The sequence below is a fragment of the Balaenoptera acutorostrata genome, chromosome 5, assembly GCF_949987535.1.
Source record: "Balaenoptera acutorostrata chromosome 5, mBalAcu1.1, whole genome shotgun sequence".
Lineage (NCBI taxonomy): Eukaryota > Metazoa > Chordata > Mammalia > Artiodactyla > Balaenopteridae > Balaenoptera > Balaenoptera acutorostrata.
Genome location: NC_080068.1, coordinates 51,033,573 through 51,177,751, shown reverse-complemented (window position 1 = coordinate 51,177,751; position 144,179 = coordinate 51,033,573). Strand labels below are relative to the sequence as shown.

Sequence of the window (144,179 nt, the reverse complement as noted above, 5' to 3'; positions counted from 1 at the left end):
GCGCAGCGAGTTCCATATAGGATAAACCCAAGGAGAAACACGCTGAGACACATAGTAATCAAATTGGCAAAAATTAAAGACAAATTATTGAAAGCAGCAAGGGAAAAATGACAAATAACATACAAGGGAAATCCCTATAAGGTTAACAGCTGATTTCTCAGAAAAAACTCTACAAGCTAGAAGGGAGTGGCATGATATACTTAAAGTGATGAATGGGAAGAACCTACAACCAAGATTACTCTACAAGGCAAGGATCTCATTCAAATTTGATGGAGAAATCAAAAGCTTTACAGACAAGCAAAAGCTAAGAGAATTCAGCACCACCAAACCAGCTCTACAACAAATGCTAAAGGAACTTCTCTAACTGTGAAACACAAGAGAAGAAAAGGACCTACAGAAACAAACCCAAAACAATTAAGAAAATGTTCATAGGAACATACATGTCGATAATTACCTTAAACATGAATGGATTAAATGCTCCAACCAAAAGACACAGGCTTGCTGAATGGATACAAAAACAAGACCCATATATATGCTGTCTACAAGGGACCCACTTCAGACCTAGGGACACATACAGACTGAAAGTGAGGGGATGGAAAAAGATATTCCATGCAAATGGAAATTAAAAGAAAGCGGGAGTAGCAATACTCATATCAGATAAAATAGACTCTAAAATAAAGAATGTTACAAGACACAAGGAAGGACACTACATAATGATCAAGGGATCGATCCAAGAAGAAGATATAACAATTGTAAATATATATGCACCCAACATAGGAGCACCTCAATACATAAGGCAACTACTAAGAGCTCTAAAAGAAGAAATCAACAGTAACAAAATAACAGTGGGGGACTTTAATACCTCACTTACACCAATGGACAGATCATCCAAAATGAAAATAAATAAGGAAACAGAAGCTTTAAATGACACAATAGACCAGATAGATTTAATTGATATTTATAGGACATTCCATCCAAAACCAGCAGATTACACTTTCTTCTCAAGTGTGCACAGAACATTCTCCAGGATAGATCACATCTTGGGTCACAAATCAAGCCTCAGTAAATTTAAGAAAACTGAAATCATCTCAAGCATCTTTTCTGACCACAACACTATGAGATTAGAAATAAATTACAGGGAAAAAAACGTAAAAAACACAAACACATGGAGGCTAAACAACACATTACTAAATAACCAAGAGATCACTGAAGAAATCAGAGGAAATCAAAAACTACCTAGAGACAAATGACAATGAAAACACAACGATCCAAAACCTATGGGATGAAGCAAAGCAGTTCTAAGAGGGAAGTTTATAGCTATACAAGCCTACCTCAAGAAACAAGAAAAATCTCAAATTAACAATCTAACCTTATACCTAAAGGAACTAGAGAAAGAAGAACAAACAAAACCCGAAGTTAGTAGAAGGAAACAAATCATCAAGATCAGAGCAGAAATAAATGAAATAGAAACAAAGAAAACAATAGCAAAAATCAATAACACTAAAAGCTGGTTCTTTGAGAAGATAAACAAAATTGAGAAACCATTAGCCAGACTCATCAAGAAAAAGAGGGAGAGGACTCAAATCATTAAAATTAAAAATAAAAAAGAAGAAATTACAACAGACACTGCAGAAATACAAAGCATCCTAAGAGACTACTACAAGCAACTCTATGCCAATAAAATGGACAACCTGGAAGAAATGGACAAGTTCTGGTGGCTCCCAGGACCAGACAGTGAGTTGGTGCAGGAAATCCGCTGTATAGACGTGACCGCGTTCAGGAAACGTGTCCATTCAAAGAATGGAGGTCGGTGGAGCCCTTCTCTCGGGCCCCTTTCATCTCTGAGGGTCGGGGCTTTCCAGTCGTCTTCATTTGCTGAGGAGCAAATACTTCTTAGACCAGGCAGGCAGGGACACAGTGCAGCTCTGCCTGGGACAAGGCACACTTTAGGGTGTCCTGGACCCAGGCTCCTCTGCTACCTGAGATATAACGACCCTTGTAAATGATTCTGACCCACCAAGAGATGACAACCACTGGGGAGACGCTCTAGATGTTCACTGTGCATCCGATGGGCGGCAGTGGGCTTAATTCTAACCTGCATCCTGTCAATGTGGCCACGTGACAAAGGTGACCAGGTGACACAGGTGACCACCCTCACCTAGGACAGTAATCCAAGTGGCTGTTTCTGTTCCTCCCGCTGTTGAATCTTCCTCTCCGTTCTCTTGAAAAGGCGCTGCGCTCTCCAAGTCCTTTTCCATTTTAGCACGAGTGGTTCTCAAGCTGTAGCTCGTGCCAGTTTAGATCTCGGGGCTCATTCAGCCTTGCTCAGGGGAGCCGGGCTGGGTTTCTCTCATTCAGAGATAAGTGTGAAGAGGCAGCCGAGAGCCTTCCAAACCCAGGCAGGCGTGGAGTCTTCACAGAGAAAGAGAGATGCAAAGTCCTGAAAGCAGAGCTCGCATTGGCGCTGTGCCCAGACTGCACGAAGTGTGGGAGCAGCTCCCGGAGAAGCAAACAGACAGGTGGGCCTCCTTGGCCCCCTGGGGCTGCCAGGTCCTTCTTCAGTCTAAAGGCTGGAGGCAAGAGTCTGGACTCAGATATAGCTTTGCTGATTAGCAAAAGTTCTCATCTCCCAAGTCTCTCCCTGGTCAGGGCCATTCCTAGTGGACATGAATTGGGTTTATGAAAAAAGTATTTGAAAGTGCCAAGGAGGTTCCCGCACCGTCGTGATGATGCTGAATAGGCAGATTGATGTTCTGATGTGTACCCGGGTTCAGGAGCAAGTGAGGGAGCACTTCTGGGGTGCGCTTTTCCACCTGCTTGGAGGCAGGCAGGTGGAGACGTTTAGATGACTAATTAACTTGTGTTTTGCACACATTTATGGACATGTGCCCAGCATGGGCCAGATGCTGGGAATACACAGGTGAGTGAGCAAGCTATCATTCCTGCCCACAAGATGCTCACGATCTAGAAGAGGAGACAGACCTAGGAGAATTGTAACTCAGTGTGATGAATGCCAGGACCAAAGTGGGCCTGAGGTGCAGGGATGGCTAGAGGAGGTGGGTGTTGTAACTGTTTTAATCCACACAACAATAATCCTACAGGGCCTTAATGTCTTCACGGCTGTTCTGAACAACAGCAAAACTTTGCAAACAAAATTATTTCCTAACTAAGTAGAGGGGAAGCTTAACCCAATGAATGCATTTGGTGGCAAAATCTGACCTAAACTGTTTATCCTTTTCAGTCTGAATGTTCGTATTGATGTGTTGTGTGACAGACCCACCATGGGTATTACCATAATGCATAGGCACTCTATTACCTTTATCAAATCTGAACAATTCTGAACCTTGAAGCACATCTGACCCTTGGGTTTTGATGAGGGACTGTGGACTTGTCCTGGTATCGTCTGCATTTTGCATCTGAGGAGGCAGAATGCAGGGCGGACTCATTTGCCCAAGATCCAGAGCTGCTAAGGGGCAGTCAGGGCTTGCGGGAATGTCCTTCTGATGCCTGAGCCCTGCTGGACACCCTCAGGTGACACTGCCTTGAGAGGCACCGACTTACACAGCAGTGGTTTGGGCACCGGGCTCATGGGTGGCTCTGGAGTGGGGATGGATCGGGTAGCATTGCCCAGGGATGTACCCAGGTGGCCGTGACGGGGATGTGGGTGGCAGTCTCCCCCTTGGCCCGGGCTCATCCACCTCACTCTGGTGGTAGTCAGATCCTATTTAACAGGGAATGGGGATTTTGTGCCTCTCTGCCCACAAGATATGCTGTTGCCATGTCAAAATCTGTCCGCCACCACACCCCGCCCAGGTTACTCTCACTGCTTCTTGTCTCCATTCTTTGAACATTTTGTTCCCATCACTGGGTTCTGGTCTGTTACCCCTAAGGTCTCTTCAACCAGTGGGAAAGAGGTACTTGTTAATAATTCTGGTGTTTTTTAGGTTGGCCGCACGATCAGCTTTGTGTACAGGCAGGAAGTAGCCAACAGGGAGGAGTGATTTTAGGGACACAGGCCTTAAACAGCCTTCAAATTACCTTCCTTAGCTGTCCTAGCAATTGGAGCAGGGGTTCTGGGCTGAGGCTGGATGCCTCAGTGGTTTCATGAGCCCCCAAAATAGGTTTTGTGTGTGTTGGCGTTTTTCTTCCATTGGATTCTCAGCAGAGCCTGTGACTTTAAAAAGGTTAAGTGCTGCTGGGTTGGAGTGAGGCTCATTAAACATGTCAGCATTTCCCAAAAGGATACACAGTAAATGAGTGTTCATTTATATACTCTCTTCCATTATCCTGTCGTGTATCTATAGTCAATATGATCACTTTCATGCTTTAGTTAATAGCTAGGATAATTAAGCCTTGGTAGGCTGAAGGGAAAACTTGGGAGCTTCTGGATTCAATAGGCTTTTATGGGGTAGGTCTACCTGGAGTCCCCCAAATGAGGGATCCCGTTGGATTGTGGCACAACCCAAGGACAAAAAACAAAGGGTGTTTTTCATCACTTTGCTTACTTCATAATTTTGCCAGGTCTTCTCATCACGAGGGAAGCAGTGATGGTTCCTCCAAGGGCCTTTCCCTGCCTCAGCTTAGCTCTGCTGGTTAAACACACCCCGGTGATAAGAATCTAAGGAGGTAGTGCATGATTTTCCTCTTGCTGCTGTAACAAATTATCACAAAGTTAGTGACATACAGCAAAACAAATTTATAAACTTACGGTTCCATAGGTTAGAAGTCCGACACAGTTCTCACTGGGTTAAAATCAAGGTGTCAACAGGGCGACATTCCTTTCTGGAGGCTCTAGGGGAGAATCTGTTCCCTTGCCTTTTCCAGCTTCTGGAGGCTGCCTGCATTTCTTGGCTCATGGCCCCTTGTTCTGTCTTCAAAGCCAGGCTCTATCTTCGTCCTAGAGGTCAAGTCCTTCTCACATAGCATCACTCTGACCTCCTCTTCTGATTCTCTTCCACTTTTAAGGACCCTTGTGGTTACACTGGTCCCACTTGGACAATTCGGGATAATCTCATCTTTGAAGTTAGCTGATTAGCAACCTTAATTCCATCTGTAACCTTACTTCCCCTTTGCCATGTAATGTAACATATTCACAGGTACCAGGGACTAGGACGTGGACATCTTTGGGACATCATGCCTACCACACCCAGACACCAAAGAAAACTAATCTGCATTAATTCCTTTGGTTATTATAAGTACCACCTGGACAGAAACACTCAGTTATGTATAACCTTCCTTCGAGGAGAGTTTGTCCTTGTGAGAGGCATATCAAAGGGTCACGACATCACAAGTTCTCTGACCTCATCCTCCCCTTCCTGGGACTGGGGGGAATGTCTGGCCGTCCCACAGGTTGTGACCTACTTTCCAGGAATAGCCCTGGAGCATGTAGCCCTCTTAGGGACCTTCTAAAGGATGTGTTGATGCTAACGTTTGACTGCCCACCTCTGGCTAGTCCCAGGGGTGACATATGTTAGCAAAAATTGGCTGGAGGCAGCTTAGGGTCTTGAAACCATCAGATAAACATTTTATTAGGGATGTGTGTGAGGAGAGATTCCTGGCCTGCCTGGAATATAATTTATGATTGTGTGTGCAGTGTGTGAGCAGGGATGAGAGGACAGAGATGGGAAAACAGAAACCCAACAGTAACATTAGCCACAGAAACAGGTGCAAATCTATGCAGGAAAATGCAGAGGGGAAAAAAGCCCCTGGTCATTTGACCTGTGTCACATCAAAATGGCAGCAAGACCTTGGAGGGTAGGATGTTCAGGGGGAAAAGGAGTCTCAAGCCAGTAGCAGCATCTTTCCGGGCAGAGGGACTTTGTCTTGGTGAGGAGATATTGGCTAATTGCATGGATCTGAGGCTTTTGTTGGTTTTGTTTTGGTTCCAAACGGTGGTCGGAAAAGCATCTCTTATAGTGACTGTGTGCAGCCCTGGCCCTGCACAAAGTCCTGAGACTGGGGACAGGGAAGGTAGGGAGAAGGTGACCAAGCAACTTTCCCAGAAGCAGGACCAGCTACATAATTTACAGGGCTGGGTGTAAAATGAAAATACAGGGCCCTTGTTCAATAATTATCAAGAATTTCAAGATGGTGGTGGCAGAGTATTTAGCAAAGCATGGGGCCCTCCTACGGCCTTGCGTTCTCACACTGGTCACACACCATGAAGCATGAAGTGGCCACTGCCCAGGGCAACGTTCCCTGTGTGTGTCCTTGGCTCTCTCTGATATCACGAGTGATGTTCGAGGCCTCTTTCCCAGGGAGTTAGCAGGACCATGGGCCTTGGCCCCGAGGACTTGCTTTCATATCATAGAAGTTGTCTTGATTGCACTGGATATTTGATGCTGCTTGACAGGTACTTTGCTTCGTCTGGGGGGAACCCACATTCCAGGGGCAGGAAGCAAGAGGGGCGAGGAAGAGAAACTTGAGGCTCTTAGAGTCTTCCCTTCCGGTGGTGTGACCTCAGACAAGCAACTTAGATCCTCCCCATCCCTTTGGAGTGTGAGAAAATATTTGCAAATCACGTATCTAAAAAGAAGTTAATATCCAAAGTATACAAGGAGCTCATACAACTCAGTAGCAAAAACGCCATATAACACAATTTATAAGTTGGCAAATGACCTAAAAAGACATTTTTCCAAAGATGACAAACATTTGGGGAACAGGTATATGAAAAGGTGATTCACATCACCAATCATCAGGGAAATGCAAATCAAAACCACAATGAGATATCACCTCACACCTGTTAGTATGTGTATTATGAAAAAGACAAGAGATAAATGCTGGTGAGGATGTGGAGAAAAGGGAATCTGTATGCACTGTTTTTGGGAATGTAAATTGGTACAACCAGTACTGAAAACAGTATGGAGATTCCTCAAGAAAATAAAATTAGAATACCATATGATCCATCAACTCCACTTCTGGTCATATAGCAAAAAGAAACAATAATTTTTTAGGAGTTCGCCGGCTCTCCAGTGGTTAAGACTTCGTGCTCTCACTGCTGAGAGGAGGGCCTGGGTTCAATCCGAGGTTGGGGAGCTAAGATCCCAGAAGCCGCGTGGTACGGGAAAAAAACAAAAACAAAAACAAAAACAAACTTTGAAATGTAATTCACAGTAATGGTATGGAAAGAACCTGCCTGTCTCTCACAGATGAATGGATAAACAAAATCTGATACACACACACACACACACACACACACACATACACACAAATATACATATATAACATACACAATGGGATATTATTCAGCCTTAAAGTAAATCCTTACACTTGCAAGAACATGAATGAGCCTGGAGAACATTATGCTAAGTGAAATAAGCCTGATGGAGAAAAGACAAATGCTGCACGGTATCACTTATGTGTGGAATCTAAAAAAAAAGTTGGAATCATAGAAACACAGAGCAGAAATTGTTGCCTGCAATTGGGCATGGGGGGAAATGGGAACATGCTGGTAAATGGATACAAATTTTCAGTTATAACATGAGGGATAAAATGAAGGAATAAGGTCTGAGGAGCTAATGTATAACATGGGGACTAACTGATGATGCTGTATTCTGTAACTGAAAATTTCTGAGAGAGTAGAATTTGTGTCCTCACACACAAAAAGTAAATATATGACAGGTGATGGGTATGTGAATTAACTTGATTGTGAGAATCCTTTCACAATATATATGTATATCAAATAATCACATTATACATTTTAGATATAGTACAGTTTTGTCAGTTATGCCTCAAATTAGCTGTAAAAAGAGGAAAACGATCAACAAAATTGACAAAACTAGTTAGATTGACTATTAAAAAAAGAGATAAGAACAAAATATGTAAAGTCAGAAATGAAGAAAGGGACATTACTACCAATTTTGTAGAGATAAAAAGGCTTACAATAGAGTACTATTGACAGTTGTAGACCAACAAATTTGATAACTTAGATGAAATGAACACATTCCTAGAAACACACATCCTACCAAGAAATACAAAATCTGAACAGATCTAGAAGTTAAGATATGGAATCAGTTATCAAAAATCTCCCAACAACTGAACGCCCAGCACCAGGTATCTTCATGGTGAATTCTACCAACAACTTAAAGAAGAATTAACACCAATCCTTCTCAAGTTCTTCCAAACAATTTAAGAGGAGAGAATGTATCTTCACTCATTCTATGAGGTTAACATTACATCAATTACAAACCTAAAGACACTACAAGGAAAGTACACTACAGACCAATATCCCTTATGAATACTGATGCAAAAACCCTTTAAAATAATGAGACAGAACAGCCCATTATAAGGATTATACATCATGACCAAATGGGATTTATTCTTGCAAGGCAAGGTTGGTTCAACATATGAAAATCAATCAATGTAGTATAGCACATAAACAGATTGAAGGGACTAAACTCCATGTGATCATCTTAATTGATGCAGAAAAAACATTTGACAAAATTCAATGCCATATTATGATTAAAAAAAAAAAAACAACTCAACAAACCAGGAATACAAGTTGATGACTTCAACATAACAAAGGTCACAGATAGAAAACCAACAGCTATTATATTCAGTGGTGAAATCTTTCTCCCTAAGATCAGGAACAAAGGAAGGATGCCTGTTGTCACCACTTCTATTCAGCAAAGTACTGGAATTCCTCGCCAAATAAATAAGGCAAGATAAAAAATAAAAGGCATCTAAATCGGAAAGGAAGAAATAAAATTATATTTGTTCAGAGACAACACACAAGCACCAAAAAAAATCTGTTAGAATTACTAAATGAATTTAGAAAATTTGCCAGATACAAAATCAACACTCAAAAATCAGTTGTTTCTCTATACACTAAGAATGAAAAGTTTGAAAAGGAAAGTTAAAAAAAAATACCATTTAAAATATCATGAAATATAGTAAAAGACGAGGAATAACTTAACCAGTGGGACAAAAGACATGTACATTGAAAACTAGAAAACGTTGCTGAAGGAAATTAATGAAGACAGCAATAAATGTAAAGGCATCTTGTGTTCACAGATTGGAGGACTTAATGTTGTTAATATGTCAACACGACTTAAGGGGATGTACGGATTAAAAGCAATCTCTTTAAACATCACAGTGAGGTTTTTTCAGAAGTAGTAAAATTCATCCTAAAGTTCATATGGAATTTAAAGGGCCTGAATAGTCAAAATAATGTGGAAAAAGAACAAAATTTGAAGTTTCAAATTTCTTGATTTCAAAACCTACTACACAGCCACAGTAATCAAAATAGTACTGGCATAAACACACATACAGGACGGAGAATAGGCCAGTGGAACAAAATAGAAACCCAGAAGTAAACCCGTATATACATCACCAAATGATTTTCAGCAGGAGTGCCAAGACCACCCAATGGGGAAAGGATAGCGATTTCAACAAATGGTACTGGAAAAACAATATCCACATTCAAAAGAATGACGGTAGACCCTTACCTTACACCACATACAGAAATTAACTCAGTGAATCAAAGACCTAAATGCGAGACCTAAAACTATAAAACTCTTAGAAGAAAGTTCTGGGAAGAAAACCATGACATGAAATTTGGCAAAGAGTTCTTGAATATGACACCAAAAGTGGCGGTAATAAAAGAAATAGATAAACTAGGTATTCAAAATTTAAAAATACTCCTTTCATCAAAAAATAAAACGAACCTGCTGAATGGGAGAAAAGATTTGCAAATCCTATAGCTGATAAGGTTAATATCCAGTATGTATACACTTGTACACTGTTGGTGGGTATGGAAAATGGTGCACCCAGAAAGGAAAACAGTATGGTGGTTCCCCAAAACATTAAAAATAGAATTGCCATATGATCCCATAATTCGAGTTCCTATTAAATACTCAAAAAGAATTGAAATTATGAACTCAAAGAGTTATGTGTTCACCCGTGTTCATAGCAGAATTATTCACTATAGGCAAAAGGTGAAAAAACTCAAGGGTCCATTGAGGGATGAAGGGATATACAAAATGTGGCCTATACAAACAATACATCAATATTCAGTCTTAAAAAGGAAGGGAATTCTGACACATGCTACAACATGGATCAACCTTCAGGCATTACGCTAAGTAAAATAAGCCAGTCACAAGAGGACAAATACTGTATGATCCCACTTATATGAAGTACATAGAGTAATCAAATTCACAGAGACAGAAAGTACAATGGTGGTTTCCAGGGGTGAGGGGGCAAGGGAAATGGAGAGTTGTGGTTTCATGAGTACAGACTATTATAGTTTTGCAAGATGAAAAGTTCTGTGGATGGATGATGGTAATGATAGCACAGCAGTGTAAATATATTTCATGCCTCTGGCCTGCTCTCTTAAATTGTTAAGATGATAAATTTTATGTTATGTATATTTTACCAGAATTTTTTTAAATAGAGGAAAATTAAGACATTCATATAAAGAAACACTGACGAAGTTCATTACTGGTAGATCTGCTCAATAAGAACTGTTAAAGGAATCCTTCAGGCTGAAATGAAACGTAACTTGAAACCATATGAAGAATTAAAGAACAATGGTAAAGGTAACTACACTAAGTTTAAAAGGCCAACACATTTGCAGTTAGGGTTTGTAACACCTCTTTTCAAAATGTGATTTAAAAGACAAATATATAAAATAGTTATTATAAGGCTATTAACAGGCACACAATACATAAGGATGTCATTTGTGACAGGTGCAGTGTAAACGAGGATGCGGGATGTAAATAAGCAGAATTTTTGTTATTATTAAATGAAGATGTTATTACTTCAAATTTGTTTTTTCATAAAATTAAGATGTTTACTTTAACTCCTAGGATAAGCAGTAAGAAAGCTACCTCGCAAATATACAGAAAAGAAATAAGAAGAGAATCAAAATGGTAAACTGGGAAAAACATCAACCACAAAAGAATGTAATAATGAAGGAACTGAAGAACAAAAAGGATATAAGATATCTAGAAAATAAATAGTGTAGCAGTAGAAGTAAGTTCAAAGGGCTCAATATAGGATCAACACAGAGAAGACTACACGCAATCACGTTATAATCAACTTGTTAAATGTGAAGTACAAAGAGAGAATATTGAAAGGAACAAGAGAAAAGTGACTTGGCACATATGAGGGAACTCCCAGAAAACAATTTGTGAATTTCTCCGCAGAAACCTTACAGGCCAGGAGAGAGTTGGATGATATATTCAAAGTACTGAAAACAAAAAAAACCTGTGAGCAAAAATGACCATACCTAGCAAAATTATGCTTTAAAAATAAAGGAGAGATAAAGTCAACAAAATCAAAGTGAGTTCATCACTACTAGACCTGCCTTATAAGAAATGCTTAAGGGAGATCACTTTGAAATGAAAACATGTTAACAGAAATGCAAAAGCAAACAAAAGCATAAATTTCAATGGTAAACTCATACACACACACACAAATATAGCATAATAACACTGTAATGGTGCTGTATAAAGTACTTTAATCCTGAGATAAAAGTTTAAATTTGTTAACAATATAAAAAGAAGGAAACTGACTATAAGGACACAAAGTTTGGGTGGGAGTAAAAGAATAGATGTTTAGAATTACAAGATTTCTATGTAGCCTTCAGATAACCACAAAGAAAAGGCCTACTATAAATAAACAAAAGATAAAGAGAAAAGGATCAAAGTAAATCACTACAAAAAAATAATCAAACAACAATGAAATAAAGCTACAGAGAAAGAGTGCAGAACAGACATAAGACAATTAACAAAACAGCAATAGTAAGTCCTTACTGATCGATAATTAGTTTAATATAAATGGATTAATCTTCCCAATCAAAAGGCATAGAGTGGCTGAATGGATACAAAAACAATATCCAACCTTATGCTGTCTACAAGAGACTCATTTTAGATTAAAAGACACATACAGGCTCAAAGTGAAGGGATGGAAAAAGATACTCCATGCAAATGGCCATCAAAACAAAGTGAGAGTTCCTATATGCATAACAGACAAAATAGACATTAAGTCAAAAATTGTCTGTATAGACAAAGAAGGTTTCTATATGATAATAAAAGAGTCAAGTCAACAGGAGGGTATAACAATTATATATGCATCCAGCATCAGAGCACATACAGCTCTAAAGGAAATATCGAAATTAAATGGAGAAATTGATTGCAGTACACGAATAGTAAGGGACTTCAATAACCCAGTTACAATAATGGATAGAACACCCAGATGGAAAATCAATCAACAAACATGACTTGAACAACACTATGGACCATATGGTCCTTACAGACATATACAAAACATTTCATCCAACAGCAGCACATACACGTTCATTTCAAGTACACACACACCATTCTCCAGAATAGATAATATGTTAGGCCACAATCAAGTCTTAACAAATTTAAAAAGTCTGAAATAATTTCAAGTATCTTTTCTGATCACAATGGTATGAAACTAGAAATCCCATAATAGTAACAAAACAGGAATATCTGGATGTCCCTGGTGGCACAGTGCTTAAGAATCTGCCTGCCAATGCAGGGGACATGGGTTCAATCCCTGGTAAGCAAAGATCTCACATGATGCACAGCAACTAAGCCCATGCACCACAACTACTGAGCCTGCGCTCTAGGGCCCACGTGCCGCAACTACTGAACCCGACTGCTGCAACTACTGAAGCCTGCGCGCCTTAAAGCCTGTTCTCTGCAACAAGAAAAGCCACTGCAATCAGAAGCCCGTGTACCACAACAAAGAGTAGCCCCTGCTCACTGCAACTAGAGAAAGCCTGCATGCAGCGACGAAGACCCAACACAGCAAAAAATTAAATTAAAAACAAAATTTTAATAAAGAAAAGAAAACAAGAAAATTTACCAATACGTGAAAATTAAACAATATACTCTTTTCCCTGTTCCACTTTTATTGAGATATAACTGCCACAGAGCCCTGCATAAGTTTTAGGTGTACAGCATAAAGATATGACTTATGTACATCAAGAAATGATTACCACAGTAAGTTTAGTGAACATCATCTCATATGGCCACAAAATAAAAGAAAAAGAGAAAAATGTTTTCCTTGTGATGAGAACTCTTAGGATTTACTCTCTTAACCTTCATACGTAACACACAGCAATGTTAATTATATTTATCATGTTGAATAATACAGTCTTGAGCAACCATTGGCTCAAAGAGAAAATCAAAAGGGAATTTTAAAAGAATCTTGACACAAACTAAAATGAAACACAACACACCAAGATTTATGGGATGCAGCAAAAGCAGTATTACAGGAGAAGTTTGTAGTGATAAATGCATACATTAAAGGAGAAGTCAAAACTCAAGTAAACAATCTCACTTTATGCCTCAAGGAACTAGAAAAAGAAGAAAAAAGTAATCTCAAATTTGGCAGAAGGAGGGAAATAGTAAAGATTAGAGCAGAAATAAATCAAATAGAGAATAGAAAAACAATAGAAAATAGAAACAAAACTGGTGTTTTTTGGAAAGATAAATTTGACAGACTCTTGACTACATGAATTAAGAAAAAAATACACAAGACAACTCAATAAAATCAGAAATGAAAGAGGAGACAATATAAATGATGCCTCAGAAATAAAGGAATCATAAGGGTCCATTATCAATTATGCCAACAAATGTGATAATCTAGAAGAAATGGATACATTCCTACAAACATACAACCTACCAACACTGAATCAAGATAACACAGAAAGTCTGAACAGTCCAATAACAAATAAGGAGATTGAATCAATAATTAAAAAAAAAAACAAAATAGAAAATCCAGGACCACATGGCTTCCCGGGTGAATTTTGCCAAATATTTGAAGTATTACTATCAATCCTTTTCAAACTCATCCAAAAAACTGAATAGGAGGGAACACTTCCAAACTAATTTTACAAGGCTAGCATTACCCCGATACCAAAGCCAGACACAGACACTACAAGAAAAGAAAATTACAGCCAATATCTTTGATAGACATAGATGCAAAAATCCTCGACAAAGTATTAGCAAACCAATTTTACCAATAAATTTAAATTATCATACCCCATGCTCAAGTCAGATTTACTCCTGGGATGCAAGGATGGTTCAACATACACAAATCAACCAATGTGATACACCACACTAACAGAATGAAGGAAAAATCATATGATCATCTCAATAGAGGCAGAAAAGGATTTGACAAAATTCAACATCCTTTCATGATAAAAACTCTAAACAAATTAGGTGTAGAAGGAATGTACCTCGACACAATAAAGGCATATGAAAAAGAAAAGGCCAGAGCAAACATCTTACTCAACAGTGAAGAACTAAAAGCTGTCCCTCTAATATCAGGAAGAACACAAGAATGTCCACTCTTACCACTTCTATTCAACATAGCACTGGAAGATGGAGGAATTAGGCAAGAAAAAGAAATAAAATGCATCCAAATCAGAAAGGAAAAAGTAAAATTACCTCTGTTTGCAGATGACATGATCATACATGTAGAAAATCCTAAAGATTCAAAACCAACAGCAATAAAAACTGTTAGAGGGGCTTCCCTGGTGGTGCAGTGGTTGAGAATCTGCCTGCCAATGCAGGGGACATGGGTTCGAGCCCTGGTCTGGGAAGATCCCACATGCCACGGAGCAAATGGGACCGTGAGCCACAGCTACTGAGCCTGCGCATCTGGAGCCTGTGCTCCGCAACAAGAGGCCGTGATAGTGAGAGGCCCGCGCACCGCGATGAAGAGTGGCCCCCGCTTGCCGCAACTAGAGAAAGCCCTCATACAGAAACGAAGACCCCAAACACCCAAAAATAAATAAACAAACAAACAAATAAATAAATGAAAACCAAAAAACTGTTAGAACTCATAAGTGAGTTTAGTAAAGGTGCAGGATATAAAATCAGCATATAGAAGTCATTATACAAAAGGAATGACCTACCCAAAAAAGGAAATTAAGAAAACAACCCCATTCTTAATTTCATTTCAAAGAATGAAATACTTAGGAATAAATTTAGCCAAAGGGGTGAAAGATCTCTACATTGAAAAGTATAAAAAGTTGATGAGGAAAATTAAAGATGACACTGATAATATGGAAAGACATCCCATGTTCATGAACTGGAGGATTTACTATCATTAAAATATCCATACTACCCAAAGTGATCCACAGATTCAATGCAATCCCTATTAAAATCCCAATGGGGGACTTCCCTGGTGGTGCAGTGGTTAAGAATCCACCTGCCAATGCAGGGGACACGGGTTTGAGCCCTGGTCTGGGAAGATCCCACATGCCGTGGAGCAACTAAGTCCACATGCCACAACTCCTGAAGCCCGCGCACCTAGAGATCGTGCTCTGCAATGAGAGAAGCAACTGCAATGAGAAGCCCGTGCACCACAACAGAGTAGCCCCCACTCACCTCAACCAGAGAAAGCCCACGCTCAGCAACAAAGACCCAATGCAGCCAAAAATAAATAAATAAATAAAATAAATTTATTTTTAAAATTGGGCAAAGGACTTGAATAGACATTTCTCCAAAGGAGGCATATAAATGGCCAACAGATGTATGAAAAGGTGCTCAACATCACTGTCAGAGAAATGCAAGTCAAACCACAATGAGATATCACCTCACACCTGATATAATGGCAATTATCAAAAAGACAAAAGATAACAAGTGTTGATGAGGATGTGGAGAAAAGGGAACCCTCGTGCATTTTTGTTGGGTATGTAAATTGATACAGCCACTAAGGAAAACAGTATTGAAGTCCTCAAAACATTAAAAATACACCTACCTTATGACTCAGCAATCCCACTTCTGGGTATACAGCAAAAGGAAATGAAATCGGTATCGTGAAGAGACATATGCACGTCCATGTTTACTTTTCACAGTAGCCAAGACATTGGATCAACCGAAGTGTCTGTAGATTCATGAATGGATAAACAGAGTGTGGTATATAAACAGGCATATCTCCTTTTATTGTGCTTTGCAGATACTACGTTGTCTACAGATTGAAGGTTTGTGGCAATCCTGCATTGAGTAAGTCCATTGGTGCCATTTTCCCAATTAGCATTACTTTCAAGTTAAGGTATGTACATTGGTTTTTTAGACATAATGCGATCGCACATTAACACACTATAATATAGTAGACACATAAGTTTTATATGCACGGGTAAACCAAAAAATTCATGTGGCTTGTTTTGTTGCAATATTTGCTTTATTTTGGTGGTCTGGAACCAAACCTGCAGTATCTCCAAGGTATGCCTGTATACGATGGAATATTATTCAGCCTTTAAAATGAAGGAAATGCTGCTATTTGTGACAACATGGATGAACCTGAAAGAGATTATGCTACGTGAAATAAGCCAGATACAGAAAGACAGCTACAAACACTTCAGGATGCTACTTTTATGTGGAATCTGAAATAGTCATAGATGTGGGGTGCAGAACAGTGGTTGACAGTAGATGAGGGCATGGGAAAATTGGCAGGTATTGATCACGAGGTACAAAGTTTCAGTTATGCAAGGTGAATAATTTCTGGAAATCTAGAAATGTGCATATAGTTAACAATGCTGTATTGTGTACTTGGAATTTGCTAAGAGGGTAGATCTGAAGTGTTCTCACCATAAAGAAAGAAAAAAGAAAATGGTAATTATATGAGGTGATGGATATGTGAATTGGCTTGATTGTGGCAATGATTTCAAAACTGTATATGTATATCAGAACATCAAGTTGTATATCTTAAAGATATATTTTTATTTCTCTATTACACTTCATTAAAGATGGGAAGAAGAAAGAAATGAGGTAATGATACATACTACAGTATGGGTGAACCTTGAAAATTATGCTATGTGAAAGAAGCCAGACATAAATGGTCACATACTGTATAATTTACACTTATATGAAATATCCAAATCGATATATCTATAGAGACAGAAAGCAGACTGGTGACTGCCCAGGGGTTAGGTAGAAGAAAGCATGGGTAGGTCTTCCCTTTAAAGCGATAAAAATATTTTTGAACCACATAGAAGTAAGGGTTGCACAACATGGTGAATGTACTAAATGCTATTGAATCGTGCGAGTTAAAACGGTTAATTGTATCTCAGTAAAAAGTAAACCTTCTCCCCAAGTTACGTTTAGTGAATTTACTGTGTCCTGACAAGTCTTAATATGAATCATATCGTTAAGAAGAAACAGCCTCAATTCACACCAAATAAACATTCAGTTTAGCGAGGTATCTGTTTTCTAATGGTTTTTTTAATGTCCTAACTTTAGCATACTACCCCATCCCTATTGTTGTGGTAGAGCAAATGGCATGAACCAGAGGTGGAAACCTAAATCAGACCTTAGAACTCTAACTGAATTTTTGAGACAATGCAACGGCGGGGTTTACGTGTTTTTGCTTCAGCATGTTTGTACCTACAATTTCTTATCTTGTTCTACCTGACTTTTTTAAATCTTTAATTCATTTACCTTAAAATATGTAAATGGTTTATAAAAAGCAAGTAAATATCTATGTATTGCTAGAAAAGAGATAATTTAATGATGAGCTTTCTTTATTCGTCATATTTTATACTGTTAGAAGAATGAGGCTATCAACTGAATTCTGTCCCCCCAAAATTCATATATTCAAGCTCTAACAAAGTGATGGTATTTGGAGATGAGGCCTTTGGCAGGTAATTAGATTAAATGATGTCATGAGGATTAGGCTCTATTAGTGCCCCTGTAAGAGGAAACCAGAGAGTTTTTTTCTGTGTCTCTCCACCATGTGAGGACACAGTGAAAAGACAGTTGTCTGCAAGCCAGGAAGAGAGCCCTCACCAGGCACTGAATTGGCCAGCACCGTGATCTTAGACTTCCAAGCCTCTAGAACTGTGAGTTGTTAAAGTCACCAAGCCTATAGTATTATGTTATGGCAGCTTGAGCTATAAGAGTACTAAATGGAAGAGACATGGAGGAACCCTAAACACATATTGCTAAATGAAAGAGGCCAAACTGAAATGGATACATACTGTATGATTTCAGCTATATGACATCCTGGAAAAGGTAGGGCACTGAAACTATTCTGTATGATACTGTAATGGTCAATGCTTGTCATACATTCGTCAAAACCCATAGGATATACAACAGAGTAAACTGTAATGTAAACTATGGATATTAGTTAATAGGAATGTATGAACTTTGGCTCATCAATTGTAAAAAATGCCCCACACTAATGCAAGACGTTAATAATAGGGGAAACTTTGGTTTGGGGAATAGATGTGAGGGGGTGTATGGGAACTCTATACTCTGCTCAAATTCTCTTTAAACTTAAAACTACTCTAAATATAGTCTACCAATTTATTTAAACAAAATAAATCTAAGTTGCCTCATCATATTGTGAGGTTATTACCATCTTACAGTTTTTCTATTTGACCGACTTCTTTAATGTTCATTTCTATCTTCTTTTATCCTTGTAAAAAATATATCAAATGTTTTGTACTATTTCACCTCCCAGCCTATTATCTTTTTAGTTATATGTCTTTCATAAACTTTCATTGGAAACTACATGAGATATCCTTGACTTATTACACTCTATGCCCATTACTATTTTCACCACCTCCCTAGTAATGCTTGAACCTTGGCTATGACCCATTGTCACCTCTGGACAAATAGTTTCTGCTCTATTTTCTGTCTTCTGTCCTTCTGGGCCACTTCCATCTACCATCATTACCCAAAGAACTGACTTTACAGATTCTATATGCCAGTGTGTAAGACTTGCAGTGTTTTAAGAAGTATCCCAACTTCATGATGATGATTTGGGGTCATTACCAAAGCACTTGGGATCATACATATTATTTTAAGGTAGTTTTATAGGACAACGCACATTGGTATTTTCCTCCTATTAACAGAGTAGGAAACTGTGGGTTGATCTGCAGCTATTTTGATTAAGAAAGCAGGATATGAACTCTGCTTCTTTGCTGGGGTACTTGGCACTGCTCCTTCTCTTGCTGGGACATATTTTGCGCCTTTACAGCCTGGCATCTAGGCGTACTGATCAGACTAATGTTTGGCTTTATTGGATATGTTGACCAGTCTGATTGATATTCTGGTACATACAGGGTACTTGGTCATGGTTGCTCACCTCTGAGCCTCAGCTTCATCACCTGCAAAGTGCAACTAATAGCACATCCGCTTTGTGGGGTGTTTATGGATTTGGCAAGCGTCATAGTGCCTGGCACGTGCTAGAGACTCAGGTGATGCAGTAATTACTCAAATTTGCATTTTCAGTGGATCCTTCCCACCTGGAGAAGGTGACTCACAGCAGCCTTGGGGGAGGAAGAGCAGGACAAACAGCAAGGGCAGCATGGGCCAAGGCAAGGAGGTGAGAACTGACACGCAGGGGGGCCTCATGCTGGTATCACCAGAGGGCCCAGAGTGAGCCAGGATGTGGGGAGAGACTGGCCGGTCAGTAAGACCAGGCCAAGAAGGGCCGTGTGAGGGGGCTTAGCTTTTACCTTGTGGTAGAGGCCATCCAAAGGAGAAAGTGGAAGATGGCTAGGTATAGACTTCTCCCTTAGGAATTGTCCTCGGGGTCTGTTTATCTCCTGGCAGGGTCCATTCAATGAGTTGGCCCCTCCAGCACATTCTAGAGAGGACTGGCCATGTCTGACCCTCTGGAGATACAGCCCTGACCTCCTGGCCACCTCACTGAGGAGAGGGCTCATGGGGGAATCAGCCTCACTCTACATATGTCCACCAGTCCTGCACCCTGGACTCCAGGACCACTCACTTGCAAGAGACACATCCAGCTGCCAGAGGAAGTGACATTTCCTGACTCATCTGGCTAAGAATGAGCAGAGTATTGCTGACCGTTCCAGGGGCGTTGCTGCCGCAGAAGATCAGGATGGGTACAAGCCATAGAAGATCAGAAGGAGCAAAGGTCAGTCCACGTGGGAGCTCACATGGGCGCCTCACAGTCACCAACATGCCCTCGAGTTTCCCTTCCAGCCCAACACACACTCCACCTGCCCACAGTCGCCTGTGCCACCATCACGCAGCCCCGCAGAGCTCCAAACACCCTCAAACCCACACACTCCCTACCTATAAGCAGAGGCCTGTGTGCCCAGAACCCTCCTGCTCCAGTATACATGCACTACAAACCCCAATAAAATCACAGCCACAGTCTTGAATACAAAAACACACCCCCAACGGCCCCCGATAATCAAACACCGAAATCCTCATATCCCACAAAAGTCCACCCAACCCCATATAACCCCCCAATGCAAACACACAAACCCTTCAACAATAGCCAAATACATCCAAACCAAACTCACATACTTCTTAATATAAGACACAACCCCCAAAATCCAAATATAACACATACAGTCCCCCCACAGCTGTGAACATCCACATATGTACAATGCCTCAGAAGCTGAGACAAACACAAAATACCATCAGAGAGACACAAGGTTTCCAACCTTCTCCTAAATACTGCCCCGACAACACATGATGAACTCACACCCCCAATACAAACATACACCCATCTCCCTCTTGAGATACTATAACCAGCCTCTGTCACATCCCCTGATTATACACGCACAGCTAGCAACCCCAATTTACACTGACAACCCCAGTCTCTGCAAATTCCTCCACACCAAAAATACACTCCCTAAACTCTTACCCTACAGGATGAGCATATGTATAACCCCTATACTCTGAATACACACAGATCCAACACACAAAGCATTAAAATGCATACCCCTACCTCTTCTCAAGTGCCTGCACACAGAGCCTCAAAACACCCAGAACCAGCCCCACCACCCAGCCGCACCATGCTACACCAACCGTACACTCATAAAGGCACTCAGGGCCTTCATCTCTCCCCAGATCACACATACACAGTCTCTACACAGCTTTACTATTACCCCAAACCATCCTATACCCCAAACATACATCCATGAGTTCCCCACACAGCCCTAACCCGTGACAGAGGCAGCTCTACCAGGGGCATCATGGCACCCCGAGCGGGCAAATGCCGCTGAGGTAAGTGCCTCCTATGTTGCTGCAATTCTTGCTGCTGTTGCAAATCATCCCTTGACCCCACCAAGGCTGACCGGGACACCCTAAACAGGAAGTGGCAGCATATGAGTCAGGGAAGAGGAAAACTCCCTTCCAGGTATTCCCTGTTCACCATCCATTGCAGCAAAACATCGGATGACCAGCATGAACAAGAAACAGAGACATGTAACTATACCATGATAGAAATGCAAATTTTTCTAGAAAAAATTTCTCCAAGGGAAGGGGGAGAACTGTGTTCCCCCTAATTATAAAGCCATGCTGTTACAATTCAAAGAAACGTCAGATAGAGTACAACAGGCATTGGACTGCATCCATGTTGTAGCTAGATATGAGAAAGATAATTTTTCTGAAGCCCCAAATCTCGCTTGCCAGTAAAGGCACATGGGCCCCGCTGCCCCATCGGCCAGGAACCCAACAGAGGACCCTTAAGGGATATAGGGACTTCTGGGACCCTTACTGGTCTCCACCAAGGGGTGGTGCTTCACACAGCTCCATCCTTCATGAGATGACTAACAGACCTCCCTGTACTGGCAGCTCTGGAGATCGGGGTCCCTAATGACGTAACCTGGGGACAGCCCATGCACAAGGTAGAAATGTTTGCTCAGGCGTTACAGACTCTTCAGCAGACTGGAGTGATGGGCAGCTGTCACCTCTCCGAATCCTGTACCCTGACCTCTGCCAAGGCCTCTGCCTTAGGGACCTGGCAGATCCCTGGAGCGTGGCCCTCCTCTGGGACAATTGTCCATATACTTCTCTAATTATCCTTGGGACACACGTAAACAACTTTTCTTATGGCTCTCATTGACAACTGGAGCTCAAATTACACTGCTTCCTGGGAAACCCTTCAATTATAAGCAAGGGCCACACGTTAGATTACAACGCATAATAGTCAGGGGAGTAGAAAGCATTCAACTTCCACTGAATGTCACTACTGAAACAATCTTTATTAAAAATCTTTTAGCGCTGGTAGCCCCTTGGGCCCTACCCTTTCCCGTTACAGCTATGGATGCCTTGATGTACCACAACGCCATTTGGAACAAACCCAAATTCCTGGTCTTCCTGGTGGAAGCTGAATATTGGGAGCCCATAAGACTGCCACCCAAGACAGTAAATATCCCCCAATAACATGTAGGACAGGGGGCTGTGGGATTGCAGCCCAAAATTCAAAATGTATGACAAGAAGAAGTCATTAAACACACCATTTCTCCTTTTCAATTCCCCCATTTGGCTGCTATTAAAGCCTGCTATTAATGAGTGGTGCCTTATAAGCAACTACTGAAATATCAATGCTGATCCCCACTATTAAGGCTCCCATTTCCAACACTGTCCAGTTAATTAAGGATATCCTAAGGGCTCCAGGGAATTACTTTGCTGTGACAATCTAGCTATTATGTTCTATTCAGTACCAGTTATTGAGGAGTCCCAGCTGCAGTCTACTTTTACTGCAGAAGGCACCCAGTATGTTTTAACCTGTCTGCCTACTGGCTATCTTAACAGCCCAGCTATTGCCCACAGTCTTTGCTGGCAAGACCTGGTGTCCCCTTGCACTGTCTGGCACTATACTGATGTTCTAATCCAGAGCCCCTCAGGAGATTGGTGCACGAGGCCCTAACATGGTTGGTGACCCATCTATAACATACAGGTGGGCTACTGCCCCACAGAAAATTCAAGGGCTGTCCACAACTATTACATTTCTGGGCATTAACTGATCCTCTAAAAGCCAGGAAATTCCTCTTGCAGCTAAACCTCAGCTGTTAACTATTCAGCCCCCCAACACACTATAGCAAGCCCAACTCGTCTTGCTTAGGTCTCTTCACACTTCGCAGGCAACAAATACCACACTTGTCCATCATTCGTAGACCCATTTATGCAGCCACGTACAAACCCTCCATATTTTACTGGCGAAGAGCTAAACAATAAGCTTTATAGCAGGCACAAAGGTCAGTTAGTCAAGCCCTCCCACTGGTTCCCCCTGGCTGCTCCTTCTGGGCTGAGAATGGACTGTGTGTCCCGGAGCCTTTGCACTAACACAGCTCCTCCTAGCTGCCTGTGGGCTTCTGGACCAGACGGCTGCTCTCTACACCACTACACCCCCTCAGAACCGATTTGGGAACTGGTTCGTTGGTTTTGGTCTTGGTTTGGTGTGCACTGATGCCAGAGTTTGCTTGCGTCTTTTGCGTTTTGGTGTACAAAACGGGAAATACTCCATCTACCCTGAAGGAGAGCCCTTTGGGGCCTATATTAGATAAATGGGTGAAACATAGCCCTGAGCCTATGACTAAGAAACACATGATATATTATTGTAATAGGGTGCGGACCCAAAATACAGGATCAGAAGGGCGGTAGCCCCTGAATGGCTCACTCAACTTTTATAGGATCTCGCAGTTACAAGTGTTTTGCAAAACAGCAGGCTGCACCGGCAGTTGTTCCAACTGCCCACCCTCCCCCCATGCCGCCATCATATTCACCACCTCCTGTTTCCCCTACCCACGGGGGTCAAATAGAAGTTTCTGTGTTAACGCCCAGAGCACAGGAGCCGGATTTAGTATCACCATCTAAGACTCCACAGGCCACCCAACTTGGACCGGGAGCCACTTCCACAGCAGGGCAATTTCCCTTGTGCTGATAAGCTATAAGAGGCCAGGCGACGCCCTTGGACTTGAGGCGTCCGATTCCAATTTCCCCACAGGAGCCCCAGGGAACTTTGACAGTGGGGAACGAGTTGATTGACTCTCCAATGGATACCACTCCCCAACCCCTCCCTGTTTATCTTAAGAGGCTTGTAAATATTAAACAAAGGGGAAACAAAGTCATCCTAGGAAAAACTTGCCTGTATCTTTGAGATGCAAACGTCCTTTCAGGTCTTCTCAGGAACCCTCATCTCTGCCATCTTTTTAAAATGCATCTTTTGAAAAGAGGGTAAAGTAATTTAGAAATTGACTTATCAAGGATAAATAAAAAACCTAAGTGTCTTTTCTGTAAAAATTCAGCCATCTAGACAAGTGAGTTTGATTTTTTCCATCTGTCAGAAACCTAATTTGAATCCAACCTCTTTTTGTAAACTGATGGGTTTCACATAGCTGTACCTGACTCCCTGCTGAAATTTGGAAGTGACAACTATGACGTCTCTGTATGTTTGTGTCCTTGTATGTGTCTTTGTCTTTGGATAACATTGCTGAGGTTGATTTGTGGATGAGCTCTATTTAATTGGCTTAAAGAAAAGTGAGCACTTACAAACCAAACTATTCTAAATACAAGAGAAATTGAGCTAAATGAGCTTCAGGTTCATGTGAACTGGGAAATATTTAGTATTAATTCAGACCTGGTACTAACGGTCGTTTGTTGATCTAATAAATATAGACATGCTGTTAGAGTCATCAACATTAAGTATAATACTTTTATTGTGCCTAGGTTTAATATAAGCTGAATAAAATCTTGTTATATCTATTGCAAATTCGTCAGCAAGGAAATAACCTGATGTGAAGAAACTTTTAAGGAAAGAAAATGCAAATGAAATAAGAGCTTTAGGTGAACTTTTTAAAATACTTATCTTTTAGGAAGGTCTATCTAAAATTAGTCTCTCCAGATATTTGACCACTTGAAAGTCAGAACTGTGCTAAAATAAGTGACAGAAGGTTTATGGAAAGTGGACCCTGAAAAAAAGAGTTCTGTACGTGGTCAGGATTGACTAAGTTTAAAATAAGTTTAACTGAGTAAATAAATTTTAAAAGTAAGCTGGTGCAAAACTTGAATTTCGCTTTTCTCTCTGTTAAGTAGACAAGGTTTCTTAAGATTTTGGACTGCCTTTGATACCAGAGTTTAAGTTTTTCTACCTTTTAAGAGATTGTTCTGTACTTGCCTTGGAAATCTTTTATTGTTACTTTGGCTAACTGAATAACTATTGTTTCACAGTGACATGTGATCCTATCTGACTGTTTTAACCCCTTTTCTTATTTTTCGGACAAAACTTCCCAAATCAAATTATAATGAAGTTCCTTTGACCTCTAGCCAACTTTGGGGTGCTTCAAAGGGCCCCTGAAACATCCCAAAGAGAGATATTAACTAATTAGGTTGACTTGGTATGTTGAATTACACGGGAAGTGTTGTCAAATAAGCAATAAATCTTCTTAAGTTACATTGTATGCCAAATGATACAGGTATTCTACAGATTATATGGAGTTCGTAACATTTGGTATGTCCTGGTAAAATGTGACCAGTCAGAATTCCCTTTATTATTGGAAAGTGTTGCATGTCACCGCAGTAACCACGTTACTTTGTCAATTGCATCGTAATCAGATTTAAACGTGCCTTCTCTTTGTTTCTTTTCAAGTAGCCAAATGTATGTCTCAGCCCACTCATCTTTGTAAAAATAGACCTAGAAGTCTTTCAAATGCTGTTTTAGCAGGAAGTTACTGATGTGTATGTGCCATTTACAGTGATTCTGAATATACTCCCCAGCTTCAGAAACACTTGGAACTGCTGCTGTGGTTTCTGGAAGAGTCAGTTGTCGGTTCCTCAATTACACCTGTGCAGCTCGGGTCTGAGTTTTTAAAGAATAGTTAACTTTTAAAGAAGTCTCTTTATCAAAAGAGCAGTTTGAGTTATAGCCATGGTTTTTGCTGGGTTAACATTGGCTTCAGTTAAATCGTTTCAATTATAAAGTAAGTATAACTATGGTGAAGAAGCTTGTCTCATTTTTAAATGCTGAATCACATTTTATTTCTTGAATTAATGCGATAGAAATGTCAAAATTCCGGACCACTGGAATATGCCAACTTTTTTGTTTTGGGGTTGTGTGTATAGTTTTTGTTGTGCTGATTTGTTTGCTTGTTTTTTTAAAGAAACTGAAACTGCTATGTCTGCTAGTGGAAGAAAATGCTTTGTTTTGCTCTGAAGATTCTGAAATTATTCAGGCATATCGTGGTTCATAGATTACAAAGAATAATGCTAGTTAAATGCCAATGAACTATTTTTACTCTTTTTATACGAAATGTACAAATTTCGGGGGGGGGGGCGGTGGTGGTGATGGTGGCAGCGGTGCCTCTTAACTACCTTATGTAAAATACTTGAACATTTTCATCAATATTGCCATCATCTGTTTAATACTCCCAGTATATTTTCTCAACGTGTTTACCTAAAGTTGTATGGAATGACATAATAAGCAATAAAATCTGAATTACACCCAAAAAAAAAAAAAAGTGCCGCCTTAAGTCTTTCGTCATTGTACACAGTTATGGTTTCACTCTGATGCCTTTGCAAAAATGCTTCCTCTTCAAGAAGATTTATAGAAGGGACCTTTGGATAAATACAAGTTTCTGGGTTTCAGACCATAAAGGTGAACTGGGTAAGATCTTGAAGAATTCTAATGGGAAACCTGATGGCTTCATAAAGCTGTTAACAAAAACGATTAGTTGCACATGACTGGGTAAACTGGTGACTATGGTTATAATTTTTATGGTTTCTATCTGAAAAATGACTGTTTTCAATCTGTGTTTTCCAGGTGTAAGCAAAACTCTCCCCTTAAACTAATTATGACTTACAGTAATTTGTTAAATTATACCCTTGTAAGCAGAATTGAAACATTTATCTTTTTCTCTCTACCTGGTTGATCCTGCCAGTAGCGTATGCTTGTCTCAAAGATTAAGCCGTGCATGTCTAAGCATGCACTGCTGGTATACTGAAACAGCGGATGGCTCACTAAATCAGTTATGGTACCTCTGGTCGCTCGCCATTGCAATTGGATTACAAGTAGTTACACTGATCATTGTTCTTTGTTTCCAGATTGTTTGCTCTTTGTGTCTCCCTGCTGCACTGTGTCTTTGTTAACGTTACTAGCTGCATTACTTATATCCTGTCTACTTTATAAGATGGGTGTCTCTTACAGTACCCAGTATGTAACCAGGCCTCCAACAATACCTCTATGGCTAAACATCTTGAGGAGATAGATCACATTTATAACGTAAAATAATTGTAATAGTGTGATTCTAGGTATGGGAGGAAGCAACAAGGGAAAATGTCTCCTGGATCATAATGAGATAGAGGATCCAGAGGATCTTTAATTATCAATAGGGCCTAGTCCAAAAACTAGCACCTGGAGTGGCATATCAAGAATTCTCCCCTGACCTGGGATGAGCCTCCCAGCACCGTGGGACAAAATTTGATCCTGAAATGTCTCCCAAATATTGGTCAAAATCCTGACCAAGAGGAGAGGATCTGAGAAATGGAATATTGCCTGACACATCAGTCATTAGCGATTGCAGCCCTCCAACGTGAGCCGGTGAGCCCTGACGAAACTCAGGATATGAGAATATAGGATACAGGCCCCGGGTAGCTGAGGTACATATCAAATGAATGGTTTCAGTGAGCCCAGACTCTTGCATCTTCCCATACATAGAAAACTGCCAAATTCCTTAACTTGAGATGCTGCTTCCCAGGCTTGAAGCTCTCAAAATTCCCGTCAAATAGATCATAACTCTCAACTTTTAGGCTGAGAATATTTTTTTAAGGCTACAGGTGTAAAGGAGACACTTTCCAGAGAGGAACAAAAAAAAAAAAAAAAAAAACAACGTTTGGAACACTGGCACCGATGGTGGACACTCCCGGAAATTTCCGTCTGATGAAGCAATTAGAAGGGCCGTCACCCCTTTTTCCACAAGACTGTGGAATGGACATTGACAGTAGGGAATTGGAACAGGGAGGAGCCAAATCTGACTACACGTTGGATCTGTTTCTTTGACTTTAACCTTTGCCTTCCGCTGCTTTTGTTCACTACAAGGATTCTGTCTGTACATAATGGCCTGCCTCGGGGAACCCTGCCCCTCTGCCTGAATGTTAAACCAAAGTGCCTTTGTTCAGGGAAACATACGGACTCTGTCCACCTGTGGATGGCTGCAATTAAGAAGAAATGAACACATCCCCTCCCTGAGGCTGGCCATTCCAGGGGATATTCGCAAAACTTATGGCCCTTTTACTTTACCTCCTCATCTCCTCCCCCTCTCTGTGCTATAAAAGAAACTGGCATCCAAACCCCGATAAGATGGTTATTTTGAAACTTTAGTCCGCCATCTTCTCGGTCTGCTGGCTTTCCGAATAAAGTCATATTCCTTGCCTCAACACCTCATCTCCGATTTATTGGCCTGTCGTGCGGCAAGCACAGCAAGCTTGGACTTGGTAACATCTTTACTCAGGACACGGTGTCACAAAATGGGACATTGTTTTCTCTTTGTTTGTTTTGTGTTTGTTTTTTGTGTTTGTTTTTGTTTTGGGCTGCGCCACGTGGCTTGTGGGATCTTAGTTCCTCGACCAGAGATCGAACCCGCGCTCCCTGCAGTGGAAGCTCGGAGTCCTAACCAATGGACTACCAGGGAATTCCCATGGGACACTGTTACCTTGCAGTCATGGTCCTCACCTTTGTGAGACAGAGGTAGTAGTGTAGCAGGATGGAGAACGTTGTAAAGTTTAAGATAAAGATTAGGTGGTGAAAGCAGGATTTCACAGGAAGTGAAGCTAGTGACACTTGCAGTGAAATGTTGTCAATTCAGGGTTAAGAAGACTGTGGACAATGTGTGGAGTTTGCAAATAAACTTCATTTTCTAGAGTCAAATCTGCCAAGGCTTCCACTAAATTTGCAGTTGTGGCTATAACCTTAAGACAACTGAGACAGGCATAAGCAACTGAATCAAGTTGCATGCTATAATAGGCAAAAGGCCTATGTTTACTACCATGCTCACATAGTTCCACGGGGCCTGATTATGCCATTCATGCACAAATCAAGTAAAAGGTTTTGAATAACCTAAAGTTAATCTGTTAGGTAGAGATCTCTTTGCTAACTTAAAAGGGCTAATATATTTTGCCTCCAGTGGAGATCTCACCTTAAAGTTTCCGGATCAACCTGAACCTGATCATTTGGGTAACCCTAAGGCAGGCAGCTCTTGCAGTGCTTGTTTTAGCCTTATAAAAGCCTGCTTATGTTTATCTTCCCAAGCAAAGGATTCAGGAACTAAATCTTTAATAAGTTCATAGAGTGGAAGAGGTAACAGAGAAAAATTTGGAACCCAGAGCTTGCAATAACCAACTAAACCTAGAAATCCACAATGCTAGCACTTAGTTGTGAGTCTAGGAAGTTCCTGTATCAGCCTAATTCTCTCTGGACATAGCTGAATTCCTTCAGTGCTTAGATTTTGTCCTAGGTAATGAACAGTGTCTAGAGATCATTGTAATTTTTCCTTTGTGTTCTTTCTCAGCTAACTGTTGCAGGAAATAAATGGAATCTTTTATGCATGCCTTATGGAATCTTTACAGTAGCTGAGTACAGCAGGAGGTTATCTCCATATGGTAAAAAGGTGGATTTCTCAGGGAACTAGAGGGTACTTAAATCTTGGTGAAGTACTTGGGAGAAAAAAGAAGGGGTCCCAGTGAACCCTTGAGGCATAAAAGTTCAGGTATATTGTTGACTGTTCCAAGTAAAGGCATATAGATATTGGCTGTTGGGTCTCCGGGTTGCTGAAGAAAGGTGAACAAAGGTCTCCTACAGTAAACCATTCCGAATCAGTTGAAACTTGGGACAGAAGGGTGGCTAGGTTTGGAACAACAGGAAAACAGGGAATAACTATTTTGATTAACAGCTCCCAAGTCCTGGACAAATCGCCATCCTGCCAGGTTTCCAACCAGGCAAGATTGGCATGCTGCAGGGACGAGTACAGCAATGACCACCTCCCGGGAAATTAAGTCTTCTACAATAGGTGTGAGACCTTGTATGACCGCAGGCTTTAATAGTTGTTGAGGAAACCTAGGGAGAGGTTTAGCTACATCTATCTGAATCTTTATAGGTTGGCATTTTTTTATTCTTCTGATGTTAACACTGTCAGAAGTAGCCCCCAAATTTGCAGGCATTTCCATCAAATTAGAGAACTTGTGCTGAACTTCCTCTTTTATGTCCAGGACAGATTGTAAGGAACATAAATAATCAGGTTCAGGTTGATCAGGAAACTTTAAGGTGAGATCTCCACTGGAGGCAAAATGTACTGGCCCTTTTAAGTTAGAAAAGAGATCTCTACCGAATAGATTAACTGGGGCTATATTGCATAGCAAAAAGGAATCTTGGTTGAGATAAAAATTCTCTTTGAACTTTATTAGGTACTCCCACTATGGAAACATCCTCTTGACTCAGAGGGACCTGTTGTTCTTTGAGGGTGGGATTTAGAGTAGAAAGCACAGCTCTGGTTAGGGCTAGGGATAGGGTGTTAAAGGGTTAGGTAATTATGTTTACAGTTAGGGTTAGGGTTTAATGTAGATTTCAAAGTAAACTATTAGAGTGGGGTTTAAAGTAGAAAGCATAGCTCCAGTATCAGCTAAAAATTGGCAGTTTTTCATTAATTTTCATTCTATTTTCCTCTGGGCTGTTTAAGGTAATTGCTGGTAATAGTTTACCAGAGAACCTCTGGAGTTCTGCCAACTAGGGGAGAGGGTCATGGGGGGGGGCCCTCCCTTTGATACAGATATGAGAGCATTTGTGAAGAGTTTGCATAGGACCTTTGAGGACACCTTTTTTTCCAGTGTCCTCACTGATTACAAATGAAACATCAACTTTGGGTCATCGAATTGATCATGGACCCCTAGGAGGTTGTAATGGGGGAGACCTAGGTGTTATTTTGTGTCTCTTGCCTTAGAGCTGTTGTAACTGTAAGGCTATGAGCTTGGTGGATTTCTGTTTGTGATCTTGCTCCAAGGTCCTTTCAAAATGCTCAGCTATAGTCAGGAGTTCAGTCAGGCCTACAGCCTCCCAGCCTATTTTCTGCCCTTTTATCAATCCACTAATCTCAGAAGATAATCCATTTACAAAGAGGGCAGTTAAAGTAGGCTGAGTGGCCTTTTTATTGCTTGGAACCCCAAATGCTGTAAAAAGAGAGCCTACAAACTGGCTCTAAAGTCTTCCACAGATTCACCCCTCTTTTGTTTGTATGAGTGAATAACAGGCCAATCATTATTAGGCCAATTAATAATAGACCAAGTGTGAGCAGGGAAGATTTTAGGAATAGCTTATAAAAGGTTAGTTGTTATTCTGCAAGCCTTTTTAGGTTGAGGATCTTGAATATCATTCTAGGGATTATGACATTTTGCTTCCCGCGTCCATTCTGGGGCTTCCCCCAGTCCTACCAACATGTGTACAAGCGGATAAAGATCTAGCAGTTTGGGGACATAGGCCGTGACGGTGACTCTAAATTCTTCAAAAAATGGTGGGAGTTCCTCCCTAGGTTTAGAGAATTCTTTGACTATAGCTCTCAGTTCAATCTTTGACCAAGGGGTAAAGGACACCTGAGGGGGCTCACCTGCAACCTCAGCTAGTTTTACTTTAAATGGCAATTGTTAAATATTCCTTTGGGAATAGAAAAGTATTTCAGACAGAAAATGAGTAAAACAAGAGTACTCAGGTGAAAAAGGAAAGGGGGGGACAGTAGGAGTTAAATCTGCAGTCACATCCGTCCTATGGTCTTTTGTTTCAGGTACCTATTGTCTCTTGAATTTTTCATTAGCTTTTTGTTCTAAGTCTCTAAACGAAGCTATTTTGGAATCTTGAAACCTTCTGTAAACTTTTACATACCAATTAAACAGGTATCTCATTCTCCCTGTCCAATTTGGGAACCCTTGCTCTCTAGTGTTTTCCTTAAATGAACAATCTTGTCTAACTGGAACATTCCCCACAATGACCATTGTAATTCTAGATCAATATTAGTATAATTTTGCCATCTTTCTAAATATCTACAGCCTCCAGGACCATAGTTCTCAAATATAAAATAAGCAGGTGTGCCAGAAGCTGGCATTCTCAACCCTTTGGTGATAAAGGATCTCATTTCCTTAGCTAGCCTTTGTCAACCCAAAAGAACACACAAAAGAACTGCGCCTTAATATATCAGCAGTAACAAAGAGATGTCACTATGTCCTGGCCAAAAGAAGGCCTGGTATGCACCACCACCAATTCCCAGGGATCCCTGGACTGAGGAAAAAGATCCAACCAGCAGATCCCAAGGAATGGGGACTGCAAACTGATGCCAAACAAAATGGAGAACTATAGCCACCACCAACAGTTCCAAGCATGGAAACTGAGGGCTGATGCCAAACAGATGGGGAAGTGCAGACTACACTGCCAGCAGTGCCCAATGTGGAATCCAGGGAACAAAATTAGGGGCTAGGGTTTCCCACTCAAAAATATACTGGCAATAACCAAGAGATGTTACTGTGTCCTGGGAATTTCCATCAGAAAGGCTAGGGGTTTGGCCTCAGGGAGAATCCTCTACCAGCCAAACTGACCTGCCCTGTAAAGGAAAGCCAATTAGATTTCGAACACAAACTCAATCAAAGAGAATGGAGCTCAAACCAAGAGGAGCTTACCAACAACCTTCAGGAATGGCAAGAAAGACAGTGAACTCAAAGGAGTTGTGGGCACTACACCTGTTTCTCCTTGTCCCAAATGTTATCAGAAATTTGCTTCAGATCCCATCACTGCCACCAATATATTTATCTTTTTCTTTTTTAAAAGATAAGCATTTAATCATAAAATCATCCTGTTAGCAGGAGGAATCATAAGAGTGGATTTTAGAAAAGTGCACATACATATTTTGATACAGAACATTTCTGGAGGGATACATATTCAACTGTTAGTGGCCACCTCTGAATGCCACCAATGTATTAAAAAACAAAATTTAACCGAGTAAATGTGAAGATTTACTTTGAATTTTGAATAAATTGGCTTTATTAAACGATTCATGAATCAGGCAGCATCTCATCTGACAGAAAGGGAGATACTCCAACGGGTTACACAACATGGAAGGCTTTTTGTTTTTTGGCCACGCCGCACGGCATGTGGAAATCTTAGTTCCCCGACCAGGGATCGAACCCATGCCCCGTGCATTGGAAGAGCAGAGTCTTAGCCCCTGGACCACCAGGGAAGTCCCAGAAGGCTTTTAAAGTAAAGAGGCTGGGACAAGGAAAGAAAGTCATCATCAAGGGAAAAAATGAAAGTTCACTGGAGGAAAGTGAAACTTCAGGTGACAATGGCTTCTCATTGGCTAAACTGCGGAATTTTCTATTAGCTATTTCTATTTTCTATTTCTTGTTGCTGGCCAGGAAGGAAGTCTTCCCTCCTCCAGCTGGGGTAGTAAAGTGGTTGCACTTCCTGTTTGGGGTCACTAAATGACCTCTTCCTGTTGGGGTCATGGATGATGAGTGACACGGCATGAGAGCTCCCTCTACGGGCCTTCCAGACTCCAATTCTAGTTGAGGTTTCCTTTTGTTAACATTCACAGCATGTTTTATTGGCAGGAGGATTCACAATGAGGGAGAAAAGGCCACAAGACTCACCATAAAGAAGGCTCAGAAATTCCTGGGTGGGTCCAAGGGAGGCACAAGGTGGCTGTGGGGTCAGCTGGCGGCCACAATGATCACATGGTTCCATCTGATGGGTTTGCAGCTCGATGTGGAATAGTGAATAAAAGGGTCAGTTCATCCTATCAGAGAAACATGAAACTGAGCTAAGCTTCCCACTGCTAGAAGCATCTTGAGCCTTCAGAAAAGAACAGAGAACATGTCTAAAGGGTTTGGGAACATCAGAGCCATATCTCCTCAGAGTGGGACTCCCTAGGCTCTCCAGGTCTCAGTCCCCAACTCTCCCTCAGGGACAAAGCCTCCTCACCTCTGTCCTTGTCAGCTCACTGATCCCTAGAGGTCCTGCCTATCCCTGAGGACTTAGATTTCCATGGAGACAGGTTGGTTGAGACCTAGTGATACAGTTGACCAGCCTGATACGCAACAGTTCCCACCACCCTGGGGCAGTTGGGCTCAGGGACACGTGGCTCTGGACCCCATGTGGAGGGTGTCCTTGCACGTCAGCTGTGCCCCAGAAGAGCCAGTAACGCCTGTAGCTGTCCAACTGATTCTCAGGGTATTTTCCTGGGAGAGCCCTTGGTCATCTGACCTCCTATCCAGGAAGCCCCGTGACTTTCTGACTGCTGCCTGTCACGCCAACAACACACCTGTGAAGGTTCTGCTCTGCATGGCCATCTGTCCACCAGGCCCCCCCCTTCTAGGGACCCAGATGCTAGGACCACACAAATGCTGAAGGAGTGTCCACCTGCCTAAGGTACAGACACCCCTGTATCCATCTGCATGATTTCTACTGGGAATCTACAACATTTATGGGGATTCTTTGGCCCTAAAGAACAGACCAACCTGATAGGAGCAATGCAATGATTCACAATTACCAGGGTCAATGCACATATACAGGGGCCCATAGCCCCAGATGCCCCACTCACAATTCACATGGGTGTCCCATGCGTACCCACCGATGCCCAAATATTCTTGCTTCATACATACATACATCCAAACACGCACATCAGTGGTGTGCTGGTAAGTGCTAAAAAACTCTTCTAGAAAGGTGGGAAAGACTTCACCTATGCTATCTACGTGGTATAAATATTCCCAGCATGACCAGTTTCAAGCTACCCACCTGAAATCACTGAACACAGAGCTGGGAAGAGATATGCACCATTGACTATCCCAGGATAGTATGAACCAGTTCCAGCACATCCCATACCTTTTCCTATGAATTTGTGCACACAATCCACTTACACCCCAAGTAGAACCCTCAACTCCCATCACAGATATATAACCAAAAGGATACCACATACACATATATATATATATCCTGAACACACACGTACATTTCTACCCTCACCCTGAATAAATACACAAACAGACTACCTCTTACTACCTAAATTTTTACAGACAAAACCTTACTCACCCTGAATATTCACATTCCACTCTCACAACTATATATACACACACAACATGGGCCTGAAAACAAACACGTGCAACCAATATGCCATCCAGATGTACACACTGAGTACCTAAACACACAGGCTCACCAAGTACACAACTGTCTCATGTGCAACCCAAAAAAGACCCATATGCAATCCCACAGCCCTAAAATACATATACTCCAGGATTCCTGCACACACACATAACCTACACCGTCTACTGGTTTCCAAACACACAAACTAAACTCTCACATCCCCCAGAATACATACCCCAGAAGCCCCAGGAACTCAAAAACACACACAGCCACAAATAACCTATTCTTATCAAATACAGCTGACCCTTGAACCACTTGGGGGTTAGGGCGCCAACCCTCCATGCAGTGGTTCTGCATCCATGGATCGTGTAGTAGTCCTGTAGTATTTACTGGAAAAAAAATCCACTATAAGTGGACCCGTGTGGTTCAAACGTGTGTTGTTCAAGGGTCAACTGTACATATAAGTCCACCTCACTAATACTGAGAACACACATACAAGCAACACCACTCAATTCTTCAGGCATTACATTTGGATAATAGACACATAGAGGACTCTAAGCCTCCTGATATACTCACAAATCACAAATACACACACCCACAAACTACTCATGAGTATACACCCCAAATGCTCAGACACACTCAAAACAGAAAAACACCAACAACCTCTGCAGTCTTACTAATATACATACACAATTCTCACACACCTATGGACACACACATGCAAATATTCCCAAGCCCTGAACATACAGATCCCCTCCCAAACACTATACATTATGCTACCTCTCCAGAATACAAGCTCCCCACCACTACCCCAACATATAAACTGTATATGTGTGTGGGGGTGTTTATATATATATATATTTCTACCCTCACCCTGAATATATAGACAGACCACCTCTTACTCCTACCAAACACATGTATAAACACCCTAGCATTCTCCAAAGAAATACACTTTGAATACTCCTAACAACTCCATACCTTATGAACAAACTTTGATAATGCATGAACCTGATGATGGACACACACACAGATTAGAATACACAAGTAAGATACATGGAAGTGTCTCCAGCAAACCATTTATGAAACAACTTCCATGTATCAAATTATCCCTAGCTATTAGGAGCCAGCTCACACATATGCAAGTACTAACAAATACCCATATCACGTATTTCTAATACATAGAAATGCAATTGTCCAACTTCCCTGTAGAAACATAGAACCCCACCTCTTTATCAGATACACATATACTCACTTCCCAAAATACATAAGCTTCAGAGGCTCCTACTGAAAATTACAAATGCACAGCCTCAGCAAATATTCCTCCAAGTGGCCATGCCCCTTGAATACACACACCAACTCATTTAACACATAACTCTCCACAAGTCCCAAATGCAACCACAATTACCCAGAATACTACAAATATGCAATAATATCATCCTATATGCCCTTTGTTCCAAATACACATACAGTACCACACTACTGGCATATACATAACCCCACATTCCCAACCTCTCACACAGAATTAACTCTGCCATCTTGCAGAATACAGAATCATACAAACACAACGTACCTACATATACAACATCCACCAGTCCCATAAAACAGTCACAGACTCGCCCTCTACACATCCAAATATACATAGACAGCTCCTGAAAATGCACACACACAAACACCCCAGAACCATACAACATGCCCTGAATACACAAATGATCATCCTACATTCCCCAAATATACAAAATAAACAGACTGGACACCCAAAGTAATATACACCACTACTTTTCCTGACATTGCCCTTATGCATATGCAGATAATCCTTCCAAATCCACCATTAGACACACATAAATCCCCAAATTCATGGGTGAAAAAAACCCATGTAAACATATTCCCCAAACACCTAATTACAAACACCTAACCACCAACTCCTTGAGTATGCCTGCGTCACATCTCAACACCCTCCAAGTACAACACTCACTCTTACACACTCTCACAAAAACACAGGCATGACCTCCCTTCAGACACAAACATCCACAGACAAAACCAACCCACACATTTGACTACATATCAGATTCCCACCAACCAATTAAATATGTACAGACCCCATCTATGCTTGCAAATCAATCATGATGTGACATCAGACTACAAATACATGTTTATTACCACATTCAGCAAAGTTGCTCCCATCACTGACAAAAGAATGCAGTTTGAACATAAGTGGTGATTGCTGTTTTTATGATAAGAAGGAAGACACTAGTGAAACCATGAGTGTGTTCCTTCGCTCTTCACTCATTTTCCAATCACCTGAGCTACACCTTTGGAACCAAATGAGGGTTTTCAACTCGCAAGAACGTCCCTCTAGCTTTTGTACTCTTCAGAACGCGCAGCCTAGAACGGCACCTGGGCACCTGTTTAATAGCTCACACACACTATTGACCCCCCACTGTAGGCCCCGCAATCACTGAACCCTTCATGCAGCCGGCTCCCCAGCGGTGCCAATAACCCTGGGGTAAACCCCTCAAGGGAATCGAGCTCTATGGGGGCGTGAATCCACATTGTGGGGAGTCTCCTTACACGGACAAGGGCACAAATAACCCACAGGGTGAACAACAGCGCAGAGCGGTGACACCTGAGGGGTGAAAAGTCCCCGTACCCCTTACCTCAGGGTTCCTGGAATTGACTCTCGAGGCCGCCATGACAGGCCCCGCCCCCGCCGGACGGCCGTTGGGGCCCCACCCTCCGCGCTCGCGCATGCGCTCCTGTCTTCCGGAGCGGAGCCAACTGCCCCAATAGACGCCAGGAGCCGTGGGAGGACGGCGGTCCGCGTGCCCGAGAGCCCCGCCCCAGTGGGCGTGCGCAGGCGTGCAGGCGCGGGGCACGCGGGCATCTGGTCCTGCAGCTCTCTGCCAGAGAGGAGCGAGGTGGAGTGTCGGGCACGCTGCGGAGCGTCTCTGGCGACGCTCCCCGCCGGGAACTTTTGTGCTGGTCTCTTCTTAAAACCAGCTCTTGTGAGATGTGCACTCGTGATTTTTCTATTGCACACGTGAAACCCATGCACTTAGCTACAAAGAGTTCTGGAGAGCTCCGCTCTAAGCACAGTAGCCTCCAATTGGGGCAAGTGCTTTCATGCCCTTTGGACTGCAGTTCCTTGGTTCTTGTTTATGCCTTTCAAAAAACAGTAGGTCCTTTTTCCTAGCAAGCCTGAAGTTTCCGTTAAAGAACAATTCTAGCAAAGAATTCAGACCTGGGAAACACTCTTAAGATACTGTCTCCTGACTCCGTTCCTAGAGTTTTTCCAAACGCATTTACTCTACTAGAATATTTTTTCTCAGTGTATTTAATACATGGAGGTTTTTCAATAAATGTTGATTCACAGGTGTTTCCTTTGCACGGTTTTTTTTTTTTTTTTTTAAATAACTTTGAGAGAGAGTGGACAATCTGGGCCAATTTCAACACAGCAGGTAGTATGGGAACAATTTTACTTTCCCTCCCTCCTTTTTTGTAATATCTTGCAGACTTTCAGTTGGCATTAAAAACAACAACAACAACAACAACAAAAATAGTAGCGGGATCAACTTACTGACCTGACTTTGTAATACTTCCCAAAGAAACTTCAATCATCAGATCCTCTTTCCGGTCAATTGCAAGATTAGAGCATTTCTCACTCAACAGGATGCCTCTGAAGACCCCTCACATCTAACAGCACTAAGCGCCTCCAAGTGCACAGACTTGAAAACTCCACAAGACACAAACATGGTATCTCTTCGTTTCTTTAATGTTTCGTGATTGAGTGGAAGATGAACTGTCTTCTGAGGCTTGTGATGCATGTCCAGAGTTGTTTTTTCTCAGTAGTCAATGCCTGCCCGCAGCCTCTGTGCAGGAATAGTCAGAGATCATGATCCAAAGGACTTTTAGATACTCCCTTCTGTGACTGCTCTTCCCAAATTACATTTGGGCTAATTTGATTATCTCTGTCCCTGGGGTGTAGGATTTTGAAGTATTACCAAAGTGATTGCAGAATTGGGACTGGCTAATTTTTGCACAGTGCAATTTTTGTATCAGTGGCCTTGAGAAGAGTCCTTCAAATACTGTATCAGAATTATGAGTGAGAATCTTGTAAATAACTGGTTGAATGACTGAACAAAGGGAGGAAGCAACAAGGAAGCCTGCCTTTCTCGAGTGCCTGGGTACAATATTTTGCCTCACCATCCCTCTAGTATGAAGTTATTGGTTGAAAATCATATGAGTTTTCCTTCATTGTAAAAGCTCCAGTACTGAGCGATATTCCCAAACTGTTTATTTTTTTCAGTCCCCGACAGGAGTTTCTTTAGATATAAAGTTCATTTAGAAACTTTATGTCTAAAGTTTCTTTAGACATAAAGTTTCACCATGATGTTGCTTGAAATATTCTCACCTTATCTTCTTATCTTCTTCTGAGTCAGTTTTTTCCTGACAAGGGGCAAGGAACTTCTTAAACACCAACAGGAGTCTTTTTCACACTGTGGAACAGTCCTTCTAAACCTCTGTTTCCTTCCCCAACACCCCACAATCAGTTGGAGTTCTACTGCAGCTACAGCAGTGAGAGAATCTCGTCTCGCAAGAGATTTGGTTGCCATCCTCTGAGGTTTTCAGCCTTCATCTCCCTTGACAAGTTTCCTAACAGTCCTCTCTTCTCACGACACAAAACACGAATACTCTTTCATATCATTTTGATAGTGGTTACCTGACTGACATGGATTCTCAATATGAAAATAATAATCAAACAAGTTTTGTAAAAGGAATGCTACCATGATTCCCATGCAGCTGGGGCCATATGCAACGATGAGCCTAGATGGTAAAGAGCAAGTGTATGTAATGCAGACAGGAAATGAACAAACTTGTAAGCAGGGCTTGCAGGCTAGGATTTAGATGGAAGTGGGCTTGTCTGAATGGGGATTGGACACTGGTGGATAAACTCTTGGCATTGTGTCAAGGTGCACATCCATCTCATGGGTAGTGGACTTTTAACACCTAGAAAAACCAGGGCTCTAGGATGTTTAGTCCCTTTAACATAAGGAAAGAGAAGAAGACTTTCTGCCTTCTTGTTCCTTACTTCTGTCCTTACCCCTACTAAGCCAAGATGTTCAGTGCTATATGATGGCTCTTCCAAATCCATTTCATCCAAAGAGCCTGCAGAGTGTGTGTATGTTTACAGTTGTGTTTTCTGTTGGAGCCAAGGTGCACACTTGAGTCTCATCACTCCAAGTTCTCTTTGTCATAAGGATGAGTAACTGATACTAGCTTAGTATGTTCTGATTTTTTGGTAGTGTTGCCAGATAAAATACAGATTTCGAGTTAAATCTAAATTTCAGATAAACAGGGAAAGAATTTGCAGTAAAACTATGTCCAAAATGTTGCATGGGACAAAGTTGTACTAAAAATAAATTCATGGTTTATGTGAAATTCAAAAGTCAAATTCAGTTAGGCATTTGTTGCTTTTCTTTACTAGATCGAGCCACCCTATTCTTTCAGGTGCGTTGAAATTTAAGAGACTAGAAAGTCTTGTTCTAGGAATCTAGTGCAGAAACAGAGGAGCCACGATACCCGTACAAAGACAGTCATTGAAAATATCCTCAGATATATTGGAACATATATGAATTTTCATCTAGAAAAAAAATGAAGGCATTTTAAAAACTGAAAACAGATTGCCTTCGTTTTTAGTTGCATGACGTATCTCTGGGAAGATTTTAGTGAAAGAGATAACACTGGTTTCCTCCGGGAAAGAGGATTGGGTTGACAGGGGAAAGAGGTGGGAGGAGGACTCGCCACTGCATATTCCATTTTGCACAATTTAATTTTGAACCATGAGAAGGCGTTGCTCGCTTAAAATATTATACTAAAATCATTTAAAAGGTACAAAACTAAATCTTTTACAACCATGGAATACTATGAGAAAGACATTTAGTGAATTCTGGTCTTGGACATGGGGGCTGCATGACGGTTTTTTGATGGACGGGGGCTTTCCAGCACAAAGGGTCATTAGTAAGGCTGGTCCTGCTGGATGTTGGTTGGAGCACAAGGACCACTCCCTTAGGAGTGATGTACATACAGCAGTCAAAGACACTGGATCTGCTGAGACAATCCTAATTTCAAATACTCAGTTCCATGTGGCCATAAATACCCAAGTGTTTATCAGACTAACAGTTCTGAATTTTGTTCAGAAAGTCTAGTCTCTGTTGAAGTAAGTCAAGAGCCAGGTAGGAAGCAGAGTGTGTTGAGGGACACAAAACTAGGTTGATGGAAAAAGAAGTGAAAGGAAGGGACCGTCAAGTCCAACCTCGGTGCCGTGAATCAAAAAAACAGTCTATAAACTGCGTAAAGAGGCACATGCCAATTGTGTTGCCACTGTGTGAGGTGGAAGGAACTTCCGGTTCTTGCCTACCTGCCAGAGCCCTCGTGGAATGTCTCCCCACCCCCACCCTACCCAGACCCACGTGCCCTCTGCCCCTCCCCCACTGCAGAACGTTTCAGCCACATTCTACTGTTATGACTCAAAGCTGCCCCTCCTTCAGTTGGATCCTGAGCGTCTGTTGAAGCAGGTCGCTCTCTGGGTCCTGGTCTTGACTTTTCTCATTGAGGCTACCAGGCAGCAGTAGTCCGTGCCCAAGCCTGCAGGATGGCTTCAGAAGGAGGTAAGCCTATATAGGCTGGGGGTGTCTTCTCAGAGACCCTGCCATCCCTCCCATCCTTCGGGTTCACACGTGACACTTCACGGTGGGCACACAGTTGGACTGAAGTAGAGGGAGAAGAGAGCACTGGACACACGAGGACATTTCACCTGGGGAGACTGGGGAGCCTGAAGAAACCTGAGACTGCACTGGGGAGGAGGGGTCATTGGAGGTGGATCAAGAGGAATTGCCCTGGCTATGGAGAAAGGATGGCAGCAGGCAGGTTGATTCTTTCTAGAAGGGAGACAAGCCACTTTGAAACGTGTGTGTAAGGATGTGTGTGATGTCCTGGTGGTGACACAGGGAGGGTCATGAGGAAAGCCTAGACCTGTCTTGTGTTCCTGAGGCACCTGAAGCTTGCCTCACCGTATCTTTCTAAGGGATTTGAACAGGAGCGTACTGTATCTAAGGGGGCCGTGGGGAGAGATGGTCTTGGTGAGAAAACTATTCAGTGGGGCTGTGTGTGGCCACACCTGCAGTGAAGTGTCCTCTCCGAGAGCTAGGCAGGAGGTTACTCTAACTGCCGCAGCCCACACCTCGTCCACTCCTCCCAGCCCAGAGCTCACTTCTCAGTTCAGGCAACTGTTGCTTTGGATTCAACAGGGGATGGGCAACGTGTAACTTCAGCCAAGAGAGGGCTCAGGTTCCTGAGTTGCTCTGAATTGTTCTTCCTTTTGTGGAATCGCAGTACTTCAGACCTACTTCATCTCGTCCAGTATCTCATGGTGGACCCTCAGGCTGCCTTGAGAGGAAGAGTTTGTTCATATTTCCTGTCACTCCTTCATGGACAGGGGACAGATGTGGAGTGGGGTTGTTTCGGGTGGAATGTCTGTGAAGGCTGCTTCCTCTTTTAAAGGGGGAAGGAGTGTAGCCCAGGGGCAGGAAGACGATCTTCTGTGTTCTTATTAAACGTCCTATGACACCTGTTCTGGTTAATTAGGTGCACCGTGGTGTGTACCTTGTTCTCCTGAACAGGGATGTGATCCAGACAACTTGATCGCCATGGCAACTGGCTTCTGCCTGCTTCTCAGATTGTCTTTCCGTTATTGGGAGCTGGAGGGGGAAGGACCACAGGCAGCCTGTACTCCCATGACCAATGTAACATGACAATTCCCTGGCCCTTGTTTAATCCTCTGCAGCCATCACTGGCTGTGAAATGACAGAATCTAAGGGACACGCGCCTACTTCTCACACACCACTCCCCCCACCCCCGCCTCCTAGGAACAGAACTCCTGAGTGAGGACAGTGACTCTGGGCACTGGGGAGGGGGTGGCAGGACCTGGCCCATGTTACGTGTCTGCTGTGGGTTGTTCTGAGATGCAGGTGCATTCTGGGCCAGTGTTATGGGTTTGTATCAGGATTCCATTAGAGAGATATTTTCCAGCATTTTGTTTCGTTTTGTGAGGCTAGGAGAGAAAGAGGGGATTTCTACTGAGCATCAGGAAAAGGAGGACTGAGGAGGAGGTGGGGCCCTAATATTTTACACAATACCTGTCCACAAAGGGCTTTTGGGTGCCTAGAACTTACCTTGGAGAAGGTCCCTACCTGCTAGTACGCCGGCTGAGGGGCATTTCTCACAGAGCGGATGTCCACACAGTTCCAGATCTTGGGAGACAGCCTGTGAGGCTTAGGTGCCAGGGGGTGCCTTAGGGAGGCTCTCCAAGTCAGCGCTTGCTGAGGCGATTTCTTCTCGGCAGACAGGGGTCAGGGACCTTGGTGGATGGGCGCGGGGTCACCAGTGGAATAATTCTCAACTGGAGGTCAGGGCATGAAAATCACTTGAAGACATTTGCACGCTGCACAGTTTCCCTTGTCCAAGTGTCCCTCACCTGTGGAGATTAACACTCTGATGCCACAGAAAGCCTCAGTCCCACTTGCCCATTCTCCTCCTCCATTCACTCCTTTCCTTTGCCTCAACAGCATTCCAGTGCTGGGAACGGATGTGACCATGAACCCCGGTGCCTCCTTGTCTACTTTCACGGCAGTGCCCTTCCCTCCACCCATTCCTGGCGCCCAGCACCAGCCACCCTGGCAGCAGCACCTGCCATGTCCCATCACCCCAGCATTCCCTCCTGGCAGCAGCCTGCTGCTGCCAGCTTTCCCCAGGACGCCTATGGTGGCTAATGGTGGCCGTGGCCCCAGTGCCCCTGGGGCTTGCAACCTCACTGTCCAAGTCAGGTCACAAGGGAGGACAGTGGAGGCCCCCCAGACTCAGACCTTTGTCGTTACTCAGGCCCCCCTCAACTGGAGCGCTCCAGGGGCCCTCAGCAGGAGTGCTGCATGTCCTGCACCCGTATTCATAGCAACCCCTGTGATGGGGACCGTTGTGACTGCTTCAGCTGTTGGAGTTAGTCAGGCTGGCAAGGGAGGCTGGACCCCAGGCTTTCTTCCTCAAGCTCCACCACCAGCTGCCCAGCCGGCCCCTATCATTCGCCCCGTGAACTCTGGGCCATGGCCACATGGCACTTCCAGGGAGGGCCGCCTGGCCACCAACCAGTCCAACGCCTCGCAGGATGGCTCCTCTAACACCAAGAGCGAGTACAGTAACTTCCTACGTTGGCAGCACGTCAAGCCCCTGGCCCGGAGACACTTTTGCCTGAGTCCTGATGCAGAAGCTTTTTCCTGCTTTCTCATGTGAGTGAACGCTCAGGGGGTCCTGAGCTTATGGGAGCTTTTAGATGAAGAGGAACTGGGGATGGACTCGCACGTTAGGTTTCTAGGGATACTGGAAGGAAGGTGTGAGGGCGATGTCCGTGCTATGAGAAGGCACACTGTCGGTCACATGGGTGGGCCTGCCAGTCCGTGACATCAGGACTGACATGTGCCCCATCTCAACTGGCCCCACCACCCTGTGAGTCTGGCCAGCTTGCTCTTCCATGATTCTCATGGTAATGTGGACTGAAGACTTGCAGTCAGAGAGGGTCGTGGTGTAAGGTGAGGAGCCAAGGAGTGGATGCCGCCCTCTCCTGTGGTGCCGTCTCCTTCATACAGGACTTGCGTGCACGTGGCCGGGGGAGGTCACTTCAGAGGAGGGGGAGGAGCGCGGGGCCCAGGAGAGCGCTTTATGCATGCCTCCACTTCGTTGTGGAGAATTCCACTAGGAACAGGGTGATGGTAGAGCTCTCCTAAGGGCGTGGGCTCTCTCCCACTAGAGTTGTGAGCCTGGCAGGCATTTCCATCCTAAACCTCCGGTCCCTCGTAAAAAGGGGACAATTACACTTCACTCAGAAGACTGTGCAGAGGACTCCTTGGGCTAATCTATGAAGTGTTAGCAGATTGCTTGGCACATGCCACGCCTCATTGATGATAGTGATTTTTATTATGAAAATGCAGCCTTGAGGAGGAAAAGAGCTCCCCAAGGCACAATGTCCCAGCTCTAGCCTGGGAGTGGATGGCCATCCTTCAGTGAGTGTGAGGCGGTGACAGCAGTGGCCGGGAAGGCTTGTCTTTGCCCTCCCAGACACCTGCCTCTCGCCCTCCTGTTGCTCAGTCATGCTGGGTTGAGTGATGTGTGGGTACATTGGCGGGTGGGGTCAGGCAGGTGGGGGCTGGGCTGGTCCCGGAGACTGACCCCGAGGGCTTACAGCCCAGTGCTTCGATCCCTGGCCCACCTGAATCCCACCATGCCGCTGGAGGAGGGACTGCGGAGGGCCGTGCAGGAATGGCGGCGCAGGAGCAACCTTGACCGGATGATCTACTACGAGACGGCGCAAAAGTGAGTCAGCGTCCTGGGCCCAGGGGCTGCGTGGAGGGTGAGGCGAGTGGGTGAGGGCAGGATCTGGCCGTGGGGGTGCTCATCAGAGAGGACAGAGGAGAAGGGCTGTCACCCAGCACAGGGTCCCCGCAGCCCAGGGGCCCTACTGTCCTCCAGAAACCCCTCCTTCACCTGGAGAGTTTGAGACTTCTGTCCTTCCTCCACCAGGAGCTCTGCCCTCCCCTGATTTCGACCTACCCTTGCCTTGACATGAAGGTCTCAGGACGGGGCAGGGTGAAGCTGTGAGTCCAGTAGGGGTCCAACTCCGGCCATATGGGCTGGGCCGGGGAAAGAGCTCCACCCGCCAGCCTGCTGCTTCCTTAGTGGTGGGTGGCTGGCGGCCACTAACATAGATTTGGGACCACCTCTCCTCATGAAAAGTGCCCTGAGTGGGTACCCTGGCATCCCTGAAGAGGCTGGGGAAGCCAGCTGTCGTCGGCCCAAGGGTCTCCGGCCCTTCCAGTGTTTGCTCCATGGTAATCCCCTTGGTTTAAGAAACAAAAGCAAACAAACGAGCGCCTCTCACAGGAAGGGAAGGCCTCTCCTCTAAGCTCAGCATCCACATCGTCCAGCCTCTCCTGGGCCCTGTCTCCAGGTCTATGTTCCAGGAGGCTCAGTCCTAGCCCAGGGTCCTGGATTCGGGCAAGGACCCCTGTGGGGAACACATGCCTGTTCCAGCCTCTGGCTGTCAGCCCTTCATGTGGTTCTGGATGGGGCCGGGGGCATGAGGAGGGTGCCCCCTGGGTCAGCCATGTGTCCCGTTGACCTGGTTCAATTCAGCGACCTGGGTCTGTGCTGTTGAATGCCCTCCAGTGCTGGTGAGGCAGGAAGGGTCCCAGATCTTGTGATCACTTCCAGGAGCAGCTCTCTGCTGCGGACAGCACCTCACAGGGCCTTGACGGCCCCAAGGCACGTCCTCTCCCACTGCCTCAGTCCTGGCTGCCTTTGTGGGGCTCCAGAACCCAGGCCTTTTTCTCAGGGTGGCCTGTGTCTCCGTCACCCCCCAGGTTCATGGAATTTGCGGCCGAGGAGGAGATGCACATTCAGAATTTGCAGTGGATGCAGGACCTGCCTCCTCCAGCCCCACCGAAGCTGGATCCTCGGGGGCCCCCAGCCCCGAAAGTGGGCCTTCAGCCAGGCACCCAGGTTCCCACTGGAGCTGAAGGCACAGGTAACAGGGGCCTAGGGTTGGCCACCGTCCCCATGTGGATCCTTTTCTTTCAAGACAGGGGCATTGGTCTTTCAACCAAAACAGCCACCGAGGCGGGGGGTGGGGGGGTGGGGTCTCAGCTGCCCTTTGTCACTACGGGGTATTGACTTGGTCAGTTTTATAACTCCTCTCACACCTCCCTGTCAAAGGACCCCACACTAAGTCTGCCTAAGAAGTGGGCTTGACGGGGAGACCCCTAGAAAATTGGAGGTTCCCCACTTCCTTACTTGTGACCCTCTTAGATGACCCCCTAACCTCCCCTCTCCAACTGTGCATGAGGCTTCAGATGGTCCTGACCCCTCCCACACCCACATCAACGTCCCCCAAACAATGCCCTCACCAACGTGCGCTCGGTGGTCAGGAGGTGGACCGGGAGTCCCTCACCTTCCTTCCCTTCCTCCTGCTCTGCCTCAGCCTGTGCTCCCAGGATGTCCGGCCGCAGGGCCCAGCCCTCGCACCCGAAGCCACACAGATCCCAGGGGAACCCGGAGCCCAAGGCGCCCAAGGAGATTCCCCCTGAGGCTGTGAGGGAGGATGTGGACAGGATGGAGGCGCTGGTGGGGCCCGTCCACTCAGCCCCAGGCAAGTCACATGAAGAATGTGGAAAGGACGGAAATGAGCTGAAGCAGGAAGACGACGACACCTACTTGGACCCGTGTCTCTTGAGCTACACTGACGAGCTGCGTTCCCGGGAACACTCTGTCACCAAGGTAGGCTGGGCCTGGAGCCTGGGGTCTACAAGATGCCAGGGCATGGAACTCTCAGCACCCAAGATCTGGGTTCTGCTCAGGCCGATGGGACTTAAGCTCAGCTCCTTGTTCCTGAGCCTGGTGTTAGGGGAGGTTTACGCAGATGTATGTGTGTATATGTTTGTGTCTGTGTGTATGCCTTTGTGTGTCTGTGTATGTGCATCTGTATATGTGCTCTTTTGTGTGTGACTGTGTATGTGCATGTTTGTCTGTGTGTGTGTGTGTGTGTGTGTGTGTGTGTGTGCTGACCATCCCCGCCTTGTGGAGGAGAGTGGGGGTGGGTCTCTGCTTTTCACTTTCCCTCCTGGTCTTCTTGTGTCACAGGCCACTCCTGGCCAAGGATGCTCACAGCCTCTTCTTTCTGTCCGAGGTGGAGGCAGTCATTCATCCTCGAGTCCCGGCAGAATTGTCTTCCCCAGACCCACAGCTGGATCTCTCGGCCCTTGCTGAGGAGCTGAAGCAGGAGGAAGGACTCACCCCTGAAGAAGTGAGCCAGGGGAGGGAGAGGGACACTTAGGGAGCCAGGGGACTCCAGGGGAGGGGGGACCCCAGGTGACCCAGGGGACAGGGGAAACCAGGTGGCCCAGGGGAGCCAGAGGAGGGAGGGATCGCAGGTAGAACAGGGGCGACAAGGGACACCCAGGAAGACCAGGGCACGGAGGGACCCCAGTGAGCAGGGGAGAGGTAGGGCCCCAGAGCAGGAGGCCCACATGGCTCTGTCCGTCCCTTCCCTGCCTCGGAGGCCTGGCATGGGGAAGGGCCCTCTCTGGGGTGGGTGCAGCGCAGGGTGATAGGAAGGAGAGGATGGGGAGCCGGGAGCGGAGGGAAGGACACACAGCTGGGAATAAGGTGCAGGAGGATGGCAGGAATGCCACCGTGTCTGTATTTGGAGTCTAGTCCTGGGGTCACCCGTCCCCTCCTCCCCCCCCCAGGGCCATTGTCCCACTGCCCAGTGCTCCTCCTCTCACACGTGCGCGTGGAGCCGTCACTGTCCTCCTCCCTCCTACCAGCTGGTGCCGAAACGAGTCCTGGCCTTGAAAGAGGACGAGGGTGGGCCGGCAGCCCCGAGCCACAGTGCACCCGGAATGGGCTCAAGTCCATCTGAGTCCCACGCCGGCCAAGCTGCCCAGAGGCACGACCAAGACCGCCATCGAGGGGTCAGTGATGAAGCCTGCCCACCAGAGATTGATTTTGAGGCTCTTCATAGGCCCAACCGAGCAGACACTGGCCCGTTCGGGCCCAAACTCTTTGTTCCCTCTCGAGGACGTCAGGAGGTCTCTCCATCCCGGGCCGGGCGGCCCTCCTCTCCCCAGGGTCAAAGGCGCACTGGCCCTCGACTGGGACCCAGGGATGCGTCTCTTCTCAGAGAGGCGTCTCCTGTTCGGGGGGCCCGAGGGCCCAGGGATGCGGCCAGTGAGGACGAGGAGGCGTTCCCCAGCCTGGCCTCCCTCTTGGCCTCTCTGCCCAGCCTGCCGCCTTGCCGGCTGTCCCAGAGTCCTGCCCCTGCTTCAGGCCTGGCCTCCCCTGGAGGTTGGGGGGCCCAGAGTGCTCCCCAGGCCCCCTCCCCTCAGAGAAGGGGCCTCAGCCCAGCTCCACCAGCCGCTCCCAAGTCGAGGAAGCGGGCTCTGGGTGGGCGCCCAGCCGCTGCTGAGAAGCTGCCCATCCCCGGGGCTGCCCACGGGGTCTCTGCGAGGCCAGCCTTGGCTCTGGGGCTGGCTCGCCCCTCACAGCCGGGAAAGAGAAAGCGTGACCCGTTTGTCATAGGGAAGAGGAGGAACAGGAAGAGGAAGCGCTGCAGCCAGTAGGGAACAGCCGGGCCGGCCCTCCAGGGCGAGCCCCCCAGGGCGGCCCCCAGGGGAGCCTAGGGGCTCCTCCTCACCCCAGAGCTGATCCTGGGATTGTGGGGGGTTAGGGAGGTGGGGGAGGTGGGTGTGGGCAGGACCTTTGGAGTGATGTATGAAAATTGTGAATAAAGATAGTTTTGGTGGGAAATGCTCTCAGGCCACTGTTATCTTGTTCGTGTGGAGCTGCTCCACAGAGAGCGATCCTGAGAGGAAGGAAGGGTGAGGGAGGTCACAGGAGCTATGGATCTACAGGTGGCCAAACCTTTCCTCCACATAGACAAGGACTCCTCAGGCTGCCCCTGGGAACGCACAGCTCTCACTTTCCCCAGGGACCCCCTCATCATCCCCTTCTCTAAAGCCTGCTTGGCTAGGGGCCTTCTGGGGCATCTGTAGCATCTTCTGCATCCCTGAACCGTCTGGGGAGGGAGAGCTGCTTTTGTGCCTCTCAGCCCTCTGGACACTAACCAGTTTCTAGGACGGAGCCTGGAGACAGCCCTTGTCTTTATGGAGCTTCTCTCTGCTTCCCTGAAGTGGCCAGACGATGGCGCTGGGGTGACCCTCCGCTCATCCAGGGTTTCCTGTGTGGGTGGCCTGACCAGAGAGGAAAAGTCTTGGCCATGGGGACAGGACTGTCTGCCTGGTCGTAGCGGGAGCGTTCTCTAGTCCCACTGGGATTACTGCAATGTGGAGCGTGGTTGAGGCAGCTACCTCTTAATCCCAATGAGGATGCAATAAGGGGAATGGGCAGAGGGAAATTCATGGGGCACCTCTTACAGGTGTGTATAAGGGTAGTGACAGTGGGGCCCCTTGGTGGGACTTGTGGGATTTCTGTGCAGCAGCATCTCTTTCAACTGAGGGAGGAGGACCCATCTGGCTGTGGCTGTGGGGACTGGCCTTAGGGGCCTAGGGGTGTGCAAAGACACCCCAGAACTACTGTCCCTTCCCTTTCCACCCATGGCTGGTCATGTGTGTGTATTGGTATCAACACTGATTTGTATTGCCATAGAAAACAGTTCCTCCTGACAAACTATGACCGTGTTTCACAAGAACAGCTTGCTCACAGGGGCAGCAGGGGTGGGGGAGAGGTGTCTGTGGCCCCAGATCTGGGTGGGAGCTGGGATCCATGCTGAGGAGTGTAGAGGCCTCAGTCACCGTCCTGTGCTTGCCGGCAGAGACTTTGAATCATCAGAGCTGGGGAAATGACCCGCTCCTAAGGGTGAGACGAGCAAACAATGAGGGGCAGGGAGCAGACCCCTGCTGTCTCCCTGAACTGCCCCCCCTCGCAGCCTGCTTAGCCCCCGTCACGGCCTGTGCTGGCCCACCTCTGAAGCCCCTTCCTCCTAATGCACTCAGATGCTCTGATCCTTTGTGGACCCGCCCTGGGCCTCACCCCCCCCCCCCCCCTTCCCTGCTGGCCAAAGCCTCTTCTCCCGGTTCTGAGTTCTGATTCCTTCCCCAGGACCCAGGCGGGGGTTGGGACAGCAGAGACTCCCTAATTCTCCCTCCTCCTCCCTGAGATCTTGACAGTCACCTTTGCATGTTTCTATGATTTTCACTACTGTACATACTTCCTGTGAGTGGCTATGATATGTCCTTTTAGGAGTGGCTTATTTCACTTAGCATAATGTCTTAGAGGTTTATCCATGTTGTAGCATGAGACATGGTTTCCTTTTATTGCAAGGAAGGAAATACTTCCTTGTGTTTATAGACCCCATTATCCCTTCATCTGTTGATGGACATTTGGGTTTCTTCACGTCTTGGGTATTTTGGAGAATGCTACGACGAATGTGGGTGTGCAAAGATCTCTTTGAGATCCTGCTTTGAATTCTTTTGGATACATACCCAGAAGTGGGACTGCTGGATCACATGGTAGTTATATTTGTAATTTTTTGAGGAAACTTCATATTGTTTTCCGTAAGGGTTGTCCCATTTTACACCTCTCACCAACAATGAGAAAGATAGCTACCATCAAGAACTTGGTATATATCCATCTTATAAAAATGTTTATGCTTTTAGCAGAGCTGTAGATAATCAAAATTATGTATAATAACAATATTTTTGGTTATATATGGTGTCATGTAAATCATATTGCCTTTGCCTTCTTCTTTCAACATTCTTACTTTAAGAAAAATGGATATATTAGATGTTCTTTAATTTTTTAATTATTTATACTTTTGCATTGTATGCATACATTAAAAATATTTTATCAGTTCCCTTGTTGGTGAACTTTTATAAATTATAATGTGACAGGGTAATCAGTTCCAGAGGAAAAGTTTTTCCTTTCAGAACTTTGAATATTTATTCCATCGAATATGGCTTTTGTTACTGTTGTTTCAAATTATGCCATCAATACACCCTTTCATGGTGGGTGATCAGTTTCCTTGCTGATTGTTTTTCGTAAGACTGTCTGTTGTCTTTTGTGTTCTCCAGTTTCTTGACGTGTGATTAGTTTCAGGTTAAAAAAATGCATCCTCCATGTGATCTATTTTGCTTCATTAACTGATAATCCACATTCTTCATCTCATCTAGAACATAATATTATCTTTTTCAAATGTTCCTTCTACTCATTCTCTCCTGTCTCTACTTCTAGAACCCTGGATATATGTATATTAGACCATCTTATATATTCTCTGTGTCTTCATCAGCTTGGACGGCTATAACAAAATGCCATAGACCTGGTGGCTTGAAAAACAGACGGTACTTTCTTAACAGTTCTGAAGGTTGCAAGTCCAAGATCAAGGTGCCATATTCAGTTCCTGGTGAGAGCGCTCTTCCTACTTTTCAGATGGTTGTCTTCTTACTGCGTCCTCACGTGGCAGAGAGAAAGAGGGGTCCCTCTTGTGTCTTTTCTTGTAAGGGCACTAAACCCATTATGAAAGCTCCATTCCCATGCCCTAATTACCTCCCAAAGGCCCTATCCCCAAATACATTGAAGGGTAGGGCTTCAACATAAGAATTGGTGGGGGGGATATACGTCCATAGCATTCTGCCCCTGGGACCCAAAATTCGTGTCCTTATTGTATGCAACATACATTCATTCTATCCCAACAGCCTCAAAAGCCTTAACTCATTCCAACATCAACTGTAAAATTTAAAGTCCAAAGTCTGATCTAAACACCATCTAAATCACATATGGGTGAGACAGGAGGTACTATTCATCCTGAGGCAAAATTCCTCTGTAGCTGTAAATCTGTGACCCAAACAAGTTAAGTGTTTCCAAATACCATGTTGGGACTGGTATAGAATAGACATCCCTACTCCAAAAGGAAGAAATAGGAAAGAAGGAAGGGGTGACAGTCTCCAAGCTAGTCCAAAGCCTAGCAAGGCCAATCCCATTAGATCTTAAGGTACGAGAATAATCCTCTTTAGTTTGATGCTTTGCCCTCCAGGCCCGCTGGGGTGGCAACATCATCCCCACAGCTCGGTGGGGCAGCCCCACTCCTTCAGCTTGGTGGCGTGCCACCCACACTGCAGCTCTCTGTAGGGCCTCCACCTACACCATGGCTCTCTGTGAGGGCGACAATCTCACACTTTGAAACTGAGGCCCCCTGGGCCTGTGGTGGGATTGACAGACCCGATGACCTCGGAATCACCTTTGGGGTCCTTCTTCCCTTTTCTTCAAGAGGAGTACACATTCACAGCCAAATTGCTCTAGTCTCCCATTCTGTAGAATCCAAGAATTCTGACAGCCTTCCCTCATTCTGCCTGGCTTTCTCTGTCCCCTTTCGTTCAAACTGGCAGGGTCCCTGCTGGTTTAATCCTCTATTCCTGGCCTCTGCTGAGATGACTAATTAAATTAATAGCACACCTGCTACACCCTTCGAGATTTCTTCAGAACAAGCGTTCTCACTTTCAAATATGGATAGGCTGAGAAGTTTCCAAATCTCTAAGTTCTGATTTCTTTTTGCTTAACAATTTGGTCTTCAATTTCTCTCTCTCCTGACGTGTTTCACTGTGAGCGGTGAGGAGGAACCAAGCTACTTCTTCCAAACTTTGTTTAGAGATCTCCTCAGATGAATATTCCGTTTCATCACTCACAGGGTCTACCTTCCAAAAAACACTAGAACACAGTTCAGTCGAGTTCTTTGCCACTTTATAATAAGAACTGCGTCTCCTCCAACTTCTGATAACGTGTTCCTCATTTCTGTTGGAGACCTCACCAGAATAGCCTTTAACGTCCATATTTCTATCTGTTCATGATTATTTCTGTATTCTCTACAAAGATGGAGGTTTTCTCTCCAGTGTGCGTCTTTTCTTTCTGAGCCATCACCAGAATCACTTTGAATAGGTAAGGGCTGAAAGGCCTTTATGGTGATCTCTGCTTTTTTGTAGCATGCACTTCCAATCTCTTTCAGCCTTTACCTGCTATCCAATTCCGAGGCCACGTCCACATATTTAGGTATTTGCGACTTCTTGGTACCAAAATATGTGTTAGCTCAAGGGACTATAACAAACTACCACAGCCTGGGTGGCTTAAACAACAGACGTTTAGTTCTCACAGTTCTGGAGGCTGCAAAGCCCAAAATCAAGCCACCAGCAGACTCCAGGTCCCTAAATTTCTCATTCATAATTTCTGACCGTTTCTTTTCTGTGCTACATTTTAGCTAAATTTTCACGTCTATCATCCATGTCATCCACTTCCTCTTTCTCAGTATCTGATCTAACTTTTTCCCATTCCCTTTGCTCTACAGATGTGTGATGTTTGTAGGTTGAATTTCATCATCCACTATAAAATATTCAATTTCAATGGTCAAGATTTACTAACATCAATCATTTTTACTGTTGAAGACAGAACATTCTTAACTGGAACTGGCACTGTTAATACAAGTGTATGATAGTGAATACAAGCACAACTAGTACAGTTTGGTGCTACTCCTTGATTTGGGTTAAGGTGCCAGCACTTCTGCCACCTTTGCTTTTACACCATCAGTACCTATGTCAACACAATTGTTCCAGAGTAAATCATGAGATTAAAAAAGTTTCACCAACAGTTTGAATATTACAGCATCATGTTGTTTGTGATCAAGCGTGAAGATCGTCAATATTATCTAGTGCTAGTACTAGACAAATTCAAGGAACACAGCAAACCCAGTCACTTTTTGTTTCCTTTTCCATGGGAAAAGCTGTAAGCAACATGTTTTTGCCCTTTAAAGGGCTCCTATGTCTCTGTTTAAAATATTCCATTCCTCTCTCTCTTTTTTCAAATTCATTAATTGATTTATTTGTTTCTAGCTGCGTTGGGTGTTCGTTGCTGTGCGCAGGCTTTCTCTAGTCGCGGTGAGCAGGCTTCTCATTGCGGTGGCTTCTCTTGTTGCGGAGCACGGGCTCTAGGCGCGCGGGTGTCAGTAGTCGTGGCACACGGGCTCAGTAGTCGTAGTTCGTGGGCTCTAGAGCGCAGGCTCAGTAATTGTGGAGCACGGGCTTAGTTGCTCGGCGGCATGTGGGATCTTCCCAGTCCAGGGACCAAACCCATGTCCCCTGCATTGGCAGGCGGATTCCCAACCACTGCGCCACCAGGGAAGTCCCAATTCCTCTCTCTTTAAACAGAAAGTGATTGGACTTAAAGCAGTGCTTAAAGTTTACTGGTACTATAATCCTTGTTCAAAATTGCTCTGTGGCATAAGTCACAATGCAGTGAATTGTTGACACCTCCAAATCCCAGGGAGGCCCCTGAGTGCTCTCTCAGGAGGAAATTGAGGTCAGGTGTATCTGATGGCCTGTGTGCTCTCTGTGATCCTGGTGATATGTGGGGGCTTTCAGGTGAGTGCAGTGGGTAGACTCATGGACTCTTAGTCTTGGCTGGGGGAGACAGCACTGTCGGGTTTATGTTTCCACATTTGCCTCCTTTTGTGTTGCCTTTCTCGCAGTTGCATTTAGCCTGATTAGAGGGAAGGAGGAGATGTCGGTAGCTGGGCAGGTGGTTCTCCAGGAGCAAATGTCAGGGACGGTTGTGTGGGCAAGATCCCTAGGCCCCGTCCTGGCAATCTTGCTGTGCACTGAGCAGTCCAGCTGAATCGGCTCCTTGACCAGAAGTCCAGGAAACTTTTGGCAATCTGGGCAAAATTTGGGATCTGAGGATGGGCTCAGAAATTTCAGCAAGGATTTGGCGGCATCTTACCCTCGGGCTGTTTAAGAGCCCCTGGTTTTGAATGGCATGAAGCGCCAGAGAGCCTTTGATCACATTCTATACAGCTGTCCTGTGTGTGGCCCTCCAGCAGCAAACCTCCTGTGCTGTGACCTCAGGGCAGGCCCCATCCCCCCGCCCCGAGGCTCCTGCCCTGGGAAGCCTGAGGGTGTAGCGCAGGCTGACTGTCAGTGCTGGGCTCCTGGCTTGCCTGCCTCACAGGATGGAGCATCTGTTCACCTTATGCTGGTGCCCTTCCCAGAACCAATGGGCTCACAGCCCAGACATTTGTGCTGAGTCTGGGGGCAGCTGTGCCCTGAGAAGCCATGTCTTCTCACTTGGCCCAGGGAGCACCTCCTCAACGGACCACGCTTATCATACGGGCCTCCTGCTCTTGTGCCCTCTTGTTTTGTTCTGAGGCAGGTGGTTGTGATGGCCAGTACTGTGGGGTCTTGTGATCTCAGAGCAGACACTGGAGGCTGACTGACCCCACAGAGGTGGACAAGGATGTGGGCTCAGGCGATGGGTCCTTTCTTGGGTTTCTGCCTCTCCTCCCTGACTCCTGACCCTTGCTCTCAAAAGCTCACCTTTCTGTTGTAGTTGCCTCACCAGGGGGCAGTGATGGGCTTTGCCCTGCTGAACTATACCCTCGGGGTCGGTGGCCACAGCCTGGCTTGTCACACACTGGGGAAATCCTACACTGGGGAAGTCAGGATTGTGCCTTGCTGGGCTTGGAACCCAGGTAGAAAGGTAGATGGTGTGGGTCTGAGGGACTGATGCCCCAGCCCCAGGGCAGGTGACTTCTCCTGGGAGAGGTTGCCCATGGCCCCCTTTGGCCCCTCAACCCTGCAGAGGTGCTGATAGACGGCCCCTGCAGGCCACAGCCTCTGTGCATAGGATCTGCCCCAGTATCACATGAGAAGCCGGGGCCAGGAGCCTCGCTCTCTCTGAGAGCAGCTGGTCAACCCACGCTGAGGGGCGTCTTCTCGGACACAGGGCACATAGCTGACCTGTAACTGACATATAGACTCTTCCCTGGGCTTTACCCCGGAATTTACCTCCATTCTTGTCTCCTGTCTCACGGCCCCTGCCTTTTCCCCCAGACACCGGAGATCTCCAGGCTTGGGTGGAGTATGGCATGTTGTCAAGCTCAGTGGTGTCCACCTCACCAGCCCACTGGAATCAAGCCCCAGGGGGCCTTTGAGAGAGCAAGACCAAGGACTTTAAGAAGACTACGGTTAATGTTAAGGAGCATAGATTGTAAGATGAGGAATTTCACTAGGGTTTTTCAATCCATAAGAAGAATGAAATAGAAATTGCAGAATTGAAACTTGCACAGACATCAAGAAATAATAGTTTACAGGCCTCAAGAAATAATAGTTTAACAAATGACACATTCACAGAATCAAGGAGATGAGCACCATCCACAGGCTGTGCAAAGGAGGTGCCTTATCCCAGGAGCAGCGTGGCCACGGATCGTCTGAGAGCGAGGCATGTGCTGGGGAAGTTTTGTATGTAATATTCACCAAAGGGAACCTTGGCCAGTGATACCAGGGAAAGGCTATCATGGTGAAGGCCCGCTCATCTCCACCACCCTCAACTTGAATCAAAGTATTGGCTGAAGAAACAGACTTGACAGAGACTTCGGCCACCTGGCCTGGGTTCTCCCTACAAAACGTCATGTTTCTCCACGAACAGGGCAAGGAGTCACAATTGTCCGAATCACAGACTGCATATCTCAACGGTACAGCTGTTACAAATTTGCACCTTTGTTTGAAGGGAATTGTTAAGTGGTGGGTAGGGAGTGATGTGTTCCAGGGAGGATTTGGGCCCTCTGGCTTGCAGGTGACCCTCTTATCAGACAGGGCAATTCTGCCAATAACTCATCACTGCCTTCATTCCTCAGGTGGTAGGGATACAAAGGGATTAAAAGGGGTGCGGGCAGAAAACAGCCCTCACTGACAGCACAGAGCCATCACCTACTGTCTCCTCAACTCCTCTGCCCATAGAGCAACCGAGGGTGCCAGCTTCTTGCGTTCACAGCAGCTGTTGGTAGCACACCATCATCCAAGGAGTTCTTGAGCACTAACTTTGCACTACTCAGCAGCATAATGGAGAAATCAAGGATGGTCCATGGAAATAGCTAAGGGTCTTGTTTTAGGGCAAACGAGCTTATTCTGCAATATGTGCTTCTTAGTTAATTGGGGTTCGAATGTCCTTTCTTGTATGAAATGATGTGGATAATGTTTGAAAAATAAAAGGTTGGCCACCCCATGAGAAACTATGCTTTTATCTGAGTGGGGTTGGGGAGCAAGAGGGAGTAATGAAAATTTGGGTTGTTGAAGTAGTGACAGGGCAGGGCTGACTTGTTCAAGACTGCCTCCCTGCAGGAGGAAGGCCGGCCTTCCTCAAGACTTCATGGACACTCCCCATAGCCAGGGCTTACGGCTGTCATAGCTGGTGATTCAGCCATGGGCCTACTGAGCAATACAGCTGCAACCGCAGCTTGGCTCAGCCCTGACCAGCAGGAGAGAGGCTGGGCCTCCCTCAGCCTGAGTGCTCGTTCCATGGAGAGGGACTGGACCTGGGTCCTGTGTGTCCCAGTGCTGGTCCTAGTTCCTGCCCACACGGGACCTGGGCTTCCCTGATTCTGCAATATAAACACCAGAGCTCAAAGTTTGGGTCCCTCTCCTGGACCCTGGATCCCTACTGGATCCCTGTGTGCTGGCCCAGAACAAAGTGTGCAGTGGGGACCCACAAACTCCCCACTATTCCTGTGACTGTGAACTGCCCCTGATAAACATGGCTCCAGCAGCCAGGGTTACATATTTTTAGGGGACTCTCTTATGGTTACAAGTGCAAAAGACTGAGAACTACTATGGAAAACTAATATTTGAAAACTTCACTCCAGTGATATTTGAAGAACCTCTATAAAATAACTAAACAAACATAATCGCATTTTATTCCACTGTGTCCAAAGTCTAAGCTTTAAATTGTATAAAAATGAGAACGACAAGTAGAATGCCTCCAAACATTTGGAAATTAAGATGCACACTTCTAAATAATCCATGGTTAAAGAGGAATTTCAAGGAAAATTTTTAAGATAAATAGAACTGAGTGAAAATGAAAATACAACACATAAAATGTGGAAGGATCCAGATAAAACATTATTAAGAGGGAAACGAATGGCACTAAATGCTTAGAATAGAAAAGAGGGAAGGTCTCAGATCAATAGTCTAAGCTTTCACACACGGAAACGGGAAAAAAATTGCACAATAAAATCAACACATGAAGAAGGAAGCAAATAACAATACACTCTGATCAAATGGAGTCTATTCTCGGAACACAAGCTTGGTTTACAATTCAAAAATCATCAGCGTAACTTGCCATATTAATAGATTGAAGAAGAAAATCTACATGGCCACATCAATTAATGAAGAAAAAGCATTTGATGAACTTCAACACACATTCATGTCAGAAACTCTCAGGAATAGAAGGGCTCTACTTCAACCCAGTAAAGAATATCTACAAAAAACCGGCAGTGAACATCATACTTCATGGTGAGAGAATGAATGTTTTCCTCCTAAATTCAAAAGAAGGCCAGAATGTCCTCTTTCATCTCTGCTTTTCAACTTAGTACTGTAGGTACTAGCCAGTGCAGCATGGCAAGAAAAAGAAAGAAAGACACACAGATTAGAAAGGAAGAAATATTCATGTCCATACTCATGGATAGCATGACTGTACTCATGGATAGCATGACTGTCTGCATAGAAAATCCCAAGAAATCTCTAAGAAGCAATTAATAAGTGGCAATTACTTTAACAAAGTCTCAGGATACAAGATCAACACAAAAACATTAGTCATCTTTCCAAATATTAACAATGAACAACTGGAAACCAAAACTAAAAACACAATGCCGGGGCTTCCCTGGTGGCGCAGTGGTTGAGAATCTGCCTGCCAATGCAGGGGACACGGGTTCGAGCCCTGGTCTGGGAAGATCCCACATGCCGTGGAGTGACTAGGCCCGTGAGCCACTACTACTGAGCCTGTGCGTCTGGAGCCTGTGCTCTGCAACAAGAGAGGCCGCGACAGTGAGAGGCCCGCGCACCGCGATGAAGAGTGGCCCCCACTCGCCACAACTAGAGAAAGCCCTCGCACAGAAACGAAGACCCAACACAGACAAACGTAAAAAAAGAAAAATTAAAACAACAACAACAACACAATGCCATACACAATGCTTCCAAAACATGAAATATTTGATTATAAATATTTTAATAGAGGATCTGTATGATACAACCAAACAAGACCTAAATCAATGGAGAGACATATCGCATTCATGGATTGGAAGACTCAACATAATAAAAGGTCAACTTCCAACAGAATTTTTTTGTCAACATGGACAAGCTTATTCTAAAATGTATGAACAAAAGGTAAAGGCAAAGGAACCAGAATAAGTAAAACAATTTTGAGAAAGCAGAATATAGTTAGAGGATATTAAGACCTACTGTAAAGCTATAAGTAAGACAGTGTGCTATTGGTGGAAGGATAGATACATAGTTCAATGAATAGGATAGAGAATATAGAAATAGACACATGCCAATACAACAAACTTTTTTTTTTTTTACGTAAGTTAAAAAGCAATATAAAAAGCAAAATCTCTAGTCCTTATAATAACCCTAAAAGGAACACAAATCTGTTAAATGACTAAGCAAGACCATACAGTTAGTGGCAGCACCAGAATCCGAACCCAGGTCTACCTACTCTTGCTGTGACTGAGCCTCTTCCTCTCCATCTCCTAAATGTCACTCTGAGTTGAAGAGGGGAACGAAATGGGAGGCCACCGTGATGCCACATCCCTGTGCCTTAACAAGTATGTTTCCTTTATATACTGGACCATCTAGTTCAGATTTTATTTGAAGCAAGTTTTGGCTTGCTTCAGTATGTATTTCATTTTCTATTTATTACCCTCTTTCATTCATGGCAGACAGGCTCTAGAGGTCCTGAGAATGTCTGAAACAAAGAATGCTATAAAACACCTTAGTAACTCTCGAAAATGCTAAGTGGACCCTGAATCAAAACTTCAAGTTTCAGAGAACTTACAGCCACTAACGATCTGCAAAACAAACAAATAAACAAACAAACAACCCCACACCCTAGCAACTCTCAACCTTGGATCAAACTACAATCTGTTGGAAGAGGTATTACTGAAAAGAGCTTGAAAGGGCAGCCTAAAAGGCAGAGGGTACAGAACATGGGCCATGTCCCTGTAAAGGGAACATGGTTCATATTATTGTGAATCAAGGGGCTGGTTCACAATACTGGTTATGATGTTCAAAACTGTCAATCAAAGAGAGGTACATTATTATATATTTGCTTGTTGCTATTGCTTTTCTGATTAGAAGATACAGAGTCACTTTAGGTAACTTCCATTTAATTTAATATTTGTCTTCATTTTATATCCAGGTCACATTTTCTACATTAAAATATAATCATGCTGACTCCCTCCACCCCCTACACCCTCAGAGAAAAAAAGTGAAGAACTTTACACAACTTGAAAGAAAGATGGAATGCACAGAGAAGTTGCTATTGCACCCAAGTAACAAAGAACACAGAGAGACCAAACAGTAGACAAGTCAGAAGTGCATAGAAGACAGCTCAGGGCTCGCAGCAGGAAGGAGGAGGAATTAAAAGACTAAAGCTTTTAAATGCTATCACTTGTGCCACAAGATTACCCTGAAAAGGCAGATAGGTCAGAAAGCAGGACCAAACAGGGGATTTTCCAAAGGCTGCTATCTAACAGAGTTTAAAATATCCACAGATTATATATATAAAAACAATTCCATACACAGAAGAGCTTTCTCTTCCCCACCTTGCCTCTAGCATCCGGTCAACACTATAGAAACTTAAAACCACTGTTAGCATGTCCGAATGTAGAACCGATATAGGTTTTTTTCTTTCTTAAAAAATTGTATCCCAACTCTTTCCAACCAACAATTCTATTAATTATTTTCATTATGATTCCTCTGCATGGAAACCCAGTAAGGGATCATCAAGACAGGGCATCTCACTACGATCAGATCAATGCCAGTTGGGCAAAAGCGACAAGATTCTGTGTTACTCAGAGGGAGGGAGAACGGTAAGACACAGGAGTTGAAACTTATCCGCACCAAAGAGGAAAAGGAAACTCCTTTTCTAATCTATTCATTAAACAGGAAACAGCAGGTGGACAGGAAAAGCCGTCTGCCTAGAGCAGACCCAGAGGCACACCGAAATCTAAAAACAAGTGCTCAGCAAAGCGTCTTGGCTCGGAGAGGAAGCGTCTTTCAGACCCTATCTTGTCCCTAGTTTGGAGATCAAAGCATCAGAACTTCAGATAGTGATACTCTGGAGGGGGTGGACAGGGAAGGTCTGAGAGACCCAAATAATGAGGACACTAGGCAGCTAACTACACCACTACGTACAAATACACACATCAGTACGAAAACCTCACCTCCAACCCTCAGCTACTTTAAACAAAGCATTGCAGGTCCAGGTTTTCTGAACAGGGGATATTTTAAAGTCTGTTAGCAGTTTAAAACATTGCAACACTGGCACAATATGTTACCTATTCTTTGTTTTTAATTACAGGGCAACACAGTAAACTCCAACACAAAGGTGGGGATGGGGGAGTGCAAAAGGAATAAAGAAAACAGAACCAGTATTTCACAAGAGCATCGAGCCAGCGATGAAGTAGCAGCTAATGCTTTGCAGACTCTCGAGGGTAGAGTTCGCTCAAGGTGCTCTGAGGGATTCTCTTCAGCATTTCTTTGGGGAAGAGCCGGAGCAGTTGCCAGCCAATGTCCAAAGTCTCATAGACAGTGCGGTTTTCGTAAGGACCTTATAAAAAATTGAGACTAGATGAATAAAGGCCAAGTACTTCCAACTTATCAGCGTTCTTCAAAATTTATTGTTATGGGTCTAGCACTGTGAGCATGAAGTATAAAAAAGAGACACAAAGCAGTCAGGTCTCCCAGGACTGGATGTGACCAAATGTGGAAATGAGGGTCTAGACAGTAAGTACCCCTGGGAAACAGAGAAAAGGGAGAAAGTCCGCAGGTGAGACCTTGGGCGCGTGCGTGCGTGCGTGCGTGTGTGTGTGTGTGTTTAACAACGGGTGGGATCTAAAAACACCCCACTGAATAACGGAAACTAGACCCAGAGTTTTGTCCAGAGAGTAGTGAGGAAAGCAGTTTCCCAGCAACACAGGCTGACCTGAAGGAGGCTAGTACAGATACTTAGAAGGCCTTAAATGCCAATTAAGCACCTGAATAGGTCCACGTGAAAGTTTTCAAACTTGCTATTGCTATTATTATTTTTAATAGCAGAATCATTCTTATCCTGCAAATAAATCTCATTTTTTAACTAAGGAGTTAGAGTGGCTAGAGTTCTGCATTCTTTTCTCTACCAGAATAATTTTTATCTTTTTAAGATATTAAGCTTCTGCATAAATTTTTTTTTTTTTTTTTTTTTTTTTTTTTTTAGAAAACCCAACAATCCTATGTTCTGGGGATTTTAATAGTACTTAAAAAATGTATCCTACAAATAGAAAAGTGCACAAATCCTAAGTGTGCAGCTGATGCATTATTCCAAAATAAACACATCGTTTGTAAGTATCACTGAGGTCAAAAATAGAGTTTACCAGCATTAGCAGGGGTGGCAGGGAAGAGAGCAAACAAAACAGCTTGAAAGCCCTACACATGCTATGTAATAAAAACCATTATAGACTTTTTAACAGAAGGACAATCAATAAAATTAATACTAAATTTACCCCGGCAATGGCACATAGAGAGTCAGGGAGACTGGTGAAGATGCTGGCACTAACGGCCAAGGATGATGGGACAAAGGTCTAGACTAGGTCTTGGGACACAAAGAGTGGTCAGAGATCAGCAGCTTCAACATCGCCCAGGAACTTGTCAAAATACAGGCTTTCTGGCCCCACCCACACCTACCGAATCACAATCTGCACTTCAACAAGATCCCTGGTAGATTCAAAAGCATATTCAACTTTGAGAAACACTGGCCGAAGTTTTTTTCATAGGAATGGAAAGAGAACAGGATAAGATGTTTCAAAGGAGAACAATGCAAATTAGCAACTATTTGATGACTGGAGAATAAATGAAGAGGCTTAAGAATGCCCAATTCCTGAGCTTGGGCTAACTAGGGTAATGGTCATGCCAGAGGTAGACAGAAATTGAAAAGGGAATTGCTAGGCAGGTGGTCAGTTGGGAAAAGACTTTGGTTCTCACCACGCTGAGCCAGAGAGGATGGCGGCATAAACACAGGCTTCCTAGCTGGAGATGTGGGATTAGAGCTTCAGAAAGAGGGTAAAGGCTCATACACAGCAAGTTAGTCATCAGCATAGGGGAAAAAAAGCACAGAAAGAACAGGTAATTAAGCCTTTGGGAACATTAACAATTAAGAAGCAGGAAGATAAGAAATCAGGAGGATGAAAACGGATGGACTGGGAAAGTCCAAAACCCCCAAAGCCAGAGGAGAGCATTGCAGAGAGGTTAAGAGCGAGGAGAAGTGGCAATGGAGGTAGGAGAGCAGAAGGCCGGTTGTGAGGAAGATAAAAAATAAGACAGGAGCTAAATAAATGGATAAAGAAATTGAAGGTAGAGGGGAAGGAACCAGAGGGCTAAGAACGAAGACATGGCAGGCGGCTGAAAGAACCTCTTCTCTAATCAGAAGGAAAATTGTATGGAGACCAATGTAAATTCTCTCAGACTAGGAAAGAAGTCCTCAAAACTACATATGATGCTGTTTCTATTCATAGGAAAATAGTAATCTTACCCTGAGCAATGAAGTTCCTCTCAAACTTCTGCAGAAATTCCAAGTAAAGCACATCATCTGAGGTAAGGGCTTCTTCTCCAACTACGGCTTTCATGGCCTGCACATCCTTACCAATAGCATAGCATGCATACTAAAGAGAAAAAAAGGTTTACATGAACCTTTATAAACGGTAACGGTACTCTGGGCATTATAAGTGTATTGCTGTAGCTATCTTCACAGTATTTCACATTATTTCCAAACATAATTCACATATGCAAGTATTGGAAAGACTCTATTATACAGCAGTCTCACTAAGGAAGGAGTCTTCAGGCATGCAATACATAGACATTACTAACACTCTACAAAAAATACACTCCCTCAATATATCAATGAGCTTCCATTTTGTAGAGCATTTAAAAATCACAACTTACACAATAGGAGAAATCCATCTCTAAATTCTATTCCAAAAAAAATATCTGGGTTATCAGTAGGTTTATTTATCATTTCTACTTTAAGGTCAAATGTATTTTTCTTTAATTATGCTTGGTATACAATCTCAGGACCATAGAAACCAAGGATTTCATAGAATATACACAGCTGTATCCCTTAGCGTTCTGGTGATTGCCTAATATGTTAAACAAAAAATTAGTTAGAATAGTCTTTCAGAAATACTCTATAATAAAGGTTACTAATAAAAACTTAATCGTCTTATGCCTTTTTAATTTAAAAACTACCTCATACAGCATTAGAGGTGGGTTTCAAGCATGTGATCTTTAATCTTTGTCATGAGCAGTTATCCTTATGAAAAAGACTGTTTGGCTCTAATAAATGTTTCCGTATTCCAGTATTCTATATTATATATTCTATATTAAAATTCTACTTTGATGGGGGGAGAAGAAAAGTGATATGGAAGAAAGACAAGAGGTATAAGACAGCAGCATGAACTGAGAAAGTATTCATTTCTTTGAACACAATCCTGGAGAAAACATACGTACCAGCTGGTTAGATACATCGGCGTGATCCTTTCTGGTCATACCTTCTCCAGTAGCAGACTTCATTCACCGAGACAACGAGGGCAGCACATTAATAGGCGGGTAAATCTTGGGTAAAAGGGGAAGGGGGAAAATATTATATTTAAGTACAAAATTCAAGCTTTACTGGTAGTAAAGGAGGATTTTGAAACTCATCTTTATTGCTTAAATTGCATAAAACTGCTACATTTGTTTCCTAGATGATTCCTAATATCTCTTCCTGGTAAAAAAAGGAAGTAAGAAACATTGTACAGGTTAAGATTTCTTTTTGAGAATCAAATCCAAAAAGTAAAATCTACAAAACAGTACAAGATTCTATTAAAAAACGGAATTTTCAACATCTGCCTACAGTAGCAAATCCAAATGGTCTTCTGAACTCTGGCTCATAAAATCACACATAAAAAGATTAACAATAATTTCACCTAAAAGCTGATATCAGAAGCTGGCATCTACTAAAGAACCAATAAAAAATCTGTTTTTGATTATTCAGTCATAAAAAAGAATGAAATCTTGCTGTTTGCAACATCATGGATGGACCTTTAGGGCACTATGCTAAGCGAAATAAGCCAGACAGAAAAAGATAAATACCATATCATCTCACATATATGGGACCTTAAAAAACAAACAAAAAAATGTCAAGCTCACAGATAGAGAACAGACTGGTGGCTGCCTGAGGCAGGGGATGAGTGAGCCAAATGGGTGAGGGAGGTTCAAAGGTACAAACTTCCAGTTATAAAATGAGTAAGTCATGGGGATGGGACTTTCACAGCATGGTGACTATGTACGTTAATAATACTGTATTGCATATTTAAAGGTAGCTAGAAGAGTGGCTCTTCAAAATTCTCATCACAAGAAAAAAAGTGTTGTAACTATGGGAGGTGGTGGATGTTAAGTGGACTTATTGTGGTGATCACTCTGCAACATATACAAACATCAAATCATGACATTATACACCTGCGACCGATGTAATGTTACGTCAATTATACCTCAATTAAAAAAATTTTAACAATAAAAGACAAAGAAAAAACTCTGAAAAATCTGTTCTTGTATTAATAACAAAAGTGTGTGTGTTTAACAACGGGTGGGATCTAAAAACACTCCACGGAATAATGGAAACGAGACCCAGAGTTTTGTCCAGAGACTAGTGAGAAGAGCAGTTTCCCAGCAACACAGGCTGACCTGAAGGAGGCTAGTACAGATACTTAGAAGGCCTTAAATGCCAATTAAGCACCTGAATAGGTCCACGTGCAAGTTTTCAAACTTGCTATTGCTATTATTATTTTTAATAGCATCAGTCTTATCCTGCAAATAAATCTCATTTTTTAACTAAGGAGTTAGAGTGGCTAGAGTTCTGCATTCTTTTCTCTACCAGAATAATTTTTATTATTATATATATTATTATTATATGTGACCTGGAGGGAGTCACTCACTCTTTGAGACCTTGTTACAGGGAAGAACCAAATCTGACTACACGTTGGATCTGTTTCTTTGACTTTAACCTTTGCCTTCCGCTGCTTTTGTTCACTAAAAGGATACTTTCTGTACATAATGGCCTGCCTCGGGGGAACCCTGTTCCTCTGCCTGAATGTTAAACCAAAGTGCCTTTGTTCAGGGAAACATACGGACTCTGTCCACCTGTGGATGGCTGCAATTAAAAAGAAATTAACACATCCCCTCCCTGAGGCTGGCCATTCCAGGGGATATTCGCAAAACTTACGGCCCTTTTACTTTACCTCCTCATCTCCTCCCCATCTCTGTGCTATAAAAGAAACTAGCATCCAAACCCCGATGAGATGGTTATTTTGAGACTTTAATCTGCCGTCTTCTCGGTCTGCTGGCTTTCCGAATAAAGTCGTATTCTTTCCCTCAGTGCGTCATCTCTGATTTATTGGCCTGTCGTGTGGCAAGCACAGCAAGCTTGGACTCGGTAACAACCTTAGTTTATCCGGATGCGGGTGCTTTGTACCAGGTGAACTCTAAAGTTTTCCCTTCTGTAGATAAGTTTACCTCAACACGTTCCAGAAGGTAAAAGAATCATCTCTCCTTCTGCTTGATTAAAGTAAGCAAACATCTACCTAAAGTGCACTTAAAATATTTGCTTTCCAGACATTTATGTAATATATTCCGCCATGAAAATCTCAAGTTGTGGTCAATGTGTTGGAAAAAGTATGCACTTAATCCGTATTTCCAGTTTGGGTTTATGGCTTCTTGGTGGAAGCAAGTCAGGAGAGTCAAAAGCAGAAAGAGATAACCATCTCCGTGTTTCCCACCACCTTCTCCTACAGCAAGAGGGAACCCACCTGCCCCATGGCTGAGCACAACTACACCACACAGGAACTCACAGCGCCTGGCCCTGAAATAATCCGAAACCCAGGGCCAATGCAGATCTGTGAAACTGGGTCCTAAATGCTGCTTTTAATTGACATGCTTCTGTTATCTGTATTGTTTAGACAGCTGCAACGTAAGCATGATAGAAACATTGTTGAAATCAAGTATTTTTCAAACACATTGCTACAGTTATAGGCTTTTACTTTTTTTTTTCCCTCCTGCTTGAAATATTATTAATCTAGGATGGAACACAGCTCACCCTTCCTGTGTAGCGAAAGTACAGCTCAAGTTTCTCAATACTCTTTCTTTCCCAATCTTTCTAAATGATCAGGAAGAAAACATTTTAGAAGACATCTGGGAACATATCTTTTGCTGGCAAAGATGTTGAAAACAGAGAAAAAGTCCGAAGAAAATTACTTCCAATGACATCAAGACCATATTTTGAAATTGTTACCGACCAGGGTTCTTGGCGTCCTTAAACAATCAAAATTGATGAAAGGCCAGACAAGAAATTCAGGCAAGGCTTTATTGGGGCCCCTGCTGCAGCAGGGGGGAGCGAGAACAAACAACAGGCTCCTTTGCTTGCGTGCTCCCTAAGCGGGGGCGAGCTTGCTGCTTAGATGGCAGTGGTCCCCAAACCTTTTTGGCACCAGGGACCGGTTTCATGGAAGACCATTTTTCCACGGACCGGCAGGGGGTGGGGTGGGGGGATGTTTCAGGCAGTAATGTGAGCGATGGGGAGCAGGAGATGAAGCTTTACTCGCTCCCCTGCCACTCACCTCCTGCTGTGCAGCCTGATTCCTACCAGGCTGCGGCCTGGGGGTTGGGGACCCCTGTTATATGGCATGAGGGCAGGGGTGTGTCCAGGGGTCGGGCCAGAAGGGTGGCTTAAGTGGTTTGCCCACCGCTTAGGTGGTGGTGTGTGCAGGGGGCACGTGCAGTACCCTGCTTTTGCTCTGGGATCTTCAAAAGTGGCAGTTGGGTTTTTTGGTCTCTTTGTATCTTTTGTCCAGAATTTGCCCCAACTGGGCCTGCACGTCGTTATTTTTAGTCCCATACAGTTTCTTTGTTATTTTGTTGCTCGAGGAGAGGTGTGTCGAGGTGCAAGCACTGCAACACTGCAGCAAAGGGCCCCAGGTCCCAGCAAAGGGTCCCAGGTCCCAGCCTGTCTCAAAATCAATATATGGCTGTTGAAAACAATACTAGAACACTGCAAATAAAAGTATGTTATTTGATACATGGCACAAATTTAGTTCTGACAAATGAATTGGCTTCTAAACTTCAAGAGTAACACAAAAGAAGAAAATGAAGTATGGTTAGTGTTATTAAGGAATGCCTCAAAGGAGTGCTGGGTAGTGGGCATATTCTATCAGCAGCTTCAAGGAATTAAATAAATTAATGAAATTAAAGGAATTAAAGTGTTTAACTGTGAGTCTAGACTGTTTTAGGACTACTGGGAGAATAGCACTAACCCAGTGGCCTCCTGTATATGTTGAAAATAGTAATATGCAAATTGGGTCATTTGTACAAAATTTAGGAAAACTTCTCATTAAGAAGTTCCATTGACTTAAATTGATACCAATATGTGTTTAGTTCAACATTCAACTACTTCAAATGGTAGGGAATTCCTTTAACCTACTGTTATGTTGAAGCCCTAACCCCCAGTACCTCAGAATGTGACTGTATTTGGAGAAAGGGTCTTTAAAGAGGTGATTAAGATAAAAGGAGACCATTAGGGTGGGTCCTAATCCAATCTGACTGGTGTCCTTACTAGAAGAGGAAATCTGGACACAGAGAAGCACCAGGAAAGTGTGCACACGGAGGAAAGACCATGTGAGGACACAGCAAGAAGACAGTCATTTGTCAGCCAGGGAGAGAGGCCTCAGAAGAAACCAACCCTGCCAACACCTCGATCTGGGACCTCTAGCTACCAGAACTGTGAGAAAATAAATTTCTGTTGTTTAACCGTCTGAATGTGGCATTTTGTTACTGCAGCCCGAGGAAAATAATACTCTTAGCTTCTGGATTGGCCTGTGGTGGCCTTGCTGAGTGACTGGGATCGGTGAGTCCCTTCCGGCTCAGCCACAATCCGTTATACTCATGACCCTCAGGGTCTCACAAGGTTTGTACGCTGGGTGGATGCCATGTTGGCTACCACTCTCTAAGTCGGCCTTATTTCCAAAGGAGTTTAAGTTCCTCCTCAGACCATCACTGACCAGTCTAGTTCTGGCAAGCAGAAGGCACTCGGTGGCATTGTTGAAATTCAGGAAGTTTTCAAGTTTAATTGTGTCTGCCAGTTGAATTCCCGGAAGAGTTTGTGTCTGAGAAGGACCACGATGGTACCTCCTAGCTAACTCAGACCATCCTTAACCACATTCCACACCGTCCGTGCCTAACAGACACTTGTTCACTGACTCAATTTTCAGGGCCAACTGGTCATTTCTAGGCCTTTCCATTCTTTCTAGCACAGGCTCCTTGTTTTTTCCTATAGAGAGGGCCAGTTCAGAGGTGTCCTCTATGAGTCATCACTCTTAAGGACTCAGGGAAATCACCCTGAGTCCTTAGTTTTGAAATGTGGCGTCACTTATTTTTGAAATGTGACAGATTAAGCGCCTTACTAGGGAATGACCATTTCTTAGGTAATGAATGAAGGGCCTTGGTCGTGCCCTCCTCAGGAGCAGAGCCTCCAGAGCTTCAGAAGGACTTGGTGTGTTCTGTCCACCTTAGCACAGGACCATGCTGGTATTTTCATGTAAGAAACTAAGGGTGTTAAATCAGATCATCTTATTAAAATAATAGAATATAAGATTGAAGGTAAGAAAGACTGAAGGAAAGGAAGAAAAAAAATCAGAACCAAAAGAGAGAACAGTGATAACATCGCAGGCCTGAGTCACCATCCTGAGAAAGGCTTGCTGGTGTCTAGGCACCTGAATTTTGGGAGGGCTTTCACCACTCCCAGAATTGAGAAGAGTGGCTCACTGCTGCCTAAGATGTTTATGCAAACAATGTGGGTGGTGCTGAACACTTGCTTTCCTTCTGGAATCTGGGATTTTGATATGTACCAGGGAGAGGGTGCCTACATGACCATCCCCCATAAAAGCCTGGGCTCCTAGGCTGAGGCTAAGCTCCCCTGGTTGGCAACATTTCCCACATGTTGTCCTCACGGCTGGAGGACTGAAGCGTGTCCTGTGTGGTTCCACCGGCAGAGGACTCGAGGGAGCTTGCCTCTGGTTCCCTCCAGACTTTGGTCCACTTGCCTTTTCCTTTGTTGACTGTACTTTGTGTCCTGCTGCTGTAGTAAATCACAGCTGTGAATATAACGCTAGGCTGATTCCTATGAGTCCTTCCAGTGAATCATGGAGCCTGGGAGTGGCGTGGGGGACCCCAATACAGGAGTGATCACGGAGAACTGCCAGAGGCAAAGAACCCAGAGTGGAATGCAGCCTGGAGACATTCCCTATAGGACACAAGTCACCTCCATGAGAACTGCACAGAACAAGCTCTTAACATAGCGTCCTCCTTTCCACCTGTCACAGATGGGCCTTTCATAATAACAGGAGATCTGTTCTGCATTTCCACACTTTCAAGTAACAATCACAGGTCACAGGAAGACGCGTGACACAACATACTTATGTATTCCAAGCGCTTTATCTAGTAACAGGGCAACTCTACGAGGCTTTCTCAAGATTTGGCTCTTTCGGTGATTTCATTGCTTCTGAGAATGAGATGATTATCTTGTGCTCAATAAAACATACAAACAGATAAATGTGTTAATGTCTTTACTAACTGTTAGATTTGGGTAGACTAGTATAGGCTATGTGTGGTAGGATTAATTCTTAGATTTGCCAAAGTCCAAAAGAAGAGAGCCAGGTAAGCATCAAACTTCACACGTGTCATCACAAGAAAAAGAATGTGTAACAATGTGAAGTGATGTTTGTTAACTAAACTCACTGTGGTAATCATTTCACAATATATACATACATCAGATCATTAGGTTGTACACTTTAAACTTACACCATGTCATGTGTCAATTACGTCTCAATAAAACTGGAAAATAAATTTCACGCGAATGGTAGACATCTTGAACAAAAATTCCATTTTCAAATAATTTGTGAGGAAGAGTGAAAGCCACTGAACAACTAAACCCTTCTGAGACATTCCGTATGGATTTTTAACCTCTTTCAAGAGGCTAACTGTCCATTTTAATATTAGGGAAAAGTAGACAATCCTGCAACAGTGGAATGAAAAATTCCTCCATTCAAAATTTTCTTCTCAAATCAGAATATTTAGATTTATCCTACACTATGTTTGTAAGGGAAACATACTTACTACCACAAGATTTTGCTCTCATTTATGCAAAAAATAGTAGCTCTCTTACAGTGTTTGTCACAATTCCGATTTCAGAGGAAGTGTTAACTTAAATAGGATTTAGCCAAATATGTTTAAAAATATGTCAAGATCGGGACTTCCCCGGTGGTCCAGTGATTAAGACTTTGCCTTCCAATGAAGGGGGTGCAGGTTCAATCCCTGGTCAGGGAGCTAAGATCCCACATGCCTCAGGGCCAGAAAAGCAAAACATAAAACAGAAGCAATATTGTAACAAGTTCAATAAGGACTTTAAAAATGTCCACATCAAAAAGCTCTTTAAAAAAAATATGTCAAGATCAAACAGCTGTTTTTAAACTAATTGTGTATTTAAAGCTGTTTTGGTAGTTTTAGTGACAAAATAGAGATGCTTTTTTCTCAGCATTTTAAATTTGAGTTAGCAATACTGTTAAACCAAAATGATTAGGGTCATACGGTTCACACTGTAATTTCAAAATTAACTCTTACACAAGAGAAGTTAATCTTAGAATAGGACAAAGAAATATACATTTGAAAACTAAGTTTAAGTAAATGTGAAATAAGTCCTTTGCAACATATAATTGCCATTTCATAAGAAAAGTAAAAGGCTGTGTGTTAGTCAGAGCAGAGGTAAGACAATTCTCCATGGGTTTCTCACATTTCTGCACATCTCACAAACAGAAGCACCGACAGCCCTTTATTCTCAGCTATCTTTCCAAGGATGTTTAGATAGAAAACAGCCTTGTAAGATAATGTCTTCTTCCAGAGGTAAGGGCAAGCATGCTCACCTCCCAAAAGATTCTGGTTCCCTGAACTCTTGTCTTATAACCCGCTGTGCGTGCAGGCATCCATCTGGGCCTGTCCACACAGCCCCTGTGTGCCTCAGGGTCAAGGAGAACCAAGGCAAATATTCGGATGCCCATGCTGGCTGCAGTGGTTTATGAGTAACCAAGTAAGTAATAGAGTCCTTTGTTTCTGACCCATAAGTCTTCTGTCTTCTACCTGCATCCATGGAAAACGGCAGCTTAACTTGTTGCAAATAGGGCAAAATCTCAGATACTCCAAAGTTCTGGATGGAAAGATTAAAGTTCATCTCTCAGAAGACTTACTATAGAATGCATATGAAAAGGTCTATGACTAAATAATCTATTTATTTCAGGTCACTATGCAAACATTTATATATTTTAACATATTGATCTGCTCAATATGTTAAAATGTATATGTATGTTTGTGCTCTTTTGTTTTTTATTGATGCATGGTTAGAAATTCTTCTTTGTTTCCTTTTTAAAAATGGTATGTATTGCATTGTTTTTTGATAGAAAATAACAAGAAAAAAAATGTAGTCTGGGGTCTCACTAGTCAGAAAATCCCTGGTGACATGAAAAATAAATAATAGACATAGGCACACTTGGCTAGAAAATTCAAATAGTACAGAAAAGCTTAAAGAACACAGAAGCCACTCTTTCCAACCCAGCACCAACTTAACCATTTTTATGGTTTATTAAAATTGTCTGGGCTTCCCTGGTGGCGCAGTGGTGGAGAGTCTGCCTGCCGATGCAGGGGACACGGGTTCCAGCCCTGGTCTGGGAAGATCCCACATGCCGCGGAGCAGCTGGGCCCGTGAGCCACAACTACTGAGCCTGCGCGTCTGGAGCCTGTGCTCCGCAGCAAGAGAGGCCGCGATAGTGAGAGGCTCGCGCACCACGATGAAGAGTGGCCCCGGCTCGCCGCAACTGGAGAAAGCCCTCGCACAGAAACGAAGACCCAACACAGCCAAAAATAAATAAATAAATAATTAAATAATTATTTTTTTTAAAAAAAAGGAAGGAAATTCTGACGCATGCTACAATATAGATGAAACTTGAAGACATTATGCTAAGTGATGTAAAGCAGTCACAAAAATGCAAATACTATATTATGAGATATCCAGAGTAGTCAAACGCATAGAAACAGTAAGTACAACATGGCGGATGCCAGGGAGTAGGGAGACAGAGAAATGGAGAGTTGTTTGATGTGTATAGATTTTCAGCTTTGCAGGGTGAAAAAGTTCTGGAGATTGGTTACATATCCATGTGAATATATTTAACACTATTGAATTGAACACTTAAAAATGATTAACATGGTCATTGTTATGTGTATTTTACCACAATTTAAAATTTTTTAAAATCAAGTTCCAAAAAAAAGAAAGAAAAAAAAAAACCTTTACCCAGATATCACCTGCCTCCTCCCCTCTAGTGTGAATTAACTACTCCTTTCTTCATGGCCCCACTTAATTCCTGCACATACCTCTAGTAGCGTCTTATCACATTTTTGGTAATTCTTTGTTTGACAGGATAAGGGTTACTGTCCCATGAGTGAGATGAATACCCATCCACTTCTAGGCTCTTGACCAGAAGCTAAGAAAATATACTAGGGTCTTTAGTAAGATGGAGAAAAGAGACAGTAGCCCTGACGGCATAATATGCCACAGGGGATACTCAAGAGTATACCTTGTATGTGTAGAGGTGTCACTCTGAGGCTAGATCTGGAGGGGCTAATGTCCTTCAGCCATCCTTCTGTAAGCAGCATCTGAAAGGCCTGAAGAGCACGTCCTCCCACCTCCAACAGATGAAAACATCTCCTTCTCTATCATGAGTCCAACCAACTGAAATGATTGGCCACACCCAGTCTGACCTGTTGGCAGGAAGAGAGGAAGATACTCATTTCAGATAGAGCCAAGATAAAGTAGCTTATGTAACAGACAAGGTACTCTGGGGCCACATAAAGAACTGTTTTGCTGCCTCCCCTGAACTCTTTGTATGTACACTTGATGCCTAACAAGATTTTTTTTTTTTTTTTTTTTTTCTGATAACGGACTGGACCTTCCTACCCTTCCCAGTTCATAGCCAAGAGGTAACACTTGTTTGATCTGTCTTCCCTCCTAGATGAGGAGCTCCTTTAGGGCATGGACCACACCTTATTCGTCTTCGTATCCCCTGTGTGCACCAGTGTTGGCACATAGCAGGACTGGTACACACGGCCTGCCCAACAAAGGACTGAATGGTTAGAGTGAGGGTGTGGTGAGTCATTACAATAATCCAGAGAGAGGCTTTTGACAGAGCAACTACTCCACCCCTAGAGAAAGGACAGTCTGAATAGAGAACCACAGGGAAGATGTGGGTCTGGTGGCTGTGGGGAGCAGAGGGGGCATGAGAAGAAAAAGTGGTTCGTTATAAAGCCAAGGCTGAGCAGGCTGATGAAGTTTATGCCCTCAAGTCTCATGTTCTGTTGTCTCACTGGTCTAATGACGGGGCCGGCGTTTATCTGGTCGTCGGGCAAGTGTCCCTTCATTCTATAATTTCAGCTCCAACTAAAGCAACACCGTAACACTGGCTCAGTGGCCACCATTCCACAAGCCACATACGTTGCTTCAGTTTTAAATTAGGTATTGTTTTTTCTGGCTGATTGGACTGATTCTGGTCTACTAACAATGAGATGCTCATGTATGGCTCTTTCATGTAGTCAGTCCTTGGTAATGTTTTTCCCTCTCTTGTAACGCTGGAAAGGATTCCTAACAAGTTGATCCAAAAATCAGCTTTCTTTGTCAACATAATGGTATCCTTTCAAACTCACATTTATAGACTTTGCAAGCTGGAAAGAAGAACAAAGCTTACTTCCTGGTAAGGAAATTTGTCCCCAGAGGACGGAGTTGGGTCACAGTGAATTAGAAGTAGAATCCAGAGCCCCTAGCTTCCATTCGTGGCCCCTGTCCTTCTGCTATCCGCCGCAGGTGCAGCCACAGCTGCTTGGGACACGGCCAGCTCGCCCTCCTCTGCACTTCGGTGCGATCAGGGCTCCCTCTGGAGAGCTCTAAATTATCCGCGTTCGGAGGGGAGGATTGAGCAGACACGATTCTTCTGAGGTTAAGTTTCCTTGGAATATGCCAGGTGATGTTTTTCTAAAGCTCCATCTCAACGGTGCTGACTTCGAGGCTTAGCAGACCGTGCAGAAACGCACTAGTTAGCGGAGAATTTGCCACAAACAGCTGCGTGGCCGATGGGCCGCGCAGTGGCGGCGCACTACTGTATACTAACCAGCCCCCAAACCATTTATTCATCATCTAATAGGCATTATTTGAGCCCCTACTGTGTGTCTGGCTGCAAGCTGTCCAATAAGGAGTTGAGCGGCTCGGGGCTTTGTGACCACCTAGAGGGGTGGGATAGGGAGGGTGGGAGGGAGACGCAAGAGGGAGGGGATATGGGGATATATGTATACGTATAGCTGATTCACTTTGTTATACAGCAGCAACTGACACACCACATTGTAAAGCAATTATACTCCAGTAAAGGTGTTTTATAAAAATAAAAAAAAAAAAAGAGTTGAGCGGCTGCCTGCAACCCGCCCCCCCCCCCCCCACAGGCCCAAGGAGCCATAGGAACCGGGAGACACAGGGACTTGTGATTCTCAACTCAGATCTGGCCTTACCTTGTGTTGCGACCTGGGGCAAGTATTGTAAATCCTCCAGCCCGTAGCTTCAAAGCAAAAAGAAGTCTTTTCAAAAGGGAAGGGTATTTCTGGGAACCGGAGAAACAGACAACAGCTGCAGAAGTGCTGTGAGCCCCTCTGCAGGCTCCCTGACCCGGGAACCACCGCTTACCCACCCGCGGGCGGAGGCTGCCCGCTGCCTGCCGAGCAGGCTGCCCCGTCCGGCCCCGGGGAGCCCGGGCAGCGGAGGCCCAGGGGGCGCCTTTCTCTTTAAGAGCCCCACAGGCGATGCTGATTGGCTGTAGCTATACGGGTCTTTCTTCCCAGCTCCCTCCCTCGGAGCGCTCCCTCCTCCGCCGCTTTCTCGGCTTTTTCCACACCCCCCACCCCCACCCCGCTGCGTACCCTCCAGCCCCTGGCGCTCGCCTCTGGTTCCTCGCCGCAGAGTTCAGCCCCAGCAGCGGTAGGGGCGACTCGCTAGCAATAGATGCCGGGCGCCAAGATTTGCACCCTTAAGCCGCGCTGAACTCCAGAAGAAGAGAGAAGGAAGCAGAGAAGCCCCGGGAAGGCGGGGACGGGAGGTGCGGAAATCCCCGCCTAAAAGGCAGAAGCCGTCGCCCCCACCAGAGAGCTCTGCGCCGGCTGCTCGCCTGCTTGCTGCCGCTGCCACGAGCGCCCGCCTCTCCCCAGCCATGCCAGGCCCGGCCGCCGACGAGGGGAAGGTCCCCTTCCGCACCGCCAAGGAGGAAATCCGTGTGGGCTTGGGGGTCGAGGGCTCGGAGGGCGGCGGCGGCGGCCGGGAGAAGCCCGGCGCGCGCGGGCGGCGGCAGGACATCGCCTGGAGGAACGTCTTCCTGCTGAGCCTGCTCCACTTGGGGGCCGTGTACTCCCTGGCGCTCATCCCCAAAGCCCAGCCGCTCACTCTGCTCTGGGGTAAGTCCCGCCGGCCCCCCTGCGCCCCGGGCACCGAGGCGAGGCGGCGCCGGGGCGCGCGGGGGCGCGGGTCGCCGCTGGCTTCGGGCGGTGCGGAGCCCCTCTCCGCTCGCCTCCCCACCACGCTCCCCGGCCCCCCGGCCTGCAGTCGTCTGGCCTTTGGGACAGGCAGGTATTTCTGTGCTGGTATTTTCAACTTCTGCCTCCCCCGCTGTCTGCTTGACTAGGCGCCTTTGGCGGCGCCTGGACGGACTCGGGGCCCTTGGGCGCCACCGCTGTGCGCAGAGGCGCACCGGCTGAACCCGGGTTCCAGGGCGGGAAGACCGGTGGGCTGATTGTGTCGCCCAGGCGGGTCCCAGGGGCGCTCCTTTCTGCCGCCCTTCGGCTTCTCAGTCTCCTCTGTGGGCCACGGACCTTGGGGCCGAGTTAAGGACAAGAAAGGGAGTTGCAGCGGGGGTGGAGAGACCGGGCACCGGATCAGTCTTGATGTTCGCGCAGGAGATGGAAGACACCAGTTCCCTTCCTGCCCCTTCAAGGCCCCCATCCCTGCCCCCTCCGTGATCTCTTGTGCCCAGTTGCACTTCTATGGTCCCAGAAGTTTCTCGGCGAGCACACCAACCCCGCGGCGAGAGCGCTCTGCCCCCGGCACAAAGCTTAGACCGTGGCCGAGCAGATCCCCTCCCGGACCTATTCCTTCTGACCAGTGCCTGTCTGTCACCGCACCTGTAGCTCTCCCTCTCGCCACCCTCTTTCCTAGCACCCCCAACCCTGCCGGCATGGGAGGGAGCCCAGGAGCACCCCCCCTCAATGTCCCCCACCTCCCGGGGCCCGGGGGCCGAGTGCCTGCCCTACGTGACTCCAGTGGCTGACCTCAGAACCACTTCCAACACCCCCTGCCCCAGCAACTGGTTTTGGCCTCAGTCCCTGCAGTGGCCACGTTAGCCGGGACAAAAGGCGCTGGCCTTGATATCCTGGGCTGAGAATTGGACGAGATGATCCAAGAAGCCCTTTCAGCTCTCCTCTCCGAGATCGCCAAGGAATGGCGGCAGGAGAAACACAACCTACCTTTATTCCCAGAGGGGAAGAGGAAGGAAGAAAATAAGAAAACCTCTTTCTGCAAGGCGTCTTATTTAGCATAGTGCCAGCTCCAAACGCCTGGGTTCATAATGGGGCCACTCGTTTCCAAGCCTTCCCCTGAAACTCTGCAGTCCCTTCTCTCGGAAGCAAACTCTTCCAGAAGATGGGGGCCTCTTAGGGGAGTGTGGCTGAGCAGAGCTGAGGAATGATGAGAGGGGCGGGGCGTCTGTGGGGATCTGTGAAGCCTCCCAGAGCCGCCTAAGCTTTGGGTAACCTCCCTGCTCAGCCCTCCCCTGCTCAGTACACCTCCTCAATTCAGTGTCCTTTCCACCATCTTCTTTACTGTTATGTGTTGGTTTCATTCTCCCTGTCTTCCTTCTTCCTTTACTTCCAGATGACTAGATCGTGAGATGCTCAGTCATTGCTTCATGGACACACTCCCCCCACCTGCCAACCAAAACCCTTATTGCCCTGGATCCTCCAGGGAGCTGCTCCCTCTCCACCCCACTCCTTCTCCCTGTAGGGGCAGGACTGTGCCTTTGGACTGCAGAGCTCACCTGCCTCCAGGGGATTGGGGCTTAGCTTTAATAGCAGCAGTGTCAGAGAGCTCAGGGAGAAGTGAGCACTTAAAATATTGTCTTACATGCCTGGAGCTCCACAGACCCACAGGCTCCATCCCTTACAGCCACCCACCCGCTGGTTCTGGCATCCCACCAGGAGCCACAAGGACAAGGCCCCCTCTCCAGGTTTGCCAGTCACCTCTGCCCTTTCCAGGCCACTCACCGTGGTGGAGACAGATTCTTTCTTCTGAAAGACCTTGGCCAGAAGACACCGTCCTCGGCCTCAAACTCCTCCAGCTTCCCCGGAGAAGTCAACACACTGCAGGACTCTGGGTTCCCCTTTGTGGGTGATGTTGCCAAGCCCATCCTTGTGCCTTCCTGCATAGTCTATTGCCTTAGCTACTTTTGGTCAGTTCCATTCCCTGAATCTTGATTCACTCCCTACCTGGGTTTCATTGCTGCCCCCCTCCAAAAACCAAACAAACAAACAGAAAAAGAGCCGACAGTGGTGGATATTGTAGTTTCAGGATTCAAACTTGTGACTTAGAAACATTCCAAGTAAGTGAATGTTATCTGATGGATATCTTGTGAGGGAAGAAGTGAGGGAGAGAGACAGCTAAGATCAGTGTGCTGATGGCTAGAATCTATAGGGAGACTGTTGATCAGGGTTATTTTCATTGAAAGCCTTGGTGCCTTGAGCTTCAAATTTCTCCCCACTGGATGCCCTTTTCATCATCTCTCCCACTGGCTCTGTGTAGTGTTAGGACTGAGTTCATGCACCAGTGGGCTGTTCATCCACTTCAGGGACCTGAGTTGTCAAAGCAGTAGGCTTAACTAGCCCATCTATTATTGCTTGCCACCCTCCACCCCAGGTATGGTTGCCCTGGAAACAGGAGGCATCCATGCAGAGCACCCAGCAGAGGATGTTTTAGGTGTTCAGTTGTGCGAAGAGTAATTTGCGTGGCAGATTATGAAAGATGTCATCCATGAAAGATCCCATCAAGTTGTTCAGTCCAGACCTCCTCCACTGCCTCACTCCCCACCTTTTATGACTCTCCGTGGGCCCAGAGCAAGTTGTTTTCTCTTCTTACCCTTGCAGTTTTCTGAGTGGGCAGGCTGTCAGAACGGAATGCTCTTGGTGCCCGCAGGTCCTGAGGGATGAGTTTATGACTTTTGAGCACAGAACACGACCTCCAGCTGGAGGAAAAATCTTCACCTGAAGCCTTGAGCTCACAAAAGTGCCTGCTTTGAGGGTTTTTGGCCAAAGGGGCAGTTTGTTCATGCCCTGAATCCCAAGACGAGTGGAATAGGGGAGTGAGGAGCTGCAGCTGTGGTGTCGAGGTCAGAGTCCTGGCGCCTCTTCCCAGCAGCTTTGCCCTGTCTCCAGGCGTTCTGGCCCCTGGTTTCCAAAAACATGAGGGACTTTTCTGGTTTCCCTTGAAATGTCATCCGAGTCCCCTAAATATGCCTTGGTGACATCATGACAATTTCAGTGACAGTATCAGGCATGCAAAACAGTAACATGCCCTGCTCCCTTCCATCTTGCCCCAGGGCAAATGTGACCATTGCTAAGGTAGATACAGGATTCTCTGGTGCCCTTCAGGTTGCTGGAACACAGCCTATGGTGAGGAATCTGAGCGGTGGCAGGAATTGACTGAGGCAGTCTAGCAGGAGGGAGGGTCAGGAGAGGCTGGGGTTTGGAAGGTACTGGTCCATCAGTCAAATTCTGTCCAATTCTGAGAGTTGCCCAAAGATGAGCTGTCTTCTGTCAGGCCTTGGGTAACCTGAATCCACACCTTCGATGGTCCTGATGTCGTTGTTGTGCTTCTTTTTCCACCAAATCCCTAACATTGTTGAGGCACTCCAAGAATGCGTGGCCATGGACTTCTGTTTTACCTCCGGGTTTGCTAGGGTGAGCACAGCTCAGAAGAGAAACAACTGAGAATGTGAATCCCTGCTCTCCTACTTACTTACCAGCTGCATGGCCTTGGGCAAATGAACATCTCCAGACCTCAGCTTTCTCACCTGTAAAATGGGTATATCAATACTTCTTGGGCTTCCCTGGTGGCGCAGTGGTTGAGAATCTGCCTGCTAATGCAGGGGACACGGGTTCGAGCCCTGGTCTGGGAGGATCCCACATGCCACGGAGCAGCTGGGCCCGTGAGCCACAATTGCTGAGCCTGCGTGTCTGGAGCCTGTGCCCCGCGACGGGAGGGGCCGCGATAGAGAAAGGCCCGCGCACCGCGATGAAGAGCGGTCCCCGCACCGCGATGAAGAGTGGCCCCCGCTTGCCGCAACTGGAGAAAGCCCTCGCACGAACCGAAGACCCAACACAGCCAAAAATAAAATAAATAAATAAATAAAATCAAGTAAAACTTTAAAAAAAAAAAAAAAAAACTTCTTGCTCATGAAGTTGTGAGAATTAAATTCGATAATAGGTGTAAACTACTTAGCACAGTGCCTGGACCTTGGCTGATGTCCAGTAATTGTTAGCTGCTCTTATTATTATTGGTCCTGATACCGGTTTTTTTCTTTAGTAGAAGGAAAAAAGGCCCTCTTGCAGCACAATCAATTCTACAAAGCTGGCACACAACATGGCTTCGTTGCCTCTCTTGCATAGAAAAGATTGCTTTGGCTTGGGAAACAAGGGTTCTTTCTCAAAGTCTCCAAAGAGAAATGAACACAGATCCCCCTGTCCCTCCTCCCTCCCCCATTCCCTTCTCTTTCATCCTCTCTTCCTCCTATTTTCCTCCAGAAGGCCATTATTTTGTAAAGAAGAATCTTTTTGTTCAGCTGATAACTCACCTGGTCTTTAGTGTCTTCTTTGGGGCTTTTTGAGCAGAGCCAGTTAAATTGCTGTAAAAACAGGGCCAAATCATTTCTCCTAAATGTCTTAGGGTGTCAGTTTTGACTTTTTTCCCCGTTTTTGTCTCCTTGAATTATCTTTTTTTTAAAAAATCTTTAATGCTCAAACTACTAAAAAACTGAAAAACATAAATGAATCTTCCTTTTAAATCTTGTAATTCCCAGCCCATTGTTGCAACTCTTGCATTTTTAATAACCAGGCAAGCACTAAGAGCCCTACCCCAGGCTGGGTGGAGTGCAGCGAAACCCGAGAGAATGGTGTGCTTTTGCTGGCTTAATAGTCCCAACAAGCATAAATATAGGTTGAAGTTAACATTATTAACTCGGTTTTTTTCTAACAACACTGGTCAAGGTCACTGCCAACTGCACTGTCATCCTGAAATGTGAAGTCGCTCTGCAGAGTGGAAAGCAGAGCGGGAATCCCAGCATTGCCACTTAGTTCAACTTCTGGCAGGCCCCTTTCCGGTGTGTGAGCCTCGGTTTCCTGGTCTCTGAAATAGGGATGGTAATACTGAGCTGAAAGTTGTTTTAAGAATCAGGGCAAATGTCAAACTGGTGCCAGAGGCTAGACATGCAGTGCCCTCTGTTCCTACCAACCCCACCGTGGGCCAGGCGTCAGGGAACCCGCAGGGCTTCCGTGTCTGTTTGTCTGGGACTTGGAGTTCTCGTGGCTCAAATATAAGGCATAGCCTTTAAATCCAAATAGATTATCCTGACCTCGTGTAACATTTAGTTCTCATCTTGTCCTGATTTGTGTATTGTATAACATCATAATAATTGCTTGGAAAAGTCACTGAGAGATTTACAAAAGGGTGACACCGTCATGGTGGTTTCTCTGAATTTTTATAAAAGGCAACATCGTCTTTGGTTGGCATTATTCTTGTCGAGCATTTATTTTGACATTCTGTAGTCTCTGGTGTGCGGTCTCGCCATCCCTCTGCTGTGACATGTCCTGCTTCTGTGGAAGTGCCACCCTGGGGTTAAGAGTGTGGACGTGAGAGTCAGAGGATCTGGGTTCAAGGCCCAGCCCACCAGCTATAGCCTTGGGCAGGTCGCTCACCCCCCGTAGCCTCAGCGTCCCCAGCTGCACAGTGAGAAGAGCGGTACAACCAGCAGCATGTCGCAGCTGGAGTGAAAGGAACGAGAGTGAGGCACTTGGCCCTCGGTGCTTCCCTTCGCACCTTCCCTTCCTTTAGCTCCCCCTTTGGTGGCTGGGACTTGTTCCGGCTGCCCCCTGGTTGTCAGAAAGCCCTGGTCAGGGGTAAAGCAGTTGGTTTTCTGAGTTTGTTTTCCCTGGCAATGGGTTGGTGGCCACCCCAGCAGGGACCCGCTATCCTCCCTCATCAGTGTCTGCTGTTTGTTCACTCTGAGTGTGAACGGCCACGAGAGAGCCTCACAGTTGCACGTGCAGTCACATATTCACTTGTCCACTAATTCATTCATTCTTTTCCTTTTCAACTATTGTCAAAAGATATCAGAATCACTTGGGGCTCTTTTAAAATATTCAGAAGCCTGGGCGCACTGCCCCGCCCCCGGACCTACTGCACTGGAATCTCTAGGAGTGAGGTCCTGGCTTTTTTGAAAAAGGCATTAAGGTGTTTCTGATGCACAGCGGGGCTGAGAACCATTATTTAATTCCCTTATCCATATTCAGTTATGCTTATTACTCACCCATTACTTGCCAGGCACCGACACCGTCCCGACTTCACGGCACTTAAGGCCAGATGGAGAGACAGACGGGTGCACCAGTGAGAACCGCCAAGGCAGCATTAGCTGCAGGTGCCAGCCTGGGGGAGTTGGGGAGGCTTCCCGGGGGAGGAGGTGGCTGGACTGAGCCTCCAGGAGGCCCGAGGCTGGCTGGCCAAGGGGTTTGGGTGAGATGGCACTGTAGCCACAGGCTACAGAGCTCCCGAGGGGAGAGGGGAGAGCCAGTCAAGGACCTGGTGGTTCAGCGAGGCTGAAGGTGATCAGGGCCCAGATCCAGGGCAGGAAGATCCAACAGGACCAGGAAGACTGGGAGGAGATCAGGCTTTCGGAGGGGCTGCCCTTCAGCCTCTACCTGCCTCTCACCTCCTCTCACCCATCACACACACCAGCCTCTCTTGGTGTATAACTTGTAGACCAGACACATGGCAGCGGGATGAGTGAGTCTGAAGATTTTCGGGAAAGACCCTGAGGCAGACGCCTTGGAGCAGGTGTGCAGTGGGGCCGGGCACCTCTCTCAGGCTGGTCAGAGCTGAGGGAGAGCTAGAAATAATGTCTCAGCTGGGCCTTTGATCTCACAGATTCAGGGGTATTGTCCCAGGACTAAATTACTAAAAGGCCCCAAGGGTATAATAGCACAGGCATACCAGACCCAGGGCTCTCTCCTCCTCCTGTGTTCCTCTTTCTTGTTTCTCAAAGGTACAGGTGTGTAGGGGAGTTCTTCTCACCTCACTTCCTCCCTTGAACCTGAGCTTAAACAGCTGGTACTCACTACCCTCCTCAATGTCCTGCTTCCCACTTCTGCAGCTTATTACGGAGGGCTCTGTGGGTCCCTGCAGGCTGTGGTCCAGCAACATCACCTGGGAGCTTGTTAAAAAGAAAGACTCTCAGACCCCACCCTGGACCTATTGAATCACTACCTGCACTGACTGATAAGGTCTCCAGGTGACCCATCTGCACTGAACTTAGAGAATCACTCCCTCAAGTCAGGCCACAGGCCGACGGGTCAGAGAAGCTGCACATGGGTGGGATTTGGCAACTCTTTCTTTTTCCGTTTAATGGCCTCCTCCTCTTTGCCTCCCCTCCTCCCCTCCCGCCTCCTTGTAGCTTATTTTAGAACATGTCGGGATCCTGCTTCTCTTGCCAACAAAAGGCTGTTGCTAAAATCTTTCAGCCAGCAGCAGTGATGTTTAATTCATGGGCTAGAAAATTAATTTTATTTTCATGAGTAGAGCTGGAGAAAAATAACAGGAAGTCTCTGTGCATGGCCCTTGGGAATTCAGCATGTCTGTTTAACTGGTAAAACAGTTAACAGTTCATTTACCAGATGAACTGGTAAAGGCGAGGGGGCCTCAGGAAAGGGCCACCTTCCACAAAGGATGCTTTTGGCTGCAAGTAGCACAAAACTCAACTTAGGATGGCTTAAAAGATAAGGACAATTTCTAATTTCACTGGTAGGTAATCCTAAGGTAGGGCACTTGTGGGATGACTCAGTAATAACATCAAAGTGCAGGTTTCACTTCTGCCATGATGGCCTTGTGGAATTTAGTTTTCCTTGTGGTTACAAGGTGGCTGCCAGAGTTCCAGGAGTTACAACAGTGTCCTACAGAAGAAGAGAGAGGCTGCCCCTTCCTGAAGTCTCATCAGAGAGAAACTCCCTCCTGGTCATCTCACAGCTGATGTCTCCTCAAGTCTCACTTGCAGGATTGTGTCCCAAGTCCCTTGTTAAACCATCACTGGCAAGGGATTCAGGATAATCAGTGTTAGCCACTGAGCCACATGCCACATGAGGCGGGGGTTAAGAGCCAAACACAACCCAGGCTCTGGGGGAAGGGAGCAGAGGGCATGGCTGCTGGGACAGCCCACACCTCTGCGCCAGGGCCTGCCTTTACTCCCTCTCATGACCTTCCCTCTTTGGTGTCCCCTCCATTCCCTGGAAAGGCTCTGATTTCCTATTTTAGCTCGCTCTTCCCCTCTACTCCCTACCCGCTCCGCTTGTCTCCAGTCCTGCTGTCATTTCAGCGAGGTGTAAACGTCGGCCTTTTCCGTGAGGCTCTGCGCTCTCCCGTAGCACATCTGCCTCCCCAGAGCCTGGCAACGGCCTCTGCTCAACACACACTGTGCTGGGGGATGGATGCAGGAGGAGACGAGTGAATGAGTTTAATCTTTGTGTGGCCTTCCTTTCTAAGGAAAGTTTTCATGTTGTTTCTTAACTTTGAAGATGTTTTTGCCCCTGTAAGCGAACTTTCCATGTGATTTGGGGAAAGGACTGGGGAGCGAGAAGCCTTTCTCAGTGCCCCAGGAACCTGCATGCCCCTCTGCACCCGAGTCCACCTGGGAGTCACCCTGACCTCAGTGGGGAGCTTGCCGAATTCTCTATCGCTCCTCTGGGTTTTTATGGGGTGAGACGGGGCTGGGGAAGGTTGCTCTGGGCACAGGGAAGTGTTAAATGCCTTGTGGGAGAATGGATTTAAAAAGAAAAAGATGGACAGTGAGTGACTTAGAATGTGTTCTTTACCAAGGTTTTCCATGGTGACACACTTTCCTCAGGCTGATGAATGGTTTTTTTGGCTGGTCATTGTCTTCATCGTCCAGGTGACGCAGAACGTCAGTGATGACGTCACGGTCAGATTTCTGTTCTCTTGCCTCAAATTTTACTTAAAAGGGCATTTAAAAGTCCACTTAAAAAAAAAAGTCCACTTAATCTCACCCAGCAGGTACTCTTTTTTAAAAAAAAATCAATTTATTTATTCATTTTTGGCTGCGTTGGGTTTTCGCTGCTGCACGCGGGCTTTCTCTAGTTGCGGCGAGCCAGGGCTACTCTTCATTGCGGTGCGTGGGCTTCTCACTTCGGTGGCTTCTCTTGTTGCGGAGCACGGGCTCTAGGCGCGCGAGCCTCAGTAGTTGTGGCGCACGGGCTTGGTTGCTCTGCGGCACGTGGGATCCTCCTGGACCAGGGCTCGAACCCGTGTCTCCTGCATTGGCAGGCGGCTTCCCAACCATTGCGCTACCAGGGAAGCCCTGCCCTTAAAATGGAAAAAAAACAAAAAATCCAATACCAGTCGACTTGGAAATGAAGAGGTACAAGAATAGAGTTTAGAACTCAGGTTTAAATTTGTTTTCTTCCTGTATCACTGTCTGTTGTATGAATACCATCATGCCCTCGCAATTTGGCTGTATTGGTTTTAGCTCGGTTCCCTAAAGAGACAATGACTGTAAATGCAGCCTGTGACCTGAATGAGCAAGGCCATCTCCCAAAGCATCCTCCACCTCATCGTCAAAAAACATTTATCAAGCAGGCAATTAATTTCCTATGGTCTTGAGCCAGGCACTGTGTAAAAACAGAGACCTGGTCTCTACCCTCCTACCTTTTATAACTCAGAGGAACAGCTGTGATTTTCCCCAAGTAGTGCATCCAATTTAATGTTCTCTTGGCATGAGTAGAAGTGGAAAATACTCTTACTTCTTTAAAAGTTCTATGCATGAAATTAGAAATGAATTTCTAAAATGTAACTTTCCTGGAGTAGTTTGTCGGTTCCCTCCTCTAATAAATACATTCATAAGAAGCTTTTGCAGATGGTTACAATGAAGATCGTCTCTATTCTCAGCCTGTGAGTCACTGGAGTGTCCCTGAAAGCATTTGTTTTGCCCTAGAGTCTCTATAAGCAAAAGAAGGTATTTATTAGCAAGTGTGAATAATGCCCACATATCTCCCCCGCCCATCTCCCACCCCCAAATCCATTGTGTTTGGCTCCCTAGCTCCTGACAAGTGGGTGAGTCATTAACATTTTTGAGCTCTGCTTGAATTACTCGGGGGTCTTGACTCCATCTGGAGCTACCCTCTGAGCATAGACTGGGTATGAACCTAAACTTGGCAGAGTTCCCAGGAGGGTTGGAATAAAGCATAGTTATTAGAGCTAATATTCCTTCATGCACAGAGCTGGTAGTCAGTCAGTGTTCGCCCAGTGGTTAAAATCATTGGATAACTGTGCCTTCCCTGGTGCTCCTGGAATTCCCAACAATCCAAGAGCTAAAGGGCCAATACCTGGCTCAGTTGCAGGGCTTAAATCTAAAAATAAATCTGTTCTGATTGATTGGTTTTGATTGGTTGGTGCCCTTGTGGGTTGTCAGTTTTTTTTTTAATTGAAGTATAGTTGATTTACAATAATGTGTTACTTTCACATATACAGCAAATAATTTGGAGATATATATATATATATATATATATATATATATATATTCCTTTTTTGATTCTTTTCCATTATAGGTTATTATAAGATATTGAATATAGTTCCCTATGGTGTACTCGAATTTGTTTTTTTCTTCCACACACACACACTGTATTTTATTTTTACAAGAGATAAATAGACTGACACCAAGCATTGTACATGGATGACCACAACAAAAGCAACAATGATTGCAATTACCAAACATGAAACACACTCATACTATGTCATAATATTGACATTCAGTCCAGTAATCCTCCACTGTAACAGCTCCTTTACTTTGCAGTGAAAATTGATTTGTATATTCTTTGCCTCAGAGTTCTTGTGGGATTTTTTTTTTTTTAATTTTAGACAGAAAGTCACAAAAATTATACTCATCCTCATCAGTTCACTCAGTCCCATGTAATTAATTTTTTTTCATCTTGATCTTTTGTTAGCACTTTTATGAGTTCATCAGTTTTTCATTAGAGTTCTGAAAATGCTTATTCATTCAGTTCAGCAGTACAGTCAGTTACCAGAAACCTGTACTTGTCAGAGTCTTTTCCATGAATTTCTTGAAGATGAAACCTTTTTATAGGAACATATTTGCAAAATCATCAGAGTACACCCAGAACTGTCTGTAAATGACAAAAGACTTAAAAATGACCATGGTTAAAGATTTGATGAAAGTTCATAATAATGCAGTTGACAAGAAAATTAGTTATTTCTGAGATACACATTTTAAAGTAATAACTAGGATTATTACTTATAACATTATACCAGAACATATAAGATTTTTAGAAGTTTCCTGTAATGTCTGAAACATTTATATTAATATATTTCCATACATATTTCCATACAAATACAAATATAAGATTTTTAGAAATTTCATGTAATGTCTGGAACATTTATATTAACATATTTCCATACATATTTCCATACAAATACAAATATAAGATTTTTAGAAATTTCATGTAATGTCTGAAACATTTATATTAACATATTTCCATACCAATAACCCAATGAAAGTTTAGTATTAGTTGTTTTGTTTGTTTTTTTATACTGCAGGTTCTTATTAGGCATCAGTTTTATACACATCAGTGTATACATGTCAATCCCAATCGCCCAATTCAGCACACCACCATCCCCACCTCACCGCAGTTTTCCCCCCTTGGTGTCCATATGTCCATTCTCTACATCTGTGTCTCAACTTCTGCCCTGCAAACTGGCTCATCTGTACCATTTTTCTAGGTTCCACATACATGCATTAATATACGATATTTGTTTTTCTCTTTCTGACTTACTTCACTCTATATGACAGTCTCTAGATCCATCCACGTCTCAACAAATGACTCAATTTCGTTCCTTTTTATGGCTGAGTAATATTCCATTGTATATATGTACCACAACTTCTTTATCCATTCGTCTGTTGATGGGCATTTAGGTTGCTTCCCTGACCTGGCTATTGTAAATAGTGCTGCAATGAACATTCGGGTGCATGTGTCTTTTTGAATTACGGTTTTCTCTGGGTATATGCCCAGTAGTGGGATTGCTGGGTCTATATATGGTAATTCTATTTTTAGTTTTTTAAGGAACCTCCATATTGTTCTCCATAGTGGCTGTATCAATTTACATTCCCACCAACAGTGCAAGAGGGTTCCCTTTTCTCCACACCCTCTCCAGCATTTGTTGTTTGTAGATTTTCTGATGATGCCCATTCTAACAGGAGTGAGGTGATACCTCATTGTAGTTTTGATTTGCATTTCTCTAATAATTAGTGATGTTGAGCATCTTTTCATGTGCTTCGTGGCCGTCTGTATGTCTTCTTTGGAGAAATGTCTATTTAGGTCTTCTGCCCATTTTTGGATTGGGGTGTTTGTTTCTTTGATATTGAGCTGAATGAGCTGTTTATATATTTTGGAGATTAATCCTTTGTCCGTTGATTCATTTGCAAATATTTTCTCCCATTCTGAGGGTTGTCCTTTCGTCTTGTTTATGGTTTCCTTTGCTGTGCAAAAGCTTTGAAGTTTCATTAGGTCCCACTTGTTTATTTTTGTTTTTATTTCCATTACTCCTGGAGGTGGATCAAAAAAGATCTTGCTGTGATTTATGTCAAAGAGTGTTCTTCCTATGTTTTCCCCTAAGAGTTTTATAGTGTCCAGTCTTATATTTAGGTCTCTAATCCATTTTGAGTTTATTTTTGTGTATGGTGTTAGGGAGTATTCTAATTTCATTCTTTTACATGTAGCTGTCCAGTTTTCCCAGCACCACTTATTGAAGAGACTGTCTTTTCTCCATTGTATATCTTTGCCTCCTTTGTCATAGATTAGTTGACCATAGGTGCGTGGGTTAATCTCTGGGCTTTCTATCTTGTTCCATTGATCTATGTTTCTGTTTTTGTGCCAGTACAATATTGTCTTGATTACTGTAGCTTTGAAGTATAGTCTGAAGTCAGGGAGTCTGATTCCTCCAGCTCCATTTTTTTGCCTCAAGACTGCTTTGGCTATTTGGGGTCTTTTGTGTCTCCATACAAATTTTAAGATGATTTGTTCTAGCTCCGTAAAAAATGCCATTGGTAATTTGATAGGGATTGCTTTGAATCTGTAGATTGCTTTGGGTAGTATACTCATTTTCACAATGTTGATTCTTCCAATCCAAGAACATGGTATATCTCTCCATCTGTTGGTATCATCTTTAATTTCTTTCATCAGTGTCTTATAGTTTTCTGCATACAGGTCTTTTGTCTCCCTAGGTAGGTTTATTCCTAGGTATTTTATTCTTTTTGTTGCAATGGTAAATGGGAGTGTTTCCCTAATTTCTGTTTCAGATTTTTCATCATTAGTGTATAGGAATGCAAGAGATTTCTGTGCATTAAATTTGTAACCTGCAACTTTACCATATTCATTAATTAGCTCTAGCAGTTTTCTGGTGGCAGTTTTAGGATTCTCTATGTATAGTATCATGTCATCCGCAAACAGTGACAGTTTTACTTCTTCTTTTCCAATTTGTATTCCTTTTATTTCTTTTTCTTCTCTGATTGCCATGGCTAGGACTTCCAGAACTATGTTGAATAATAGTGGTGAGAGTGGACATCCTTGTCTCGTTCCTGATCTTAGAGGAAATGCTTTCAGTTTTTCACCATTGAGAATGATGTTTGCTGTGGGTTTGTCATATATGGCCTTTATTATGTTGAGGTAGGTTCCCTCTATGCCCACTTTCTGGAGAGTTTTTAGCATAAATGGGTGTTGAATTTTGTCAAAAGCTTTTTCTGCATCTATTGAGATGATCATATGGTTTTTATTCTTCAATTTGTTAATATGGTGTATCACATTGATTGATTTGCGTATATTGAAGAATCCTTGCATCCCTGGGATAAATCCCACTTGATCGTGGTGTATGATCCTTTTAATGTGTTGTTGGATTCTGTTTGCTAGTATTTTGTTGAGGATTTTTGCATCTATATTCATCAGTGATATTGGTCTGTAATTTTCTTTTTTTGTAGTGTCTTTGTCTGGTTTTGGTATCAGGGTGATGGTGGCCTCATAGAATCAGTTTGGGAGTGTTCCTTCCTCTGCAATTTTTTGGAAGAGTTTGAGAAGGATGGGTGTTAGCTCTTCTCTAAATGTTTGATAGAATTCACCTGTGAAGCCATCTGGTCCTGGACTTTTGTTTGTTGGAAGATTTTTAATCACAGTTTCAAGTTCATTATTTGTGATTGGTCTGTTCATATTTTCTGTTTCTTCCTGATTCAGTCTTGGAAGGTTATACCTTTCTAAGAATTTGTCCATTTCTTCCAGGTTGTCCATTTTTTTGGCATAAAGTTGCTTGTAGTAGTCTCTTAGGATGTTTTGTATTTCTGCGGTGTCTGTTGTAACTTCTCCTTTTTCATTTCTGATTTTATTGATTTGAGTCCTCTCCCTCTTTTTCTTGATGAGTCTGGCTAATGGCTTATCAATTTTGTTTATCTTCTCAAAGAACCAACCTTTAGTTTTATTGATCTTTGCTATTGTTTTCTTTGTTTCTATTTCATTTATTTCTGCTCTGATCTTTATGATTTCTTTCCTTCTGCTAACTTTGGGTATTGTTTGTTCTTCTTTCTCTAGTTTCTTTAGGTGTAAGGTTAGATTGTTTACTTGAGATTTTTCTTGTTTCTTTAGGTAGGCTTGTATAGCTATAAACTTCCCTCTTAGAACCGCTTTTGCTGCATCCCATAGGTTTTGGGTCGTCGTGTTTTCATTGTCATTTATCTCTAGGTATTTTTTTATTTCCTGTTTGATTTCTTCAGTTATCTCTTGGTTATTTAGTAACGTATTGTTTAGCCTCCATGTGTTTGTCTTTTTTACATTTTTTTCCCTGTAATTCATTTCTAATCTCATAGCGTTGTGGTCAGAAAAGATGCTTGATATGATTTCAATTTTCTTAAATTTACTGAGGCTTGATTTGTGACCCAAGATGTGATCTATCCTGGAGAATGTTCCGTGCGCACTTGAGAAGAACGTGTAATCTGCTGTTTTTGGATGGAATGTCCTATATATATCAATTAAATCTATCTGGTCTATTGTGTCATTTAAAGCTTCTGTTTCCTTATTTATTTTCATTTTGGATGATCTGTCCATTGGTGTAAGTGAGGTGTTAAAGTCCCCCACTATTATTGTGTTACTGTCGATTTCCTCTTTTAGAGCTGTTAGCAGTTGCCTTATGTATTGAGGTGCTCCTATGTTGGGTGCATATATATTTATAATTGTTATATCTTCTTCTTGGATTGATCCCTGGATCATTATGTAGTGTCCTTCCTTGTCTCTTGTAACATTCTTTATTTTAAAGTCTATTTTATCTGATATGAGTATTGCTACTCCAGCTTTCTTTTGATTTCCATTTGCATGGAATATCTTTTTCCATCCCCTCACTTTCAGTCTGTATGTGTCCCTAGGTCTGAAGTGGGTCTCTTGTAAGACAGCATATATATGGGTCTTGTTTTTGTATCCATTCAGCCAGTCTATGTCTTTTGGTTGGGGCATTTAATCCATTCACGTTTAAGGTCATTATCGATATGTATGTTCCTCTGACCATTTTCTTAATTGTTTTGGGTTTGTTTTTGTAGGTCCTTTCCTTCTCTTGTGTTTCCCACTTAGAGAAGTTCCTTTAGCATTTGTTGTAGAGCTGGTTTGGTGGTGCTGAATTCTCTTAGCTTTTGCTTGTCTGTAAAGCTTTTGATTTCTCCATCAAATCTAAATGAGATCCTTGCTGGGTAGAGTAATCTTGGTTGTAGGTTCTTCCCTTTCATCACTTTAAGTATATCATGCCACTCCCTTCTGGCTTGCAGAGTTTCTGCTGAGAAATCAGCTGTTAACCTTATGGGAGTTCCCTTGTATGTTATTTGTCGTTTTTCCCTTGCTGCTTTCAGTAATTTTTCTTTGTCTTTAATTTTTGCCACTTTGATTACTATGTGTCTCGGCGTGTTTCTCCTTGGGTTTATTCTGTATGGGACTCTCTGCGCTTCCTGGACTTGGGTGGCTATTTCCTTTCCCATGTTAGGGAAGTTTTCGACTATAATCTCTTCAAATATTTTCTCTGGTCCTTTCTCTCTCTCTTCTCCTTCTGGGACCCCTATAATGCGAATGTTGTTGCGTTTAATGTTGTCCCAGAGGTCTCTTAGGCTGTCTTCATTTCTTTTCATTCTTTTTTCTTTAGTCTGTTCTGCAGCAGTGAATTCCACCATTCTGTCTTCCAGGTCACTTATCCGTTCTTCTGCCTCAGTTATTCTGCTATTGATTCCTTGTAGTGTAGTTTTCATTTCAGTTATTGTATTGGTCATCTCTGTTTGTTTGTTCTTTAATTCTTCTAGGTCTTTGTTAATCATTTCTTGCATCTTCTCAATCTTTGCCTCCATTCTTTTTTTTTTTTTTTTTTTATAGTTACTTTTTATTTATTTATTTATTTATTTATTTGACTGTGTTGGGTCTTCGGTTCGTGCGAGGGCTTTCTCTAGTTGCGGCAAGTGGGGGCCACTCTTCATCGCGGTGCGGGGACCGCTCTTCATCGCGGTGCGCGGGCCTTTCACTATCGCGGCCCCTCCCGTCGCGGGGCACAGGCTCCAGACGCGCAGGCTCAGTAGTTGTGGCTCACGGGCCCAGCTGCTCCGCGGCATGTGGGATCCTCCCAGACCAGGGCTCGAACCCGTGTCCCCTGCATTAGCAGGCAGATTCTCAGCCACTGCGCCACCAGGGAAGCCCTGCCTCCATTCTTATTCCGAGGTCCTGGATCATCTTCACTATCATTATTCTGAATTCTTTTTCTGGAAGGTTGCCTATCTCCACTTCATTTAGTTGTTTTTCTGGGGTTTTTTCTTGTTCCTTCATCTGGTACATAGCCCTCTGCCTTTTCATCTTCTCTGTCTTTCTGTAACTGTGGTTTTTGGTCCACAGGCTGCAGGATTGTAGTTTTTCTTGCTTCTGTTGTCTGCCCTCTGGTGGTTGAGGCTATCTAAGAGGCTTGATGGGAGGCTCTGGTGGTGGGTAGAGCTGACTGTTGCTGTGGTGGTCAGAGCTCAGTAAAACCTTAATCCACTTGACTGTTGATGGGTGGGGCTGGGTTCCCTCCCTGTTGGTTGTTTTGCCTGAGGCAACCCAACACTGGAGCCTACCCGTGCTCTTTGGTGGGGTTAATGGCAGACTCTGGGAGGGCTCACGCCAAGGAGAACTTCCCAGGACCTCTGCTGCCAGTGTCCTTATCCCCACGGTGAAACAGAGCCACCACTTGCCTCGGCAGGAGACCCCCCAACACCAGCAGGTACGTCTGGTTCAGTCTCCCCCAGGGTCACTGCTCCTTCCCCTGGGTCCCGATGCACACATTACTTTGTGTGTGCCCTCCAAGAGTGGGGTCTCTGTTTCCCCCAGTCCTGTCACAGTCCTGCAATCAATTCCCACTAGACTTCAAAGTCTGATTCTCTAGGAATTCCTCCTCCCGTTGCCGGACCCCCAGGTTGGGAAGCCTGAGTTGGGGCTCAGAACCTTCACTCCAGTGGGTGGACTTCTGTGGTATAAGTGTTCGCCAGTCTGTGAGTCACCCACCCAGCAGTTATGGGATTTGATTTTACTCTGATTGCGCCCCTCCTACCGTCTCACTGTGGCTTCTCCTCTGTCCTTGGACGTGGGGTATCCTCCTTGGTGAAGTCCAGGGTCTTCCTGTCAATGATTGTCCAGCAGCCAGTTGTGATTCTGGTGCTCTCGCAAGAGGGAGTGACAGCACGTCCTTCTACTCCGCCATCTTGGTTAATCTCCTCAAATATTTTTAATATCATCTCTGCATATGCATTTTCTTGTTATCATATGATTCATATAATCTTCAGCTTCTATCCTTTTCTATTTTAACTGAATGAGAACTTTGAAAAAATCAGTCAGTCATTCTGGCTTAAATTTATATCCTAAATCATGTAAGGAAAGGTATTAGGGCCCAATCTAAGTTCTGGGGTTGAAAGTAAATCACCTGTCCTAATAAAAACTTCTTTTGTGATAGAGGCAATGTGTGTCTAAAAGGTGATTTTTATTCTCTAGTTTATAATTGCCTTTATGTAAGATTCCCCCCGAAAGATTTGATATTAATCATCAGAAAAAAATAACATTGGAAAAGTCAGATTGTGAAGGTGTATCGCTAAGTGTTGGGAGTTGGGAGGACAGAACGTGGAGGACCTTACCGCTAATCCAGGTGGTACTCCTAGCTCACAGGTCATTGCCCGTGATGTTGTGGACAGTGTCTAGGCTCCCAGCAGCCCAGGGTCGGTGCCACTCAAACCATACCTGAGGCTTGGTACAGGGAATTGTTTTAATGATAGAAAATTTCAAACATACATAAAAGTAAAGAGAATGGAGTCTCTATCCCCACACCCACCCCTCACCTGGGGATTTTTTTTTTTGGTAACTTTTTACTTTGATACATAATTTCAGATACATAGAACAGTTGTAAGAACAGTACAGGGAACTCCCATTTACTCTACGCAGACTGAACAATTTCCATCTTATCCCATTGGCTTTATCATATTCTCTATGTGTATATGTATACATATGTGTGACTACTATTTTTTCTGAGCCATTTGAGAATAAGTCGGAGATATTGTGTCCTTTTATCTCTAAATACTTCAGTATGTATTTCCTAACAATAAGAATACAACCACAGTACAATGTTCAAAACCAGGAATTTAACCTTGATATTATATTTTTTTTTTTTTTTGCGATGCCCAGCAGCATATGGGATCGTAATTCACCCACCAGGAATGGAACGGGCCCCTGCTGCTTTGGAAGCACAGAGTCTTAACCACTGGACCACCAGGGAAGTCCCAACCTTGATATTATCTAATCCACAGTGGATAGCCGAATGTCATCAGGTATCCTAGCAATGTCCTTTATAGCTTCCCCCCCCCCTTTCGGATTAGACTGAAGCAAATTCAAGACAATTGCATCTGTATATACTTAAGTATCCAGTATTAGTTGGGGTAATTCTGGCTACATTGTCCTCATGGAAAACCTCGGGGGCCACCTTTCCCCTACCAACTTCCCCCAGCTCTTTGCGGGAAAACATTTGTGAGGGGCAGTTTTCAGAAGCGGGAAGGGGTAGAAACTGAGAAGCAGACATAGGTAATGAGCGAGGCAGTAGTTCTCAGGCTGGTCTGCGGACTGTGTATTGGGGGTCATGTGAGTTGCTCGTGCAACGTGCAGATCAGGGGGCTCTACCCAGACAGGAGCTCCACCCAGGCCCTACAGGATGAGAACCTCTGGGAGCGACCCGGACTCTGCATTTTAACAGGTGCCACGGGTAGCTCTTATACCCTGTGGGTTGGAGGTGCTCTGACCCGGAGGCAGGTGACCTGGGAGTGATGCTGTGTCCCTAGCAGTTTAATGTCACATCCCCACACACGTGCCCCGTCTCAGAACAGGTGCAAGGCTGTTACATTGCCTCCCATTCCACTAGCCCGAGATTCCTTAGGGTTGATAAGAGGCAGCATTTGGGGAACGGGAATAGCTGCAGGGGCTCCTCTTTCAGCACACAGCTTCTTACACAGGGCTGATCCCGAGGGGGTGGGAGTTTCACTGGAGAGAGGAGAGTTAAAGCGGAAGGAGAACCTGTGATCGGACCCGGACCCGGACCCGGAATGCTTTGTGGTGTGGAGTGAGCTTGTTTCCCCGGGGCGGGGTGGGGGTAGGTGCTTGGATCATCCCTGGGGTGGAAGGCTGTTCAGAAGAGGTGAAGAAAACCCAGGAGAAAGCCTCAAACAAACAGCCCTAGGCAGAAACCTCCACCTGCTTGGAAGAGGGCCCTGAAACCTTTCTTAGGACTGCGGAGGGGACTCAGGTGCGGCAGCCAACTGCGCAGCCTCAGCGCCTCCCCTGCCCGATCTTCCCCTCCGGGAAGGCAGCCCCGGTACGAGTAGCGGTGGCATCATTATTATCGCTCCCAGGACCAGACAGCGAGTTGGTGCAGGAAATCCGCTGTATAGACGTGACCGCGTTCAGGAAATGTGTCCATTCAAAAAATGGAGGTCGGTGGAGCCCTTCTCTCGGGCCCCTTTCATCTCTGAGGGTCGGGGCTTTCCAGTCGTCTTCATTTGCTGAGGAGCAAATACTTCTTAGACCAGGCAGGCAGGGACACAGTGCAGCTCTGCCTGGGACAAGGCACATTTTAGGGTGTCCTGGACCCAGGCTCCTCTGCTACCTGAGATACAAGGACCCTTGTAAATGACTCTGACCCACCAAGAGATGACAACCACTGGGGAGACGCTCTAGATGTTCACTGTGCATCCGATGGGCGGCAGTGGGCTTAATTCTAACCTGCATCCTGTCAATGTGGCCACGTGACAAAGGTGACCAGGTGACACAGGTGACCACCCTCACCTAGGACAGTAATCCCAGTGGCTGTTTCAGTTCCTCCCGCTGTTGAATCTTCCTCTCCGTTCTCTTGAAAAGGCGCTGCGCTCTCCAAGTCCTTTTCCAGTTTAGCACGAGTGGTTCTCAAGCTGTAGCTCGTGCCAGTTTAGATCTCGGGGCTCATTCAGCCTTGCTCAGGGGAGCCGGGCTGGGTTTCTCTCATTCAGAGATAAGTGTGAAGAGGCAGCCGAGAGCCTTCCAAACCCAGGCAGGCGTGGAGTCTTCACAGAGAAAGAGAGATGCAAAGTCCTGAAAGCAGAGCTCGCATTGGCGCTGTGCCCAGACTGCACGAAGTGTGGGAGCAGCTCCCGGAGAAGCAAACAGACAGGTGGGCCTCCTTGGCCCCCTGGGGCTGCCAGGTGCTTCTTCAGTCTAAAGGCTGGAGGCAAGAGTCTGGACTCAGATAGAGCTTTGCTGATTAGCAAAAGTTCTCATCTCCCAAGTCTCTCCCTGGTCAGGGCCATTCCTAGTGGACATGAATTGGGTTTATGAAAAAAGTATTTGAAAGTGCCAAGGAGGTTCCCGCACCGTCGTGATGATGCTGAATAGGCAGATTGATGTTCTGATGTGTACCCGGGTTCAGGAGCAAGTGAGGGAGCACTTCTGGGGTGCGCTTTTCCACCTGCTTGGAGGCAGGCAGGTGGAGAGGTTTAGATGACTAATTAACTTGTGTTTTGCACACATTTATGGACATGTGCCCAGCATGGGCCAGATGCTGGGAATACACAGGTGAGTGAGCAAGCTATCATTCCTGCCCACAAAATGCTCACGATCTAGAAGAGGAGACAGACCTCGGAGAATTGTAACTCAGTGTGATGAATGCCAGGACCAAAGTGGGCCTGAGGTGCAGGGATGGCTAGAGGAGGTGGGTGTTGTAACTGTTTTAATCCACACAACAATAATCCTACAGGGCCTTAATGTCTTCACGGCTGTTCTGAACAACAGCAAAACTTTGCAAACAAAATTATTTCCTAACTAAGTAGAGGGGAAGCTTAACCCAATGAATGCATTTGGTGGCAAAATCTGACCTAAACTGTTGATCCTTTTCAGTGTGAATGTTCGTATTGATGTGTTGTGTGACAGACCCACCATGGGTATTACCATAATGCATAGGCACTCTATTACCTTTATCAAATCTGAACAATTCTGAACCTTGAAGCACATCTGACCCTTGGGTTTTGATGAGGGACTGTGGACTTGTCCTGGTATCGTCTGCATTTTGCATCTGAGGAGGCAGAATGCAGGGCGGACTCATTTGCCCAAGATCCAGAGCTGCTAAGGGGCAGTCAGGGCTTGCGGGAATGTCCTTCTGATGCCTGAGCCCTGCTGGACACCCTCAGGTGACACTGCCTTGAGAGGCACCGACTTACACAGCAGTGGTTTGGGCACTGGGCTCATGGGTGGCTCTGGAGTGGGGATGGATCGGATAGCATTGCCCAGGGATGTACCCAGGTGGCCGTGACGGGGATGTGGGTGTCAGTCTCCCCCTTGGCCCGGGCTCATCCACCTCACTCTGGTGGTAGTCAGATCCTATTTAACAGGGAATGGGGATTTTGTGCCTCTCTGCCCACAAGATATGCTGTTGCCATGTCAAAATCTGTCCGCCACCACACCCCGCCCAGGTTACTCTCACTGCTTCTTGTCTCCATTCTTTGAACATTTTGTTCCCATCACTGGGTTCTGGTCTGTTACCCCTAAGGTCTCTTCAACCAGTGGGAAAGAGGTACTTGTTAATAATTCTGGTGTTTTTTAGGTTGGCCGCACGATCAGCTTTGTGTACAGACAGGAAGTAGCCAACAGGGAGAAGTGATTTTAGGGACACAGGCCTTAAACAGCCTTCAAATTACCTTCCTTAGCTGTCCTAGCAATTGGAGCAGGGGTTCTGGGCTGAGGCTGGATGCCTCAGTGGTTTCATGAGCCCCCAAAATAGGTTTTGTGTGTGTTGGCGTTTTTCTTCCATTGGATTCTCAGCAGAGCCTGTGACTTTAAAAAGGTTAAGTGCTGCTGGGTTGGAGTGAGGCTCATTAAACATGTCAGCATTTCCCAAAAGGATACACAGTAAATGAGTGTTCATTTATATACTCTCTTCCATTATCCTGTCGTGTATCTATAGTCAATATGATCACTTTCATGCTTTAGTTAATAGCTAGGATAATTAAGCCTTGGTAGGCTGAAGGGAAAACTTGGGAGCTTCTGGATTCAATAGGCTTTTATGGGGTGGGTCTACCTGGAGTCCCCCAAATGAGGGATCCCGTTGGATTGTGGCACAACCCAAGGACAAAAAACAAAGGGTGTTTTTCATCACTTTGCTTACTTCATAATTTTGCCAGGTCTTCTCATCACGAGGGAAGCAGTGATGGTTCCTCCAAGGGCCTTTCCCTGCCTCAGCTTAGCTCTGCTTGTTAAACACACCCCGGTGATAAGAATCTAAGGAGGTAGTGCATGATTTTCCTCTTGCTGCTGTAACAAATTATCACAAAGTTAGTGACATACAGCAAAACAAATTTATAAACTTACGGTTCCATAGGTTAGAAGTCCGACACAGTTCTCACTGGGTTAAAATCAAGGTGTCAACAGGGCGACATTCCTTTCTGGAGGCTCTAGGGGAGAATCTGTACCCTTGCCTTTTCCAGCTTCTGGAGGCTGCCTGCATTTCTTGGCTCATGGCCCCTTGTTCTGTCTTCAAAGCCAGGCTCTATCTTCGTCCTAGAGGTCAAGTCCTTCTCACATAGCATCACTCTGACCTCCTCTTCTGATTCTCTTCCACTTTTAAGGACCCTTGTGGTTACATTGGTCCCACTTGGACAATTCGGGATAATCTCATCTTTGAAGTCAGCTGATTAGCAACCTTAATTCCATCTGTAACCTTACTTCCCCTTTGCCATGTAATGTAACATATTCACAGGTACCAGGGACTAGGACGTGGATATCTTTGGGACATCATGCCTACCACACCCAGACACCAAAGAAAACTAATCTGCATTAATTCCTTTGGTTATTATAAGTACCACCTGGACAGAAACACTCAGTTATGTATATAACCTTCCTTCGAGGAGAGTTTGTCCTTGTGAGAGGCATATCAAAGGGTCACGACATCGCAAGTTCTCTGACCTCATCCTCCCCTTCCTGGGACTGGGGGGAATGTCTGGCCGTCCCACAGGTTGTGACCTACTTTCCAGGAATAGCCCTGGAGCATGTAGCCCTCTTAGGGACCTTCTAAAGGATGTGTTGATGCTAACGTTTGACTGCCCACCTCTGGCTAGTCCCAGGGGTGACATATGTTAGCAAAAATTGGCTGGAGGCAGCTTAGGGTCTTGAAACCATCAGATAAACATTTTATTAGGGATGTGTGTGAGGAGAGATTCCTGGCCTGCCTGGAATATAATTTATGATTGTGTGTGCAGTGTGTGAGCAGGGATGAGAGGACAGAGATGGGAAAACAGAAACCCAACAGTAACATTAGCCACAGAAACAGGTGCAAATCTATGCAGGAAAATGCAGAGGGGAAAAAAGCCCCTGGTCATTTGACCTGTGTCACATCAAAATGGCAGCAAGACCTTGGAGGGTAGGATGTTCAGGGGGAAAAGGAGTCTCAAGCCAGTAGCAGCATCTTTCCGGGCAGAGGGACTTTGTCTTGGTGAGGAGATATTGGCTAATTGCATGGATCTGGGGCTTTTGTTGGTTTTGTTTTGGTTCCAAACGGTGGTCGGAAAAGCATCTCTTATAGTGACTGTGTGCAGCCCTGGCCCTGCACAAAGTCCTGAGACTGGGGACAGGGAAGGTAGGGAGAAGGTGACCAAGCAACTTTCCCAGAAGCAGGACCAGCTACATAATTTACAGGGCTGGGTGTAAAATGAAAATACAGGGCCCTTGTTCAATAATTATCAAGAATTTCAAGATGGTGGTGGCAGAGTATTTAGCCAAGCATGGGGCCCTCCTACGGCCTTGCGTTCTCACACTGGTCACACACCATGAAGCATGAAGTGGCCACTGCCCAGGGCAACGTTCCCTGTGTGTGTCCTTGGCTCTCTCTGATATCACGAGTGATGTTCGAGGCCTCTTTCCCAGGGAGTTAGCAGGACCATGGGCCTTGGCCCCGAGGACTTGCTTTCATATCATAGAACTTGTCTTGATTGCACTGGATATTTGATGCTGCTTGACAGGTACTTTGCTCCGTCTGGGGGGAGCCCACATTCCAGGGGCAGGAAGCAAGAGGGGCGAGGAAGAGAAACTTGGGACTCTTAGAGCCTTCCCTTCTGGCGGTGTGACCTCAGACAAGCAACTTAGATCCTCCCCATCCCTATGGAGTGTGAGAAAATATTTGCAAATCACGTATCTAAAAAGAAGTTAATATCCAAAGTATACAAGGAGCTCATACAACTCAGTAGCAAAAACACCATATAACACAATTTAAAAGTTGGCAAAGGACCTAAAAAGACATTTTTCCAAAGATGACAAACATTTGGGGAACAGGTTTATGAAAAGGTGATTCACATCACCAGTCATCAGGGAAATGCAAATCAAAACCACAATGAGATATCACCTCACACCTGTCAGTATGTGTATTATGAAAAAGACAAGAGATAAATGCCGGTGAGGATGTGGAGGAAAGGGAATCTGTGTGCACTGTTTTTGGGAATGTAAATTGGTACAACCAGTACTGAAAACAGTATGGAGATTCCTCAAGAAAATAAAATTACAATACCATGTGATCCAGCAACTCCACTTCTGGTCATATAGCAAAAGGAAACAATATTTTTTTAGGAGTTCCCCAGCTGTGCAGTGGTTAAGACTTCGTGCTCTCACTGCTGAGGGGAGGGCCTGGGTTCAATCCGAGGTTGGGGAACTAAGATCCCAGAAGCCACGTGGTACAGGAAAAAAACAAAAACAAAAACAAACTTTGAAATGTTATTCACGGTAATGGTATGGAAAGAACCTGCCTGTCTCTCACAGATGAATGGATAAACAAAATCTGATACATACACACACACACACACACACACACACATACACACAAATATACATACATAACGTACACAATGGGATATTATTCAGCCTTAAAGTAAATCCTTACACTTGCAAGAACATGAATGAGCCTGGAGAACATTATGCTAAGTGAAATAAGCCTGATGGAGAAAAGACAAATGCTGCCCGGTATCACTTATGTGTGGAATCTAAAAAAAAAGTTGGAATCATAGAAACACAGAGCAGACATTGTTGCCTGCAGTTGGGCATGGGGGCAAATGGGAACACGCTGGTAAATGGATACAAATTTTCAGTTATAACATGAGGGATAAAATGAAGGAATAAGGTCTGAGGAGCTAATGTATAACATGGGGACTAACTGATGATGCTGTATTCTGTAACTGAAAATTTCTGAGAGAGTAGAATTTGTGTCCTCACAAAAAGTAAATATATGACAGGTGACGGGTATGCTAATGAACTTGATTGTGAGAATCCTTTCACAATATATACGTATATCAAATAATCACATTATACTTTTCAGATATATTACAGTTTTGTCAGTTATGCCTCAAAATAGCTGTAAAAAGAGGAAAACGATCAACAAAATTGACAAAACTAGTTAGATTGACTATTAAAAAGAACAAAATATGTAAAATCAGAAATGAAGAAAGGGACATTACTACCAATTTTGTAGAGATTAAAAGGCTTACAATAGAGTACTATTGACAGTTGTAGACCAACTAACTTGATAACTTAGATGAAATGAACACATTCTAGAAACACGCATCCTACCAAGAAATACAAAATCTGAACAGATCTAGAAGTTAAGATATGGAATCAGTTATCAAAAATCTCCCAACAACTGAACGCCCAGCACCAGGTATCTTCATGGCGAATTCTACCAACAACTTAAAGAAGAATTAACACCAATCCTTCTCAAGTTCTTCCAAACAATTTAAGAGGAGAGGATGTATCTTCACTCATTCTATGAGGTTAACATTACATCAATTACAAACCTAAAGACACTACAAGGAAAGTACACTACAGACCAATATCCCTTATGAATACTGATGCAAAAACCCTTTAAAATAATGAGACAGAACAGCCCATTATAAGGATTATACATCATGACCAAATGGGATTTATTCTTGCAAGGCAAGGTTGGTTCAACATATGAAAATCAATCAATGTAGTATAGCACATAAACAGATTGAAGGGACTAAACTCCATGTGATCATCTTAATTGATGCAGAAAAAACATTTGACAAAATTCAATGCCATATTATGATTAAAAAAAAAAAAAACAACAAACCAGGAATACAAGTTGATGACTTCAACATAACAAAGGTCACAGATAGAAAACCAACAGCTATTATATTCATTGGTGAAATCTTTCTCCCTAAGATCAGGAACAAAGGAAGGATGCCTGTTGTCACCACTTCTATTCAGCAAAGTACTGGAATTCCTAGCCAAATAAGGCAAGATAAAAAATAAAAGGCATCTAAATCGGAAAGGAAGAAATAAAATTATATTTGTTCAGAGACAACACACATGCACCCAAAAAAACCTGTTAGAATTAATAAATGAATTTAGAAAATTTGCCAGATACAAAATCAACACTCAAAAATCAGTTGTTTCTCTATACACTAAGAATGAAAAGTTTGAAAAGGAAAGTTAAAAAAAAATACCATTTAAAATATCATGAAATATAGTAAAAGACCAGGACTAACTTAACCAGCGGGACAAAAGACATGTACATTGAAAACTAGAAAACGTTGCTGAAGGAAATTAATGAAGACACCAATAAATGCAAAGACATCTTGTGTTCACAGATTGGAGGACTTAATGTTGTTAATATGTCATCACGACTTAAAGGGATGTACGGATTAAAAGCAATCTCTTTAAACATCACAGGGAGGTTTTTTCAGCAGTAGTAAAATTCATCCTAAAGTTCATATGGAATTTAAAGGGCCTGAATAGTCCAAATAATGTGGAAAAAGAACAAAATTTGAAGTTTCAAATTTCTTGATTTCAAAACCTACTACACAACCACAGTAATCAAAATAGTACTGGCATAAACACACCTACAGGACGGAGAATAGGCCAGTGGAACAAAATAGAAACCCAGAAGTAAACCCGTATATACATCACCAAATGATTTTCAACAGGAGTGCCAAGACCACCCAATGGGGAAAGGATAGCGATTTCAACAAATGGTACTGGAAAAACAATATCCACATTCAAAAGAATGACGGTAGACCCTTACCTTACACCACATACAGAAATTAACTCAGCGAATCAAAGACCTAAATGCGAGACCTAAAACTATAAAACTCTTAGAAGAAAGTTCTGCGAAGAAAACCATGACATGAAATTTGGCCAAGAGTTCTTGAATATGACACCAAAAGTGGAGGTTGTAAAAGAAATAGATAAACTAGGTATTCAAAATTTAAAAATACTCCTTTCATCAAAAAATAAAACGAACCTGCTGAATGGGAGAAAAGATTTGCCAATCCTATAGCTGATAAGGTTAATATCCAGTATGTATACACTTGTACACTGTTGGTGGGTATGGAGAATGGTGCACCCAGAAAGGAAAACAGCATGGTGGTTCCTCAAAACATTAAAAATAGAATTACCATATGATCCCATAATTCGAGTTCCTATTAAATACTCAAAAAGAATTGAAATTATGAACTCAAAGAGTTATGTGTTCACCCGTGTTCATAGCAGAATTATTCACTATAGGCAAAAGGTGAAAAAACTCAAGGGTCCATTGAGGGATGAAGGGATATACAAAATGTGGCCTATACAAACAATACATCAATATTCAGTCTTAAAAAGGAAGGGAATTCTGACACATGCTACAACATGGATCAACCTTCAGGCATTACGCTAAGTAAAATAAGCCAGTCACAAGAGGACAAATACTGTATGATCCCACTTATATGAAGTACATAGAGTAATCAAATTCACAGAGACAGAAAGTACAATGGTGGTTTCCAGGGGTGAGGGGGCAAGGGAAATGGAGAGTTGTGGTTTCATGAGTACAGACTATTATAGTTTTGCAAGATGAAAAGTTCTGTGGATGGATGATGGTAATGATAGCACAGCAGTGTAAATATATTTCATGCCTCTGGCCTGCTCTCTTAAATTGTTAAGATGATAAATTTTATGTTATGTATATTTTACCAGAATTTTTTTAAGTAAAGGAAAATTAAGACATTCATATAAAGAAACACTGATGAAGTTCATTACTAGTAGATCTGCTCAATAAGAACTGTTAAAGGAATCCTTGAGGCTGAAATGAAACGTAACTTGAAACCATATGAAGAATTAAAGAACAATGGTAAAGGTAACTACACTAAGTTTAAAAGGCCAACTCATTTGCAGTTAGGGTTTGTAACGCCTCTTTTCAAAATGTGATTTAAAAGACAAATATATAAAATAGTTATTATAAGGCTATTAATGGGCACACAGTACATAAGGATGTCATTTGTGACAAGTGCAGTGTAAACGAGGATTGCATACTACCGTGTGTGGTAGGCATAATTCAAATCCCTGCCTCAGTGAACTTACAAGTTACACTGTATATAATGGACCTTTGGTGTCAGTCTTGAGTATTAGAAACCATGATGTCAGACCCTAATGTGCTGGGGTTTATTGCATCGTACACAGCATATGAACAGAAATCATATGAATGATCAAGCTTACTTTAAGAAGATCAACATGCTGTCATATATAGTTGGGTGAACCCTTAACAATTGGCTTTGCTTTCTTCCATTGCTTCTTATAGCCAAATATTGTGCAGCTTCGTGACAGACTTTGTAGAGCACAAGGAGATCCAGCACCAGGACAACAGGAGTCACCTAAAGTTCCTTATGAGAGGCAGCAGCTGCCCAAGGGCAGGCCTGGACCAGTTGCTGGCCACACACAGATGCCAAGAGTTCCAGCTCAACAATATTATCCCCATGTGAGTGATATGGTCCAGATTAAAGGAGGAACATTTATGTATTTCAAATTGGTGGTTTTAGTTTCTTGAGTAAGAGACCAGTGATAAAACTAGACAACGTATTATTTTAATGGTTATAGTTTTTCTGTTCTTGAAAGTAGCATTTATGATGTTTTTAAAAATTATCCCTTTAATCTAGTCAAATAATTTACAAACTAGGTAAAATTAACTTAAGCTCTCTGGGGAGATTTCTTCTTATTTCTCCATCACTCAAGCTTAAATTACACATGTACATCTGTTCTTGAAATTTTTACAATTTGATTCATCTAACAAACTAAGTCAAGTAGTGGGAACAATTTTGTGGGTAATTTGGTCAATTTTTTAAAGTGTTTTTAGAAAATAGTCTCTTTTTAAGTATTATTTTCTGAGTCATTAGTGTGGTTTTACTATGTCTTCTGTATCAGCACAATAAAGAGTATCCAGAATACAAACATTTTTTTGGACAACTTTATATTAGAGAAAAGTGAGTGACCAAAGGTATATAAAGTTGTAGATCATGGGGAATGTAAAGATGATTAAATAATTTTTATTAATAAACTAATTTATTTATTAAATTAAAATTACCAAGTGGTTAGTGGCATAAAATGTGACCTCTTATTGTCTTTTACTATTTCATGTAGAAACTTATATTTCCAGACCAGCAGATAACCTTCATGTTCTTAAACAAAAAGTATATTTTCGTAAGTAATAAATGGTCTTGATTGATAACAAAGTTAGTAGGTACTCTGCTCATTTTATTTTTGAGATGAAACCACCTCGACGGCAGTCTCTCTTTGTATTTATTTATTTATTTAAAATGTTTATTTATTTATTTATTTATTTTTGGCTGCATTGGGTCTTTGCCGCTGCGTGCAGGCTCTCTCCAGTTGCGGCGAGCGGGGGCCATTCCTCGCTGCGGTGCCTGGGCTTCTCACCGTGGTGGCCTCTCCCGGCGCGGAGCAGGGGCTGCAGGCACGGGGGCTCAGCAGCCGCGGCGCACAGGCTCAGCTGCTCCGCGGCACGCGGGATCCTTCCGGACCAGGGCTTGAACCCGTGTCCCCTGCACCTGGCAGGCAGATTCCCAACCACTGCGCCACCAGCGAAGTCCCTCTGCCCATTTTAAAATAGAACAAATTGCTGATAGAATTGAAGGGGTCATTTTTACATTTTGTAGCAACAGTAAGCATAAAACCATGAAAAAAAAATTCATGCTCTTTTGTCTATTATGCTTTTGATTGCTACTTAATCAGGATAGATTACATTTGAATATAATTATAACTGTACTACTCTCTGTTTTGTTTTTTCGTTCATTTGACAAATACGAATTTAAGGGCCTGTCTTTATTCTCCCTGTTGAAGGGTATATTGGTAAACAAAACTAAATTCTCCACTCTTGTTGCTAGACTTCGAAAGTCTGTGACATAGATAGGGCAAATCAGGTGATGGCTGGGAAACTGAGAGGTGGAGAAGTCTAGCGACTAACCGGAGTTTTAAGACATAGAGCTTGAATTTGTCAGCATGGCTAGTTAATGGTTAACAGGATTGGAACTCCTAAGCTAAGCACCTTGAGTTTGACCTCACTGTGTCAGGGCACTGAAGTAAGGCGTTCTCTGCATTGGGAGAAGAGACTGTTTACTCCTTATGTCCTTGGGTTTAATCTATCTTTCTGGGAAAATGTAAAAACCATGAAGGACTTTTATTATACTGTGACTTAGCAGTCTCATACTTTAAGAAAAGGAAAACAAATTCAGTCATAAATTATGCAGTGATTTTCGTGATTAAAGCTTACGATATGTTGAATGAGGACAGTGGCTTGTGGTTTTAAAGGCACGTTTATAGGCAGGAGTAAAGGGATTTCTGAAAGGGAAGCCAACTGAGTGGGAGTTCTCCTACTACGACCAGCACATCTTTGCTATTAATTGTTTATATGATAGAGTTTCTTCTACAAAGGTTTACTTGACAAAAGATATTCTGATGGCTTAAACAAATGTTTTTGAAAACCTCTGGACTCCAGGGTAAGCAACATGGTGTAGCGTGGCAGACACTGGCCTGGGAATCAGGAGACCTAGAATCAGTCCTAGCTCCATCAACAACAGGTTGTATGGGCTTCAGCCAGCCCCTTCAGTTCTCTGGGCCTTGGTTTTCTCAGTGGTAAAGGGTGGGGATCAGATTGGATGATCTTTAATATGCTCTGATTGTATGATTCTAAGCCTCATACGGAACTAACATAATTTTTGTGGCTCTAATGAAATCCGGAAAAGGGAGCTTATAGCAATATGTTTACAGATCTAATAGTAGCATGAATACAATTAGTGCTTCAAAAATCACTTTTTCACTCAATTACCTTATTTTTTTTTCCCCCCCGGAATGTCTTCTTTCCTTCCCTACTTACAGAACTTACCTTTTCCCACTTACTCTTGACACTTGAACAGCATTGTTCTTTCTGCTTTGATTTAGTTTTCATATTGATTTTTCTACTGCCTCCCTTCCCCTGTTCTGTTGTGAAAGGTGTTTTTTTCTTTTGGAATCCCAGCTACCTTGAAAGCAATCGCCTGGCTAACATATGCTATCTTGCTGCTCTTATTTTTTGCTTTGCATCTGGCTATTAATGCCTGTTGGGTTTTTTGTCTCTTCTTTTAACATTTTCATGTTTTATGTTCTGTGATTGGTATTTCTTTGTTCAATTCAGGTTAGAATTGCCCCCACTGTCACTACCTGGAGTAACAAAACTCCTACCGCCCTTCCCAGCCATCCACCTGCAGCCTCTCCCTCTGATACACAGGTATATCCTTCATTATTCCTCTTTGAGCAGAATTCTGCTCACCTAAATATATAGTTATATACTCTCTACCCACCTCCCTTAAGTTCCCCTCCCCCCATCTATCTAGCTGCTTATTGCATTTTAGTGCTTTTAGGATGCAAGAAGCAGTTTTTAGCACACTTAATTTATTTTCTTATCACTCTCCTCTTCTTTTGCAGCTCTAAATTGACTTGAACTAGAAAAACATCAACCAAGGTTCAATGGCTTAAATCTGATTTCACTGAATATTTTTTCCTTTCTTCTTCTTCCTCCTCCGCTTCTTCTTCTTTTTTTTTTTTGGCATCGTAGAGAAGATAATATCGCCTTGTGGCATTTATACTTATATTTCCAAAGCATTAGTTGTGGATGGACTTTAGTAGAGATGGAAAACCCTAGTGACTTACTATAAATATCATAGATCCTATTTTATGAGGCTGTGAGCATCTCTTGCCATTCATTGTTATTATTACTTTGGACCTGTCTAATCTTTAAATCACACAAAATGTGTTGCTCAGAAAATGTGTCTTGAAGAAGATAGTATGCACGAAATGCAGTTTTTTTACACAACTTTTTTTTTTTTTAATTCCATTTCAAAGATTATAAATCTGTCTGGCAAGATTCTTGGTTCCAGATGTAATCCTCCTTTTTACCATATTCTCATTTCCTAGGGAGAAAATCCTCCACCTCCAGGCTTCATAATGCATGGGAATGTTAATCCAAATGTTGCCGCAGCTCAGCTTCCCACATCTCCCGGCCACACGCACACCCAGGTGCCACCTTATCCACAGCCACAGCGTAAGTAGTGTGACCCTGAAGTCCTGTCACGGCAGCATGTCTTGTCTTATCCCGTGTAGTAACTGTTTACTTTGAAGCTCCAAAGCCATGATCAAATCAGCTGTAACAAGTAAAGAAAGAACCATTCTGTGTAGGACTTGAGTCCTTGCTCTAGCGAAGCATGGTTTCCTTGGGAGGCATCCTGAATCAGCATGCGAGGAAACAGCTCCTGTGTCAGTCCATTCAGAACAGTTGGCTCTTATTCCTGAGCCTGTTAAAGAGAGTCAATTGTGCCATGATTTTGGTATAAAAAAACAGAATTTTAGAAATTATTTGGTACATATTCTTTTCCTTTAGGCAAGATGATGCAAACCATTTTTGGAAAATTGGTTCCAAGGGACATTTGTTGTCGTCTTCCATGTATTTAATTTTTTTAGGAAACAGAGTATGTTTTAGAGCAGTTTCAGGCTCACAGCAAAATTGAGTGGAAGGTACAGGAAGTCTCGGTATACCTCCTGCCTCCGTGCACAGCCTCCCCACCACAGACATCGTGCACCACGGTGGTCCATTTGTTACAGTCAGTGAGCCTACACTGACTCACCATTTTCGCCCAGAGTAGTTTATCTCAGGGTTCCCTCTTGGTGTCAGACACTCTGTGAATTTTGACAAATGTATAATAATGACCTTTCCCCTATTGGCTTTCATTTTTTTAAGAAACTATTTACACTTGCAAAGTAAAACATCATCTCTATTTTAAAATTTAAAATAAGCAAAAATGCAAATCTCAAAGTGGACAATTATATGACTGAACAACTACTATAAAACAAGAGGATGTTACCTAGCAAGAACTAATCTCAACGAGCGTGTTCTGTGCTCATAAGATGGGTGTTCCTTTTTTTTTTTTTTTTTAATTATTTATTTATTTATTTTTGGCTGTGTTGGGTTTTCGTTTCTGTGCGAGGGCTTTCTCTAGTTGCGGCAAGCGGGGTCCACTCTTCATTGCGGTGCGCGGGCCTCTCACTATCGCGGCCTCTCATGTTGTGGAGCACAGGCTCCAGACGCGCAGGCTCAGTAGTTGTGGCTCACGGGCCCAGTTGCTCCGCGGCATGTGGGATCTTCCCAGACCAGGGCTCGAACCCGTGTCCCCTGCATTGGCAGGCAGATTCTCAACCACTGCGCCACCAGGGAAGCCCAATATGGGTGTTCTTACTTAACATGAGTACAGATTTGATACAGCTTTTCACTCAGTGCTCAGCGTGAAAGTGCTGTCTTCAGGGTAGAATGAGCACAGTTCTGTTGGATTCCCTCTGCAGAGGTTCATATTCTGCCCATGGTCACACAAAAGGTAATGGTATCTGGGTTCAGGTCTTTGCATTAAAACACTAGTTGGCTGTCTGACTGCTTACTAACCAACTTTGTACAGTGTAAGAAATATAATAATTGTCTTGTCAGGCATCATACAGAGTTGCCGGTTAATCTGGAACTGTGCTCAAACCCAGAATTTGAGTAGCTGATGATTTTACTAGATGTTGGAGAAGGTATCTGATTCGTAACAATGGTGCTCACCCTACAGCTGTTAAGGTGGAAGAGGTCTTGAGCTGCCACCAAGCTCCCTTAACTTTTACTGTGAAGGGGACTGCTTTGGATGTGTAATTCCTGCATGGCTCCACCTGATGGCTAGTAGGTGTCACTGCAGTCTTCACAGGAACAGGATGTCTCAGAAAAGGGTCAGTCTTCTGGTTCTCCGGTCTGATGACTCAAAGATTTTCATAGCCAGCAGCAGTCTGGAGATGGCAGGGTTCAAAGACTGGATCCAGTGACTTTTGGCATAGTTAGGGCATCCAGACTATCAAAAGCATAACTTGTTTTAAGTGGGTAATGTTTGGTTGTAGCTTATTATTAGAAGAATTGAATTTCCATAGAATGAGATAACTTTGGTTTTCTGTTGCTGTCTGAATAAATGTGTAACTAATTAAAATCTCTGCTCCTTCTCCCTGGTGTAGCTTCTCAGCCAGCCCAGCAGTATTCCTTCGGAACAGGGGGGTCAGCAGCGTATCGACCTCAGCAGCCTGTTGCGCCCCCTGCTTCAAACGCTTACCCTAACACCCCGTACATATCTTCCGCTTCGTCCTATTCCGGGCAGTCTCAGCTGTACACAGCACAGCACCAGGCCTCTCCACCTCCCTCCAGCCCCACTGCCTCGTTCCCTCCTCCCTCTCCCTCTGGAGCGTCCTTCCAGCACGGGGGACCAGGAGCTCCACCGTCATCTTCAGCATATGCGCTGCCTCCTGGAGCAACAGGTACACTGCCTGCTGCTGGCGAGCTGCCTGCATCCCAAAGAACAGGTCTGCGCTTGAAAGGGACTTGGTTTGCCTCCCTCTTTTATTTTTTCGTGATCACGTGGGTGCATGGAGGGGAATTACTTCTAACTATAAACTGGGCAATGTGAGGTATTCATTTAATTGTATAACAAATTCTAAAACTATTTCTAAAAAGTGTGATTTTCCCATAGTGAACTTTAGTTGCTAAATGAGAAAAGCTTTAGAGCTTTAAAAGGGTAAGAGTATATAATCTGCCATTGAATTTAAAATAAGCGGTAAGAAATTAGTTGGCCAGATAAGTGGTGGTTGGACCTAGATTTAATTGACACTAATTTCTTCGCCAGAGTAAAACGATGCTCTGTGTTCTTCCTGGATTTTCAGTTTTTAAAATTATTTGTGCCTTAAATTCATTCATAGAGATGAAATAATACAGGGTCTTAATGAGGCAGTACAAATTTTGTAATTATGTTTGTTTGTAAAGGTGAGCAAGGATCTCGACGTGTATTGAAAGGAAAAAAGTGAAAGAATGCAACTCTGACAGAATCTCTAAGACAGCAGAAAGTATACAGTAGTGCAGGGATTCTGTCCATTAGGACAATTCTACCCTCACAAACATTTTGGAAATTTCTAGGCATTTTTGTTGTTGTTGACAGTGTAGTTCTGCCTGAAATTTTCTAATTAAAAGCATAATTTAAAATTATTTTTATAGTAAATACACATTTTATCAATTCTTTTTATCTTTCATGTTACAATTAAAACATTATATTAATTTTTTATGAGTAGGTAATATCATCTGATTTTCATGTTAGGATTGTAAAAGGGGCCTCAGAAGTACGTATTACAAAAAGAGATCAATGAATCGGGGCAAGAACCACTAACATAGTAAAGAATTCAGACTTTGGAATCAGACTTCCTGTGTTTGTATCACAGCTTCACTCCTTTCTAGTTATGTGACCTTGAATAAGTTACTTAACTTTAAGCCTCAGTTTCCTCATAATAGTAATAGTAGGTACGCATAAGCTTAGGAAGAGATTGAAAGCATTTGGGGACGGTGACGGCAAAGTTAGCCGTGATGACACCTCCCCCAGAATTAGAGCTCTGGGCCTTTTTCTTTTGTCCCTGGTTTAATGTATACTTGTTACTAAGGGTATTTGAAAATAGTTTCCCTTTCAGATTATAATTGATGGTTTTAAACGAGAGGGGCAAAACAGAAGTGAGTCTTGCTTTCTAATACTGAAGTTGTTGCTGGAAGTCCAGTATATGTTTTTCTCTTTTTATCTGCTAAGCAGTAGCTTTAATAACTGAAAACACTGGTCATATAATAGGATTTATTGAGGAAGTATTTTTTTTCTTGGAAGTCTTATGGATCCAGAATTATACACATATCTCCTTCTCTCTTCTTTGATATATAATATTAAAGTCCAAAGTACCAAAAATCATACACACAATATGTATCAGCCTTTACTGCACAAATAAAATTTGTATCATTTTCAATACAGATATTTCAATAGGTTGATATTTAGAGAGGAGTGTTCACTCAATTGTAGAGTTCAAAAAATTACCTTTTAAAACCTGGATGAGCGAAAACAGTATATATTCTGAATAGTTGGGTAATAGCTTGAGTGAAAGATGGATTCAAGTAAATCCCCACATAGGAAAGTGGTGCAGGGAAGTAGGAAAGCGAATTATCATTTATTGAACATACATTGGACATGTACCAGCACTGCTGTATATTTTCTTATTTCTCATAACCATGAGAAATAGGAATAATTATTTTTTTAAAAATTGCCATGAGGAAGCTTGAGTTTCCTAGGGTTGTGTATAATGTTTTCATGATTGCACGGTGATAGTCTCCAAGTTGAGATACAACTGAGATGCCCAGGTCTCTCAGTCTTCAGAGCCCATGTTCATTCTTCTTTACCAGATAGTCTAGTCCTGATGAAAGCAGTAGAAATAGCTATCAGTGTTGGAATTACAGAAGCATTTAGCATCACTATTTTAAGCATTTGTTGCTTCATCATCTAAGTTAAATATTTGCATGGGTATTTTTTTCCTCCTTAAGCTAAAGGGCATTTGGCCTTATAATAAAGTCTTTGCTTATGTACAAAGTAACAATATTCTAACCTGGCTGAGAAGCAGAGTAACTAATAGGAAGATGAAGCCATACATTTTGCATTACTCAGCATGCACTAAGCTAGCTGCTTTGTCACCTCTTGCATGTTAGTAGTCCCTGTATTTTAATTAACAGAGCTTTACCTTATTTTATTTTTTGATTTCCTAAAAAGTTTGCTTAGGTTATACAGATAACTGTGACTAAAAGTTTTATCTTTGTTCTAGTATGTCTTCGATTATTATATCATGGTTTTCTACGGGACTTGGAAATTCCACGTGTCCGGTGGATTCTTCTTGATAGACACTAGGATTTTCAAGCCCTGTAACTACTAGTGAACCACAAAATTATGTGCACACTGCTCAGAGAAACTCATGTTGCAATCATCAAAACATTCATTCAGTAAATTCTTAATGAGAACCTGTTCAGTCTATAATCAGAATTATTCTAGGTACAGGTAGGAAGGCAGAAAAGTACAGTACATTTCTATTTCTAGTGAACAGCACATAGCTTTGTTGTAAGTTGGAACATAAAATTTGTATTTGGGCCAAATTTTGGAAGACATTAAATGTCAGGGCAAGAAATTTATACTTCATACAGTAAGAAGAAACTTTCTAGTGGAGGAGTTTGAACTACTGAGAGGCATGGTCAAAGTGGTACTTTAGGGAGGTTAACCTGGAGGTGGTTCTGCAAAACAGATTGTGGGCAGCATGGCAGAATCAGAGGCAAGGAAAACAGGCTGTCTCCAAGTTCAAGGTATAAAATGCTAACAGCCTCAGTTAGTATAGTGCGACATGTTTCAGTGGTGGCAGCACAAAAAGCAGGAAGTTTTCCTAGCTTTACTGTGCAGGATAAGTAAGATACTGCTTGTACCCCCCCCCCACCTTTTTTTTTTTTTGTCCCTGGTTTAATGTATACTTGTTACTAAGGGAGAGCACTTTCAAATGTGAAGGCCCAAGAAGTTTACTTAGAAAAATTTTCTGATAAAATGTCAAGCTCTCATGAAGCTGTTTTTGAGTAAACAGTATTAAAAAATGGAAAATTTAATTTGGGTATATATATATATGTATATATATATAGTCTTGTGCTCCTTCACATAGAAGAGTCTTGAAGGGGCATAATAGTGAATATTTTCGTGAAACAGTTGGCTGAAAAAAAATTTTTTTTAATTTTCATAAACATTCCGTAGTCAAATTATAAGTACCTGGTTTTTAACCCTTTAAACAAAGGAAAGGAGCATGATAGCCTTCCTTATTTTTCTTTGGATAAATCTGTTTTATCTCGTGTCATTGGAAAATGACCTTAAGGATTCATTCTCTCTAAATTTAAATTTTTAATTTTGTGGTGCCTTTTAAAAAATGTGACGTGCGAGGCTAACGGCAAAGGGGGAGGTGTATGATTAACAAGGATGCTCTGTCCTCTCCGTCTCAAATTATCTTTTAGCCAAAAGTCTCCGGATCATTGGCACTAATATTTTTCTGTGAATCCACTGAGAGTATCTTAGCCAGTGCCCAGATCCTACCATTATGCAAGAACACCTTGAGAAGGTTCCCATTGAGAAGTGAGATTCAAGTAAGGATGGTAGCAACTCCACTTCTGTATGTGAGACCAAGCGCTTCTCTCTTCCTTCCCTAAAGACCATGTGGAGGACTAATCCCTACACTAAGGTGGATGAGGGTCTCCAGAATCCAGTGACATGCCATATTCAGTTTTTAAGTTAATTTTCCCTTGATTTTTATTAATTTTTTACTGTAGGATTTTGAAAGGCCTCAAATAGTATAGAGAATAAAATTAAAATTATCTGTAATTCTGCCACCCATATATAACCACTAATAATTTAGGTGTATTTATTCCCTTTGTATGCATCTATGCACACATATATGTATGTATGCATATATTAAAGTTCTTTTAATGTAGAATATACATAACATAAAATTTACCATTTTAATCATTTTTAAGTGACATCAAGTGCATTTACATTATTGTACAGTCATCACCACTAACTACAGAACTTTTTTGTCATCCCATACTGAAATGATGTAGCCATTAAAACCCCCCGTTTTCCCCAGCCCCTGGTAACCACCATTCTACTTTGTCTCTATGTATGTATTCTAGGTACCTCATATAAGTAGTCATACAGTTTTTTCTTCTTGTAACTGGCTGTTTCACTGTCTTTAAGATTCATCCATATTATAGCATGTAATCAGAATTTCGTTTTTAAAGCTGAGTGATATTCCACTCTATGTATATACCACATTTTGTTTATCCATTAACCTACACCATGGGCATTTTGGCTGTCGTGAATAACGCTGCTATGAATGTGAGTATACAAATATCTGTTCAAGTCCCTGGTTTCAGTTCTTTTGGGTATATACCCAGAAATGGAATTACTGGATCAAATAGTAATTCAGTGTTTAATTTTTTGAGGTGGTGGCCCTATTTTACATTTTCACCAGCCATGCGTAAGGGTCCAATTTCTCCACATCCGCACCAACACTTGTTTCCTGTTTTTCTGTTTTTGTTTTTAATTCTTGCCATTCTAATGGGTGTGAAGATAGTATCTTATTGTATGCATGCATTTTTAAAGAATTGAGATCATAACTCCCACATACACTCATAATTTACATCTTACTACTTTCCTTAATACTACACCATGAACCATTTTCCAATGTTCTTTAAAGTCATTGTCATGTTTAAAAAGAGAGTAAGAAAGAGATTTATGCCCATTTTTAAGGTTTTTTGAAAAGGTAAAAAAGATTATCTTCCCTTACTAGTTTTATGAGAGAATTATGTCCAAGATTAGACTGTGCTATCTTTTTTTAAACATATTGACCAAGAGTACCATTTTGCACATCCATATTGAACCCCCATAATACTGTCTCCTGTAGATATTCACGCTCTTCATTTAGTTTGCTTTACCTAGTGTTGCTATTAAAGTGTGTCTCCATAAAGTAGAGGTTAATTTAATTGTTTTTTTTTTTTTTTTTTTTTTTTTTATGGCTGTGTCGGGTCTTCGTTTCTGTGCGAGGGCTTTCTCTAGTTGCGGCAAGCGGGGGCCACTCTTCATCGCGGTGCGCGGGCCTCTCACCATCGCGGCCTCTCTTGTTGCGGAGCACAGGCTCCAGACACGCAGGCTCAGCAATTGTGGCTCACGGGCCTAGTTGCTCCGCGGCATGTGGGATCTTCCCAGACCAGGGCTCGAACCCGTGTCCCCTGCATTGGCAGGCAGATTCTTAACCACTGTGCCACCAGGGAAGCCCTAATTGTGTTTTGAAAAAGTCATATTTAAACAATTTAAAGATATAAAAGCAAAAGTATTGAGGGGTTAGAATCATAGCTAAGATAAAACTGTTAAATTGATCAGAGATTTGAACAAGGATTTTCTGGGCTGAAATAAAACATATTGCTAAATATATTGCATGGTTTGAGGTTAGGAGGGGCCAGTTAGGCATATATTTTGGTGTGAACTTTGATTATTGTACAATCGTTATTTTCAATTCAACAGGCAGCCCACCCTCAAGTTATGAGGGATAGCCAACTGGCTATATGTTCCTGTTGAAAATCTTTTTGTGTCTTATTTCATTCAGTTTTACTCATAACTTTCCATTTAATTTGATTTCATTATAACTTTGGTGTCATTCTACCAAAGGGTCATATGAAATTGTTCCACATACTGTTTTGTGCTGCTGATAGTTTGTGAAATCAGGATACCCACTCAGGCTTTAATATCCAAGGCTAAGATCACTGCCACGAGAGGTTAGAGGAAAAACTGGTCTCACCTTCTGCTCCCACGTTTCATGGGGCTAGAGAGGAGGCATGTTGTTGAGACTGCTCCCTGAAAAAAACGATCAAGGCCAGGGTACCTCCAGTACTTTTAGGTTTTTCACACCGTCGACTGCCCCCGCCCCGCCCCAATACCAAAATCCAAGGATGCTCAAGTCCTTTATATAATGTAGTGTAGTATTTGCATATAACCTACACACATATACTTTTATGTCTAGATTGCTAATAATACCCAATACAAAGTAAATGCTGTGTAAATACTTGCAGCAAATTCAAGTTTTGCTTTTGGGAACTCTTTGGATTTTTTTCCTTCCTGAATGTTTTTGATCCTCAGTTGGTTGAATCTGCAGATGTAGAACCTGGGGATGGACTGTATATTGTCCCCCTCAGCCCAGAAGCTGAAGTCTGGTGCTAGAGAGTACATCAGTAGTTTCAAGTCAGGTCTGTCCTCTGTCATAACACACACACAGTGACTCCCAGGGATTTATTAACTGTAGTGCTATGAGGTCATATCTTGCATGGGAAGTTAAATTGTAAAGTCATCATTTAAGACAAAATTAAGAAATCACTTAAGAGTCAGTTATCCGTGATCACCCCTTTCTTCAGTTAAGCCCTCACGATGAAGTTGCTTGTGGTGAGAAGCCATATTGCATGAGAAACATCTATCCTTAGCTCCATCCAGAGAAATTCCAAACTGGGGGATTAGTTCTCCCACCTCACAGTTTCTCTGGGGCATGTGCTTCTTGAGTAGAGCTCAAACTGAATTGAACTCACTAGTCAATGCTATATACTCTCGATTCCTCTCTTCCCAAGTTCAACTATCATAACTCCCACATACTTACGGGATTCCCGTAAGTTGTATGTGCATATGATGTATCCCGTAAGTTGAATTCCCGTAAGTTGTATGTACATATGATGATCTACACTGCATGCTTTTGATTGGAGACTGGGCCTGGACCAATCCTGAACATCCGACAATTTTGGAATTGCTGTATTAGTTCTCAGCCTTCTTTCCTCTTGTCCACTGCCAGAAACTTCAGTTCTTTTAAGAGAAGCAGTGATTTCTGGAAGATTTGTGCTAAACAGTCTGCAAGTCTGTATATTCTTATAGAAGAGACCATATGAGATGGTTACATATTTACTGGGCCTGTTCCCATTTATGCTCATATTCATGGTGTGACCCCAGAAATTACATTTCCTCCAGAATGCAGATCCTTGGGGGCCTCCCAAATCCAGCAGTAAAGTAGCACCTCCTTGTTAAGATCGTCTAACATGCTTATTATCTTTAACAATGTAGTGTTGAAGTCTGCACGACAATGCAGAAATCCTCCCATTTCTCTTTAAAACCCTACTACTTAAAGAGGATTTAGACCAGCAGCATTGGCATTACCTGGGAGGTGGCTGAAGCAATAGAATCTCAGGCCCTACGCTATACCTAGTGAATTAGAACCTGCATTTTTGCAAGATCTTCAACTGATTTGGATTCACAGCTTTAAAAAATACTAAAATGGACACAGTTATAATATGTTAGGAAGTGCTCTCATAAATGAATTAGCTTTGCCCACAAACTGATTACTTTCTTAATTAGATAGAAGCCATTTCATGTGACTTGATTAAAAAGTAAGTTTTATTCCTTTATAAAATTAGTTTGTTCTTTCTTGGGGTTGATGGAGGGAGGAGAAACAATTATAAAATGAGTAGAGTTTACAGTTTGCAGGGCAGAAATAGAGACACAGATGTAGAGAACAAACGTATGGACACCAAGGGGGGAAAGTGGTGGTGGGGGGGGTGGTGTGATGAACTGGGAGATTGGGATTGACATGTATACACTAATATGTATAAAATGGATAGCTAATAAGAACCTGCTGTATACAAAAATAAATAAAATTAAATTCAAAAATTCAAAAACAAAATGAGTAGCGTTTAGAATATCTTTGATGATAATACTGTTTAAGTGACTTTTACATTTTGTCTACAGAAAATCAGTCTATGCAAGACCAGGCATCTATGTTGGAAGGTGAATTAGTTACAAAATATATCTTTGGAAATCTTTGAATCACTGACTATAATTAATGAATGGATATTCACAATTATGCATGTGAACTTTAAAGCCGATAATACCCTAAATCTGATCAGTTCTTAATGGAATCAAATCTTAGAACTGACTGAATTAACATAGTGACACAAATGATCTTGAATCATAAAAGTTGTCTATTTTATATAGACTGAAAGACAAGGCTATACCAAGATTGTCTTAGATATAAGAAAGATTAGAAGGTGATGGGAGAGATTTGAATGATTAGTCTGTGTATAATGAGAACTTTAAGAATTTGTTAAGCAAATAGCAGCATGTGGTTTAATATTTTGTGATTACCTCTTGAATGTTTTGAGGCTATTTGTCGTTCTGTCTCCTAGTCACCTTGTAGAAAATTAATTCTACTTTTAAAATCAAGGCAAATGAGTGCATGCTGGTTAGGAGAAGATCTTGTTTTTAAAAAATTTCTATGACATTATGTTCTTTGGTTTGCTAAGCAATTTTGTTGTGATTTAATATCGTAGATATTAATAAAACAAGCAAAAGTAAAATACTGAAAGAATGTTTATTGAAAGAAGAATTTTTTGCTTTTACATATACACATACACAAAACTTAATAAGATGTAAAATGATTATATTTTGATTTAGTAATTATCTTATCTCTGGCATGTTTTATTCCTTTTTTCTTTAAAGATACAGGCATTCAGGGGCTTCCCTGGTGGCACAGTGGTTGAGAATCTGCCTGCTAATGCAGGGGACACGGGTTCGAGCCCTGGTCTGGGAAGATCCCACATGCCGCAGAGCAACTGGGCCCGTGAGCTACAACTACTGAGCCTGCGTGTCTGGAGCCTGTGCCCCGCAATGGGAGGGGCTGCGATAGTGAGAGGCCCGCGCACCGCGATGAAGAGTGGCCCCCGCTTGCCGCAACTAAGAGAAAGCCCTCACACGAAACGAAGACCCAACACAGCTATAAATAAATAAATAAATAAAGTAGCTATTAATTTTAAAAAAAAAGATACAGGCATTCAATAAAGATGTTTTAAAAAAAAATTTTTTAAAGATATAGGCATTAAGTACCTTAATGAGTTCTGCTACTCATATTCATTTCTCACTTTGAGATGACAGGTTTTGGGAGATTTGAGGGGGGAGGAAATTTCCTAAAGGTGACAGTAGTTTAATTTTATATTTGCTGCCAGCCTGGAAATTTTTTTGGGGGGGGGGTATTAAAAAAAAAAATCTTACCCCAGATATTTGAATGCCTTTTTCTACTTTATAGGTTGTTCTTAACGCAAAGGTGATAAAACATACTGGTGTTGCGTAGTTGGACTCTGTTTTTTTTAACAGTGTTTCTACCATGTGGATGATTTGGGTATGCTGAATTGCTCTCTGGGGAAATAGGAGATTGCCACTTTTATTCGTTTTTTGTGTGTTGAATATATCAGAAGCCTTTTTTTTTTTAGCAGACTCAGGTGATTTATTTTTTCTTTCTTAGGAGAGAATTGTTTGAAGGTTGTATACCAATATAGACATAAAAGCTTCACTATCCTTAAATTTAGTACAACTCTTTCACTTTAAAAGGAAATAATGTCAAGATATGCTGCTTTCTAAGCCAAGGCCCTGTGATTATTAGAGGTAATGAGTTTGAGAGTCCAGGGCTACATAGTGATCCCAGCAGCTCAGCTGGTAAAACTTCTGTGACAGTTATCTCAGGGTGAAAGTAAAATTTGAAGGTATTATATGATGGATACAATTTAGTTTTCTTCTTTTCAGGATTCTAAAGGAAAATGCCCTCTATTATCTGTTATAGGTTATATGGTATTTGTCTTTCTCTTTCTGACTTACTTCACTTAGTGTGATAATCTCTAGGTCCATCCATGTTGCTACAAATGGCTAACTCCCTTATTTAAAGCTGAGGAGATGTTGTCATCATACCGTTTTTTTCCTTACTCTTGGTGCCTTTTATTTCTTTTCAAAGATGCCTGAGAACTTTACGCCTCCTGTTCCCATCACATCACCGATCATGAACCCCTTGGGTGACCCCCAGTCACAGATGCTGCAGCAACAGCCTTCAGCTCCAGGACCACTATCAAGCCAAGCTTCCTTCCCGCAGCCACACCTTCCAGGTGGCCAGCCCTTCCACGGCATACAGCAACCCCTCAGTCAACCAGGCATGCCTCCGTCTTTTTCAAAGCCCAGTATTGAAGGTGCCCCTGGGGCTCCTATTGGAAATACCATGCAGGTAACAGTAAATCTGTGGAAGTGGGAGATGGCTCTATTTCGGTATGTTTTCTTAACGTTTTAACTTTTATGGTTATACCTTTATTATTACCTCAATTTGATTTCAATTTAGACAACTTAAAAATAATACCTTTTTTTTTAAGCTTGTTCATGTATGTGTATTATTTTTCAATGACGAGGCCATATACAAACTTTCTAGAAGGAGCTTATGTATTTACTAGTATATGTTAACAGTAACTTGGCAATTACAGTATTTCATTTGATCTAATCAGTAGCCACAATTTAAGATCAGTTGAATCCATATTTGCATCCAAGGTTGCTAAGCAGAAGCTGTTTCCAAAGGTTTTTTCCTTTAAAATAGAAAATAAAAATGTAATGAGTTATATATTTTCTTGTGTATGTGTAAGAGCTAATAATATAGCCATATCTTTAGATGGAGATATAAATTTGTGCTTGCTTTTCACATACAAACAGCTAGTTGGCAGGGCTCTAGATGATGAAAAATCTATCATATTTCCATATAACTGACTTAGACATACAAAGAGAAACATTTTGATCTATTCATGAAAAGTAAAGAAGTTGGGTCACAGCTCAACATAAGATGGAATCAATTCCTGCCCAAGTATAAAACTAGCTCTTCTGTCTGTTACTGTCTTTGACTCTCTGAAGTCAAACTTGTAAAGATTATATCTCTACCACAAGACTATGTTTTGCTGTTAAGAGATTTCTGCCTAAGGAACTTGTAAACATTAACCATTGCATTATAAAAACAAGTGCTTTGATGCAGCTGGGAGGACCCTCTTCTTTCCATGAGAATATATAAAATTACAGAGATGCACTGTTAATTTTTTATAATTACACGTCTGTGGTGTTTGTGAAGCCATCCACTTTTGTTTAGAGCTGGGTGCTCATGCTGTGCTCACCTGGGCCAGAACCCCAGTTACCGCTGAAAGGGAGAGCTGCACGGATGCGTGTGTTCAGCCAGGCCCTAGTGTCCAGCTTCCTCTCCACCTGGATGTCTCTGGGGCACCTCACACTTAACACATCCAGAATCTAACTCATCGTCTTCCTCCCAAACCTAGTCGTCTTTTGGTGTGTCCTGTTTCAGCTAATGGCACCATAACCCTTCCTATTTAATCCAGCCAAAAATCTGGGCATCATCTTTATATTCTTTTTCCTTTAACCTGTTTTTCAGAGCTATCCCCAAGTCTTGTTGATATTACTTTAAAATCTCTCTCAAATCCCTTCTCTACATTTCCAGTCTAGTCCATGCTACCTTCCCCTCCAGTCTTAAGCAGTGCAGGAGCCTCTAGTTGGTCTGCCAGCATCTACTTTGACCCATCTCTTATCTGGTCTTATCTCCTCATTGCTTAAAACGTTACAGCTTCCCATTGTTCTCAGGATAAAGACCAAATATTTCACATTGTCTGGAATCTCTCAGCTCACACTCCTCCTTGCTGCTCTCTCTGCTCCAGCTACAGTGACCCCCTTTCAGTCCCTTGTATCATGATCCTGCCTGTGTACACGTTCTTCTCTCTGGAATGCATTTCCTCCCCCATTTAACTGGTTAACTCCTACTTACCCTTCTGATATAACTTCCTTAAAGAGCCTTCCCCTCAGTTAAATCCCAATTATGTTGTCTGTTGGTTCCAGTGATGTTAACTTAATCACAGTTGCTATTTTACATACATTTATGACAATTTTAAACTTTCTCTTCCATCAGCCTGTAAACTCCCTGAGGGATGAGATCATTTCCGTATTGGCTCACCAATACCTAGCCAATGACTAATACATAATTGCCTAATGTTTTCTATGAATGAACTAATCAGTCAAAACTTTAAACACTTACACATTCCTTCTTTGTTTTCCCATCTGTACATTCAGTAAGATCATGGTCTCTTCTATCCTCACCTTTGGTGTAATCTTGCGGTTTGATAATAGCCCAGCTAACACCCTCCAAGAGTAAACCAAAGAATAGAAGAATGTCAGGATAAACAAAAATGAGCCAACAAGCAAAGCAAGCAGCCACTCCAACCAGCCAACTTTGTAAAAGCCTTGTTCTTTTTATTTCCTACTGGCACAGGTCTCCTTCCCATCAGTTATATAAAATAGTGATCAACGTATGTTCCATAATTAATCAAATACTTTATATCCAATCCTATTTTTGAAAATAGAAGCTGTAGAAAGAGTACCTGTATCTTCTACTGAATATCTGATTTTTATGTTTGCTTATCCCAAGTGATTTCACATGTTTATTTTTCATTTGATTTTGAATAGCCTATCTACAAGGTCGTTGGTTTCTCTTTATCACAGATTCAGGGCTTTGTGTATAGGTAACTTCTGGTCATTTCTAGTCATTTTATGGTATTATTTATTCCAGCATGTGCAGTCTTTGCCAACAGAAAAAATTACCAAGAAACCTATTCCAGATGAACACCTCATTCTAAAGACCACATCTGAGGATCTTATTCAGCGCTGCCTCTCTTCAGCCACAGATCCTGTATGTATTTTTTATTTTGCTTAATTCAAAGAATCCCTTATGGAGCGCTTCTATAATGATTGCTTAAAGTCTTACAAGATGTATTTTGAAAGTTTATGCAAAAGTAGTAAAGCTAGCACTTATATATAGTTTGCTGTACATATGCTTTTTACATATAACTTTAATCTTTAGAACAACCTCATGGTACGTAGGTTTGTCATATTTATTTACAGAGGAGGAAATTAAGGCAAAAAGCAGTTATGTAATAATTAAGGCAGAGCCAGCATTCGAACCTAGTCTGGCTCCAGAATTCATGCTTTCCACCACTATGCTGCACTGAGTCTCATTGGCAAACCTTATGCCTAGCACAAAAATACAACAGAATGGTGAAACTCAGATTTGGGGTTTCTTTCTGAGCTTACATCAAAGCTTTTAAAAGTAGATAGACAATCTTTAACTTTGCTAAGACCTTAAAAATAGTTCAGTGCTTTAGATATTGGAGTCATATTCATAGTCAAAGTAACTGATTTAACTCAGTTTATTAGAGGATGACTGTATTGGCAACAACAAAAATTCCACAAAGCCAGTTTTGTTTTAGATGAAATTTCACTTTCTGCCAACAAACATTGAATATGTTTATTTAGTCACTGGCCAGTTGTCAGCTTGAAAAGCAGCTTCTGGAATTTGTTGTTTCATCAAACACTGAGTATTAATATGTGCAGCTTTCTGCCAGTCTTTTGGAAAGCAATTCTCTGCGCTGAAAGTGTCAGGAAAGCAGAGGCAGGGGAAAGTTAACATAAACCTTAGCGCCTGGCATTGTGGGAGCGATGGAAAGACGAAGCTAGGAACAGAGAACAGGTGAGGCTGTTAAACAGGCAAGTGTACAGTGTCTCCTAGGCGGACAGGTCCTCATCATACAAAATGGAGGAATCCTAATAAAAATGTGGGAAAGCTCCAGTCTTCCTTCAGGCATGAGTTAATGTAAATAGAGGTTGGGAGGACACCTCGTACATGGCCTAGCTTAATAAATTTTTGTTGAGCTTCACCTCCTCCAGGTCACCATATCACCTTCCTTCTGGTTACCCAGGACCCCTGGGCAGAAGAGAAAGACAAACTGTTCCTGTCACTAGTTGGGGAGGAAGTTCAAATACCGCCCAGGACTCCTGCTGGTAGCTAGGTGGGATTAACTTTGAACCCTCCACAAAAGTCCATCTTAATCAATACTTGACATCATTTTTATAGTATGGCTTTATTCTTGTTTCCACTTCAGTTATGTCCAAACAGCACAACGTAATTTTGCAGCGCAGCTTAGTTTGTAAGGTTATCCTCGATGGCGTCACCTCTTCCGCACTCCTCTTCTGACACACTGACATTCCCTCCTCAAACACACCAAGCACGTGTCAGCATCAGAGGCTTTGTACCTGTGGCTCCTTCTGCCTGGAACTCTTCCCCACAGAGCTGCATAGCTCTTGCTCACTTGTTCCTGGTGTCTGCTCAGATGTCCCATTAGCCGTCAGGACTTTCTTACCACGTCATACTGCCAACACTGCTGACCCCCTTACCCCGTTAACTTTTCTTCATGGCACTCACCACCATCTGACATACAATATATTGTTTATTTAGTGTCCTTTCCCCACCCAATAGAATATGAGATCCATGAGACACAACACTGTCCCAGCATGGCGTGTAGTAGTCACTCAGTAAATATTGAAAAGCAGTATCACTTTTAAGGCTGTTGCATAATGTAGATATTAAGTTAATCACAGTATAATTTTAAACCTTTACTTTTAGGATAGTTTTCTCTCACTGTACTTACAGTACTAGGATGAGGGTAGGAGGACTCCTTAATTTAAGAACTCATTTTAACACTTCCCTCTTAATAATCTTAAGCCACCAAAAGATAATTTTCTCCTTTTTTTGGTGTTTTAAAGGCCCAGAATAAGACAGGATTAAATGTACCAAATGTGACTGAGTGTATACGTAGTACTTTTTTGAGATTCCAGAGTTCAACTGTATGTTTGCCTTCTAGCGCCCATAATGTTCATTTTATTTAATTTACAGTAACTGTTAGACCTTCCTTTCTGTAGTACACTGACCCCTTGCTGCCTCCAGGTGGCCCTTCCTGTTGCCTGTGCACACAGCTTAGATGGGCACTTACTCACCTCACGTGAGCCGCAGTCCCCGTGAAATCAGCCGGTGCTCCACTTTGCACCCTAGGAGGAAGGCTCTCACTTTCTTGCCCTCCCTGCCTTAATAGATACTGATCTCTGTTCTAATAATCTGTTCAAGTTCCTCGGTCCTAGCTTTCTCCATTTCTTTATAAAATGAAGCTGTCCAACATCATGACTGTGAGGTTTAGTGAAATGAGATAAGGCAAGCTCTTGGGATAAAAGTTATTGTTCATACATAACATACCTGTTTTTTCTCTCCTGCAGCAAACCAAGAGGAAACTAGATGATGCCAGTAGACGTTTGGAGTTTCTGTATGATAAACTTAGGGAACAGACAGTAAGTTTGTGGGGAAAAGAAGGATTTATGATAATCATTTATTCCTGGTTGCTAGTAAAATAAGTGTCTCATCAGCACTTGCATGTAATATATAGTATGCTTGGGGGCAAAATGATCGTGACAGTTCATAGAATGGGCTTTTCTCTGTCTAAATCTTACATTTCAGTCACCGGGGATAAGGGGATAGGGCAATGTGTGTGTGTGTGTGTGAGAGAGAGAGAGATTAAGAGGGAGAGAGAATTTTTAACCTTTTTTATGACAAAGAGCAGATATACAAACTGGCCTGTACTGGTCCTACAGTAACTGGCCTTCTGTTCATTTTTATATGTCCCGTGAATTAAGAAATCAGAGTGGGCAGATACTCTGTTTTCCAGAGACCAAATGTGTAATCTCTCTCATAGTCTAAGACTCTGATCCTTTTCTTTTAGAATAGCTATTACACAAAGGCAAAGCCAAAGGTAGCCACAAATTGAGCAGATCAATGTGTATAACTATGAAGATGGTCGGCAGTAAGGAGTAAATGCCCTGTGTGTTCTGTTCTCTTGTCCCTCCCAACCTCTCCATTCCTTTCTAGAATTGTTTTGTTTTATTATTGAAAGCCCTAGGAGAGAGAAAAAGAATTGGGACTTTTTCACATTTTTGCATTTTAGCATTTCTCTTCCCCATTCCATATATCAATGCCATCAGCTAAAAATAACCATTTGTCTCCTGAGAACCAAACCAGAGAAAGTTGATATAACAGTGGAAGTGGCGTGGCCCATGGACTGATCCAAAATAAAGTCTTCTCTGAAAAGTATGGACATGTATGCCAAGTAATGACATGGGGGGGAAAAAAACTAGAGGTCTTATGATTTTCAGAGATGACAGGATTATGAAAAGCAGTTAAGAACTGGCAAATTGAGTACATGATGAGGACCGTTGCCCTCCTAATGGCAGTGGACCAGAACAGAAGTGCAAGGTTTCTGTTGTCCACAAGGTTTTAGAGTAAATTGGGCCCCTACTTCGAGATGTCATGATTAAGAATCTTGAAACTCCTTCATGACATAGGAAAAATTTTAAAAGGTGTGAGACAGTTATCTAAAATAATTTAGTTATTTCAAATATTTAAGTTAACTAAAATAAAATAATAAGAAAGCTCTTAAGTGGAAAGAGACATTAACATTTCAACTTGGGGAAGGAAATCTGGCTTTTCTGTAAGAAAATACCTGGCTTATCATACATGTATAATTCGTAAATAATTCCTTACATAAATTATTTTGTCATGGTTCTATTTTATAACAAGTGTTGGTTGGTCCGAGAATCTTTCTAGAAATGCTCACCAGTTTATACATTTTAAAAATAATGTTTATTTCAAGCTCCTCTTAAATATCAGGGTTTAATGTTTATAGAGGGTCTCATGGAAAATTCTTCCTGAATTTAATTCTCTCTCTCAATTCCACCTTTATTTCAGCTTTCACCAAAAATCATCAATGGTTTACACAACATCGCAAGGAGCATTGAGACTCGAAACTACTCAGAAGGCTTGACCATCCATACACACATAGTTAGCACCAGCAACTTCAGTGAGACCTCTGCTTTCATGCCAGTTCTCAAAGTTGTTCTCACCCAGGCCAATAAGCTGGGTGTCTAAAGGATGGCTTCACTCTCAGCCACTATTGCCGTTTTTCCAAAGAAACATGTTTTAAAAAACGATAAGATGTGGACCAGTCCTCCTTAGCATGTTTCCATAGCAGCCACTCAAGAACATTTACATTGTTTCTGCAGATATACTCACCTTAGACCTGCTCAAAACCCTGGTGCTTTCTTTTGTTGTAATCTTTGATTGCCTGTGATGATTTTCCTATTCTGCAAATAATGTATTTCCTGGATTACACATAGTATGCTTTCCTGAAGTATTCTGATAAAATATGGTTTTTGAAACCTCAGGTTTACTTTTTGGAGAAGGAGCCTTTGGTTATGTGTAAAGCAGAGCTGCAACTAAATTTCTTTCATGTCCTCCCTACGTCCTCCGTGTCAATCAGATTAAAGTGTGTAATCCTATTTATGTGTATGTAGTCTTTTTTTTAAACAGCTACTCACAGTTTAGTTTAATCTCTATTTTTTGTGGCTTTGGCTTCACTTTGGTCCTGAACAAATAACTAAATCTAGAGGCTGCTACATAGATGTTAGCAAGTATTAATGAAAAGTGGGATCACTAGTTTTAAGTATCTATAGGAAAAGATTGAGCATTTTCATTCTGTAGGATGCTTAGAACTTTTTTCTATTAATGTTTTCAATATTCTGTTTGAGTTTTAAGATTGAATTGTCTCCATTTTATATTTAGAAACTTATTCATCCATTTTTTAAAAGTTACCTATTTCTCTGAGGTATTTAAGTTCAGAAAGAAAGCTTTAACTTCTGTCAGCCTCCTGAATCGACATATTTTCAGACAGTATTTTCGTCAAATGATTTTATTGTAATCTGTCTTAAGAACAGTGTGGTAAACAAAAGATAATGGTCCCCATAGAAGCTTGAGGAGAATTAGATACTAATAATTTTTGTTGTTTAAGCAATTTTACCTAAGTGAGTTGGAAAACTAGAAGATAAAAAGTGTGACTACTGTGAAGACAGGTGCTGTTTCAAGGACTAAGTGCAGTTCATCAGGCATTTTGCAGCCTAAGTGACACAGTTTGCAAGACCCTCTTAATTTCCTTTGCTGGGATTCCCTGCTCACCAAATAAAACCCCTCTTTTAAAAAGAAAAATAGGGACTTCCCTGGTGGTGCAGGGGTTAAGAATCCGCCTGCCAATGCACGGGACACAGGTTTGAGCCGTGGTCCGCGAACATCCCACAAGCTGTGGAGCAACTAAGCCTGTGCGCCCCAATTACTGAGCCTGCGCTCTAGAGCCCACGAGCTGCAACGACAACCCCCGTGCCACAACTACTGAAGCCCGAGTGCCTAGAGCCTGTGCACCGCAACAAGAAAAGCCACCGCAATGAGAAGCCTGCGTACTCCAACAAAGACTAACCCCCACTGGACTCAACTAGAGAAAGCCCACGCACACCAACGAAGACCCAATGCAGCCAAAAAAAAAAAAAAGACATTAAAAAATAAAAATAGTTTTATAACTAAAAAAGGAGAACCTTGATAACATGTATGAGCATTGGAGACTCACGAGTGGGGTGATATATCAGCTCCCTGGGAGTTTGGTGGTCTGAGTCAGTCCTACGACTCACTGAAGTGGCGACTTGACCTTCTGGACCTGACCCTCGACTGTGGTGTCAGCCCAAGACCCCATCTGAACAGCAGGCCGGCCTCTAGTAATATTTTTGATGTATTGCCCTTATAGTTAGGATTTGTGTTATGGCTGCATGATTACCTTGACGTGACAATGGCATAACTGGCAGCGTTTTACAAAAAAAACATTCCAAAAGATGAGAAACAGGAATAGGTGGCAGTGGAGCCCTGACCAACCCCAAAGATTTTACAAGTATGAGTATAAAAAAACGATTTGCCGCTGACATCTGAGCAGCTGTTACAAGTGGATGGAGGTAAGAAGACTTGAACCCAAAATAGAGTTTAGTCTTGCAGTATGAAGATAACAGGAGATTATGGGAAGAGAGCAGTTTGTTTTCCTGAAGAAAAGCGAACAAGGAAAGGGGTGCGAGGGAAACGGGTAGGTGGGGCTGGGTGTTGGCTGGGAGACATAGCAGATCCCTGGGACGTGCTTTCTCATACTTCACCTGCTCCTCTCCTCCACTCTCCACATGACCTTTTGGGCTGGATGGGATGGATGTACCTTAGGCCCCGTCTGAGAAGGTTTATGTGTGTGGGATGCACGGCTGATGGAGATGGTGGTTCATTCTAATAGTGTGGCAGCAGGAGAAAGTTGGAAACAACTGCTCTGCATCTGACTGTTGAGAGTCCAACAAGCCTATATATTCCTTTGGATTCAGAAAATTCCCATGTATGCTGGAGGACGGAAAGATGCAGTAGGATTCCTGGCAACCAGATGTACTCTATTTAACACCTGCCTGAAAGATAAAGGGAGGGATGGTGATCGGTTAACACTTTTCTGATAACCGCTTGTCTCCTGAACCAGATTTGTGTTCGCCTAAGAACGACTGCAAGGCCATCTGTTGACTGCTCAGCCATGGTGGAGACTTCATTTGGAATGGACATCTACAAATGCACACATATATATATATACGTATGCACCCCTCTTTGTCGTTCAACTGCTGCGGTGGCAGCATTCCCAAATGTCACCCCTGACAAATCTATCAGGGTGTCCATCAGATGCTGAAGAAGTCACAGGCAGGTAGCATCTCCAATTATTCAGTGAAGAAGGACTACCTATGCACAGAAGCTCTTAACTGTTTCCTCTAACAGATATATGCTCCAAATCTTTTAACCAAACTAAATTACAAAGAAAAAGTGCTCAAATTAGCTTTATAGTTCCACTTTTCCTGGCACACTGGTTTTACATACATTTCTGTAGCATCTGCTCTGCTCAGGGCTTTGGTGACCATACCATTCACTCAGGCTCAGGTTGAGTAGTGCACCTACGAGCTGACTGGGGTCAGACTGTGCCACTCCTAAATTTCCAGCTGTTTGCTTTCTCTCCCCTCTGGGAGATACGGAATGTGTGGGTTTTAGGGTGTTGGGACAGACCTTGAAAAACCTAATAAAATCAAACAAAAGGAAATAGACTTTGCTTTAACCGTGGTGCATGTTTTTTACACTCTGGTTTAATGTTTCCAGAGACCTGCTAAAGTATTTACTTAGCAAACAATGTTAGTCACCTAGAATAACTTTGTATAAACATCATTACTCAGTAATGTCTGAGATCATTTTTTTAGTGGAGCTGCACACCCTGTTGATTTTTTTTAGTCCATTTCTTTTTTTTTTTAAAGATGTATTTATTTTTGGCTGCGTTGGGTCTTCGTTGCTGCGTGTGGGCTTTCTCTAGTTGTGCCGAGCAGGGGCTGCTCTTCGTTGTGGTGCGTGGGCTTCTCATTGTGGTGGCTTCTCGTTGCAGAGCACAGGCTCTAGGCACGTGGGCTTCAGTAGTTGTGGCTCAGTGGTTGTGGTGCATGGGCTTAGTTGCTCTGTGGCATGTGGGATCTTCGCGGACCAGGGGTCAAACCCATGTCCCCTGCATTGGCAGGTGGATTCTTTTTTTTTTTTTTTTTTAATCTTTATTGGAGTATAATTGCTTCACAATACTGTGTTAGTTTCTGTTGCACAACAAAAGGAATCAGCCATATACATACACATGTCCCCATATACCCTCCCTCTTGAGCCTACGTCCCATCCTCCCTATCCCACCCCTCTAGGTCATCGCAAAGCACTGAGCCAATCTCCCTGTGCTATGCTGCTGCTTCCCACCAGCCAACTGTTTTACATTTGGTAGTGTATATATGTCGATGCTACTCTCACTTCACCCCAGCTTCACCCTCCCACCCCATGTTAAGTCTATTATCTGTGTCTGCCTTTTTATTCCTGCCCTGCAACTAGGTTCATCAGTACCTTTTTTTTTTCAGATTCCATATATATGTGTTACCATACTGTATTTGTTTTTCTCTTTCTGACTTCACTCTGTATGACAGACTCTAGGTCCACCCACCTCACTACACATAACTCAATTTTGTTTCTTTTTATGGCTGAGTAATATTCCATTGTATATATGTGCCACATCTTCTTTATCCATTCATCTGTCGATGGACACTTAGGTTGCTTCCATGTCCTGGCTATTGTAAATAGTGCTGCAGTGAACATTGGGGTACATGTCTCTTTTTGAATTATGGTTTTCTCAGGGTATATGCCCAGTAGTGGGATTGCTGGGTTGTATGGTAGTTCTATTTTTCGTTTTTTAAGGAACCTCCATACTGTTCTCCATAGTGGCTGTATCAATTTACATTCCCACCAACAGTGCAAGAGGGTTCCCTTTTCTCCACACCCCCTCCAGCATTTATTGTTTCTAGATTTTTTGATAATGGCCATTCTGACCAGTGTGAGGTGATACCTTATGGTAGTTTTGATTTGCATTTCTCTAAGAATTAGTGCTGTTGAGCATCTTTTCATGTGCCTCTTGGCCATCTGTATGTCTTCCTTGGAGAAATGTCTATTCAGGTCTTCCACCCATTTTTTACCTGGATTGTTTGGCTTTTTTTGATATTGAGCTCCATGAGCTGTTTGTATATTTTGGAGATTAATCCTGTCTGTTGTTTCATTTGCAAATATTTTCTCCCATTCTGAGGGTTGTCTTTTCGTCTTGTTTATGGTTTCCTTTGCTGTGCAAAAGTTTTTAAGTTTAATTAAGTCAACTATGCTCCAATGTAAAATAAAAATTAAAAAAAAAATAAAGAATATCTACGTGTAAAAGAAAAAGCTACTAGAGAGCCCACTCTATCCCAGGTGCTATAATTACATCTTCACGAGGGACAGTGAAGCAGAGCACCGATCTGAGAGTCAAAGAGCTGGGTTCTAGTGTCTTCTCTGCCACTTACTGTTGGTCAAACCACCCCATTTCCTTTTGCCTCCATTTCTCACCTGTAAAATGAGGGGGTAGGACTAGATGATCTCTAATTTCACTTACAGCTCTGGAAGTCTATGACCCATCTACCTGTCCCACAGTGTCTTTGTATGTTACCTACAAGTCTTCAGAAGGAACCAAAAACAATTTTGGGATAGTACCAAAGCTTTGAAGAAAGATAACAGAAACAACTCAAGCCTATTTATATTTGGATACCTTTTTTCCTCTTGTAGAGTTGATTGATTTTTCTGAAGAACAATCAATGCAGTGCTTTCCTTGGTTGGAAATGAATAGGCGGGCATTTAAGAAATAAGTTTCTAATTTGAGGACTTGGGACAGATGTATTTGCTTGGCCTTCAGGTCCTTAAGTAGTGAGTCCCCCTCAGTAATGATAAATATTTCCATGAAGTTAACCTTTCTACACACCTGTTCCCCACATCAAGAATACGCTAGGCCTTCCCTGGTGGCGCAGTGGTTAAGAATCCACCTGCCAATGCAGGGGACATGGGTTCGAGCCCTGGTCTGGGAAGATCTCACATGCTGTGGAGCAACTAAGCCCGCGCGGCACAACTACTGAGCCCGTGCACCTAGAGCCCATGCTCTGCAACAAGAGAAGGCACTGAAATGAGAAGCCCGTGCACCACAATTAAGAGAAGCCCCTGCTTGCCGCACGTAGAGAAAGCCCATGCACATCAACGAAGACCCAACGCAGCCAAAAATAAATTAATTAATTTTAAAAAAAGAATACGCTATATTTGATTACACAGGACACTCAACAATGAATGAGTTTTCCCTCTGGTGCTGCAAATCTGGGTCACCCTTTTGACATTCCTGAACTCTATTAACAAATGCCCTCTCCCAGCTAGAGAACCACAGGGCCTTTGCTTTAAGAGCAGCCCGTGGTAACAGACACAGCAAGAAGAGAAAGAGGTCATTGAAACAGAAACAATGACAGCAGATAATGCTGAGAAGTAAATAAGAGCTTCTCTGTTCATCTGCCCTTGGAAACCAAAGTAACTATCCTAGAAGAAAATGGGGTGGGTGTTGTCGGAGGACGGGGATGGGAGAGCGGGAAGAGGTGTGGGTGAAAACCTCATCAGCACTGTCTTTTTTCTGCCACAACAATAGGGATTGTTCATTCAGAGAGCTGGGATTTGGGAGCAGGGAGAGAGAGTGGGGAGGAGTGTGGACCTTGTTGTGGTTTGTGGACCTCGTTTCTAGGCAGCTGTTGGTCAAAGGGGGATGTGGCGTAGGTACTGACACATGTTCACGTGTCACGGCTGCGTCGTAAAAAGGAGTGACTCCTCCGTAGCACTGGTTAGCGTCTGTGCATGCACGCCCTGTAGGGATTATTTGATCCCTCTCTGCCTCCCTCCCGGGCTGTGAGTTCCAGGAGCGCAGATATGCACCCCTCTGTCCGTGGAGCTGAGCTCCATGCTGGCTTCTAGAGGAGGCGAAATCGATAGATGCTTAAGGAAGGACTCTTGATTGATTCAAACTGAAGATAACTTGGAAAGATGCAGGGGGCAGCATGTCACTGACAGGTGATATCAGAGGCAGGTTTGGGTTGGGTTTTTCACTAAGAAGACCCTCTCCTATCTATGAATTAGGAAGTAGGGTCTTCAGATCTGGCTATTTCCAGTGCCCAGTTTCCTGCTGCCAAATTGGAGCACTCTATGAAGAGTGGTCAGGAAATGGGGGAAGAGTCTTAAGCAGTAAGGCTGGGGTTTTGTTAAAAGAAAACCCCTTCCTCTCTTCACATCCAAAGCAATAGACGCATTCCTTTCAGAGGAACAGCTTCCCCTCATCCACTGCTATAAAATCTTAATGGGGAAAATATTCCAATCCATTTAGTACAGAAGCAGAGATGACAACACTCCTGTGATTGAAGGAAGCTGACAAGACTAATTTTCTAGTATGCCGTGGTGTTGCTGTGTCTCAAAACCGATCCTCCCATAGTCTTTTTTTTTCTTTTAAATGAAAGGTTTATTTTTATTTTTATTTTTTAAACATCTTTATTAGAGTATAATTGCTTTACAATGGTGTGTTAGTTTCTGCTTTATAACTAAGTGAATCAGTTATACATATGTTCCCATATCTCTTCCCTCTTGCATCTCCCTCCCTCCCACCCTCCCTATCCCACCCCTCTAGGTGGTCACAAAGCACAGAGCTGATCTCCCTGTGCTATGCGGCTGCTTCCCACTAGCTATCTATTTGATAGTGTATATATGTCTAGGAGGCTAACTTCCCAACTTTATGCTCCCCTGAAATCACTCTAATCTAAAGCCTATGAGTGGTTTTCCTACCCTGGGAGCAGAAAGAGGTTTACATTTGAAATTGCTGTCCATGCATCTCATCCAAGAGGCAACCCCCCGTCCTTTAATCCGCAAGAGCTGCAGAGCTCATTCCTTCCTGAGCCAAAGGAGTTGCCTTAAATGATTACCTCTGATAAAGTAGAGCAGGAGACTTTTTTATTTCATAGTTCCCTTCAGAGCAAACGAATCCTGGTGCAGCCAGAATCCCTTCCTTCAAGGTCTGAATCCCTCCAGCCCACCCAGGGATGTGTCTCTTCCCAGTCTGGGGCCCCCAGAAGCATCCTGGCGTCCTGGCCAGGCAGGTTTTGTAACTGCGTGCAGTCTATCTCTCTGGTATGATTAAAAACCGATAAAATACCAACATTATTCAGCACTTAACTAGGTATCAGACATTGTCCTGAGCTCTATTCCTGTGAGGTAAGGGGTATCTCCATTTAGCACATGAAAAAACCGAAGTTAGATTATTAGGTAAATTGCACAGAGAGTATTCCCAGTGTGGAGCTGTCTTAATTCTTACATTATGTAGGATGAAATTGAAGATCTAAGATACTGTCATGGTCCCCAAATCACAGAGTACTCAGACTTGCTAATTCAGAGTGGTGAAGCCAAACTCAAACCCAGGTTTTCACATGCCAAACCTGGATCATTTTCACAACACTGTAGTTTCTGTAGCCAAAATCTAAATTTCCTTAAGAAAACCATAGGCATGAGAATCACTGTAAATCTCTTACTTCAAGAATGGATCTTTTCTTTCTCTTTCCTTCCTCCCCAGAGCTTGCATTTTGTCCACAAACTCCTTTTTTTTTAAACATTTTTTTATTTACTTATTTGGCTGTGCCGGGCCTTGGTTGCGGCATGCAGGACCTAGTTCCCTGACCAGGGATCGAACCAGGGCCCCCTGCATTGGGAGTGCGGAGTCTTACCCACTGGACCACCAGGGAAGTCCCTCCACAAACATTTCTTATATAATTTTTTAAAATCTTGTATTAACCCTTTAGCTAGATACTTTGCCAGGCTCACTCCCATCTCTGAGACGTCTCTGGCACAGCGTTCCAACTGGGAGTTGCTACCAGGTCATTCTATCTTTCAGGGCCTTGTTTGCTGCCACCGTCTCCAGGAAGCCCTCCTGACCACGCCAGCCCACACACCTCACAAGCAAGTCTCACACACAGTTTTTATAGGTAGTGTTGCCATCCAACACTTTCATCTCCTGTCCTCTTTCTCTCCCTACCTGAAGCAACTTCTACGCCGAGGCACATACTGTTGGCCAGAACCTAGGCATTCTGGCTATGACGGTTTTCTCCCAGTATATCTTAGAGCTGCCCTTTTGTAGTTTGTGTTTATAAACTTGTATAACTGTTCATTGACATTTGAGAACTGTTACCTGTCCTTGTTTAGGAAGCCTCCCCACAGCCCTTGGGCACCTGGCTCACAATCTTCTCCAGCTAAACCCATATGCCTCCCTGTGGGACTTCAGTCTTCCGTGCAGGTGCTGTCCAGATACCTCAGCCTCCTCAGCTCCAGCGACCGCCACCTCCTATATAACCCTGTGGCCTCACCTTGGAGTTTATCATTGGAAGCTCTTCGACCACCATAGGTCTTAAGTTCCGAATCCCACTCTTGGTGCACAGTGGCCATTGCTTCCTTTATTCTCATTGCCTGGCAGATAGAAATCTACCCTTCAGCTTCCTCCAAACCTCGATGCCTTTGCTTCCTCCACTACCTGCGAGTCCTTCACTTCCTTCTGATCACATTTCCTCCCCCTTTCCCCAGCCTGGACTCCTCACAAACTTCTGTCTCACCAGCACCTCAGTCACCCGGCTCTCTTGTCCTCCCATCGAGCCCCCATCCCCACTTCCATCTGGAGATCCCATCCGACTGCCGAGTGAGGCTGTGTCACCACGACTGTGCAGACTGGCGCGTTACGAGCTTGTGGCTTCCGTTCTTACTTGGGCCCTTAATTTGGCTGTACAACCTTTTAGGGGTCTTGGTCAGCTTCCTCTCTCATTCTGCTCAACAGCTCCTGGAATCTTTCATCACTTTTCCCCAGCTTTCTACCAAATTCCCACTCTGCTTCCCTAGCAGGTGATCTGACCTCCCTTCAGAGCAAACCAGCCCTAAATCACAGCACCCTGCCTCACTTTACTAGCTCACTCTGCAAGCTCAATCTGCCCTCATCCTCATTTCCTTCCAGTGTCAAGAAAAAGCTGTCCCTCTCTTCAAAGCTCAGCCAACCGTCTGATCACCTGATCCCATCCTGTCTAACCCCCAACCCTAGGAAAATAGTTCCATCAAGCATCCTCTTTCTTATATTTTTGAACTTTGACCTTTCATTATCATTCCCTAACCCAATAGATATATTCAGATTCCTCAGAAACACACTCAGCTTCACCTCTCTGTCCTTCGCCTCTTCATTGCCAAGCTTCTTGAAAATTAATTTACACAGGTATGCCATGCTTGTCTCCTCCTCCTTATTCCTTTTTTTTTTTGGCCGAGCCGCACAGCATGTGGGATCTTATTTCCCCAACCATGGTTCGAACCTGCCCCCCCTGCATTGGAAGTGCAGGGTTAACCACTGGACCACCAGGGAAGTCCCCCTCCTCCTCCTTATTCTTAAACACACCTCTGTGTAAGGTCTGTTCCCATCACTCAATGAAAAGGCCTTGGCAAAGGTCAGCGATGACCTCTGTATGAAGTGGTCTCTTCATTCCCAGCCTCCCCAGCCTTTCTGTAATATTCGAGGTTGCTCTCCCACACTCTGCTGCTTCTTCCCCATCTCTCATCAGTCCTGCTTTGTCCACACCACTGGCTTCTCTTTCTTTGCTATTCTCACAAATAGCAGTTCACTAGAAGTCTGTCCTGAGTCCTTTTCTTACCTTCCCTGGGCAACTGCTTCCACTGCCATGGATTTTACTAACTTGAACTACCACTAACTTACTCTCTCCAGCCTAGACCTTTGCTGGGCTCCAGGCCTATATGTATATTTAACAAATGTTGAATATACTGAATATTTCTTCAGTCCCTTCTCATAAATGATGATCCATGTGATGGTGATGATGATGACTAATATTTATGGACTCTGTACTACATGCCAGACGCTGTTCTAAACTTCAGTCACCATAGAAATACCGTACGGGAGGTATTATCGTCCCCATTTCACAAAAGTGGTAATAAACACAGTACGATTTAGTATCTCAGTAAGTGACACTGTTTTTCACCTGAATATCCAACCCAGAGACCCAGAAAGAATCCTGTACTTTTTATTTCTCCTCCTTCATTTTCAGTCAAGCATCAAATCCTGTTGGTTCTTCTATTTGAGTTCCTCTGGCTTTATCTTCTCCTCTCTAACACATCTTTTCCAGAATCTGTACCTTTGTCTTACTTCAGACCCTCCTCATCAATCGACCAGACTCTTAAAATGGTGCCCTGACTGCTCTTCTTGCCTTCAGTCTTACCTCTGTCTACCTGCAGTCCAATCATTCTCCACACCTCTTCTAGAGTGGTCCTTCTGAAATGCAAATTGATCATTTTATTACGCTGCATAAAGCCAGTCAGTGCCTCCCCTCACATGGCTACTTCTGCTGGGCATGAAAGACACCCACCTACCTTCATGGGCTGCCCACTGCATGACATTTCATCTTCATCTCCCACCATTTCTCTACTTCCACTTCGGATATTCCAGACATCTCTCTCAGTGACAAATGCAAAAGCTTTTGCTCACACTATTTTCTCTGCCTGGGTTGCCCTCCTCCATTTCTTTGTCTAGTAAACTACTGATCCTTCAAAACTGTGCTCTCTAATATGTAGCCAGTAGCCACAGGAGGCTAATCTGAATTAAGATGTGCTGTGCTGTAAGTATAAACACTGGATTTTGAAGACAGTGTGTGAAAAAAAGTATAAATGTCCCAGTAATTTTACATTGGCTACCTATTGAAGATAATATTTTGGATATATTGGGTTAAGTAAAATATTATTAAAATTTATTGTTTCTTTCTATGTGGCTATTAGAAAATTTCAATTTACACAAGTGGCTTGAATTCGTGGTATGCATTATATTTCTATTAGACAGTACTTCTTCAAAATCCTTACCCTGTAAACTTAACTGAAGAGGCAAAAGACTTGTACACTGAAAACTACAAAATGATGCTAAGAGCAATTAAAGAAGACACAAATAAATGGAAAAACATTCCATGTTCATGCACTGGAGAATTAATACTGTTAAGATGTCAATACTAACCAAAGTGATCTCCAGATTTAATGCAATCCCTATAAAAATCTCAGTGACATTTTTTGCAGAAACAGAAAAAAACCCATCCTAAAATTCACACGGAATCTCACTGGACCCTAAATAACTAAAATAATCTTGACAAAGAAGAACAAAGTTGGAGGTCTCATACTTCTAGATTTCAAAACTTATTACAAGGCAACAGTAATCAAAACAATGTGGTACTGGCAAAAAGACAGACATATAGACCAATGGAATAAAATCGAAAGTCCAGAAATAAACCCTCAAGTATATGGTCAAATGATCTTCAGCAAGGATGCCAAAACCATTCAGTGGGGAAAGGAGAGTCTTTTCAACAAATAGTGTTTAAAAAACTGGTATCCACATGCAAAAGAATGACATGGACCCTTACCATACACCATATACAAAAGTTAACTCAAAATGGATCAAAGACCTAAACATAAAAGATAAAAGCTATAAAACTCTTAAAAGAAAACACAGGGAGAGAGCTTCATTGGATTTGGCAATGATTTCTTGAATATGACACCAAAAGCACAGGGAACAAAACTAAAAATAGGTAAATTGGACTACATCAATATTTAAAACTTCTAAGCATCAAAAACACAACAGTTGGGCTTCCCTGGTGGCGCAGTGGTTAGGAATCCGCCTGCCAATGCAGGGGACACGGGTTCGAGCCCTGGTATGGGAAGATCCCACATACTGCGGAGCGGCTAGGCCCGTGAGCCACAACTACTGAGCCTGCGTGTCTGGAGCCTGTGCTCCGCAACAAGAGAGGCCGCGACAGTGAGAGGCCCGCGCACCGCGATGAGGAGTGGCCCCTGCTCTCTGCAACTGGAGAAAGCCCTTGCACAGAAACGAAGACCCAACACAGTCAAAAATAAATAAATAAATTTATTTTAAAAAAAACAAAAACACTTTAAAAAAAAAACAACACAACAGTAAAAAGGCAAACTATGGAATCGGAGAAAATATTTGCAAACCATTTATCTAACAAGGGGTTAAGATCCAGAATATATAAAGAACTCCTGCAACTCAACAACAGAAAACCAAACAACATCTAATTTAAAAATGGGCAAAGACTAGAATAGACATTTCTCCAAAGATGACATGAAAAGCTGCTCAACATTGCTAATCATTAGGGAACTACAAATCAAAACCACAACAAGATATCACCTCACACCCATTAGGATGGCTGTAATCAAAAAAAATAAAAAAACAGAATATAACAAGTGTTAGTGAAGATGTGGAGAAACTGGAACTCTTGTGCACCGTTGGTGGGAATGTAAAATGGTGCAGCTGCTATGGGAAACAGTATAGAAGTTCCACAAAAAAATTAAATATAGAATTACCATAAAATCCAGCAATCCTACTTCTAGGTATATATCCAAAACAATTGAAAGCAGATATAACAGTACTTCCATGTTCACAGCAGCATTATTCACAATAGCCAAAAGGTGGAAGTAACCCGAGTGTCCATTGATGGAGTGGACAAGCAAAATGAAGTGTGTGTGTGTGTGTGTGTGTGTGTGTGTGTGTGTGTGTGTGTGTGTGTAGAGAGAGAGAGAGAGAGAGAGAGAGAGAAAGAGAGAGTGAGAGGGAGGGAGAGGTATATTATTTGGCCTTAAAAGGAAGGAGGGCTTCCCCGGTGGCGCAGTGGTTAAGAATCCACCTGCCAATGCAGGGGACACGGGTTCGAGCCCTGGTCTGGGAAGATACCACATGCCGCGGAGCGACTAGGCCCATGAGCCACAATTGCTGAGCCTGTGCGTCTGGAGCCCGTGCTCCGCAACAAGGGAGGCCGCGATAGTGAGAGGCCCGCGCACTGCGATGAAGAGTGGCCCCCGCTCTCTGCAACTAGAGAAAGCCCTCGCACAGAAACGAAGACCCAACACAGCCAAAAATAAATAATTAATTAATTAATTAATTTTTTTAAAAAAGGAAGGAAATTCTGACGCATGCTACAATATAGATGAAACTTGAAGACATTATGCTAGGTCATGTAAACCAGTCACAAAAAGGCAAATACTATATTATGAGATATCCAGAGTAGTCAAACGCATAGAAACAGTAAGTACAACATGGCGGATGCCAGGGAGTTGGGAGACAGAGAAATGGAGAGTTGTTTGATGCGTATAGATTTTCAGCTTTGCAGGGTGAAAAAGTTCTGGAGATTGGTTACATATCCATGTGAATATATTTAACACTATTGAAGTGAACACTTAAAAATGATTAAGATGGTCATTGCTATGTGTATTTTACCACAATTTAAAATTTTTTAAAATCAAGTTCCAAAAAAAAGAAAGAAAAAAAACCCTTACCCAGATGTCACCCGCCTCCTCCCCTCTAGTGTGAATTAACTACTCTTTTCTTCATGCCCCCACTTAATTCCTGCACATACCTCTAATAGGGTCTTACCACATTTTTGGTAATTCTTTGTTTGACAGGATAAGGGTTACTGTCCCATGAGTGAGATGAATACCCATCCACTTCTAGGGTCTTGATCAGAAGCTAAGAAAATATACCAGGGTCTTTAGTAAGATGGAGAAAAGAGACAGTAGCTCTGATGGCATAATATGCCACAGGGGATATTCAAGACTATACCTTGTATGTGTAGAGGTGTCACTCTGAGGCTATATCTGGAGGGGCTAATGTCCTTCAGCCATCCTTCTGTAAGCAGCATCTGAAAGGCCTGAAGAGCACGTCCTCCCACCTCCAACAGATGAAAACATCCCCTTCTCTATCATGAGTCCAACCAACTGAAATGATTGGCCACACCCAGTCTGACCTGTTGGCAGGAAGAGAGGAAGATATTCATTTCAGATAGAGCCAAGATAAAGTAGCTTATGTAACAGATAAGGTACTCTGGGGCCACATAAAGAACTGTTTTGCTGCCTCCCCTGAACTCTTTGTATGTACACTTGATGCCTAACAAGAATTTTTTTTTTTTTTCTGATAACGGACTGGACCTTCCTGCCCTTCCCAGTTCATAGCCAAGAGGTAAAACTTGTTTGATCTGTCTTCCCTCCTAGATGAGGAGCTCCTTTAGGGCATGGACCACACCTTATTCGTCTTCGTATCCCCTGTGTGCACCAGTGCTGGCACATAGCAGGACTGGTGCACACTGCCTGCCCAACAAATGACTGAATGGCTAGAGTGAGGGTGTGGTGAGTCATTACAATAACCCAGAGAGAGGCTTTTGACAGAGCAACTACTCCACCCCTAGAGAAAGGACAGTCTGAATAGAGAACCACAGGGAAGATGTGGGTCTGGTGGCTGTGGGGAGCAGAGGGGGCATGAGAAGAAAAAGTGGTTCGTTATAAAGCCAAGGCTGAGCAGGCTGATGAAGTTTCTGCCCTCAAGTCTCATGTTCTGTTGTCTCACTGGTCTAATGACAGGGCCGGCCTTTATCTGGTCGCCGGGCAAGTGTCCCTTCATTCTATAATTTCAGCTCCAACTGAAGCAACAGCATAACACTGGCTCAGTGGCCACCATTCCACAAGCCACGTACGTTGCTTCAGTTTTAAATTAGGTATTGTTTTTTCTGGCTGATTGGACTGATTCTGGTCTGCTAACAATGAGATGCTCATGTATGGTCCTTTCATGTAGTCAATTCTCGGTAATGTTTT

General features: G+C 43.4%; 2 protein-coding genes and 3 long non-coding RNA genes across 10 annotated transcripts; 3 read left to right on the top strand and 2 right to left on the bottom strand.

Annotated features, from left to right (window-relative positions):
- The first annotated feature begins 43,006 nt into the window (after positions 1-43,006).
- On the top strand, positions 43,007-67,813 carry LOC130708285 (NUT family member 2G-like). Of its 4 annotated transcripts, none has more exons than XM_057547458.1 (6): positions 43,007-44,189; positions 45,142-45,270; positions 46,317-46,480; positions 46,934-47,229; positions 47,639-47,755; positions 48,201-50,503. In XM_057547458.1, the coding sequence occupies exons 1-6, from the start codon at positions 43,405-43,407 to the stop codon at positions 49,071-49,073; spliced, it is 2,364 nt and encodes a 787-aa protein (XP_057403441.1). In that variant the 5' UTR covers positions 43,007-43,404; the 3' UTR covers positions 49,074-50,503. The 4 variants fall into 4 exon arrangements, with proteins under 4 accessions (XP_057403441.1, XP_057403442.1, XP_057403443.1 ...); XM_057547459.1 differs by having other exon boundaries at positions 43,009-44,189; positions 48,279-50,502; XM_057547460.1 differs by lacking the exon at positions 48,201-50,503 and adding an exon at positions 56,340-57,547 and having other exon boundaries at positions 43,011-44,189.
- Positions 62,054-76,440, bottom strand: LOC130708286 (uncharacterized). Its single transcript, XR_009008477.1, has 5 exons — positions 76,215-76,440; positions 74,240-74,423; positions 65,043-65,147; positions 64,069-64,198; positions 62,054-62,112 (listed from the first exon to the last, which is right to left on the bottom strand). It is a non-coding gene; the product is annotated as an uncharacterized LOC130708286 (long non-coding RNA).
- A 333-nt stretch (positions 76,441-76,773) lies between these two features.
- Positions 76,774-112,135, top strand: LOC130708219 (stearoyl-CoA desaturase 5-like). 3 transcript variants are annotated; one of them, XR_009008321.1, is made up of 3 exons: positions 76,782-77,147; positions 109,899-110,025; positions 112,008-112,135. XR_009008321.1 is itself a non-coding variant. In XM_057546466.1 (2 exons), the coding sequence occupies exons 1-2, from the start codon at positions 76,907-76,909 to the stop codon at positions 95,945-95,947; spliced, it is 390 nt and encodes a 129-aa protein (XP_057402449.1). In that variant the 5' UTR covers positions 76,774-76,906; the 3' UTR covers positions 95,948-95,955. The 3 variants fall into 3 exon arrangements, 2 of the variants coding, with proteins under 2 accessions (XP_057402449.1, XP_057402450.1); XM_057546466.1 differs by lacking the exons at positions 109,899-110,025; positions 112,008-112,135 and adding an exon at positions 95,799-95,955 and having other exon boundaries at positions 76,774-77,147; XM_057546467.1 differs by lacking the exons at positions 109,899-110,025; positions 112,008-112,135 and adding an exon at positions 78,619-78,933 and having other exon boundaries at positions 76,774-77,147.
- LOC130708221 (uncharacterized) lies at positions 86,737-102,240 on the bottom strand. Its single transcript, XR_009008323.1, has 4 exons — positions 102,181-102,240; positions 99,790-99,935; positions 95,252-95,360; positions 86,737-87,012 (listed from the first exon to the last, which is right to left on the bottom strand). It is a non-coding gene; the product is annotated as an uncharacterized LOC130708221 (long non-coding RNA).
- A 42-nt stretch (positions 112,136-112,177) lies between the features above and the next one.
- Positions 112,178-125,100, top strand: LOC103015560 (uncharacterized). The gene is made up of 3 exons (XR_009008325.1): positions 112,178-112,304; positions 122,229-122,492; positions 124,872-125,100. It is a non-coding gene; the product is annotated as an uncharacterized LOC103015560 (long non-coding RNA).
- Positions 125,101-144,179: the final 19,079 nt, after the last annotated feature.

Bases quoted from the DNA above. Each gene is read 5' to 3' on its own strand.
- LOC130708285 (XM_057547458.1), top strand. From the start codon at position 43,405: ATGCCACAGAAAGCCTCAGTCCCACTTGCCCATTCTCCTCCTCCATTC. The intron at 45,271-46,316 runs GTGAGTCAGCGT...GTCACCCCCCAG, and splicing joins TACTACGAGACGGCGCAAAA to GTTCATGGAATTTGCGGCCG. The intron at 47,230-47,638 runs GTAGGCTGGGCC...TTTCTGTCCGAG, and splicing joins GGGAACACTCTGTCACCAAG to GTGGAGGCAGTCATTCATCC.
- LOC130708219 (XM_057546466.1), top strand. From the start codon at position 76,907: ATGCCAGGCCCGGCCGCCGACGAGGGGAAGGTCCCCTTCCGCACCGCC. The intron at 77,148-95,798 runs GTAAGTCCCGCC...GATGCCCAGCAG, and splicing joins GCCGCTCACTCTGCTCTGGG to CATATGGGATCGTAATTCAC.